This window comes from Camelina sativa, chromosome 10 (assembly GCF_030686135.1).
Source record: "Camelina sativa cultivar CO46 ecotype springtype chromosome 10, ASM3068613v1".
Classification (NCBI taxonomy): Eukaryota; Viridiplantae; Streptophyta; class Magnoliopsida; order Brassicales; family Brassicaceae; genus Camelina; species Camelina sativa.
Window position 1 is genome coordinate 25,184,981 of NC_141889.1, and position 120,105 is coordinate 25,305,085.

At 36.7% G+C, this 120,105-nt stretch overlaps 17 protein-coding genes, 4 long non-coding RNA genes, 1 other non-coding gene and 2 pseudogenes across 52 annotated transcripts; 10 read left to right on the forward strand and 14 right to left on the reverse strand.

The window, feature by feature from the left end:
- Positions 1-4,172: 4,172 nt before the first annotated feature.
- LOC104719681 (disease resistance protein CHL1-like) lies at positions 4,173-11,111 on the reverse strand. 13 transcript variants are annotated; one of them, XM_087470729.1, is made up of 4 exons: positions 10,583-10,865; positions 10,127-10,215; positions 4,979-5,494; positions 4,173-4,894 (listed from the first exon to the last, which is right to left on the reverse strand). In XM_087470729.1, the coding sequence occupies exons 3-4, from the start codon at positions 5,416-5,418 to the stop codon at positions 4,324-4,326; spliced, it is 1,011 nt and encodes a 336-aa protein (XP_087326855.1). In that variant the 5' UTR covers positions 5,419-5,494; positions 10,127-10,215; positions 10,583-10,865; the 3' UTR covers positions 4,173-4,323. The 13 variants fall into 13 exon arrangements, with proteins under 13 accessions (XP_087326855.1, XP_087326861.1, XP_087326860.1 ...); XM_087470735.1 differs by having other exon boundaries at positions 4,173-4,541; positions 4,652-4,894; positions 10,127-10,860; XM_087470734.1 differs by having other exon boundaries at positions 4,173-4,569; positions 4,652-4,894; positions 10,127-10,860.
- Positions 6,315-9,948, forward strand: LOC104720644 (TMV resistance protein N-like). Of its 2 annotated transcripts, XM_087470723.1 has the most exons (6): positions 6,315-6,781; positions 6,876-7,757; positions 7,885-7,965; positions 8,041-8,356; positions 8,446-9,537; positions 9,616-9,948. In XM_087470723.1, the coding sequence occupies exons 1-6, from the start codon at positions 6,315-6,317 to the stop codon at positions 9,730-9,732; spliced, it is 2,955 nt and encodes a 984-aa protein (XP_087326849.1). In that variant the 3' UTR covers positions 9,733-9,948. The 2 variants fall into 2 exon arrangements, with proteins under 2 accessions (XP_087326849.1, XP_087326848.1); XM_087470722.1 differs by having other exon boundaries at positions 6,876-7,965; positions 8,054-8,356.
- Positions 11,112-19,087: 7,976 nt separating the features above from the next.
- LOC147937331 (uncharacterized) lies at positions 19,088-19,937 on the reverse strand. Its single transcript, XM_087468750.1, has 4 exons — positions 19,914-19,937; positions 19,784-19,870; positions 19,425-19,727; positions 19,088-19,294 (listed from the first exon to the last, which is right to left on the reverse strand). Exons 1-4 carry the CDS (start codon positions 19,935-19,937, stop codon positions 19,088-19,090), a joined length of 621 nt encoding a protein of 206 aa, XP_087324876.1.
- A 579-nt stretch (positions 19,938-20,516) lies between these two features.
- LOC147937332 (uncharacterized) lies at positions 20,517-21,544 on the reverse strand. The gene is made up of 2 exons (XM_087468751.1): positions 20,989-21,544; positions 20,517-20,857 (listed from the first exon to the last, which is right to left on the reverse strand). The coding sequence occupies exons 1-2, from the start codon at positions 21,542-21,544 to the stop codon at positions 20,517-20,519; spliced, it is 897 nt and encodes a 298-aa protein (XP_087324877.1).
- A 1,032-nt stretch (positions 21,545-22,576) lies between these two features.
- LOC104719680 (disease resistance protein CHL1 pseudogene) lies at positions 22,577-24,134 on the reverse strand (annotated as a pseudogene). The gene has a single exon (XR_015568811.1). The product of XR_015568811.1 is annotated as a disease resistance protein CHL1 pseudogene (transcript).
- A 116-nt stretch (positions 24,135-24,250) lies between these two features.
- Positions 24,251-26,367, forward strand: LOC104719679 (disease resistance protein ADR2). Of its 2 annotated transcripts, XM_087469685.1 has the most exons (4): positions 24,356-24,819; positions 24,913-25,184; positions 25,278-26,041; positions 26,122-26,367. In XM_087469685.1, the coding sequence occupies exons 1-4, from the start codon at positions 24,356-24,358 to the stop codon at positions 26,230-26,232; spliced, it is 1,611 nt and encodes a 536-aa protein (XP_087325811.1). In that variant the 3' UTR covers positions 26,233-26,367. The 2 variants fall into 2 exon arrangements, with proteins under 2 accessions (XP_010435942.1, XP_087325811.1); XM_010437640.3 differs by having other exon boundaries at positions 24,251-24,819; positions 24,913-26,041.
- A 1,901-nt stretch (positions 26,368-28,268) lies between these two features.
- LOC104720643 (U-box domain-containing protein 40) lies at positions 28,269-30,536 on the forward strand. Its single transcript, XM_087468227.1, has one exon. The coding sequence runs from the start codon at positions 28,645-28,647 to the stop codon at positions 30,298-30,300; it is 1,656 nt and encodes a 551-aa protein (XP_087324353.1). The 5' UTR covers positions 28,269-28,644; the 3' UTR covers positions 30,301-30,536.
- Positions 30,537-31,288: 752 nt separating this feature from the next.
- On the reverse strand, positions 31,289-33,774 carry LOC104719677 (peroxidase 63 pseudogene; annotated as a pseudogene). Its single transcript, XR_015569304.1, has one exon. The product of XR_015569304.1 is annotated as a peroxidase 63 pseudogene (transcript).
- A 1,944-nt stretch (positions 33,775-35,718) lies between these two features.
- LOC147937333 (putative splicing factor 3A subunit 1) lies at positions 35,719-36,765 on the forward strand. Its single transcript, XM_087468752.1, has 3 exons — positions 35,719-35,732; positions 36,004-36,136; positions 36,349-36,765. The coding sequence occupies exons 1-3, from the start codon at positions 35,719-35,721 to the stop codon at positions 36,763-36,765; spliced, it is 564 nt and encodes a 187-aa protein (XP_087324878.1).
- LOC104719675 (ankyrin repeat domain-containing protein EMB506, chloroplastic) lies at positions 36,749-38,713 on the reverse strand. Its single transcript, XM_010437637.3, has 7 exons — positions 38,186-38,713; positions 37,935-38,014; positions 37,699-37,797; positions 37,531-37,629; positions 37,334-37,435; positions 37,134-37,232; positions 36,749-37,022 (listed from the first exon to the last, which is right to left on the reverse strand). The coding sequence occupies exons 1-7, from the start codon at positions 38,559-38,561 to the stop codon at positions 36,921-36,923; spliced, it is 957 nt and encodes a 318-aa protein (XP_010435939.1). The 5' UTR covers positions 38,562-38,713; the 3' UTR covers positions 36,749-36,920.
- A 511-nt stretch (positions 38,714-39,224) lies between these two features.
- Positions 39,225-40,240, reverse strand: LOC147937334 (RGS1-HXK1-interacting protein 1-like). The gene is made up of 4 exons (XM_087468753.1): positions 40,118-40,240; positions 39,610-39,750; positions 39,396-39,500; positions 39,225-39,278 (listed from the first exon to the last, which is right to left on the reverse strand). The coding sequence occupies exons 1-4, from the start codon at positions 40,238-40,240 to the stop codon at positions 39,225-39,227; spliced, it is 423 nt and encodes a 140-aa protein (XP_087324879.1).
- A 2,025-nt stretch (positions 40,241-42,265) lies between these two features.
- Positions 42,266-43,792, forward strand: LOC104720642 (xyloglucan O-acetyltransferase 2-like). The gene is made up of 3 exons (XM_010438523.3): positions 42,266-42,452; positions 42,544-42,827; positions 42,913-43,792. The coding sequence occupies exons 1-3, from the start codon at positions 42,278-42,280 to the stop codon at positions 43,675-43,677; spliced, it is 1,224 nt and encodes a 407-aa protein (XP_010436825.2). The 5' UTR covers positions 42,266-42,277; the 3' UTR covers positions 43,678-43,792.
- Positions 43,793-44,466: 674 nt separating this feature from the next.
- Positions 44,467-45,304, reverse strand: LOC104719674 (uncharacterized). The gene has a single exon (XM_010437636.3). It carries the CDS (start codon positions 45,161-45,163, stop codon positions 44,612-44,614), a length of 552 nt encoding a protein of 183 aa, XP_010435938.1. The 5' UTR covers positions 45,164-45,304; the 3' UTR covers positions 44,467-44,611.
- A 1,045-nt stretch (positions 45,305-46,349) lies between these two features.
- LOC147937335 (uncharacterized) lies at positions 46,350-47,155 on the forward strand. Its single transcript, XR_015568351.1, has 3 exons — positions 46,350-46,555; positions 46,687-46,808; positions 46,912-47,155. It is a non-coding gene; the product is annotated as an uncharacterized LOC147937335 (long non-coding RNA).
- Positions 47,156-52,309: 5,154 nt separating this feature from the next.
- Positions 52,310-53,021, reverse strand: LOC147937336 (uncharacterized). The gene is made up of 2 exons (XR_015568927.1): positions 52,882-53,021; positions 52,310-52,806 (listed from the first exon to the last, which is right to left on the reverse strand). It is a non-coding gene; the product is annotated as an uncharacterized LOC147937336 (long non-coding RNA).
- Positions 53,022-53,123: 102 nt separating this feature from the next.
- Positions 53,124-54,266, reverse strand: LOC147937337 (uncharacterized). Its single transcript, XR_015568926.1, has 3 exons — positions 54,053-54,266; positions 53,524-53,833; positions 53,124-53,404 (listed from the first exon to the last, which is right to left on the reverse strand). It is a non-coding gene; the product is annotated as an uncharacterized LOC147937337 (long non-coding RNA).
- Positions 54,267-56,936: 2,670 nt separating this feature from the next.
- Positions 56,937-57,746, forward strand: LOC109126900 (uncharacterized). The gene has a single exon (XM_019230804.1). It carries the CDS (start codon positions 56,937-56,939, stop codon positions 57,744-57,746), a length of 810 nt encoding a protein of 269 aa, XP_019086349.1.
- A 5,119-nt stretch (positions 57,747-62,865) lies between these two features.
- Positions 62,866-62,972, reverse strand: LOC147937338 (small nucleolar RNA R71). The gene has a single exon (XR_015569749.1). It is a non-coding gene; the product is annotated as a small nucleolar RNA R71 (small nucleolar RNA).
- Positions 62,973-71,495: 8,523 nt separating this feature from the next.
- LOC104719672 (nuclear pore complex protein NUP160-like) lies at positions 71,496-78,712 on the reverse strand. 5 transcript variants are annotated; one of them, XM_087470020.1, is made up of 9 exons: positions 78,271-78,712; positions 77,912-78,170; positions 77,775-77,832; positions 77,467-77,633; positions 77,294-77,389; positions 77,079-77,186; positions 76,836-76,933; positions 76,250-76,367; positions 71,496-73,731 (listed from the first exon to the last, which is right to left on the reverse strand). In XM_087470020.1, the coding sequence occupies exons 1-5, from the start codon at positions 78,622-78,624 to the stop codon at positions 77,331-77,333; spliced, it is 897 nt and encodes a 298-aa protein (XP_087326146.1). In that variant the 5' UTR covers positions 78,625-78,712; the 3' UTR covers positions 71,496-73,731; positions 76,250-76,367; positions 76,836-76,933; positions 77,079-77,186; positions 77,294-77,330. The 5 variants fall into 5 exon arrangements, with proteins under 5 accessions (XP_087326146.1, XP_087326145.1, XP_087326148.1 ...); XM_087470019.1 differs by lacking the exon at positions 71,496-73,731 and adding an exon at positions 74,153-74,510; XM_087470022.1 differs by lacking the exon at positions 71,496-73,731 and adding an exon at positions 74,300-74,510 and having other exon boundaries at positions 76,250-76,357.
- A 1,790-nt stretch (positions 78,713-80,502) lies between these two features.
- LOC104774874 (protease Do-like 9) lies at positions 80,503-83,649 on the forward strand. The gene is made up of 9 exons (XM_087470294.1): positions 80,503-81,324; positions 81,631-81,830; positions 81,916-82,096; positions 82,170-82,361; positions 82,452-82,684; positions 82,776-82,877; positions 82,967-83,017; positions 83,092-83,196; positions 83,280-83,649. The coding sequence occupies exons 1-9, from the start codon at positions 80,727-80,729 to the stop codon at positions 83,388-83,390; spliced, it is 1,773 nt and encodes a 590-aa protein (XP_087326420.1). The 5' UTR covers positions 80,503-80,726; the 3' UTR covers positions 83,391-83,649.
- Positions 83,650-90,778: 7,129 nt separating this feature from the next.
- LOC147937339 (protease Do-like 9) lies at positions 90,779-93,888 on the forward strand. The gene is made up of 9 exons (XM_087467916.1): positions 90,779-91,562; positions 91,869-92,068; positions 92,154-92,334; positions 92,408-92,599; positions 92,690-92,922; positions 93,014-93,115; positions 93,205-93,255; positions 93,330-93,434; positions 93,518-93,888. The coding sequence occupies exons 1-9, from the start codon at positions 90,965-90,967 to the stop codon at positions 93,626-93,628; spliced, it is 1,773 nt and encodes a 590-aa protein (XP_087324042.1). The 5' UTR covers positions 90,779-90,964; the 3' UTR covers positions 93,629-93,888.
- Positions 93,889-99,214: 5,326 nt separating this feature from the next.
- On the reverse strand, positions 99,215-101,558 carry LOC104719671 (WAT1-related protein At5g40210-like). The gene is made up of 7 exons (XM_087468331.1): positions 101,300-101,558; positions 101,156-101,221; positions 100,709-100,822; positions 100,095-100,287; positions 99,813-99,974; positions 99,555-99,703; positions 99,215-99,465 (listed from the first exon to the last, which is right to left on the reverse strand). The coding sequence occupies exons 1-7, from the start codon at positions 101,491-101,493 to the stop codon at positions 99,330-99,332; spliced, it is 1,014 nt and encodes a 337-aa protein (XP_087324457.1). The 5' UTR covers positions 101,494-101,558; the 3' UTR covers positions 99,215-99,329.
- Positions 100,645-101,798, forward strand: LOC147937340 (uncharacterized). The gene is made up of 2 exons (XR_015568130.1): positions 100,645-100,775; positions 101,276-101,798. It is a non-coding gene; the product is annotated as an uncharacterized LOC147937340 (long non-coding RNA).
- A 4,383-nt stretch (positions 101,799-106,181) lies between these two features.
- Positions 106,182-109,150, reverse strand: LOC104719670 (WAT1-related protein At5g40210). 11 transcript variants are annotated; one of them, XR_015568129.1, is made up of 7 exons: positions 108,788-109,101; positions 108,640-108,705; positions 107,923-108,036; positions 107,146-107,338; positions 106,831-106,906; positions 106,577-106,725; positions 106,182-106,480 (listed from the first exon to the last, which is right to left on the reverse strand). XR_015568129.1 is itself a non-coding variant. In XM_010437630.3 (7 exons), exons 1-7 carry the CDS (start codon positions 108,979-108,981, stop codon positions 106,345-106,347), a joined length of 1,014 nt encoding a protein of 337 aa, XP_010435932.2. In that variant the 5' UTR covers positions 108,982-109,108; the 3' UTR covers positions 106,182-106,344. The 11 variants fall into 11 exon arrangements, 9 of the variants coding, with proteins under 9 accessions (XP_010435932.2, XP_087324452.1, XP_087324454.1 ...); XM_010437630.3 differs by having other exon boundaries at positions 106,831-106,992; positions 108,788-109,108; XM_087468326.1 differs by having other exon boundaries at positions 106,831-106,992; positions 107,923-108,041; positions 108,788-109,038.
- Positions 109,151-120,105: the final 10,955 nt, after the last annotated feature.

The window sequence follows — 120,105 nt, forward strand, 5'->3', positions numbered from 1 at the left end:
AGATATAGTTTAATGCAATAACAAATAATTTTAGACACCCCTGTTTAATCAACTTTAAATATGCAATTTTATGATATTGCATATCTTACGAGGGTTGCATCTAATTTTACTAATAATAAATGCTGATGAGGGTTGCATATCTTTATCATAATTACTCATCGCATATCTAATATAATAAAGTAGGCTTACACCCTCTAAGGAAGCTCTATCTATCTGCCACGTGGCACCTCTTAATCTTTTGGTTATTTTTGTTTTTCTCATGTTTAAGTTAATTATTAATAGACTGTAAATGGTTAATGGGCCACAAAAATATATCGACTTCCCAAAGCAAAACCGACTATTTTTTCTCTCCATTCACTTTCAGTACTAAATTGTAACTGAAATTACATAAATTGTGAATTGACTATTTGTTTTCTCCATTCACTTTGAGTTAAGTACCCTAGCAATTATAATTATAACTCTTTTAATTTAATTTTTGAGAAATATAACTTCCATCACTTTTTATCCTATAAATAATCATTCTCACATCCTCCTTCATCATATCTCAAATCCTAAATATATTTTTTTTGTTTTTTTTTTGTTTTAAATGTTCTTGTATTGGTTGAAAACTCAATAAAGATTATATTTTATATTATATAATATTTTCTAATTTCAGTTACTCTCTCCTTACTGGTCTATTTGGTATTTCTTTTCTTATACATATAATATTTATTTTTAATTAACCCTAAAATACAACATATTTAATCATATACATTAATTCATACTTTAAATATACACTTTAATACTAAATTGTAACTGAAATTACATAAACTATAAATTGACTATTTGTTTTCTCCATTCACTTTCAGTTAAATACCCTAGCAATTATAATTATAACCCCTCTAATTTAATTTTTGAAAAATGTAACTTCCATCATTTCTTATCTTATAAATAATCATTCTTACATCCTCCTCCATCATATCTCAAATCCTAAATATTTTTTTTGTTTTTTTTTTGTTTTTAATGTTCTTGCATTGGTTGAAATTCAATGAAGATAATATTGTAAGAGTTTAATAATATATTTTACATTGTTCTCCATTTTATTTCTTCTTGCTTTTATGTACTTCTTTCGTTACTTTAGATGTTAGATTATTTCTTACATATTCATATATATTTATTTGATTCTTAAAAATATGTAATGTTCTAACTTCTAAGGAAAGAATTTTTTTTTAATATAATTATGAAATATCAAATCAATTTTTCATAACTCTCTCTTACCTCTAACAAAATTGTAATACATTTTTTAAGAATACTCATCATTATATTTAGTTTCTGATTAAACATGTAATTACATAAAGATCATTAAGCTATATTTATTTCATTCAAATATGTACTTCAAAAGGATTTCTCTATATAAAAACAATATAATATTCTATTTTCTGTCTAGCTTTTACCACAAAGATGAAATAATTATAACTAAATCTAGCAATATAAAATAAAATGAGGACAATATAAAAAAGAGACTTAAAAGTAAAACTACTCTTTGGGAATTTTACTTTAAAGTTTTGCTTGCACTTCATATGATTTTATAGAGAATAATTTTGTTTCTCTCGTTTAATACTTTAGGTTATGTGTTAGCTTATATGAACAACTTAAATTAATATTAGAATATCATAGTTAATTTTCATTTTATCATTTTTTTAACCTCAAATCCTCAGAGAAACTAATGAAAATTATTATCAAAGTTAAATAATAATAAAACATAGAAAATCAAGAGATATGTATGTGTGATTATATTTAAATTAGTTATATATATTATGAATTTGTATGATTTTTAAAAAATGTAAATTTCCTAAATACATTTAGATTTTGATTTTTTTGCTTCTTACGATTAAAATTAAATTAATGAACATAATTTATTATATTTATAACAATCCGCACATGCGCGGGATATAACCTAGTTTATAAATGTAAGAAAATATAGTTTTTGCAAGGTTGCTAAGATTCATTATCACTTTTCAATTGATACTTTTGAATTAGAGTCGCATATTTTTGAAATAATATTTTTTATCTGAACTTTTAATTTTGATGGGGTTTTTTTACTCAGAGTTATGGATTGCAGATTTTACATTTATGTATCATGACAATAGCATATCTGAAAAATATAATATAGAAAACCCTTTTTCTACGAAAATAACAAACATTACTTTTAAAAACTAATTAATGTAAATAAAATTCAATTAGAAATAAATTAGCTCTATTGATTGATACCAAAATAATACAAAAATCTATCTTAGCCTTATAAATATTTCAAATAATCTGGACATATCTAAAGATTCAACTTTTGATATATTTTCATTGAAATACACCCTCTTTGAACATCTGAAAAGTTTAAAATAGGTTAATTACTTAAAAAGACTAAAATAAATCACAAAATCCAGAAAAGATTGTTGGATCAATTCATTCGAACACAAATTGGGCATGAATTGAACAAATTTATCATAACATATTGAAGAAAGTGTCTTCAACATGTCATCAATGGTATAACATGATTTTGTTACTTGTTGTAACATCAAATTATCAAAATGATTTTTGACATCCAGAATGATGTTCTTTAGCAGATTTTCCAATAACTCTTTGACCCTTTGAATAAGAGAGATCATAGATAACAACTTAGCAATATGAAAAGAATATTGCAATATAATTTTTAAAAATAAATTCATATCTTAAAGGCTTCGGATGATGGAGTAAATGAAGTGAATTGTTTCCAAATTTCATATAGGTAGTCTGAGAGCTTTTCTTTAAAACCACATACTTAAAACTCAATATTGATTTTCTCATAAATCTCTATTGATGTCTCAAAATTAGTTTCTCCTCCCTTTACATATATAAACTTGGTAAGAGATGTATTGATGTCTACATATTAATATAGATATTGAATTGAATTTCCTAGTTCTAAATCTATTTAAAGTAAAATTGAATTTATGGTTTGTAGATTTTCCATTTCTTTATCATGACAATAGCAGATCTGAAAATATATAAGGTAACAAAACCCTTTTTCCATAAAAAATAATAATAATAAACATCAATTTAAAAACTAATTAACGTAAATATAATTCAATTAGAAATAATATTAGCTTTATTAATTGATACCAAAATAATACATAATATCAATCTTAGCATAATATAAATTTTTAAATAAGGCGTAAAAGTTGGCCACTCGAAAGGCGAAGACACAATCTTCACTAAGTCATAGCAGTCAGTGAGAAAAACAACAGATTGGTTATCCGCTCCAATCATACAGCGCATAGCCCAAACAAGGGCTTCAATCTCGGCAAAGATTTTAACAAGTATTTCTAAATCATAGAACCAATAACATATCATTTTGATAAGTATTTTAAATTCAGTAATTGAATAACACATAATTTGTTTATATTTATTAAATTATTGAACCAATAACCCCCTCTTATAATACTCATTATCATAAAGATTGTTGCAATTGCATACTTATACCTTTCATTTTCTGATAGAATTCTGAATTACCACCATAATCCTTACCCAACTCTTATCATACTTTTTCATGATTTAGTAAAATTTTGGAATTGTATCGGGCATTAAGTATTGTGTCATGAACATCAACATATAATTTTGTTTATTTGTACCTTCTTTATGAATAGGAACATTGTGTTTAGTAAGTGTTGTTCTTGGTCTATGTTTTGGTTCCATCTCTGCCTTGTCACAAAATTTACAAGTACAGATACTATATTTGTACCTTTTTCGTTACTGTTTTGACGAATAAAAAGTTACCAAATTACACCCATCAAAGAGGGAGTTATAGGTGAGTTTATGAACAAGATTGTGTATGCTTTTTCTTAACTGTGGCTAGCTTAAAAAATTATTCTCAAGATTTTTTCTGCAGTTGGTATTATGGTATTGTTTGATGTTTCTGCAGGGTGTTCTTCTGTAAAACTATTTCCCTCTCAAAATACTTAGAATTGTGTATCCAGTTTGTTTTGCAACCTTATAGCTCAGTCCTTTTATGGATAAATTAATTTGCAGACGTCGCAAGTGACTGAAGAAAATCGAGCTGTTTAACTATCTTGACACTTGATCATGTGTGGCTAAGCTCTCAGTCCGGCACAATGGCTTTCCTCTGTTTTTAACTCTGTTTCAGTGATTCTCTGTGCTGAAAATTAATAATCAACTTACTGCATACATTTATAATCTACTAATAGTAACAATACAAGATACTGAATACCATTGTTCGCAAGCTTCACACTCATTATCATCAAAGAAACAAAACAGATGAAAGGGAACCGGTACAAGTGACTCGTCATACTGCTATTATGTCTCGTCTTCGGATGATTCGTTCCCTTCCATTATGTCTGCAGCAGGTTCCCACTCCTCTTGACCTCTATCTCCTGATGGTTCCATAAGTTTCCACACTTCCATTATATTTCCACCTAGCTTTGCCTTGAGTTTGAACAGTGCAGCTACCCAGTTTTCTCGACCTTTACCAGCTAAAAAAGACCCTAGCAGTCGAAGGGCCAAAGGAAGAAAGCCTGCGAGATGGACAGCACGAACGGCAAGCTGTTCGAAATCAGAAGGTGGATAAGACTGCTTGAAAGCAAATTGAGAGAAGATTTGAAGAGCTTCATCATATCTTAAAGACCTGACTTCATACTCATGCTTCACTCCGGCGTCAACAAGCAAATCCTTGTTCTGGCTAATTAGAATGACTCTACTTCCTGGAGCAAACCACTTAGCGTATTTGATGATCCGCTTCCCTTGTTCGATGCTGTTCACATCATCAGCGATAAGGAGAACTTTCCGGTGTTTACGCCATGCTTTGGCAATTTCAAGCCAGTCGTGATCTGAACTCGTTACTACCGTTGGATCTTCTTCCCCTTTGAACCTAAGAACCTTGTCTTCAATGTTTTCAACATTATCTAGGAAAACACATGTCTGAAATTTGACAAAGATCTCGGCATAAATGTACCTTGCAAGTGTTGTCTTCCCAACACCACCACTACCCCAAATGCCAATAGTACGAACCTCTTTGTCAACTTCTAAATCCAACAAGTCATAAGCCACTTTCATGTGACGATCCATTGCAACAAGGCCATCTAAACCGTTTGATGTGGAGTAGAGAGAGACAAGAGATATGTCATGAGCAATTTTTTTGAACCAATCTAACAGGCCCATACCTGCAGGATTCTGAGAAAACTGATACTCGGCTGCAATGTTGGTCAATTCGGTAAGTGCAGTTCTCCAACTTGGAGCCTTCTCAGGATATTGTTGGCATATCTCCTCCGCATTAAAATAGTTATCCGTAACAAAAATGGGTATGACCATGAGTGAACCTTTTTCTTGGAATTCGAGTATTACTATGAGCTCTTCTAGGAACCCGATGGAACAAGGTTTCGTCCCAGATGTCATAACGACCGCGACTCTCGCCTCTTCCAAAGCCTTGACTGTCCGTTGACTAATTGGTCCGAATCTATTCTCCAAGCATCTGTAGGATAAAAAAGTTTTAATGCCATATGTAATCAAAATGTTTTGAAAATATCCATGCCTAGTCTGGCAGCAGAAACTCAGGAAGACATCCACCTCCCTTCCAAGCAACAAAAAAGAAGTAGAAGATGAAGAAGAAGACATTTGGTTTGGTTCCAAGTTCCAACAACAAAGAAGAAAAACTAATGCTGCTGGTATGATTACTAACTCCCGGATTCAATACCAATTAAAAACTACAGGTGTGAAACAACTTTACAACCAAACAGACCACTTAAAAAACACTAAACACTACTAGTGCGAAACAAACAAGTCAAAAACAGACAAAAACTTTACTTAGAAATATTCAAATAAAACAAAACAGTGATTGTTTCCAAAGTTTTAAATATTTTTCTATCAAAATGACAGCATAAAAAGTGGCATTTGGTTCTTTTTTTATATATATATATTTTTGGCCGAACTGGTACAAACTCCGGGATAAAAAGACATAACAAAAACAAAGACTCACTAAGTGAAGATCTGGCAACCAAGGGAAATCAAAAGCAAGCGATAATGGAAAGAGACTTGATCGCAGCTTCTTCTTCTGTATCGATGCCTTTATGTGTCTTCCCATCAAGTGCTCTGGAATCCAATAAGTAAAGTGAGTTCAAGGGTCCTAATTCTACTGTAGCCATCGCCATCTCCATCACCAACCTTCGTCCAGACTCGAACGGTAAGAGAGAGAACTATATTCTAGCAAACACGCTGAAACTAAATATGTGTTTAAACAAGAGTTGAAACAGAGCATCTAAGCTAGCCTCTTCTAAACCAAGTTTTTCCCGACAATGGCTTCCTCATCTGCATCTCGTGCATCCAACTATGATGTCTTCCTCAGTTTCCGAGGGGAAGATACTCGACATTCTATAGTTAGCCATTTGTACGCAGCACTTGCTAGCAGAGGAATTGCTACCTTCAAAGACGACAAAAGGCTTGAGCTAGGCGATCACATTACTGAAGAACTCCACAGAGCCATCGAAGGTTCAGATTTCGTTGTCGTGGTTCTCTCAGAGAACTACCCTACTTCCAGGTGGTGCTTAATGGAGCTCCAAATGATAATGAAGCTTCAGGTGGAGGGAAGAATTGGTGTCTTTCCCGTCTTCTATAGAGTAGACCCCTCTGACGTGAGGCATCAGCAAGGAAGTTTCGATCTAGAAGGATACGAACGTGATCTACAAATGGCAGATAAGGTTCCCAAGTGGAGAGAAGCTCTTAAAATGATCGCCGATCTTTCAGGCGTGGCATCCGGACAGTGGTATGTATTTTTCCTCATAGAAACCTGAATATATAGTATGCATAACCAGCTTCCTAGAAAGTTAATTATACTTGTGTTCTTATTTCCATTTCAGCATTGATGAGGCAACTATGGTTCGAAAAATTGTCGAAGATATTTCAAAGCGCAAGGCGATGATGCAAAAGATAGACTTCAGAAATATTGTTGGGGTAGATACTCACATGGAAGGTCTCAAGTCTCTCTTGGAGATGGACTCCGATAATGATGAGGTTCGTATGATTGGAATATGGGGCATGGGAGGCATTGGCAAAACCACCATCGCCAAGTGTCTCTATGACCAGCTCTCATCCCATTTTACAACCAGGTATTTCACAGAAGACATCAAGGGTATTTATAAAGACATTGATCTACTGCATTTGCAAAACAAACTTCTTTACAATACCCTTGATGATGATATTACGCCGTGGAGTGTGGAAGCTGGACGCGAGGTCATAGCGGCAAGACTTGGGAACCACAAGGTTCTTCTTGTGCTAGATGGTGTGGATAATTTGGTGCAGATCCATGCTCTGGCAAAAGAGACACGATGGTTTGGTCATGGGAGCCGAATCATCATAACCACCCGAGACAGGGGCTTACTCAATAGTTGTGGAGTAAAAGCCATTTATGAGGTTAAGTGTTTAGACGATATGGATTCCCTGCAGATGTTTAAACAGATTGCTTTTGAAGGAGGTAGTCCTTCTTCTGTTGAATTTGACCATCTCTCAATCCGGGCAGCTCGACTTGCTCACGGGCTTCCTTCTGCAATTCAAGCTTATGCCTTCTTTCTCCGTGGAAGAGCCAACTCTCCTGAGGAATTGGAAGAAGCAGTGTGTGGACTTGAATGTACTCCTGACGAGAATATAACAGAAATCTTGAAAATTAGCTACGAGGGCTTAGCAAAAGCACATCAGAATGCTTTTCTTCATGTTGCATGTCTCTTTAATGGAGACACTTTCAGGCGAGTCACTTCACTACTTGCTATTAGCACACTTGAAAGTAACTTGTGGATGAGAGTTTTAGCAGAGAAATCTCTCATTGATATAACAAGTAATGGATATGTAATCCTGCATAAGTTGGTTGAACAGATGGGAAGGGAAATTATGCTTGACAGTGGAAAATTCATCGGGGATCCAGAGAAAATACATGACACACTCGATTACAGAGAAGTAAGTATCTACTTAATCTTTGATACTCGTCTTGTCATCCTGCTAATGTGTTTATGTTTCTATTTACTTAAATAGTTTCTATCACCAGGGAATTGGCCAAATTGAAAGCATTTCCCTACACACATGTGAAATGACAAGTGCATTTTCGATGGAGACTGGTGTTTTTGGTAAAATGTATAAACTTAGGTTTGTCAAGGTCTACAAGCATGTTAACGACGGAGAATCGAGGCTGCAGGTGATTCCTGGCGATCATTGCCCTTCCATGAATTGTAGTTTACTCCACTGGGATGCATTTCCATTGAGCACATTGCCTCTCAACTTTAATACACTTGGTCTTGTGGAACTCAATCTGCGTCACAGCAACCTAGAAACACTCTGGAGTGGAGCACTGGTAACCTTGCCTATGATTTTGACCATGTGTTAATGTTTTTGCTATAGCAATATGCAGAATTCAACTATTCTTTGTTGTACGTTCCTCAGAGGTTCAGTAATTTGAAGAAACTGGATGTGACGGGATCTAAGAATCTCAAAGAACTTCCAGATCTTTCAATGTGCCAGAAGCTTAACGAGTTGATGCTAAAACAATGCAAGCGACTAAAAGGAATTCCAGAGTCGATTGGAGAAAGGTCTACCCTAAGCACGCTTACTCTATCATACTACGGTGGGCCTAAGAGTCCCTTGGGTGTTGTTATAGGGAATGTGTCTCAGATGCAACGTATTACACTGGAGTTCCCAACTGCAAGAGTGGAAATGCAACATATGAATATGTCGATCACAGGAGACATAAAATTTCGTGTTTTTGCAGATTGTGAAGGATACGCTGAATACTTCTACTTTAGCTCTGAGCAAAAGATCCATGGTACAAAGACAGTAAGTGTCCACCAAGCTCCTCGACTCACCTCCGTGTTCAACAAATCTACTTCGCTCAATATCAGGAGGTTCAGCTACAAAGAGAACAGGAAACCTGTCACCACCGTTCACAGTTTTCCATATATAGCTGGCCTGGAAGAGCTAAAACTAGTCAACTTAAACATCCAAAAGCTGTCAGATGCGATTGGTCACTTTGAATTCTTAGAAATATTGGACTTCAGCGGAAATGATTTTGACAGGTTACCAGAAGATATGAATAAACTTTCCCGGTTGAAAACTCTGTGTCTTCGAGACTGCAGCAAACTTAAGGAATTGCCAGAGCTAACTCAGGTGCAGTCACTCACTCTTACCAACTGTAGGAGCCTCAAAACATTGGTGAAACCCTCTGATGCAAGTCAAGATCCGAGAAAATACTGTTTGCTTGAACTTTGCCTTGACAATTGCAAGAACGTGATGCCATTATCAGACCAGCTAAGTCATTTCACCAAGTTGACATATTTAGATCTCAGCAGCCATGACTTTAAGACTCTGCCAGCAAGCATCAGAGATCTCACCTCATTGGTAACCATCTGCCTCAATAACTGCAAGAAACTCAAATCACTGGAAGAACTTCCACCGAGCCTTCAGTTTCTCGATGCACAGGGTTGTGATTCATTTGAAGCTGATGCTTTAGAACATTTTAAAGGGAGACTAAACAAAGAGGTTATTGAATATTCTAGTCTTGACCCATCTCTCTACTATGGTTTATTTAGTCTCTACATAACATTCCTTCTTTTCTAGGTACCAGCACAGCCGCAGATTGCCAGCTTCCAAGAAACTGAGATGCCGGGTTATGAACACGACCACCAATCAACAAAGATTCGTCTGCCCAAGTTCCTATGTTGCTCACATTTCTAGTCATTCCTACATGCCACTCTTTATAATTGTTATTTTCAATTTGATCCCGTGGGAACAGCTAGGTTTATGAGTTTGTAAAAATATCTTTATGAAGAGATTTTTCACCAATATGATACCCATGTCAGCAAGATCTGCTTGAAGGACCTCGCAGAGGTGTTTATAACCGCAATGTAACACAAGAAATTCTTAATAAAAAAATATTCCAGATATTAGTAACACTAGCCTCCCTCAATATTTATCATATATGTGTTCAAGCTATGTTATTAACTTTTCATAAGACAACTCTACTTCAGACATATCTACTCAACCATCTCTTTTTCAACCATTGCTAGCATCTATTTTTCTGCTAACTAACCAATAATGGAAAAGAAAAGAGAGAGTTGAAAGCAATTACCTTGTACAGAGACTCAGATTCAATGGTTAAGTATCAGTGACAAAGAGAGTGAAGCTGTTATCTACGTCTTGATTCCAGCATTGGTAACACTGCAAAAAAAAAAAGAAAACAGATGCATTTGTTCGAGGAAACTATCTGCTTGTTGTTGTTTTATCTAACTATAATCAGCTAATAGACTCAAAATTCAAACACCATCCATAGCTACAAGCCAACACAGTATAACTAAAAGCCAATCTTATCTATTTCTGATTTCTCACTACGCATTTATCAACACAAATTCTTCTTCCTATTATTTGCTATATATATGAATCAGTCTTATTGTAACCATCTCTAACTGTTCACAAGGCTGTAGTATTAGAATGTACCTAAACCCTAAATCCAAATTTCCAATTAAGACTCAAAAGAGTAAAAAAAAAAAACAAGGAAAGCAATCAAACTCGCTTCTCTTATCTTGACCTAATTCATAGAAACCTTCTTCTAATAGCAACCCCATTATTTTGCTTCTCCAATTCTCTTTAAGGATACAGCCCAAAATCGGATTCCAATTCCACCATTACCGCCGTAAATAGGTATCCTAGACTCCGATGAAACAGTGGCGGGAGACTGTACCAGACACAGCTCAGTTAAGATCATAGCAGCCACGTCGGAAACGGAGAGCTTGGAGACGATGGCCAGAAGGACTGAAGGAGAAATTTTGGCGAATGCTTTGAGATTTGAGACGAGGAGGAGAAGATGAAACAGAGAGTAAACGGCACGATTTGATTTTAAACCCAAAAACCGAATCCAAAACCAAATCCTAATTTTATTAAACCGGATTAGATGTACCAAAATTCATTCGGTTATTTCCGGTCAAGCTTTTTTTCTTTGTATCTTCGGGTTCGTTTCTGTTCAAGTGATTGAGAGACTGGGTTTCCGAGAACCATCGGAGAGTAAATTCTCCGGCAACATTCTCGTTGCTCAGGGAAGTACTTCTGTGTTGCTTGATAAAGGTATTAGTTTTATGGGTTTCTCTTTAAATAAATGGTGGGTTTCATTTCAAGTTTCAATTTTTCTGGTTTAAATCGTCAACTATTTTGGTGAAAATTGAGTCTCTTATTTGGTGATATTGATTCTGCAGACGAAGAAATTGAGTTAATTGGTCAATGCATGATGCATGTGAGAGCATCTTGAGATATATTTCTAAACTTATGAGTTATGAAGTGGGTTTTCTCATAAAGATCCAATACGCATTTCCCTTGCAGCAGGTGATCGTTGCTTCCGGGCTCTTGCTATTTTTTAATAGCACTTCAAATGTTTTTGTCAACCCAAAGTCTGATCCTTGTTTTTTTATAATAGCATATGTGGTCCTTTTGGGAAACACCACTTATGTATATGTTATGATAAGCTGAATTGTCTCCAACTTTTTTTTATGGTTATTAGTTAGTATTTAGCAGCACACGCACTTACAGAGGTTACCGATGCTCCTTATTGTATCATGATTGATGGAGAGGCTGTATACACCAGATTTGTTTAGTTTGTAACATTTGCCAAAAAGCTCTCTCGGAAACTGTTGGTTGGCTCCTTTTTTTTTCTTTTTCAAAATTACTAGGCTTCTTATAACAAGTACATAAATAAATGTGAAATGTTGGCACATTTAGAAACTGGATTTCTTATAATCAATTGGTTTGAAGGGGGAAACAAATTCAATAAAACTATCTCTTTAAGAATTCGAATCAAAACTAGTTAGCAAAAGGAATTGAAATCTCTTGTAGAAGAAGTTAGGGTTTTCGCTCAAGAACAAGTAAAAGTAGGGGAATTGTATTAATTGTTAGATGATTTACAATGAAGGGATCCCCCTTTATTTATAGACTTTCTTAGATTTACAGAATATATCCACTTTCCAAATCATAGTCAAACTGATTAGGAAAGTTTCTCATTTCTTCTTAGGTCAGCCGCTAGACGAGGTGGAAGTCGGTTCCTCACCTCGGAACTAGGCCTCTTGATGCTATTGGGCCTCCACTTAGAGCATGAGTCCTTTACTCTCCGAACTCCTGGTTTAGATATCCGGTTTCGTTGCAGGTTTAGATCGGTATGTTAGGGGTGCCAATTCCCGCACCAACAATTAGTCCCCCCCCAGTTCGGTACATTCAGATGTTAATTCGAACGTTCGAACTTTAAGAGGAGAATATCCGATTTAATCCGTAAGGAAAATCGTATCTAACCACCTAGATCGTCGCGCCACTTCACCATCCATTCGTAGGTCGACATGTGTCGGATGCGTCGCTTCCGTCAACTCGGAAGTTGAAACGTCGCGTAGGATGGAGTAGGTCATTATGAGTCCGCGTAGGGTTGCCGCCCACTCACTTCTATAAATACTTAGCTTCGTTCTTCATTTTCACTTTTCTCAAAACCATCGAAGGTATTTGCTCCGTTCTCTCTCCTCTCTCACTTTATTTTAATATTATTTTTCGTGGATCTTCCTCCACACTCTTCGGCAATCTGTGGGATCCGGCACCTCGGTCATGGCCTCCTCATCTCGTACAGAAAGCGACCCACTGATCGGCAAGAATGCCAAAAGAAAGCCTACCAAGTCCACCAGATCGGAAGAAAATGCAGAATGTTCGTCAAGGCCCAGATCGGACGAACTCCCTACCATAGAAATTCCTTCCTCTACCAACGAGGAGAACCGCGAGAACCGTGGCAACGCTGCATCAGTCTCCGATCTGCCTTCGGATAATCTGAATGAAGAGGAGTCCCACCTCGTATCAAACGCAAAGAACCGTCGATATTGTTCGTACTATGCTGAATTTGTGCAGTTTGAAAGACTGCAGCGTTTACATTATCGTCCCTGGTGAGCACCAGCGCCCTTGGAACCCGCCTAAAGGGTTCATTTGTTTATATGAGGGCTTCTTCTCCAAATGTCGATTATGGTTCCCACTTCCAAGTCGGCTTACTCGGTATACCCACCGGTGGCAAATTCCAATTTGCCAACTTTCCCCCGGTAGTATTTGCAACTTTGTCGCCGCTCTCACCTTCGCAGCCAAAGCCGGAGTGTACCTCGGAGTTTAATGCTTTGAACAATTGACGAACTTCAAGAACTCTCAAGGGAACCCCTCATGGATGGTAAACGCAAAACCGGCACATAACTTTCTTCCCGGGGAGAAAGTTAGTAATTTCAAGAAATGGGCAACTCGCTATTTCTTCGTCCGAGTTGACGATTGTTCCTTCGAAAATCCGAGATGCGGTCGTCAAAGAGTGTGGAACAATTCGCCCGGTAACGTATTTTTCTTCATTTTGTGATATCCAAACACTCGTTTTCTGACCTGATCTTAATTTCCTTTGCTGTTGCAGTTCGCCCTACTTCGTCTCGGAACCTAGCTCCCAAATTTCAACTGGTGAAGGACGCACTATTTACAAGAAGTGATCGTAGCTGGGATTGTGTCACCCGACGCCGAGTTGAAGAAGCCATGGGCAAAGCCAAAACCGTATTTTCAAGTTTCGCGAAAGAGCTGGGCTAATCATCCAAGGCTCCAGAGACCACAACTCGTCTAGGACCCCGAACACGAAGGTTCAGATCTCAATGACTCACTTCGGCCCCCGCAGGATGAAACTGCTACTCCCGAGGATCCCGGTCCTGAACAAAGCAATGGTGCCAGAAGAAAGATATCTAAGAAGGATAGCAAGGACAAAGGCAAAGGCAAAAGCTTTGATCACGGAAAGTCCGCAAACGTTCTGCAGATGACGCCGGACTCGAACCCTATGACCGTTTTCGAGTCAAACGGGCGAACAACCGATCTGATCATTTCGTCTTTGACTAACCGGGAGGCTGCCGGGGAACTCTGCAGGAACCTGAAGGTATCTTTAGTTACTCTTCCACCTATTGAAGAATTGGAGTTTCCACAGCAATTCCATGACGTCGCCCAGTCCGCCCTTCAGGTTTGACTTGGATCATCCCTTTTATTAATTCGTAATTCAACACCGCTTTACTTTCTTCCCCCTGCTCATTTTATCAACCATGCAGACTGCTGCCTACGCTAGTTCGCTCGCTCTTTTCTATGATAGGCGAGTTAAATCAATGGCATCCTCGGAGTCCGAGTTTGATAAAGTGAAAGAAGTTTTAGGAAAACTCCGAGAGGCGGACAAACTGAAAGAGGCTAGGATCAAGGAATTGGAGAGCATGCTTGCGGGCAAGGATGAAAACAACAAACATCTGGAGGCGAGAGTGTTCGAACTGGAATCACGAGAAAAGATTCTTGAGGGAGAAAAGTCCGAGCTGAATAAGAGCTAGAGGAACTGAAGATGAAGTTTGAGTCGGAGACTTCTCGACTTCGCCAAGATCGATTAGCAAAGGTCGAAGGAACCGCGAAGAAAGCTCAGCGGCGTCTGGGCAAAGTAAAAGCATATCTAGTTGAGCAGGAGGGAACAGTCCGTCCAAAGGAAGACATCCTCAACTAAGCACATGGAATTGTGGAAACCGTGGAATATCTCTTAGAGAAAGGCGCGTCTATTCCCGACAACATGATTACTGAGATCAAGGAAAGACGAGAGAAAGCGCTTGGCGATGTCGAAGCTCTGGACGTTATAGAATTGGGAGACGGCGATCTCACAATGTCTCCAGACCAACTCGGCTTTGGAATTCTTCATCCCGAGATCACAGCTCCGGACTCTGTTCGACTCCAGCATAGCTCTAACATCGAGATCTTCCAAGCCGATATGTCCGCTCTTTCAGTAATTTAATGAGTTCCCCTTGCAATTTTTTTTTCCCTAGAAACAATTTTCCTCTTTTGCTTAAGACCTTGTGATGATGTTGCCCGTTTTGTGGTCGGTTCTTCAGTACTCTCCCTCTTTTTTATTATAGAAAATTTCTTCTTTTGCTTTCATGGAATAATTCCCTTATGTCCACATGTGAAAACGGTAGTTTCCCAATTTCACAACTTGGAAAATATTCCTCTAGGACCAGTATAAATATATTCATCCTGTTTCATAGTTCAATCAGACAAGACAAATCCAAAATGCCAAGCTCTGTAGGTAGCGTTAACCCCGAAATTGAAATCGGGCAAAACGTGCCAACGTTCTCGAACTCAGAAGCTATCGAAAGAGGGATGTCTTACTATCCGAATATCCGAGCTCCATGGATGCTGATGCTTCGTGTGAAACCAGAAGCAAGATTGGACATAGAGACCTTCCTTTCTCTTGTTGAAGAACGCCATACCGAGTACCGCAATCGGCTTCCGTAGCAGAACAGTCGCGAGGCAAACTGCTATTTAAGCTCAAACTGCTCGAGTCGCATCCAAGATTTTGAATCGAAAACGGATTAGACAGGTTGGCGGATATGCCGCCGTGTCTGGTCGAGTATTGCAACGAATGCTATTGCTCAGCGAATTCCTCTCCGAGCGAGCCGAGTTTTTCTTTGAACGGAGAGTTTGTTCCTTCCGAGGTGAAACCGTTCTATATGAACAAATGTGCCAACAATGTTGAGACTGCTGCAGCTCACGCCTTTGTTCGCCAGGTAACGCTTTCAAATTTTATTTGCGTAGTTCTTAACCAAGCGTTAATGCTAATCAGAAGATTTTTGCAGATCGAATCTGCACATCGTGAGCAAACCCATAAACTTTACTACCATCGTATAAAGAAAAATGAGATCGACGATCGTTTGGCCATGCTGGAAACCGATATCGCCACCTTAAAGGCAAAAAAGAAAAGACCATCGGTCATCTTGATGAAGCCGAACAGAGAATCAGAGCACTGGAATCCCGTCCCGACGAATGGGAAAAAACAAGGCTGCAGCTAATATGCCCTATGCCAAAGCGTCTTAAGTTAGATACTCGAAAGATCGCAGCAGGAATTGTTTTAAATTCCGACTAGCTAATACACTTGTAACCGGTGACTTGAGCCACTCGTTTTTACTTATATTAATAAAGTTTTCGTGTTTGAACAAATTATATTTGCAATAAATAAAGTTTTCACTGTATTTGGAAATTTACACGAGGCGGGACGTCTCCCGGCTTACACCGAGTAATTTTGGTGAGGGTAATTTAACCCGAGCATCCATGCGCTTTGGCGAAGGGCGAAGTACAGGACTTCGGCTTATCTTCTCTGTTTCAGTTTGGAAGTTGGAAGGCAAAATTTAGCACTCTGGGTTCGGCTTAAATCCGTCCAAACTGAAGCTTTATGAAACAATTCAACAAAATTCTCTCGGTTCGATTTATCTCTCGTCGAGAGTAATCGAAATTTTTTTTTTTAAAATATAATTCTCTCGGTTCGATTAATCTCGCATTGGAGAGTTATGCAAGTCGATCATCTGGCCAGGATGTCGATCTGTTCGATTCCGGACTGGGTAGACGTAGTAGTCGCCCTTTTTTTTTTTTTTTTGCTCATTCCCGAGACATAACCGCGTCATTAAATGTAGACGCGGTTTTATGACGTAATATGATTGGCGGGATTTACGGGACGCAGCGTTTGTCTCCCCCTTTCTCACTATAAATATAAGGAGAGGAGGTTCGCTGAGCATCTCACATCCAAATTTCAGAAAAATTGGAAAACATGCCTATTACAACTCGATCCGCATGGTTGAGGCGAGCTCAAGAATTGACTGCCGCCGGAGTCAGTGGGTTCGATCCAGAGGCATCAAATATTGCCCTTCCCCTGGAAGAGTCGGTTCCATCTCCACCTCGTGAGCTCGTTGCAGAAATCTAGGAGGATCCGCTACAAAGAGAGATCCGCATCCACCGAGCTCGCTGTCAGAGGATGAGTTCGTATATCAGAGCCTTTCGTCTGAAATACGATCTTATCTTCCAGTTCTGCCGTCTGGAGGGAACCATCTCGGTTCTTGACCATGCCAAGTGTGAAGGATAGGTTACCAGAACCTTGATACCCGACCTGCCGGAGGGCGACTACAAACCGCTGGGCGAATCGAAAAACCTGCATATCGCGGAAATCCCGATCTGTAGGGGTCGCATAGAGAGGCTACGACGGTACATTCTCCATCTAGAGCAATGCCATAGAAGGCCCATGTGCATTCCTCCAAGAACTAAAGGCCAGAGGTGCGGAGGTGCCGGTAAGTTGGCTAGAGGAACTATGGCGAGAACGCCAAAGGTGGCGGTCCTATCTCGAAGGTCTCGTCGTTGAAGAGCCACTGGAGTCCGACCTCTCAAACTCTGCGCCTGTGAATCGCCGAGGGGGTTTAGATCACAAGAGGGAGATCGCACTTCGCACCCTGCGGTCAGGAGGCTTGTCGTTCTTACTATTAGGATCAGCGTGTGACAAATATCTTTGAATTTTTTTTGTTTTTTTTTTTTTTGCGAGGCGAGATGCCGAACTGACTTTGTACTTGAATTGAAATAAAAGATTTTGCTTTAGTAAAAAGAAATCTCGTTATTCTTCCAGCTGCGCCCACAAAATTCTATTGAAAGCACTTTGGGGCTGTCTACGTACCCAAAATTGGGATCAAGCCAGTCGTAGTTCATAGTACAAACGGTTTCAGAACCGAGATCGGTTAACGACCTAGTAGTAATAACGTTTAAGATGAGCCGCGTTCCATGAATTTTTGATCTGCGTGTCCTCCATGGTCATAAGCTCGTAAACTCCAGGACGGATTGCTTTGGAAATGAGGTATGGCCCTTCCCAACGAGCGCTGAGTTTACCGGCATTTATTTCCTTAGTATTCTCATAAACTTCATGCAGTACTAGATCGCCCTCATTGAAACGTCGGTGATGGACAGCTTTGTTATAGTATTTGGCCGCCGCGTTTTGATAATTCTAGATTCGGATTAGAGCTCGATCACGCAATTCTTCGACAAAGTCAATGTGGTCGAACATCATGCTATCGTTAAGCTCAGAGTGGTCGACCAACATAGCACGTCGCAATGTTGGCACCCCGGTCTCGGCTGGAGCCAATGCCTCGATGCCATATGCTAGTGAGAATGGAGACTGCCCCGTAGCTCGCCGTGGGGTAGTCTAGTAGGACCATAGTACGCCATCAAGTTGGTCTGCCCAAGCTCCTTTTCTTCGTCCGAGGCATTTCTTCAACCCTTCTATTATGGTCTTGTTCATGGCTTCGGCCTGACCGTTCCCTTGGGGATATCTGGGAGTCGAGGTGCTCAAGCGTATCCCCCACTTGCTGACAAAACGTTTGCTGATGAGCGAGGTGAATTGTGTTCCATTATCAGTGACGATCTCATATGGGAGTCCGTGATGGCCGATGACGTTCATCCAGATGAAGTTGGTGACGTCCAGCGATTGCACCTTATGAAACGATTCAGCCTCTACCCACTTGGTGAAGTAATCGGTCAAGACCAGAAGGAAACGCTTTGACTTTGACGGAGGCAGTGGCCCAACGAGGTCCATTTCCCAACGCATGAAGGGATATGGCGCGGTGACGGTGTTTAGTAGTTCGGGAGGCACATGTTTCATTAATCTGTGACGTTGACAAGCTTCGCATTTCGCCGAGAAAGCCTCACAGTCAACGACCATGGTCGACCAATAATGGCCATCTTTTTTTATCTTCAGAGCAAGTGCATGTCCTCTAGAATGGTTACCGCCGTCTCCTTCGTGAACCTCAGTCATTATCCGATCTGCCTCTTCCCTGTTAACACAGGTGAGTAAAGTTCCAGACGAACTGCATCGGAAAAAGCTATCTCTCAGCATAATGTAATGTGCACACCGGACCTTCAAACGTCGAGCTTGCCAGCGATCTTCTGGGACCTTGCCATCGGCGATATACATATTGATCTCAAGTTGCCAGTCGACTGGAGGTTGCGTTACACTTGCGGACCCTTGAGCAAGCTCGTCGACCTCCATTGGTCCCGTTTTATCACTAATGGCAAACGTCATATCGGTATGATCGATGCTAGTTGTTTCGATGCATTCGATCAGAATCGTTCGTCGCAAGCCCGGGTCAGAACAATTTGCCAGAGCGGCGAGAGCGTCTGCCGACGCGTTTTTGCTCCTTGGAACTTTGATTAGCTGAAATGAGGCGAACTGCTACGAGAGAGTTCGAAGTAGTTGGCGATACGCCCCCATGCACTCATTCCTAGCGTCGTACTCCCCACTGAATTTGCTAACCACTAGCTGGGAATCGCAAAAAACTTGAAAGCTAGCAACCTCGACCCCTTGTGCCAGACGCAGCCCGGCTAGGACGGCTTTGTATTCAGTTTTGTTGTTTGATGCCTTGAAACCAAGTTTCAAAGCCTGCTCGAGAACCTCTCCAGTTGGCGATCAGAGAATGATCCCAACGTCGGATCCCTGATTGGAGGAAGAGTCGTCGGCGAACAACGTCCAAGGTTCCTCTTTAGGTATGGCTTCTTCGAGTTCGGGGGACCTGTGATTTTTGGCTGGAGCGAGAAAGAAACTCGATGTCGTACTCACTTAACTCAATCGCCCATTTTGCAACTCGCCCGGACTGAAGAGGGCTGTGAAAGATAGTCCGGAGCGGTTGATCAGTGTACACAACGATAGAATGCGACTGGAAATAAGGTCGAAGCTTCCGAGCGACGGTGATCAGAGCGAGGGCCAACTTTTCCAAGGTTGGATAACGCGTCTCCGCGTCGTTGAGAGCTTTACTTATGTAAAAAATTGTTCGTTGGTCGCCGCGACTCGGACAAGCACCCCGCTTATCACCGAGCTGGAGACAGAGACGTAGAGATATAATGTCTCCCCCTCCTCGGGCTTGACGAGTACCGGTTGGCTGGTCAAGTATTCGTTGAGTTGTCCGAAGGCGACCTCACAGGCACCATCCCAGTGGAAATCTTTATTACCTCGGAGGAGCTGTTAAAAAGGGAGACATTTGTCTGTCTATCGGGCAATGAACCGGTTCAGCGCGGCTATTCGACATGTCAGGCGTTGTACTTCTTGTTTATTGGTCGGATATGGGAGCCCAAACACTGCTTCGATTTGCTTTGGATTTGCTTCAATTCCGCGCTCAGTGACAATATATCCCAAGAACTCCCCCGAAGTCACCCCGAATGTGCACTTGGTTGGGTTTAGCTTCATCTGGAATCTATCCAAGATGTCAAAACATTCGGCAAGATGTTGTATATGTTACTCCTCTATGAGGGACTTGACTAACATGTCGTCAATGTAGACTTCCATCGTCTTCCCTAAAAAGGTCGGCGAACATCGTATTGACCAGGCGGTTATAAGTCGCCCCCGCGTTTTTCAGCCCGAACGACATCACCTTGTAGCAGTAGGTCCCTGTGTCCGTGATGAACGTGTTTTTCTCTCGAGTTCCCCACGGTGGCTTCTACGAGTCGATCGATATGAGGTAAAGGAAAACAATCCTTGGGACATGCTTTATTGAGGTCGATGAAATCGACGAAGACTCTCCATTTACAGTTCTTCTTCTTGACCACCACCAGGTTCGCCAGCCAATCAGGGTATTGCACCTCCATTATCTGATCGGCTTTCAGAAGTCCTAGTGGGATCTCTTGGATCGTGATGCTTTCGGGCTTTTTTCTTTTGCCAAGGCCGAGCGTGTAGGAGGGGCCTTCGCGGTTCGCCTTTCTTCGTCCTCTTCGACGTATGCAAACCGAGATCCCCGATGAAGCGCATCGTCTATATCCCTGGCCTCGCGGATATTAAGGTCCACTTGCAAAGGCGACCCGGGAATGAGTCCTTTCTTGAAGGCGGCGATCGCTACGTCTTCAGTGACCGAGACGCTGGCGTACTTTTGCTTGAATCTGGTGAGGTATTGTCGCAGAGCTTCGCCAGGCTCCTGGACTGTTTCCCATAATTCAGCGCTGGAAATACCGCATTCTATGAAGACCCGGTAGTTTTGTAGGAAGGCTGTTGACAGCTGAGCGAAGGTATCGATTGAATTCGCCGGGAGTCGAGAGAACCAAGTTAGAGCGTTCCCTATGAAACTTCGACAAACAACTGATACTGACCAGCATCGTTCTGTTCCTCGGTAAATCTGGCCTTGGATACAGTAGCCATGAACAGGGTCATGTGTTGTACCGGATCCTTCGTCCCTTCGTAGGTTGGGAACCTTAATTTCACGGTCGGGACGTAGGTCTCCAGGATTCGATTGGTAAACGGAGTTCGCTGTGTGGCCTCAAACATCCTGTCGATCTCCGGGACTGTGCTCACAGCCTGGTGGAGGAGGGATCCCATATCCCGGATTTTGAGATGAATCTCCTCTAGTTCGGGATAGGGAGCAGGATCCGGATTTCCTTGAGAGGATTGTCCGACGTTTTGTTGTACCCCTGAGGCTAGTACTGAGGGTACGTGTTGGTTTCGAGAGTGGAAGGCTAAAGGTGGAGGGTCGTTGAACAGTTGACGGTTTAGGGACCCATTCCCTTGGGCCACTCGTGGTGGCACGGTGTTCTGCTGGAGTGGAAGGGATGCGTTGCGTTCCATTGCGTCCATCCGTTGATTTGTGTCGGATATCACCTTGAAGAGATCTTTGGAGATCGTTCCGAACACGAGACGGAGGTCGTCCATAGAGACGAGTTGGGAGGACTAACTGCTGACCTGTGCGGATGAAGTCTGTCTGGCACCAGAGTCATCAGCGTGACGCTCTCCGCTAAGCTCATGGGTTTCGTGATGGGGTGCTTGAACATCCTCCACTTTGACTGAGGGAGTGGTCGAGTGGTCAGCTGGGTTCTCTGATGTTCCGAGGTGGCGTCGGACGTAGACAAGCGTGGCAGGTGGATTTGTGGTGACCTCTTGCGAGTTAGTGGCTCCGGTGACCGGGTTGTCTTGTTGGGGAGCGGCTACGTAGGTGACACCGTTGTTGGATGCTGGAGACATGGTCTTTCTTGCCAAACGAGTTTCGAAGGAATCAGAAAGAGAAGTGATTTGAGAACTTAGCGTCCCCACAGGCGGTGCCAATTGTAGAAACTGGATTTCTTACAATGAATTTGTTTGAAGGGGGAAACAAATTCAATAAAACTATCTCTTTAAGAATTCGAATCAAAACTAGTTAGCTTAAGGAATTGAAATGTCTTGAGGAAAAAGTTAGGGTTTTCGCTCAAGAACAAGTAAAAGTAGGGGAATTGTATTAATTGCTAGATGATTTACAATGAAGGGATCCCCTTTATTTATAGACTTTCTTAGATTTACAGAATATATCCACTTTCCAAATCATAGTCAAGGTGATTAGGAAAGTTTCTCATTTCTTCTTAGGTCAGCCGCTGGATGAGGTGTAAGTCGGTTTCTCACCTCGGAACTAGGCCTCTTGATGCTATTGGGCCTCCACTTAGAGCCCGAGTCCTTTATTGTCCGAACTCCTGGTTTAGATATCCGGTTTCCTTGCAGGTTTAGATCGGTATGTTGGGGGTGCCAATTCCCGCACCAACAGCACCCTGAGTTGATTTTCTTTAGAGAGATAAGGACATCGTTGAAGAAGTCAGATCAGTAACTAGTCTTTGATCATGCTAGGTTACCGTGGCTAAGCTATGATTCCTCCACAGTGGCTTTGTCTTGTCTTTTCTCATCACAGGTATGTAACATTCTCTTTTTACAATACTGGAAAACAATAATCATCGCATGTTTATTAAACGGAACAACATAAGCATTACAGTTTCCGGAAACATTACAACAAGTCAAGCTCCACACTCGAATTATCTGAAAGGGGAAATGGTACAGGTGAATCTTCACAGTGCTATTATTGTTTGTCTTGTGATAATTCCTTTCCTTCCATAGTGTTTGCAGCAACTTCCCTCTCCTCTTGAACTTTATCTTGTGATGATTCCTTTCCTTCCATAATGTCTGCAGAAACTTCCCTCTCTTGTTTACCTTTATCTTCTGATGATTCCTTCCCTTCCCTAGTGTCTGCAACAGCTTCCCATTCCTCTTGACCTTTATCTCCTGATGGTTCCATAAGTTTCCAGACTTGCATTATATTTCCACCTTTCTTTGCCTTGAGTTTGAGCAGTGTAGCTGCCCACTCCTCTCTACCTTTACCAGTTAAAAACGACCCTAGCAGTCTAAGGCCCAAAGGAAGAAATCCTGCAAGATGTACAGCACGAACTGCAAGCTGTTCGAAATCAGAAGGTGGATAAGGCTGCTTGAAAGCAAATTGGGAGAAGAGTTGAAGAGCTTCATCATATCTTAAAGATCTGACTTCATACACATGCTTCACCCCGGCGTCAACAAGCAAATCCTTGTTTTGGCTAATAAGAATGACCCTGCTTCCTGGAGCAAACCAGCTAGCGTATTCAATGATCCACTTCCCTTGTTCTATGCTGTTCACATCATCAGCGATAAGGAGAACTTTCCGGTGTTTACGCCTTGCTTCGGTAATTTCATGCTCATCGTGATCTGAACTTATTATTACCGTTGCATCTTCTTCCCCTTCAAACTTTAGAATCTTGTCTTTCATGTTTTCGACATTTTCTAGGAAAACATGTGTCTGAAAATTAACTGAGATCTCTGCATAGATGTACCTTGCAAGTGTTGTCTTCCCAGCACCTGCACTACCCCAAATGCCAATGGTACGAACCTCTTTGTTATCTTCTGAAGCCAACAGGCCACAAACCACTTTCATGTGACGATCCATTGCAACAAGGTCATTCAAATTGTTTGATGTGAAACCGAGCAAGAGAAGAAAAATGTCATGAGCAATTTGCTTGAGCCAATCTGATTGGCCTATACCTGCAAGATTCTGAGAAAATGGATATTCGGCGACAATATTGGTAAATTTGGTAAGTGCGGTTCTCCAACTTGGCGCCTTGTCCGGATAGTGTTGGCAGATTTCTTCCGCATTAAAAGAGTGGGCATTGAGAAAGATGGGTATGACCTTGAGTAAACCTTTCTCGTGAAGTTCAAGTATTACGATGAGCTCTTCAAGGAACCCAAAGAAACAAGGTTTTGTCTCAGAAATCATCACAACCGCGACTTTCGACTCTTCCAAAGCCTTTAGTGTCTGTTGATCAATTGGTCTGTATCTTGTCTCCCAGGATCTGTTGGATTGAAAAGTTTTAATGCCATATTGAAACAAAATCTCTTGAAAATATTCATGGCTAGTCTCGCAGCAGAAACTCAGGAAGACATCCACCTCCCTTCCAGACAACAACGAAGAAGAAGACATTGGTTTGGTTCCAAGTTCCAACAATGTCAAACTGCTTCAGGTTTGTATTGCGGCAGGACGGATAGATGGCAAATAATTTTTTCTTCATTTTGTAAGTCACCACCAATGACTTTTGTAAATTCGTTGGGCCATGCTTATTCCTTGGCCACATAAAAATGAGATAAGATATGTATTTCTTCCTCTTACAGTTCGTCGTTTTCTGTTTCAGCAATTTTTCTTAAATGGCTTCCCAAGCTGCATCTCGTGTAACGAACTTCATGTATGATGTCTTTCTCAGTTTCCGTGGGGAAGACACTCGCTATTCTATTGTCAGCCATTTGTACGCAGCACTTGTTAGCAGAGGAATCATTACCTTCAAGGACGACAAAAGGCTTGAGATAGGCGATCACATTTCTGACGAACTCTACAAAGCCATTGAAGGTTCAGATTCTGATGTCGTTGTGCTTTCTGGGAACTACGCTACTTCCAGGTGGTGCTTGATGGAGCTCCAACTGATAATGGAGCTTCAGATGAAGGGAAGACTTGGTGTATTTCCTGTCTTCAATGGTGTAGAACCCTCTAGGCATCAGCTAGGAAGTTTCGATCTAAAGAGGTATCAACGTCCAGAAGACGCGGATAAGGTTCCCAAGTGGAGAGAAGCTCTTAAACTGATTGCTGATCTTTCAGGTGTGGAATCTGGACTCTGGTAAGCTTCTTTTCTTACAGAAACCTAAAACAAAATTAGTAGAATCAACTCTGGAGAAAATTTGATTATATTTTTGTCCGTTTTTTATTTTAGCATTGATGAGGCAACTATGGTTGGGAAAATTGTCGACGATATTTCAAGGCGCAAGGCGATGATGCAAAAGATAGACTTCAGAAATATTGTTGGGGTAGATACTCACTTGCAAGATCTCAAGTCTCTCTTGGATATGGACTCCAATAATGATGAGGTTCGTATGATTGGAATCTGGGGAATGGGAGGCATTGGCAAAACAGCCATTGCCAAGTGCCTCTATGCCCAGCTCAAATTTCAATTTGAAGCTAGTAATTTCACAGGAGACATCAAGGGTATTAATAAAGACCTTGATCTACTGCAGTTACAAAAGGAACTTCTCTACAGTATATCGATCGCTGGAGACATCAAATTTCATTTTTCTGCAGGTTGTGAAGGATATGCTGAATACTTCTCCTTTTGTTCTGAGCAAAAGGTCCATGGTACAAGGACAGTAAGTGTACACCAAGCTCCTCGGCTCATATCCGAGTTCAACAAATCTATTTCGCTCAATATCAGGAGGTTCAGCTACAAAGAGAACAGTCGACCTGTCACCTTTCACAATTTTCCATATATATCTGGCCTGGAAGAACTAAAACTAGTCAACTTAAATATCCAAAAGCTATCAGATGCGATTGGTCACTTTGAATTCTTAGAAAGACTGGACTTCAGCGGAAATGATTTTGACAGGTTACCAGAAGATATGAATAGACTTTCCCGGCTGAAAACTCTCTGTCTACGAAACTGCAGCAAACTCGAGGAATTGCCAGAGCTAAAACAGGTTCAGTCACTCACTCTTTCCAACTGTAGGAGTCTCAGATCATTGGTGAAACCGTCTGATGCAATTCAGGAGCCGAGCATATATTGTTTGCTTGAGCTTTGCCTTGACAACTGCAAGAATGTAAAGTCATTGTCAGATCAGCTTAGTCATTTCACCAAGTTGACATTTTTAGATATGAGCAGCCATGATTTTAAGACATTGCCATCAAGCATCAGAGATCTTACCTCATTGGTAACTATCTGCCTCCATAACTGCAAGAAACTCAAATCACTGGAAGAACTTCCACCGCGCCTTCAGTTTCTCGATGCAGAGGGTTGTGATTCTCTTGACGCTGATGCTTTGGAACATTTTAAAGGGAGGCTAAACAAAGAGGTGATTATCCTAGTCTTGACCCATCTCTCATCCTCTCTAGTAAGGTCTATTTAGTCTCTACATCACCTTCCTTTTTTTAGGTACCAGCACAGCCGCAGGTTGCTTGCTTCCAAGAAACTGAGATGCTGAGTTACGAACGCCAAGGCAGTAAGAGTCGTCTACCCAAGTTCCTATGCTGCTCACATTTCTAGTTATTCCTACACACTACTCTTGATGATTGTTCTTTTCATGTTCGTCATAGATAATAGATTCGAACCTGGCATTTTTGCTTCTTCCGTAACATGATGTTTCTAATTTTATAGAAAAATATGGTCGGTTACACTACATATAGCACAAATGCACAGTATTACACAGTAAGACTTTTGAAACTAATTTGGAGATTAAACCATTTAGCTTTGATTTAAGACTTTTGAAGTTTACTACCAAAATTATCTGATACAGATTTCATTTGGTTAACCATTATTGTTAGTCTTAGTCCATTCGTTGACATAACATACAGATCAAGTAACTTATTTACGTATACAGTTTGAAAAACTTGACATTTGGTTAACCATTATTGTTTAGTCTTAGTCCATTCTTTTTTTTTTTTTTTTTTTTTGAAGTAAAAAAAAAAAACTTTGAGAGGAAACAAATTAAATACATTACAAAATTTCCTCCAATGCAATAAAAGGCAACATTTGATCTCTACTTTAGCTCTAAACTATCATTCTGAAAATGTACATATAACCTCATATTTTTCAGTTTTTGACACATTATTGTTTGTAAATGGTGAAGTGTGAACCGAATGGGCCACAAAGAATCTAACTTTGGTAAAAGGCAAAAAGAAAAGGTAACCAAACAATTGAAATAAACAGCCTATAACCACTCTTCAAAGTCTTAAAAGATTGTGTCTTTCTCATCATTCACTACAGAAACACATATACTTTTTTTCACATATACATACAATACAAAATACATACGTATACCACCTACAATGCATAGACCTATCTGTAGTCTTAGCAACTAAGAATACAATTATTAATGTTAGCTTGGTTTACTCACTCTCCTTATGTTATCATTTCGTTACTTTATTCCCATGCAATAAAAATACAAAAAGATAAATTTCCAGTTATAAAAGTGTGAAGCTTTGAGCCTATTGTAGATAACTTAAAACCAGATGTGGGATTCAATTTAGATTGTCAGAAAGCTATCTAACATCTGAGCTTGCTTGGTCAAAGGCCTATCATATTTAAGACCAACATAGTCATCTAAAAAAAGTAAGTGAATCACTTATGTTCTTTTATATAAAGATCATATTTGAATTTACTAGCAATTTAAAAGACCAATTTAATTTACTTACCCAAAAAAAAAAAAAAAAAACATTTCAATATCACAGTAACTAGACATTTCTATCATTGGGTCAATGATACTAAAAATTGGAGAAAATGTCTGTCAAAGTCATTGAAGAAAGAATACAAATTGAATTCCCAGAAACAAAGGGCAAAAAACATAAAGCAAAAAGTAGAAACTTTTTGAACATTCATAAAGCTGAAAACGACAGTATTGTTCTTGGTTATTTACAAACTTTGTTTTTGCATAAAGCAAACACGCACAAAATAATTGCATCAAACATGAAATACCGTATTTAATTAAAGCTTTCCTTTTGAGCATGCTCATCTATTATACATATGAGTCATGAGATCATCAACCTTTTTTAGATTAACGAAAAGTTTGACCAAAAATCACTAGCTTCAAATCACTAATCTTCTGTCACCATACGAATATAGTATGATTTAACTTCTCACTAATTGAGAGACTAGAGGTTTATCTATCTTTATAACACTTCAGTTTTTGTTTGGATGATACTTTGTTATAGTATTTCTATGGAGAGGAACTGAGGAAGAGTACAACTTATATCTCATTAAAGAAATTTGTTTTTATATGGGTCATAATCAAAATATCTCTTAAATTTTAATTCATATGAAATTAAATAAGATTTATTAATATATACAGTATATATACATATGTATATTATTAAAGAACTGTACTGAAATATTATTTTATAAATTATAGGTAAAAAAATCTAATTGGTTATCAATATCTAATTTTGGTAAAACCTTAAGGATGAGATTTTTATTTTGTTAAAGAAATCAAGAATAACAAATGTTGAAAGAAGAAAAGAAAAAAAAAAACATCATCAATGTTCTCAAAGCTCAATATACAAAAAAAAAACAGTTGAAAGCAGTCAAGCACACACACACAAGTGAATTCACAAAATCCCAACCCAAAGACAAATTCTCCAATCAATCAAATAATAACTCTCCCACAAAGGACGTATCTTCACTTTACCTACCAAAAACCAAAAAAAAAACCTTGATTTTAGTTTTTACATCATAACCAATCAATAATGAAACGACAAACAGAGCAATGACCAAGTCCATCCTAAAGTTCTATAACTTCTAAACAATAAAATCTCCCTCCCAAAAATCTCTCTTTTACAGTTTCCTCAAATCTCTCTCTCTCTCTCTCTCAATCCCACAAAAATCTCAAGAACATTCATGGGTCTTCTTCTTCAACAAAGCTTCAACTTTAGCTACTTCCACTCAGAAAAATCAAATCTTTGAATGGAGATTCAACGACGACCAGTCATCAACCTCATGGTTCTTCACTCTCAACACGACAAAAGCGACACCCTTTCCCGACGAGAGTCTCTCGCCGGCAAATCCAAATGGAGAATCTCATTATCTCGTTCCTCTTCATCTTCTTCATCAAACAACAACTCTCCGACCAAACAAGAGATCCCATCTGAGTTTCTCTGTCCGATCTCAGGCTCTTTAATGGCTGACCCAATCATTGTCTCCTCCGGTCACTCCTACGAGAGAGCTTGCGTCATCGCTTCTAAAAACCTAGGCTTTACTCCAACCCCACCTCCAGATTTCTCCACCGTGATACCAAACCTCGCCTTGAAATCCGCAATTCTCAGCTGGTGTGAACGCTGGTGTTTCCCACCGCCGAAGCCACTTGATTCCGCCGCCGCGGAGAAGCTTATACTCACTTTAATGGAGAAAAGGCCACAAAGAAGAAAAGTCTCTGTTTCGGAGAAAGAGCTTATCCAAGCGCTAAGAGACAAACCATCAGTGAGACTTAACCACGCCGCGACTGAGCTTGATCGGAGACCTAATTACTTCAATTCAAGCTCCGACGAGTCAGTGGCTTCATCGAGCCGTACGCTACAGTTAACAACTAAACCTAGTTGCTTCTCTTCACCTTCGTCTGGAGAAATCGATTCGTTAGAACCAAACCTAACACCAGAAGAAGAAGCTTTACTCATAAAGCTGAAGAGTAATCGAATCTCAGAGATTGAAGAAGCTTTGGTTTCGATTCGACGCGTTACGAGAATCGACGAAGGTTCAAGAATCAGTTTATGTACGACGAGACTCATCTCTGCACTTAAGTCACTGATCGTCTCGAGATACGCGACGGTTCAGGTGAACGTCACGGCGGTTCTTGTGAACCTGTCTCTGGAGAAATCTAACAAAGTTAAGATCGTACGGTCAGGAATTGTTCCGCCGTTGATCGACGTTTTGAAATGCGGCTCCGTTGAAGCTCAGGAGCATTCCGCCGGAGTTGTTTTCAGTTTAGCTCTGGAAGACGAGAACAAGACGGCGATTGGTGTTCTCGGAGCTTTGGAGCCGCTGCTTCATCTGATCCGAGTTGGTACTGAGTTGACTCGGCATGACTCGGCGTTGGCTCTGTATCATCTCTCTCTAGTGCAGAGCAACAGAGGGAAGCTTGTTAAGCTTGGAGCTGTTCAGATGCTTTTGAACATGGTGAATTTAGGACAGATGATCGGTCGTGTTTTGTTGATTCTTTGTAACATGGCTTCGTGTCCGGTGAGTAGACCAGCTTTGCTTGACTCGGGAGGTGTTGAATGTATGGTTGGGGTTTTGAGAGGAGCCAGAGAGGTTCACGAGTCGACTAGGGAGAGCTGTGTTGCGGTTTTGTATGGGCTGAGTCACGACGGTGGTTTGAGGTTTAAAGGGTTGGCTATGGCGGCGAATGCGGTGGAGGAGTTAGTGAAAGTGGAGAGGAGTGGGAGAGAGAGAGCTAAGCAGAAGGCCAGAAGAGTTTTGGAAGTGTTGAGAGCTAAAATGGAAGATGATGATTCACCGGAGAATGAGGAGGTTGATTGGGAAGAGTTGCTTAATGCCGATGATGTTAGTCGGAGCCGGTATCGACTCGGTGGTGAGAAATCGTGTGTTAACTCGGCCGAGTTTTGACGTGTTTTTTTTTTAACTCGTTATTTATTTGCTTTTCGAAAAACAAGAATTAATTGTGGATTTCTTTTTTAAGAAAAATTCTAAATAATAGGGTTTTGGGGTTGTAATTAGTTGGAAGTCTTGGAGATGAGATTTTTTCTTTTGTGAAATTTTTTTTTACGACTGGGTGGATTCTTTGTATTTTCTGGCCATTTGGGTGGCTTTTCTTTTTGTTAATCCCATCCTTTCTTTTCTTATTATCTTTTGTTTTTTATATATTTTGTTTTAGTAAAAGGAAAATGAAAAAAAAGTTGTAAGGGGACTAAGGGATGACTTTTTAATTCCTTAAGAGATGGGAACTGATTCTCCCACTGAAAAAATATATCAATCTTTAGTTGAGTTTTTTTTTTTGGACAAAAGTTGAGTTTAATCTATCTAATTATTTGCATTACATTTACTGTAGTTAAATCTGGAGGTGAATCATCAAGATTATATATTTGAATAAATTTGATTTTAACATTGCATTCATTTTCATCTAGATTTCAATGAATATTATTAAATTATGAATTTCTTCTATAATATTTTTTGTTTCAATGCCAAGTTAAATTTAATTGGTACCCATTCCAATTGCTTTCTAACAATTATATAAGTCTCAATTTCCTCTTTTTCTAATTTCCTAATATTTATTGGTCAGATAAATTTCAGTCTATTTTCACTACATTTATTTTTGTTTTGTGCAACTATGTAAATATCAAACATTATGGGCAGTTGATAAATACCATAGATATGGCACAATTTGTATGTATATAAAGATATGAGGAATTATTATAAATACCAACAGTTTTGAGGCAGTTTATAAATACCATAAGTTCTGTTGCTGTTTCGCAAATATCAAAAATATGGGACAGTTTTGTCAAATACCATAAAAGAACAGGCAGTTTTGTAAACACTAAACGATATGGAACTATCCGAACTAATTAGTACTAGTAATACACAATTACTGAAGTAATGATGACAAAACAACTAATTATTTGAATTTTAATCATAGTATTAAGTATTAACACATGAGCTTAGATCAATCTTAGCCCGAATCTCAAACTTTTCATCTAAACGCACCAAACAATTAAATAAATAAATAAACAAAACAAAAATACAAAATCTCACAAATCGTAAAAACAAATCTTAATTGATCGCATCACACCTTCGCCGGATCTCTCCTTGCCGTCCGGTCAAAACACCGTAAAGACTCAGCTTCTGCATAGCTCCGGCAAAGTCTTTAAAGAATCGAGCTTGGTCTCTCGCGTATAACTCAACGAACGGTCGGGTTCTCGGGTCAGAGAATAGCCCGTGATCCGACTCGAGTAGCCCGAGACCTTTCGGAATATTCTGGAAATACATATTGTCGAACTTGTTCGGAGTCATCACGTCGTTGAAGACGGAGAGCGTAGGGTCGTTTTTGTAATTCGAACAAGCTTTTCGTAACGCATCAGCGAATCTCGGGTTATACCCGGTACTGTTATTCGGGTCGACCCGGTTCGTGAACTCTTTGCAATGTGAGAATCCGATGGTGTGAGCACCGCTCAAAGCGACCATCTCTTGAACGGAGAAGCCTTTGGAGCTGAACTGATCGATGAGCTTCGAGATCTGCATCGACGGAAGCGGGAGGAGATCGGAGACGAGAGACGATTTCGAAGTTCGCGAATCGCGGCGGCCGAGGGAGATTTCGTAGTAAGGTCCACCAACGGTGACGAGGAGATCGCGAACCGCGACAGCGATGATATCGGAGCATGAGACTGTGTTGGGGCAAGCGAGCTCGAGAGCTGTTTTAGCGCGGATCACGACGTCGAATCCGTCGCCGGGGAGGGAGAGATTGATTGACGAGTCGCGCTCGGCGGTGTTGAAAGCTGTGGAGGAAACGAGGACGGAGGCGTCGCAGCCGTTGGGGAAACAGTCGTGGAAGAAGAGGCGGAGAGCTGCGGCGGCGGTTGTTGGAGTTGAGATCTGTTTGTTGGTGATGGTTTCGCGGACTATGTCGAGGAATTTAGGGCATGATTTGGAGTAGAAATCGACGGTGAGATGAGATTCGGCGGCGGAGGATAAGCAGAGGAGGATGATGATGGTGAGATATTTAAGTTGAGATTGTTTCACCATTGTTGAAGGAGATTGAGAGAGTGAGAGTGAGAGAGAGGCGGTGAGATTTTAATGAAAGAAGGAAGAAGAGTGAGAGAGTGAGTGAAGAGCACGCGCTTGTGTGGTATGGTATACAGTACCACCACCAATCACGGGAAAGAGAATCCGGTTATTTTCTTATATGAGTCCGGTTTATTGTATATGTTATGGTAAACCGGTTGATTTTGTTCCGGTATCTACGATTCAAATCGATCCAAACTCATCGACGACAGAAAAAGTATATGGTACAGTACGTGGCTGTCTTATTACATTTATATTTGATATTTTTTTTTTCACCGAATATTTTTATTATATAATATAAGGTGAAATACAAGGTTGGAATGCGTTTTTAAAATCCTAAAGTCGGCGGAAAACAGAAATATCTCCAAAAGCTTAAGCCCAATACTCGGGAAACACAGATTACAACACAAGAGCCAAAAGAGAAACTCTCAAAATCATTAAAGAAGTCGGAAGAGAACATAAGTCGCGGGACTACATCCTCAAAAGTCGATGTCGAAAGGATCTACAAACCCAAAAGGAAGAGATCCAAAGATAGAGGCCACCGCGAAGACTTAACCCAACTAAGAACGAATACCTCGAATAAATAAGCATGAAACGCGAATCTAATTCCTAACCACCTAATCTTAAACCGAGAATCTAAATCTAGGACTTTGCATCCCCACAAGAGGTCACTGCCCACAAGAGGTTAGCCTTACAAGAACAGAAAAGGAACAGACCACGGATAAAGACCTATTTATTTTTCTAATCTATGGCGTTAGAATGAAACTTAAGCTATCCTAAGCTAGACAAACAACCCGGCCGAAACTTCTTCAAGATCAAGAGCTAGACTATGACCCGAACAAACCAAAAGGCTAACGACAAGAGAGAATCACGGTCGCTTATACCATGGCCGGGGAAGACAACCAGTCGGGAGAAGAGGCACAGAAACGGCGATCCTCCGAAGATCGACACCATCCCAAAAAAATGATACTACACTGAATCTCGGCTGGGACATCCTGAAAAACGAACGGCAAACCTTTGACAAAGGTCAAATCCACCGTCTACGAGATACGCCGGAACTGGATCTGCCTCACCATCATCGTCAAGAAGCCTTAGTCACCACCAAACCACTTCGCACACCGAGATCTCTAGGCTTACAGTAAAACAAAGAAAAAACAAGAACAGATCTAGAAGCCCTCTCACAGCGCCGTGGTGGCCGCCAGAGAGGCAACGCGGCGAGTTACAGAGAACGGCTTGACCTAATCGTTTTAGGGAGAAAAGAAAGAGGAGAGAGAAATCTTCCCCACACTACAATTATATTTGAATATAGCAGAGAAAAAGGTAAGAAGTGATGATAGCTTTAAGCAGGGGCGGATCTATGTAGTGATGGGGTGGGGTACGTGCCCCATGCTACTTGTTAAAAATTATCTAATACATTTGGTATTTTGGTTAGTTTAGTTACACAGCTTAATTGCCCCATGCATCTTTGGTGAGGAGTTCGATTCCTGACTTTCATCTTTTTTATTGTTGCCTTTTTTTCCTACAAGCAATGTTCTTTTTGTAATGTCTAATTACATGTTAATATTTGTTTCTACTCTAAATTATACTTACATTTAAATTTGAAAAGTAATATAAAACTAGTTAATTAGTATAATATATGTATTTAATTTATATATATATATATATATATATAGCTGAAATCTATTTAAATAAAGGATCTTGTACAAAAATTAATCATATGAATTCAAAAATAATACATAATATAACTCTTGCATGTAACTTCTACACATTTCTACAATCTTATATATTAGTTTTTAATATTTTAAATGTAGATTTAGACTCTTTATCGTTGGAATTTCGCTTTGATATACTATTTATCAATATTTTACAAATTTTACCGTGATTACGAAATGTTATATTGTGTATTATTTCTGATTTCTCAAAAAATTTCTTACATTTTTAGAGTTAGAAAATAAAGTTGCAAGAAATGGTCATTTAAAAGGTTAATATACTGCACAAAATCCTTATATAATATATGTTTAGATATAATTTTCATTTAAATATATGTAATGTGAAATTGAATATATTTTTAAATCAAATAAAATAATTTTTAAATATGCAAAAAGATAAAAAAATTATACTATTTAATATTTTATAATATAAATTTAATATAGTAAGTATTAAATAATTTGTGCCCACATCAAATTTCTTTCTCCATCCGCCCCTGGCTTTAAGACCCTGTTGTGAACTTTTTAGAGTTATGGTCCCATTCCCATGTCACATAATGTTTTCAATGCATTATCATGTAACACGAATTTTTATCGTATAAAGTAAATAGAACATGAATACATGATTATAAATTAAAAACTCTAACATTAAGGAGATAGTTAATCGTTATTCAATATATAAAGTTTTGATTTTTTTTTTTAAATAAAATTGTATGGAAGGTAATAACAAATAAATGGAAGAAAAAATAAGGTGAAAACTGTAATTTTGTTATACCAAAACTAATTAATTTTGCTTTGTCCCTAACTATGTCACGTATTAACATTATTGTACCCTATATGTATGGTGCTATTTCCTTTTTTCCGCAGTTTTAATTTAATTTTGTGTTTTGTATTTTGTCAATGATTTTTCTTTAATTGTGGAAAATATATTCAACATCTAAATGCTCTTCTTAAAAAATTGAAGTTAATTAAGAAAATTTTACACAAATTTAAAAAAATAATTACCAATTTAAATATATTATTTTATCTCACCAATAAAATCAGATTACGATTTTAAAATTGTTAAATTATTAACGACGTAATAAGGTTGGATTTAAATTCTATTAAAATTCATGATTCGACAATTTCTTTTTTAAAAATCGAAATATTTGTATCACGCTACATTAGGTTAATTTGGACTTGGAAATTTATTTATTTTGTTGGAAAAAAACTAGTGACTTTATAATATGCATCTTTATTATGTGCATTGTGATACAAACATTATTCCAAAGACAGACTAACCGTGATGGATTAGGATCGATGGGCCAGCCTACATGGATAAACTAAGTTAGCAGTGAGGTTAGTGGGGTTCACAGACGGGTTGTGGCACTAACAAGATAAAGTAATCTGTTTATGTCGATCAGAGTGATTTATGGGCAAGAAACACACAAGCCTGACATTAAACTCATCTTTATGTAAACATGTCGACATTTTTAGTCAACTCACACTTCAAATTCCTCGCGTGTTCAAAAGTTGTCTAATTACTCCTGATTTTGTTTTCTCAATGGATAAACCCAAGTATTTTTCTTATTTATTTGTTTCCATCTATTAAAGTTATGTGGTTAAAGAGTTTACTTTACAGAAAAAGTGGACTCATCCACACATCCTACCTTCCCAGCCCATTTACCAAAATTATCTTGTATATAAAATTATAGCGAGCAAAAGAAAAAATTGAAACAAATTTATAATTCCAATTAGTAAAGGCCCAGTGGAAAACGATAGGTGGTTTGGAGTTAGAGGAGAAGCTCAAGGACTCTTTTACGATAATCCGATATACAGCTTTATGCAGCTTTTTGTGGAGATCAGATCCTGATCACTTATTCTACAAGCATAAGATTACTGAATACACTGAGTCTCCTCCTCCTCCTGATCCTACGCCTGATCCTCAAGGTAAGACAGGGTGCTACTCGTTATCGTATACCGTAAGCCCTTATAAGTTTATGATTATGATTCCTCAAGGCATGAGCTTGGTGTGAGTTGTGCGGTATGGGAGTGATTTTTGGGACGCACTATGCGATAGACTGTGTAATGAAACTCAGTTTCAGTTTCTGAAGAAGCTTGAAAGAGGGTGTGGTAAGCAAACGATTTTCTATGAGTTCTCTTTTGGGTGTATGAAAATAATTGTCCTTCGTAGATCAGCCAAGAAGTGATTCCTCAAGGCATGATGCGCAAGGAGCTTGGTATTATTAAGTTGACAACGCAGTTTGTGGCATGGTATGGGAGTCGTTTTCAGGACTCTCTGTGGGAAAGAGTGTCTACTGAAACTGAATTTCAGTTTCTGAATGGAAATGATGATAGGTACACGCTTTTCTCTAAGCTTCATGTTGAGTTTGGTACTGTAATAAAGCGTTGGGCAAGTCATCCGGAAGCTGCTGTTGAAGGTTTTTTAGCTGCTCTTGATGCTTTCAAGAAAAAGCAAGAGGAGGAAGACGACGTGCTATTGGAGAAGCTTGTGACTGACAGGGGTGATTTTGTGGTTAGTGATGAGTATTTTCATGACATTGAGTTTTGTCCTCCACGTGAAACCCCTCCACTACAAATCTCTTCATAATATTATATATAAGTACTAGTTACACACTTAATCGGGTTTCTTCTACCTTAAGCACTTTTATAGTACTGCTGGTTTAGTTTACAATCCAAGTACACTAATGGCAAAATCCAGTTTAGTAATTTCAACGTGACCATTCAGAATCTCATAAACTCTTTCTATATATCTCCAGTGGGCATTATCTTCAATAGCTTGACCAGATCATATGACTTGAAATCTCTCCCAAAGCACAGAGCCAAGTCCAAAGCTAATTTCCCATCCTGAAAAATAAAAGCAAGAAGAAACCAAATTTGATTGGTGATCAAACGAAAACAACTATGTTATATAATAATCTCAGCTCCTATTTTTCTATATATTTTCACTAATAGCACCTTTGTTCTTCTTGTTTTATCAGCACCATTGCTCAACAAGATCTTTGTAATGTCTCGATTCCGGCTTTGAACAGCGATATGTAAAGGAGTCCATCCTTCCTGTAAAACAAAGAATGATGTTTCATCAGATCTTCAAAGAAATTTATCAAAATCAGAAAATTTTATATGGCTTGAGATATGCTTCTTTTGTGGCTACTGACATTATCTGCAACATTGACGTCTACATTGTACTTGATGATCAGTAGTTTCACAGTCTGCAAGGCTCCAACTTGAACTGCGTAATGAAGCGGAGCTGCACCGTCCTGAATGTTTAAAGATTCAGGTTATGAAAGCTTAAAAACCTTTTCCAAATGGGTACATATATAATAAGTAAATGGAACCAGATAAGTTCTCTCACCCGATCTTGAAGATGCGGATTAGCTCCTTTTCTCAAAAGATGACTAATCACTGCCTCTTTTTTACCAAGGATTGCCTTATGAAGAGCGGTTTGGTTGTCCTGTATTCGTAGATACAATCAGTGACAACATGATAAAGAATAGAAACCAGATTTGTCTCAAAAGCAAACCTTGTCAACATCATCAATGTCTAGTCCATTTGCAATGAGGTTATCCATTAAGGGAATCTGCATTGACAGAGCAAGTGTCTGAAGTGGCTTCCAACTCTTCTGCAAAATTGCACGTTTAACAGAATAAGCATATCAACCATGTGAATCTAAACCGAAGCAAATGGTCATTCAGATTGATATGAGAATGACTGTTAAATGCAATCTTAACGATAAAATCACTTGAGAAGAGAACTTACAGTTGAAATCATCTTGAGATTTGGTTTATCATTTTGCTGAAGAATTGCTCTTTCTTCAGGTTCAAGAAGTTGTTCAACCTCTGCAAATAACTCAAACCCATGTAAACCAGGATACATACACATACACATACACATACAGACACACACAAGTATACTAAGATTGTACAAACATAAAGATTGAATTTTTACTTGCAATTTGGAGAAAAATTGAGAAATTCTAAGAGAGTTATGATTGAAAGAAGAAGAAGAACCTCTTGCAAGCTCTTCCTCGTAGTCGTCAGTAGCATTAAGCTTCTGTGGTCTCGATTCATCTTCCCAATCACTCTCGTAATCTAAATCGTTCCCAATACCATCTTCGTCTTCTTCATCTTCTTCGTTTTCGCTGTCGCTACCATCATCTGGGTCTTCCCAGAATTCATGTTTGGATTGCAGGGAAGGTGTTCGACGATTTGTCTCAGTGAAACTGCGACTTCTTCTGGCCGTGGATTGTCTCTTGGCGGAGACTCCTCGGACACTCGTGGATCGACAGTACACGAGATTTGATTTGCAATTGTGAGAAGAACCAGAGATTGGTAATCGTGAAAGTAGCCAAGTTTGTGGAGGGATGGATAAAACCGAAGAGACCATTTGTGTAATTTAAAAGCTTCTCTTTCAATTGGGAAAGTGTCCCAAAGTCGACGACACTTGACCCTGGTTTAGAAGACGGACGTCAACTATATTCTATAAGAGCATCAGTATTGGTGTAGGACAAATTTTGGTCCCTCAAATATATTAATCTTATTTTTAGAGTTTCTTAAGTTTGGTATGAGTATTGGTGTCCCTCACAGTTGGTCCCCTGGAAAAAATAATAATATTTTTAATTAAAAAATTAATTATTTAAATTAATAAGTAAAAACATATTAAAGTTTTAATTTAAATAAAACATATAACATTGACATTAAAAACAAGAAAATTACAAAGTTACAAAAACTTGAAGAAAAAAAACAAATATCTTGGGTTACAAGGACAATCCTCATACAACATTTTCTTGTGTTTCAAGATAGCTTATGAACCAATGAAATAAAAAAGCTAAACATCAGAGCTTAAACGCCATATAAGACAACCGTATAAATAAGAATGGACATAACTAAGCAATTTTGTTCAACCTCTAACTAGAATATTTTAAAAATGTTTTAGATGGTCGGATGAGGGTTGAACTTCACTGATTCGAGCCATACTAGCTCCTTAATCTCTTCTTCAGTGGAAGCCGGGTCCTCAAAATCGAAACTGAACTGCTTGGAACAAACAGGCTCATGTTAAGGTCGTGAAGAGCTGACAAGTAAGGATGACACAATGCTTCCTCAACTACAAGATAAAGAGCGTGATCAAGCATTAATTAATAATAAGAAATCATCACTCATATGCCAATCTCGGTATGTAACAGATGAACTTATACCAGATCTTTCCTGAAACAGAACATACCTCAGTTATAAGTTTAAGCTGATGAACGTAGTCTTTCCCCGGGAATAGAGGCTCCCCTATCATAATCTCAACAAATATGCAACCAACAGACCAAACATCAATCGCCTATCATTTCCAGAGTTCCTATAGATATAACAGAAGTAGCCAATAGCCATATTAACACAAATGATGTCAATAGCTTAGTAAAATAAGTGGGAGCGTCGATGTTTGGAACATACATGAGTTCAGAGAGACCGCATTTCATATCCTTCTCTGCTAAAGTCGCCCTCTCAAGCAATTTCTTGCTCTCCTTTTTCATTAAGTCTGCAGACATGTTCAACTCCTGGACATGCTTCTCAGCTCTCAAGAACTGTGCCTGAAGAAATGATTTTGAAGTTGATCTAAAAACAAGAGAAGGGACACAAACCAGGGCAAGTATAACAACAAACAAATTGGAATAGTAGATACCTCTTCGCTTTGAAATCGGCCTAGTGTTTGACGTATGTCAATTCTTCTGCAAAGAAAACAAAACCAGTAGAGGATACAATCGATACATAAAACTTAGCACCATGTCAACACATAAAAACGTCTAATTCGGAGCAAAACCTGTTTTGAATCGAACTCATTTCAAGTAATTAAAGCTTATGAGATATTGAATTCCAAATCCATGCTTTTGTTGCTAATAAGAATCTCGATTCATAAGAAACGTCATGGTGAACAAAAGAGAGAGAGATTTAACAAACCTGTATAGAGCGGAAATGAGAGGTCGAGTTTTCACGGAAGGAACGAGCAGAGCGCATGGCGGAATCCGTCGATTCCTTCACCGTCTGTTGGAGATCACCCACCCATTTCTCCGCTTCTCCCATGGCTTCCCCCACCGAATCAACCACTCCGATCGCTTTATGCTCAATCGCAACAGAAACTGTTCCATTTGCGATCGCTGGAGCCGAATCTTCGGTAACGCCGATTGCTTTGGTAACGACGGAGAGAAAAAAATGACTCGAGACCGCGATTTTTTGGGTTCACCCTACCCAAACGACATCAACCAATAACACGCCGCCACGTGTTATGAAGGACAGACGAAAATACGTCCCCTTTAAAGATACATTTCTTCGTTAATGGGCCATTTTTCATTTATTTTTAAAACAAAAATCGTGGGGGACAGCCCAAAAAGACGCCGATGCACATGGTCTAACAACGTTCTCAATGACAGTTTCTTATTCTCAACAATAAGAACAGAATTTAAGCAAACCTTGAATTTGTCCCAACAAAAAAAAAAAAAAAAAGCAAACCCACTTCAACTCGAATAAATGAAAATTACTTTACAAATTATAATCCAATTTACTAAAAATTCAAATTAATCATGTCACAAAGGCATTATATTGAGATTTGAGAATTTAGATAACCAAAACAACCAAAACTATCTAATATATTAGTTAGGTTTAGACCAAAATATCCAAAACTTTTAGTTATATTTGTCAATGGGTTTGTTAGTTTCGTTGTCGCAGGTACTTGAGGCTGCGGTGAGCGTAAACAAGTTTGTTTGTTTGCTTGCCGCAGGTATCTGCATCATGACGTTGCGACAAACGATGTGATCTGCGTCTAACATTTTTAAACATTGTTTCGATTCAGCGGTTAAAATGTAGACGCAGCTGCCTGGGTCAATCAAACGAACAAGCCCAAATATTAAATAGTGTTGTGCAAAATGTAACTAAATAACCGAAATACTTTGATAAAAATGGTATTCCAAATGATTTTTGGATTAACTCGTGAATTGTGAATATTTGAGAAATTAAATGAGCATTTTTTTCAGAATAAGTTAAATTAATTGTATCGTAAAAGTATAAAACATTTTTTCAGAAGGAGAAGAGCGAAAAAAACTTAATATATATACACATATATATATATATATATATATATATATATTCTCTTCACTTTTCTTTCTCTAACCATAGTTGATGTCGGCTACCTCAACATCACACAACTCATCATCGGGTCGGGTCTTTAGCAAATCTTACCCAACAACAAACAACTCATCTTCTCAATAAATAACCGGATCTCCTTTTCAATACTTCAGACTTGAGGGTCTTAGACCATCTACATCCCAGCAACACTCCTCTGTTGCTCAAGATAATATATTTTAATTATTTCTTTTTAATAATATTATATATTTAAATAATAAAATTGGAAAAAAATTAACTTATCACATGCTGACACATGTCAGAATCGATGCTATCGTTGATGATAGAAGGACCGTTTCTCAATTTTTATGTTTCTTTATTATTAATTTTTTATTTTTAATTGAGAGAACTCCTAAGAGTAACTGTCACTAATGATGCCATTATAGAATAATCTAGAAGATCTTTATGGTCAAAGAAAATATTATAAATATATTATAGAGATTTGTGTATATCTTATACTCCATCTGTATTAGAATAGATGTTTTAAAAATTTATCTTGTGTCACAAAGATTGATTTTTTGTATTTTTTTATTAATTAATTAATATTATGAAATGATAGATTTCAAGATTCATTAAATGAGAATTTAAAATTTTGAAAAATTACTATTGGTTAATAGTTATGTTATTATAAATAAAAATACACTTATGACTAAACATTAATTGTTTTCATAATCTATGTAAAAATATTTAAAAATCATTCTAATACAGAAGGAGTATGATTCTATTAGTTAGATAATATGTTAATTCATTCCATATAAATAATTATGTCTCTGTACATTCATTATACATTCATCTTAACGAGTCAATATACTAAGATGTATCTCTAGATTTTTTTCGATATATTTGATCTTTTTCTACGTAATAACTCCAAATAAAATATAAATAGGTGTCCATACTTCACATTATGGTAGTAACTTTTTGGATAATTATCGACATGCAACGATGGATTCGTCATCAATCTTGCGGGGAAAATCAAAGAAAAAGACGAGCTTAAGTGCATTGGCACCATATCTCTTGCTTTGTATTACTCTATTCTCCATAACTTTCTTCTTGTTTCCTCAGAATTCTCTCAATTCCATCAATGATCACAACGTTCTCTACGTCGAACCTCAACCAAGTAAGTTTAAATGTTCTTTTTGTCGAAATGCAAAGAGCCAAATACCAAATTGTTGAAATCTTTTGGTCATTCATTGTTGTCGTTGGTTTAGATTTTAAGGACTGTGACTTGTCTAAAGGACAATGGATTCCAGAAGAAAGAGGGTCGCTGTACTCAAACTCTACCTGTCCTACAATACCCGACTCGAAAAACTGCTTAAAACATGGGAGACCAAACAGAGATTTCTTGTTCTGGAGATGGAAACCTGAAGGCTGTAAACTTCCGAGCTTCAATCCTAAAGCTTTTCTTGATCTCGTTCGCGGCAAAGAGATGAATTTCATTGGTGATTCTGTGGCCAGAAACCACATGGAGTCTCTTCTCTGCCTCTTGTCAATGGTAAGACTCTGTTTGTAGCAGATCTTGTGACACAACTCATTAGGCTTGTCTCTTAAGAAATAATAGCTCGTTTCTTTGCTTTCAGGAAGAAACTCCGAAAGATATCTACAAGGATGCAGAAGACAGAAACAGGATATGGTACTTTCGAGACCATGACTTCACTCTATCTACCTCATGGACTAAGTTTCTAGTGGCGGGATTCGAGAGGACTCGCGCTAACAAGACCAGAACAGGAATTTATGATATAGATGTCGACAAGATCGATGAGCAATGGGCGAAGGATCTGCCAAATACAGACATTGCCATTGTTTCAGCTGGTCATTGGTTTTTCAGACCAATATACATACATAGAGGAGATGAGACAATAGGTTGCATCTTCTGTAACTTACCAAACATGACTCAGATTAGCTTGAAAGAAGGGTTTAAACTAGTTTTCTCAGCTGCTTTTAAGCACATCAATGGATGTCATAACTGCAAAGACAACTTAGTGGCAGTTCTCAGGACATATTCGCCGTCCCATTTTGAGAATGGGACTTGGAACACTGGAGGAGCTTGCGGGAGGACGATCCCTTTAAGGGTAAATGACATCAACCAGAAGAGCAGCGATATGGAAATCAGAAGATCTCAGATAGAGCAGCTTGAAGAGATTAAACGTGTTAGCTTAATAAAGAGGAAATTTGCGGTTTTGGATGTGACTAGAGTTATGCTAATGAGACCAGACGGGCACCCGAATTCTTACTGGGGAAATAAATGGATGAAAGGTTTCAATGACTGTACTCACTGGTGCTTGCCCGGACCAATCGATGCCTGGAGCGAGGTTCTCATGGCGTTACTTAGACAACTCTGGTAAATCTTGAGGATAAGAACTTTTATAATGTATAAGGTGATGTCTTTGAGTCAATTGTCATAGCAACCTTTAGCACAAAGAGAAGACACATATTTACAGGACATATACAAAACTACACATACCTGGCATTGTTTCATGTAATCATGATCATAGCCTGCAAAAAACATTGAGCAGAGGAATAACAGTTTCCACCATTCTTACTGTTCATGTGAAGACATAAAACATAGAAAATGTCCTGGGATCTTCCAAAGAATCTCAAAGTGCATAAACTCAAAATGGATGACATAGAATCAAATCGACATAACGGAAAATTTTAACAGATCACTGCGATCTGAAAGACCACCTTGAACAGAACAGATCACTGCGATCTGAAAGACCACCTTGAACAGAACAGACCACCAACCATGACAACAACAAAAGGCTTCTATTGTATCCTAACAGTTGACTCTAGATATCATACAATATCATTCAAAATCAAAACACATTTTGACAATATAATTAGAGAACTGAGAAAGGTGAGCTTGATAAATAGAAATTCTCCAACTATTCCTTACTCCTTTGTAATTATGAGTTGACTTCTAAAGATTCTCGAAGCAATTTTATCAAAGTGGATGTAATAGAAACATATCGACATAACCAAAAAGTTCAACAGATCATTGAGTACCAGCTAAACTCTTCACCTACCATGACTACAACACAAAGCTTCTATTGTGTTTCCATCAGTTAACTCAAAGCAATCATAACATCGTTCAGATCGATTAAAAAGCTTCAAAGTGAATGAGACAGCTCAGATTGATAAAATAGCAATTCTCCAACTATTTCCTTAAGAAATTACGAGTTCAACAGTAAAGATCGATGCTTTACATGGAGAAACAAACTTACATAAAGCTAAAAAAACCATCAAGCCAAACACAAGACAACACATATCACAAACGAATCAAGACTCCAAAGTGTTACCAAGAGGAAACGAGAAGACTTCACGAACCGGAGAAAACTCAACAAGACCAATCTCCATACCATAACCATTCACCGGAAGCTTCAAATCTCTCAAAACAGAGAAAGCCTCAGCCATACGCGACTTGGGAACATCGAGAGCCACAGGACAACACGGAACCCAAGAATCAACACGGTAATCTTCACCAATCTCAACAGACTCTTTCTTCAACGTATCACATAGCTGAGTCTGAAGCTGAAGAAGAGAAAGAGACGGCGTCGGAGACAGGAAGAGCAAGTTGTTGTCGCTAGAGAAGCTGCCTATAGTGGAGAACGAGATCGAGATTGGTTCTTGCTTAGATACGAAGCTTTTGATGACGGATTCGAGTCTAGTTGAGTCGAAGAAAGAGGTGGAGAAGAGTGTTATGTGTGGACGAGACTCAGTGTTGATCAGTTTGGTGCTGATTTGACGGCGAGCGAAGACGTTCCAAGCTTTCAGAACTTGGTTCTCGAGTGCTGGGTCGAAGTACAGCTCGATTGCGTAGCCTTCTGACATTTGATTCCGAGTCGCGAAATCGAAGATCGGAGATAGACGGATCACGATCGGAGACTCTGAGAGATCTCTCCAAAATCTGGGAAATTTGGAGATACGAAGGAAGTAAACTCAAAAGGGAAAGTGAGAAGAAAGAAAAATGAATATTTCAGATTTGGTTTGTGCATTTTGACCGAATCAAACCAAACTCAAACCGAACCGAATCTGAATTGAAAAATTAACCCCGAAATGTTTCAGTTTTACATGAAAAGGTCCCCAATGTTTTAAAAAGTTACCTGAGAAATATTTGTTGGAACAGATTCTTGTTTCCGTGGAACGAGGAACAGACTGACCTTTCTTAGGGTTTTTTTTTTTTTTTTTTTTTTGTTGCAGTCTCATCATCTCTTCAAAGCTCTCTTTCTCTTCGATTTTTTTTACGGTCACCTTTCAGTCAAAAAGAGCGTTTGCTCTAACTCTAAGTCCCTTTCTTCGATTACAACAAAGAATGTTTCGTTTCGCGTTCTGCTTCTTCTTTCTGCTATCGGCTGGAGAGATTTCATCGCAGTTGGGTTCTGGTCCACACATTACTGATGTTAACATACTCTTACCTCCAAAGACGAAGAACCCTGTTGAGTATCGCCTTCAAGGGAGTGATGGCTGCTTCAAATGGTACATTGATTGTGATTAGGATGAGATTGATTTAGAAAATGATTGCTTTTTTTCTACAGTTAGATCATTCACCACCCCCGATTACTTCTTCTAATTTTTGCAGTGAGGCCATGTCTCCTGAACCTCATTCACCAGTCTATGTCATTATGGGAGCCACAATGACTTACACCAATAAGAGTCAGGATTCAAAAGAGGTGAGATTAAATATATTTTAATTTCCTCTCTTTTGAAAAAACTTTTTTGTCTCCTTCTATTTGTTGCCACTTCCAAGTACAACAACTTCTTCTCTCTCGGGCAGGTTATGGTTTGTGAAAAAGTGCAGTGCACTGAAGGTTCTGCTATTGATCCTTCTGAAAGTACTGTCACCAATGCTGTACCCTTACAGGTTACAATTTTTATAGGATATTCTCAGTAACTTGCTGTCGTATAGGTACCCATACATCTGTTATGATATCTGCAATTGTCTATATCACAGGTGTTTTGTTTTGTCAGGTTTCATCTGAGGCCCATATCGTTCCTCAAAACCCGGTCATTCACACTGGAAATTTGTTAACTTTTATCATAGCAGGTCAAATCGAATCCTACATAACGAAATGCATTTGGTCAATGTGTTACATCAAAGACACCTGTAAAATGTAGGGACGGAGCATCAAATATCTGGTCAGTGGGTTACATCAAACAGTAATGTCCTATCCGTCAATGTCGCATCTGGCCAAGCTAAAGCGATCAGCCAAGGCTCCGCTCACGGTATTATGTTTTCATTACTTTTCCTTGTGCATCAGCTGGATTTCTAAAGGACACTAAAGAGACATGCTTTCTCTTGCTCGCTAATCAGACATGCTTTCTCTTGCTCGCTAATCTTTGTCGCATCTGCACAGTTACATTTGAAGGTCATGGGTTGAAACTGCAAACAGAAGTCACAGTGCTGCTTGGAAACACCATTTGTCCTGCTAACTCCGAAGGGATGTCTGAATCTGAAACTGAAACTGGGCCAGAAAAGGTTATCAAGTATTCAAGTTTATTTATTTCTTTGTATTTATCAAAGAATGTTTTAAGTAAATCTTATTATTAATGTGAGTTTTCCTTGGAAATATTTCTTACAGGTGGATTCATAGAGTGATCTTGAAGTAGTTGCAACCATTGTAGGATGTGTTTTCGTATCTGTCTCTATGCTGGCTATTGCCTTCGTAATTGGCCTCAAGATTGACCAAACTAAATTGGAGCGAAAACTTGAAGAAACAAGGCAAAAGAATCTCAAGAAATATTTTTAGACATATCAGTTTTATGTTTTACCACTTCTTGGCGCTTTTAAGATAACGTTCAATCATTTACAAGTTTGTTGTTTGTTTCTCCGTCAATTCCATCAATCTATTTTGCTCGTTTAGCAACGTTTGAAGATTGTCACTGTAAAAGCAGATATAATCGGCGTTTTTTTTTTGTTTATACCTCTTGTTTAATGGCAATTCTTCTTTGTTGCATAGCAATCGCTTCTGGACCAAGCGAAGTCTCACCAGTCAGTTCAGAAAAATCAGGCTGGCCGCCTAGGCCAAAATTTGTAAAGCCCGTATATGTTTGATCCCAGTCTGGTCTGGCCCGAAGTTTTTTAAAAATGTCATTTAAAAAACCGTGATTAAAAATTATGAGTTCGAAAGAGATTAAAAATTCATTTAATCATGAGATCGAAAGAAATTAAAAATTCATTTAAAATTATATTTATATACAAATACAGAAAAACAAAATGACTACAATATTAAAAATTCATTTGAAATTATATTTATATACATACAAATACAAAAAAAAAAGAAAATGACTACAATTGAAAGGAACAAACGACAAAGTATATATTTTCGAGTAAAAATGTATGATAAAATTAAACTATATATCCTATTCAAATAAACTGAAACTTTTGTTAAGTTAAGATATCATTGGTTAAATTAAGAAAAAAAATAATGATATTCTAGAATTTATAAAATTATGTGAGATTTGAAATATGAGGTCATCAGAGTTATAGTGAGATGTGTGTCATTCTTTTAATATATAATACAAAAATCAAGTATCAAAAGTAAGTATTTGAGAGTTATAAAAGTGCAATTAAGTGCATATTAATACATTTTTAACATGTTCTATTATATTAAATTGAATTCATTGAAATATTAAATTAAATTCATTGAGAACACTACTATGATATTAGTATGGGAGTTACAAACAATTTTTTATACTTTTCCAACTCCTACAATTAAAATGGGAAAAATGTCAAAAAAATCTCTAACTTTCAAATTTGAGACGTTTTAATCACCAACTTTCAAGATGTCATTTTAATCATAAACTTTCCGTTGACTTGACCATAAAATAGCAAAGTTTTGTTGACCTCGCCGTTTTAGGCACGTCGTTTATTCTCTGTTAAAGATCTAAAAAACAGAGTAAATTGCATGTTATTTGCTACTGATTAGCATAAACAACCACGTTTTTAACACCATAAACAACATCGTTTGCCAAATTGAAGACACTAAATCCCCAAATTGATTCCAATTTCATAAATACATAATCCTAGAAAGAAAACCCTAAATTCTCTCTATACCATTGATGGCACACCACACTCACCAATGCAACCATATGTGTCAAAGCTTGAACTTAAACTCATCTGAATTAGAGAGATTGCAGAAGAGATTTTGGTATTATAGAGATAATTTGGGGTTTTCTTTCTAAGATTAGGGATTTAATAAATGTCATGCCTAAAATGGCGAGGTCAACAGAACTTTGCTATTTTATGGTCAAGTCCACAAAAAGTTTGTGATTAAAATGACATCTTGAAAGTTGGTGATTAAAACATCCCAAATTTGAAAGTTGGGGATTTTTATGATATTTTTCCCAATTAAAATCCATTTAATTTAAAAGTGAGTGTTGGTGAATCCATAATTTGATTCAAAAGTATAATATGTTACACATTGACCGTTTAGAAGGAATAGGAACATATAATTCTCAAATAAACTTTTTTTTTTGTTAAAACCAACATATATGAATTTAAAAAATAAATATGAATAGATTAGAAAGGCAAGAAATATAAAAGAAATATTTTATTTTTATATAAACAAAATAAAAATTGAAAACAATGCTTTTATATATAATACTTTCTAAATTAAATTATAGGATCAAACTCTTACAACACATATGAGATATAACAACATTTGATATTGGTGAGTACACTTAAGGGTAAAAAAAAATCATATCAAATATCCATGTTTCCAAACAGACCTAATTTCATACACATGAAAAAAACGATTAAAAATATTTTTATTATATTTTAAGAAATTGTTCAAATTAGTTCAATAAAAAAGCTTATTAAATTTAAACTGTTAGAAATCAATTTACTTTAAAAAAAATTGAACCAATTTAAGAAAATCTATAATAATCGTAATTTAATGAAAGTTCTTTCCGATTTTTGTGGTTATTGAAAGAAAAAATATGCTAGATGAGGAAATAAATTATTACTAAAATTATTATATAAAGTTAAAACAAAAACATAAACCGTTAGATTAGGATTGACAAAAAAAACTGTTAGCTTAGAAATTCTTTTATACTATTTAACGCAAATTTAGGAAATATTTTATACCATCACCAAATCGGGTAACTAAAAAAAAAAAAATATACATAAAAGTAAGGTTTCACTCTCTCCTTATTCGTCCATTTGACATTTTTTTTTAAAATTTTTTAATATTTATTTTTAATTAAACAACACATTTTATTATATACATTAATGCATACTTTAATTTCATTCTTTAGTACTAAATTGTAACTGAAATCATATAAATTGTGAATTGAGTTTTTATTTTCCATTCATTTTCATTTAAACATACTATTAATTATAATTGTAACTCTTCTAATTTAATTATTTTTGAAATGTAACTTCCATCACTTTTTATCCTATAAATAACCATTCTCACATCCTCCTCCACCATATCCCAATCCTAGATATTTTCTTTGTTTTTTTTATAATGTTCTTGCATAGGTTGAAAACCCAAATAAGAGTTTGGTTATATTTTTTGTTTAATATATATTTTACATTGTTTTGAATTTTATTGTTTTTTTTAAGTACTTCTTCTTTTCTTCTTTGTTTTCTTATATTGTTTCTTTGTTTTATGTATTCTAATATGTATAATAAAATTTTGATGACCATAATAATATTTTGGTTATAACCATCTCATAATAAGAGAATCAAGCTAAAGAAAACATCTTAATTCTTTACTTGAGTTCTTACAAATTCATGTATATTTATTTGATTCTTAAAATTTGAAATGTTCTCATGAAGGAAATTTTTGTAATATAATTACCAAATCAATTCTTTTTACCTCTCTCTTACCTCTAACAAAATTGTAATAAATATATTTTAGAATACTCATCATTATATTTAGTATGTGATTCAACATATAATTATATTAAGTTATTATTTTAAAATTTAATTCAAATATGCACTTTAAGGATTTTGCTATATAAAAAGCAATATGATATTTATTTTCTTTCTAGCTTTTACTACAAGGATGAAAAATTGAAACTAAGCCTAGCAATATAACTTAAATTAAGGGGGAAAAAATTGTAATATAATTATCAAATCAGTTTTTCTTAACTCTCACTTACATCCAACAAAATTGTAATACATTTATTATAGAATAATAATCACTATATTCAGTTTTTGATTCAGCATGTAATGATATAAAAATCACTATTTTTTAATTTAATCCAAATATGTACTTTAAAGATTTATCTATATAAAAAAACAAATTGATTTTTTTTTAATTTTCTATCTAGCTTTTTATTATAAGGATTAAAAATTATAACTAAACCTAGCAATATATCTTAAGCTAAGGGGAATATAAAAAACGAATTTAAAAAAAAAAATCTTTGGGAATCGTATTTTAAAACTTTGATTGCACTTTATATGATTTTAAAGGAAATATGTATTTTTTTACTTTCAAAATCTTTTAATTGTTCAATGCTTTAGGTTATGTGTTAGTTTATATGAAAAAGCTTAAATTATATATTTAAATCACATAGTAAAATTTTGTTTCTATTATTAATAATATTTTATTACCTCAAATGCTTAAAAAATCTAAGGAAAATTATTATCAAAGTTCAACAATAAAAACAAATAACTTTAAGAGATATGTATAATGTGTATGATTATACTTAAATAAGTTATATATTTTGATAGATTTGGATAAATAAAAGTGTAAAAAATGTTAATGACATTTAAATCAATTTGTTAATTTTTTTATGATTATCAAATAAATTTAAATTAATTAATATATTCTATTATACAACAATCCGCGCATTTACGCGGAATATTACCTAGTGAATATCAACATTTTAGGCATTCGGATTTTTTATATTCCACAACCGACTCAAACATCTAATAAATAGCATCTCTATATTAGTAAACAAAAGTATTTCGGGCTCGGTTCAAAATTGGGCAATTGACCAGAAATTAACAGAATTGGATTGGGTCAAAAAGATCCGCTTCTTTTAAAACAGGTTAATGGGTTATATACTTTATTCAATTTTTTTCAATTAACGTAATTTTGGAATTCCATCTGTGATACAGTATATGGGATTGAAGGATTCAAGATGTCTCTCTCATGATTCCTTGCTAGATAAATACCGACGTCTGAGAAAGCGTTTGACGTGATTCACGAGGGTTATGACATGTTTGAGCAAAAAAAATGAGAAGTTTATAGCTAATAATGTTTTTTTAATATATAAATCAATTGTTAATTGATGGATCTAAAATAATTCTGTATAACAGATTGGAAAAAAGAAGAAAAAATGATGAAAATCATGGAAAAAATCAAGTGATGGCGTGATTTTGCAGAAACCAGATTACAAGGAAGAAGATGAGGGTAATTTTGTAATTTTTTCTTATCAATAAAAAAATAATAATAGAGGTTCGAACCTAGGACCATGCGGTAAAGCAGTCTTTGACTCTTACCACTAGATTATGCCAAATTAAACAAATTAATTTAAACACAAATATTAATATTGATTGTTATGATTGATAAAATGAAATCTAAAGAAATATTATTAATTGCCGCAAAAAAATGGTATGTCCTAAAATTTTGGAAAATTATAAAGGAAAGTAGTATTATAGATTAATAGTATAAAATTCAAAATGTAGTTAAAAAGTTAATAATAAAATCTAAATCAAATAATCATTAAATGCGAGATCAAACTTAACAAAAGATACTGCATAAACATCTGATATTGATTTCTCAAATATTGATAGGTCCTACATTATTGGAATGATGAAAAAAATAAACGTTCCCACAAAAAAAATCCCAATCAATATCATATATATTCATTACATATATTTAATAAGAAATATAGGTTCCAGTTTAACTAATCTAATGAATTTAGGAAATTTCAAAACCAAAAAAAAAGTCTTATCGTAATCATAGGGATTCGAAATATTTTATATTTAATGTATAAATTAAATAAATTAAGTAAACCAAATTTATGGAAATGTTGTTAATTTGTTATATACTATATTGTTTAAATTTGGACTATTGTAATTTAAAGCATTTTAATTTAGGTATTATCTATGTAAACAATAAATCTAAGTAAATTAATTATTGGTAACAAGAAGAAAAAGAGCAGAGAATTTCTCTCCCAGGCACACTCCCCGAGGAGCCATGAAGAAGTCTATTATCCACATCTCACCCACCTTGCTCCTCCAATAGCAGCAATGTTCACCCTTTTAACCACTGGTACAACGGTAACTCCCGACCTTTTTTCAAATTTCTCATTAGAAAACCTAGATCTGAAAGCTTCCCCCAAACCAAAATCTAATCTGTGTTATGCGAGTGAGATAATCCAAGGTTACTGATTCCCCCACTGCATTTACTCCCCCCCAACCGATTAGCCAAACATTTTTAAACCTTCTGTTTCAAGCAAAAAACCAAGTTTCCCGCCTCTGTGTTCTCTACCGATCCTTCTCATTGTCTCCAGTACTGCAAAACACCATGTTAAACCGTATTCCACACTACCTGAAAGGAAAAGAGATCCAACAAGACTATTCCCCCCACCTCGCAAGAGAATCTGAGCCCCTGAGCTAGACACTTCAGATCTAATCCAAGAGAACTCCCTCACAGTCATTGGCCGACTCACAAACCCAACTATCCAGCGCATGTGGGCTCTGTTCCCCTTCCTACTAAATCGCTGGAACCTACATGGTAAAGCATCAGGATCAGACCTGGGACAAGGGATCTTCCAATTCACCTTTGAAACTGAGGAGGATATACTACAAGTTCTAGCAAACCGACCTTACCATTTTGACCACTGGATGATCATAGTCCAGCGCTGGGAAACCATTATCTCCCCTTCTTTCCCATCCCAGATCCCTTTCTGGCTTGAGATCCAAGGGATACCAAAACACTATTGGAAAAAGGAAATGGTCTTCTCTATAGGGGAAGCTCTAGGAGAAATCCTAGACTGGGATATAACTCCCTCCTCTATCCTTCTCCAAATCCTCCTGAACGGTCTAGAACCCCTCACAAAGGAAACAATTGTCGAATTTGCAGATGGAAGCGAAGCTCTACTCAACCTGGTCTACAAAAACCTCAAAAGCCATTGTTCTAACTGTCAACGACTCACACATGACAAAACAGCTTGTCCAGGTCTACGAGAATTAAGGAAAGAACCATAAGCCCCAACAAAACAACAAATACCTCTGGTCTCACAGAAGTCAATCTCCAGGAACTACTATACTCCTCAGGACAACTTCCTAACACCAAGAGAGCAACACCAGGTGCCTGGAAATTCTTCCCTTCACCGGTTTAACCTCCTGTAAAGGAGAAAAAGCCCTGAAAACAAAAGTTACAACCAAGGAGGCATCACATCTCCTAGACAACATACCCATTCATCCAGGGAGCACAACGAAAGAATCTTTAGAGCAATATCACCTAATAGGCCAGCTCCCGCTTTAGGAGAAGTCACCAGACTGGCCCTCATCTCTCCTCTGAACTTGCAGCTCGCAATCTGCAGTGGAGGGAAAAATTGAAATCAACCATAGATCTAAATGATGAGACTTCTGTCTCGTCTAGAACTACAAGGCCCCCTTTGGAGAGAAATATAGTAAGTCCTGAACCCCTAAACTCTGATCAAAACATGAGTATGGTCCCTGGAGAGCCAAACCAGGCTACTACTAGTGTGCAACCACAAGCAACACAACAAACAAGGGAACAAATAATGAATGACCTCCAAGAAGTCACCATTCAGTACATCTCATGCCCTGATCCGGGTGAAAGCGCTGCGAGAAGAATGCGAGTCCTCCAGAGTGAGTCGGACAATATGATGGAAGAAACTGCCAATGCTATTCTGGCATCAAACCAGATAGCTATCCTCCAGATGTCAGTACCCCCCGCAGAAATACATTCTGATGCAAATCAGTTATCCAACCCTTCAAGCGAACCTGTTACGCTACAAAGGAACTCATGTGAGTCTAGCAAAAGAAGTTGAGGTCGCCCTCCAAGTCAAAAACAAACAGGAAAAATAAGCCAATCACTACATGGAGTTAAGACACAAAAAAGAATATTTACCCAAGGCTCTCCTCGGAAATCACCTGCTCGTACCACCACCTCTTCAAGAGCGGGTGCTTCAAAGTCCAGTCAGAAGAAAACAACCAAACAAGCAACAAGTGCACAAAAGGCGAGAGCTCAAACTCCAGGGAATCATGTAGTGCAACAAACTCCATCCTCTAGCCCTTCTAGAATCTCCCTGATCCCTACAAGCAAGAAGAAAAAGGCGGATTTTCAGAAACCGCCATCCCCTCTTCCTTAAGAATGGCGAGCTGGAACTGTTGTGGGTTGGGGAACCCCATAACAGTTCAAAGACTACGGGAGATCAGGAAAAAGATCTTCCCAGATGTGTTGTTTCTTATGGAAACTAAAAACTAACCCGACTCAGTGCTGAAAACTTTATAATGGCTTGACTACCCCCACCATCACCTGTCAAACGACACCATAAAAGTCTCTTTCGATACGATAGGAGACTCAGAGAAAACCCTGAGATTAATCAGATTGTCTCTAAGGTATGGAACATGGACCCTGATGCTTCCATTGAGCACCGGTCACATCTCTGCAGATTAGCATTAATCAAACGGAGTAAACTCCAACACCAAAATAATCAGCAAGAGATCTCCTCCCTCCAAGATCAACTGGAAGAAGCTATGTGTGATGATAATACCTGCCAACCCACCATCGAGTTTATCAATCAGAAGTTGTTAGTAGCCTATAAAAGAGAAGAAGAATATTGGAAACAACGCAGCAGGCAACTCTGGCTCACCTTAGGAGACAAGAACTCTGGGTACTTTCATGCGGCTACAAAAAACAGAAAAGCAATGAATAATATCTCTATCCTAGAATCAACCTCCGGAACAAAAGTATATGAGGAGAAATAGATTGTGAAAGTGATCTCAGATTACTATCAGGATATATTCACCTCTCAGGATGGAAACAGGACGACAGTGGTAAAAGAAGCTTTAACACCGTGTGTCACCAATGAAATGAATGAGAAACTGACCTCTATGCCAACCCCACTAGAAATCAAACAGGCCTGCTTCTCGATCCACCCTGATAAAGCACCAGGACCAGACGGCTTATCAGCTAGTTTATTCCAAACGAACTAGCCCTCAGTGGGTGAGGCTATCATTGCAGAGATTTAAGCTTTCTTCATATCAGGTTCCCTGCCAAAAAAGATCAACCATACTCATGTCAGACTCATCCCAAAAACCACTGAGGCTAAAAAAATAGCAGATTACAGACCAATAGCTCTATGGTCAGTCTACTATAAGATCATTTCAAAACTACTGGCTAAGAGATTACAACCTGTTTTGCATTGTTGCATCTCGGAAAATCAATCAGCCTTTGTGCCTCAAAGAGCCATAGCGGATAACGTCCTCATCACACATGAAGCACTACAATATCTGAAGACATCCGGAGCTGAAAAGAGATGTTTCATGGCGGTAAAAACAGACATGAGTAAAGCATATGACAAGTTAGAATGGGATTTCATAAAAGCAGCCTTGATACAATTAGGTTTTCACAATACCTGGATAAATTGGATTATGAAATGCATATCCACTGTGTCGTATTCATACCTCATCAATGGACAAGCTAAAGGCTTAGTCAATCCCCAACGTGGAATCAGACAAGGTGATCCGCTATCCCCCTACCTGTTCATTATTTGTAGTGAGGTTCGGTCAGGACTATGCTTAAAAGCTCAACATCAAGGAAACTTACAAGGTCTACGAGTGGCAAAAGGAAGCCCTAGAGTAAATCACCTGCTTTTCGCCGATGATACCATGTTCTTCATATGTTCTGACCCCAACAGCTATCAAACACTCCGAAGGATCCTACTAAAATATGAAGCAGCCTCAGGGCAAAAGATAAATCAAACGAAATCATCCATCACCTTCTCAGTTAAAACCCCTCCAGAGATGAAGGAAGCAGCAAAAAGAATACTCGAAATACATAAGGAAGGGGGCCAGGACAAGTACCTTGGGTTACCAGAGCTTTTTGGTAGAAAGAAAAAAGACCTTTTCTCTTCCATAGTAGATTGTATCAAACAGAGAGCACTTAGCTGGTCTTCATGCTTCTTATCCACAGCTGGAAAACGAACCATGCTCAAATATGTGCTGACAGCCATGCCAATCTATACAATGTCCTGCTTTCACCTACCTGCAGACGGATCCAGTCAGCCTTGACACGCTTTTGGTGGGACACAAATACAAGAAAGAAAAAGATGGCCTAGATTGCTTGGAAAAGATTAGCAAAACCAACAAAATTAGGAGGATTGGGACTTAGAGACATCAAGATGTTGGGTTCCAAACTCAGCCTCGCATGGATGGAAAAGTATTTGCTTGGGTCGAGACCTTCTCATATCAAACTTAGGAGTACTAGTGGGATCCAGAGAACATACACCTCTATGGAGAACTCCATGGCTATCTCTCTCAACACCAACAGGCGCAATGGGACCTCCAACCGAAGTAATGTAGAATCTTACAGTGGCTGACCTCATTATCCCTCACACAAACAAATGGAGTACGGAAGTTATCAGAAATATCCTTCCTTTGTAGGAGGATATGATTTTAAAGCTAAAACCGAGTGCAAAAGGGGCAAAAGATACCTGGGCCTGGCTACCAACAAAGGATGGGATTTACACTGCCAAATCTAGTTACTTTGAAGCCTCAAAGCTTGATTCCTCTGTTGGAGACGAAGAGCAACCGGATCGACCAAACACCGTCACTTTCAACTGGCAACACAACATATGGAACCTGAGAACCTCCCCAAAAACAAAGCTCCTCCTCTGGAAGGCTGCTCAAAATGCTCTCCCAGTGGGTAAGAATCTACAACATCGAAATATTACGGACTCAGCTGCTTGCTCCCACTGTGGTAACGAGGAATCAACTCTACACCTATTCTTCAAGTGCCCCTATGCGAAACTTGTGTGGTCTAACGCACCCTTCCAGAATCCTCCCCCTCTGGACACTTTTACAACTACAGACCAGGGCATTGAAAATGTTAATAAACTTACCTGCTTGCCCCCAACAGGTATTGGATCAGGCCCCCTATCCCCGAGGATCATCTGGTCCCTTTGGACCTCCCGTAACAAACTGATCTTCAACAAGACACACCAATCAGTTGCAGAAACGCTGGAGATATCTATGAGTAGACCAAAAGAATGGCAGAAGGCACAAAACCCTCTCTCCACCCCAACCCGAAACCCTACTACTATCAATAAGCCTCCAGACCCCCCGGTACTTTTCGATGCTTCACTGACGCTTAATGGAAAGAAGATGGATTTGCAGGCTTCAAATGGATCATCAAAACTCCAGACGACCAGGTCAAGATCCGCGGCTCAGCCTCTTCAACCCACATACTCTCACCTTTGATGGCCGAAGCGGTTGCAACGCTAATTTCGATTAAAGTTGCGGTTGAATCGAACATCAGCCCGATATCGATCGCTTCCGATTCGCAATCGCTGGTCCAAGCTTTGAATCAGAAGATCTACATCAAGGAACTTCATGGGACTCTCCACGATGTCCTTTCTCTATCAAATAATTTCGATTATGTTTCCTTTCATTTCATCCCTAGAAATCAAAATCACCAAGCTGATTATCTGGCTAAAAGGGACTTGGGCCTTCTTTGTAATGAGTCCTAAACTTTAATGGATCAATTACCTTTGTTTAAAAAAAAAAAATCTATGTAAACGATTGAGATATTAATCAAATGTGATCCTAACAAAACGTGTGTAATCTTTAGAGGATTATTTCAAAATCCTATTAAAACTTATAGCCAACTATCTCTAAAATATAAATACTACGTTGTGGCATTCTCATATCAATCTCATTTTCTCTCAAAATTTTATTTGCAAATTTGTATCAAACTTTATAGTTCTTATTCTTGCTTTCTAATATGATAATAATATAGAGATTACATTTAAAAAAAAAAAATCTAATATGATCCTTTTATTTATATTTTTAGGTTTTGGAAATATGATATAGTAAAGGATTAAAACTAGGGCAATTCTCAATAGTAGCACAATTTTAAGTTTTTCTTCCAATCATAGTGTGACACCCCGGTTTCAGAGACTTGCGGAGAGGTATAAAAGAATTGATTTGGCCACCTAAGTCACCAAAGTGCACATATCTTTTCGGTCAAGGGCCTGAAAGAACTCCAGAGTTAAGCGTGCTTGAGCTGGAGTAGTCTCAAAATGGGTGACCTTCCGGGAAGTGACTGTCGGAATTGTGCGAGTGAGAACAAAACACACGGAAAGATCATGTGGTGAATTGTAGGGTTGGTAACAAGTCTTTAAAGCCTTCCGGACGTAGCAAACCGGCCGTCAGATATGGATGGGCTCACGGGCCTAGTGAGAGGACGTGAGGCCCATTAAGGAAAGTGGGCCCATGGACTGGGATTGGACATGGGGACCACTAATAGGTAGCGGTCGGGCGTTACAAGTGGTATCAAAGCCGAACCCAGACGAGTGTGGAGTCGAGTGGGCTCACACCGTTGGGGTGTGATGGTCTTGGTGCGCAACGAGGACGTCCCGATCTGTTAGTGGGGGTGAATTGTGACACCCCGATTTGAGAGACTTGCAGAGAGGTATAAAAGAATTGATTTGGCCACCTATGTCACCAAAGTGCACTTATCTTTTCGGTCAAGGGGCCTGAGAGAACTCCAGAATTAAGTGTGCTTAAGTTGGAGTAGTCTTAGGATGGGTGAACTTCCGGAAAGTGACTGTTGGAACTGTGCGAGTGAGGACAAAACACATGGAAAGATCATGTGGTGAATTGTAGGGATGGTAACAAGTCTTTAAAGCCTCCCGGACGTAGCAAATCAGTCGTTTGATATGGATAGGCTCACGGGCCTAGTGGGAGGACGTGAGGCCCATTAAGGAAAGTGGGCCCATGGACTGGGATTGGACATGGAGCCCACTAATAGGTGGCGGTCGGGGCGTTAAAAGATCAATTGGTGATAGCTTGTCCTGTGGGAAAGTTGTTAAAGGGTGGGGACCAGGGTTCGAGGAACGCTTGACGCACCAATAACCTACTGGTGGATTTGGATATCCACAGTGAGGGGTTTGGATCGATGCCATGCAAGACCAGCTTTGGGCCTATGGAGGCAAGCTAACGGGGGCTAGTGGGATCCACATGACCAGTTGTCATACATATCACACAACTACACACTCTCATATTTTCCAAAATTAGCACACATACTCTAATTAAATATTGAAACATTAAAATTATTAATTATTATTTCATATTCCAAAATCCAACTTCTCGATTATTCTCTGATTATTTTCATTATTGATTTCGCCGCCGACAACGATGAATTCCTCTGCGATTCAGTCAACATCGACGCCTACAATCGTAACTGCTCGTCGTCTTCCTCCATCTACCATGTCGTTTTCCCTTATGACACCTATTTGACCACCAAAATCCATCTCCAATTTGGCTTCGTTTTCGATGTGACGAAGAACGGTGTGATTCTTGTTAGGATTAGCGGAAGTAGTGTAGAGATGTGTGAGAATTAGTGAGATGATGTGTGTGTTTAACAAAGAGAATATGAGAATCGATGGACTTCCATTAGAATACAGAATACAATGTAGGCTAGAGCCATTTTATAGTACAAGGGAACTAGGGCTACGACCTTAATACAATCCCACATATAGATAGGGAAATAAGGAAAGTGGGTGCGACATATCCTTGGTTTCCATAAAAGGACTCCACACGTGATCACATTTGATTTCTCATCTAACGGTTATTAGGAGGGATTATCGATCCTTCTCTTCGACCATCACCAAGTTCATGATCGATCACGGTCAATACTCCCCCTCAAGCCTAGCTGGATGAGATGGCTAGGCTTGGAACCCGTGAAGTATCACCTCATTAAAAACCTCAACATAGAAAACCTCATGGGACAAACCTATGTTAAGGGAAAAAGAGTATGACATTCACGAGTTAGGCGAGCTTATCTTGGATGTGTGGAATCCGCGAGTCCAAGTTTGCCATAGATGTATTCACAAACTTGAGGACTCGTAGCCTTGGTGAAGATGTCGGCCAACTGATCTTTACTTGGAGTATGGCACAGTAAGATTACTCCTTCTTCAATCTTCTCTCGAACTTTATGGCAGTCCACTTCAATATGCTTGGTCCGTTCATGGAAAACTGATCTGTGTATATTTTACCCTATTTAACCACTGTTTATTTACATCTTTTACATGTTTTATCAGTTTATCTTGTAACATTCATATAATTTAAGTACGGTTTGTGCATTAGAGTAGGATTTGCATTGCATTTGTATTGTTCCTTGTTTAAACAGGTACATTGGACTCAAGAAGCATGGGAATAACATCTGGGATGAAGAGAGTGCAATCAATGGAGTGAATAGGAGATGAATCAAGAAGAAAACCAACAAAACATGAAGCACTCGACCGTCTGACTCTGAAGCACTCGATCGTTGGGATGGAAGCACTCGACCGTGTGGAACTCAAGACTTGGCTGGTGGGAAGCAGAAGGAAACCCACTCGACCAAATCTGGTCGAGTACATCGAGCCGCCTTGCTATTTTATCTGGTAGCCAAATTAGGGCTTCCCTCTCCCTCTATATATACTCTTTGTACCCCATGGCCACAAAAAGTCTTCTTTTATGCAAGATAGTCTCTGTAGCCACCAAAAAACCTAGTTTTTACCCTTAAGACTATTTTCTCTCAGATTTCTATACTTTGTAAGTTCCATAACTTTCAGTGTGTTGAGAATCTGAGTTTGCTTCATTATATTAAGTTGTTATTTATCATTTCATCTATCTTATCATGTTAGTTTCATTTATTTCTGGGTTTATGTTTATCATCATCATGTCTAGTTCATCTAAGTAGTGAGTTAGGATTCTGGAGATGGATTAGGCTGGTTTAGGGCTATGGTAGTCTGGAATGGTTAAGATAGTTGTTTAAATATCTCTTCTGGGTTGGGTGTGCTCTAAGCTGTTCTTATATCTGAGAGGGTAAGAGCAGATCTTAAGCTTCCTAGCATCACACCAATGTCTAGGTTGTTAGATAAAGCCAATACTGGAGATCATCATGCTTGTCCCACGAGATTGGTTGCACAAGGTGGTTTTTGACAAGTAATGGTCTGGTTCTTAAAGCATGTTCAGTATGGTTTCACCAATGAGAGTTGGGTTAGGATGTTACTGTAACTTGATCACTTCTGCCATGAGAGTGGATTAGTGAGTCATTAAGATCATTGTCTATAGATAGCTCATGTTAGATTGAGATTTGTTGACCAGTTTAGATAGCCACAACATGAACACCAGCCCATGAATCCATCTCCGGAAGCATTCTTTGTTATTTGATTGTCTATTTATCGCATATCTTTCTGTTTCATTGCATTTATCTCAGTTTAAGTTTCTCAATATTGCATCTGTTTTTTCGTCAAACCCACTCGACCTAGTCACTCGACCAGTCACACGGTCGATTGCTTGATCGAGCACCTTCGGGTTGTTCTTTTAACTTCTGTTCCATTTTCCTTTCTGCATTTTCTTTATTTTCATCAAACTGTTTTATTAAATCACTTTCAAACTTGGCTTAACTTGGATTACTGTTCACATTCTGATTGCATACACATTACACACTTTATGGATTGACATCTCTTATATTACAACTGCATAAGAGAATTGAAACCTCTTCCATCTTCCATACACATACACTTTCACCCACCATCACACAAAAAATCTATGTTTCAAATGGCGCCGTTGCCATTAGTGTGTTGATTTGTTTCATTTAGAATTTACATAGATCCAAGATTAAGTTTTGTCACTAATTGTTCACTAGTCTCACTGTTTGGGTTGGTTATTTTGAGTTTCAGGTACACCACTCGAGCTTACACTCGATCGAGTGACCTTGGACCCAGTGATCGAGTACAAGTTAGTCAGTTAGCCAAACGACCACGCCACTTGAGCCAGCACACGATCGAGTGCCAAACCGAGCAGTTGGTCGAGTTAGTTGATGCAGACAAGATCAAAGGGTAATCAGAACTTGCAGAAGTATTTAGATCACATCAATCGCCTACCAAGGGATTTGCGACAGCAGAAAGCCAGGATACTTCAAGAACAAGAGCAACAAGCACTGATGGATCCACCCATGCAGAGACCAAGACATATTGGAGCAGGAGATGCCCCAAACACTCACACACAAAGGGCAGGAATAGTTCCATCTGCAGTAGCAAACAATAACTTTGAGATAAAAAGTGGGCTCATCACAATGATTCAGTCAAACAAGTTTCATGGTTTGCCTATGGAGGATCCTGTAGACCATCTTGATGAGTTTGATAGGCTCTGTGGCCAAATCAAGATTAATGGAGTCAGTGAAGACAGCTTCAAACTCAGACTTTTCCCATTCTCACTTGGAGACAAAGCTCATCTGTGGGAGAAGACATTACCAACAGGAGCTATCACCACATGAGATGGATGCAAGAAAGCCTTCTTAGCTAAGTTCTTCTCCAATGCAAGGACAACAAGGTTGAGGAATGAGATATCTGGTTTTGCTGAGAAGAATAATGAAACTTTCTGTGAAGCTTGGGAAAGGTTCAAGGGTTATCAAACTCAGTGTCCACACTATGGGTTCAGCAATGAGTCCCTGCTTAGCACACTATACAGAGGAGTTCTACCAAAGATCAGAATGTTGCTGGACACTGCATCAAATGGTAATTTTCTCAACAAACATGTGGATGATGGATGGGAACTAGTAGAGAATTTGGCCCAGTCAGATGGCAACAATAATGAAGACTATGATAAAACTATCAGATTTGTGGATTCAGCCCCAGATGAGAAATACAAGAAATATCTGAAGATTGTGAATGAGAAGCTGGACAAGATTCTGCTCAATCAACAGAAAAACATTCATTTTCTTGCTGAGGAAGACACAACAATTCAAGATGGGGAGAATGATGTAGCTGAGCTATGTTACATCCAGAACCAAGGAGGATTCAAGCCCTACAACCAGTTCAAGAACAACAATCTGTCTTATAGGAGTCCAAATGTGGCCAATCCACAAGACCAGGTCTATCCACCACAACAAGCACAGCAGCAACACAATTATGTGCCTAAACAACAGAACCAAGTTTACCAGGGTCAAATGTGTCCCCCACCAGGGTTTCAGACCACCCAAACCCAGGAACCAGACTTAAGGACATTGATGCAGCAGCTGTTGCTTAACCAAGCCACTGGTCAGATGGAAACCTCCAAGAAGTTTGCTGAAATAAACAAGAGGCTTGACTCCACTTATTCTGATTTGTATACAAAATTTAACACCCTTCACTCTAAAGTCATACAAATGAAGAGCACACTAAAAGGGAAAGCAGTTGGACAAACCACTGAATTTGCTAGTGCAATCAATCTAAGCAGTGGAAGGACACTACCAGAGAGAGTTGAAATCTTGCCAGTCACTGAGGATAGTGAAGATCAAGATGGGGATGAGTTTCAGCAGGGAGAAACTCAGAACGAAAAGCAGGCAGAACTCAAGCACCCACTTGATCAGCCACTCGAACGGTCAAACGACCGAGTGTGTGATCGAGCAGATGGTCGAACGCCTACCCAAGAGAAGGTCAAACCAGCTGCTACCAAAGAAAAGGAAGTTCGGTTTGTTCCCTTCCTTACAAACCCCCACTACCTTTTCCAGGAAGGTTTAAGAAGCAAATGGTAGAGAAGTACAAAGCACTGTTTGATAAGCAAGTCAAAGAGATTGAGCTTACGATGCTTTTGATATATGCCTTTGCTTTAATCCCACCTTACCAGAAGTTCTTGAAAGATGCTGTGATGGAAAGAATAAAGGAAGTCCACGGGATGGTAGTTCTCAGTCATGAATGCATTGCCATAATCCAGAAGCAAGTGAATCCTCATAAATTGAGGGATCCTGGTTCCTTTACATTACCTTGCTCCATTGGACCTCTAACCTTCAACAGATGCCTGTGTGATCTGGGAGCTTTAATCAGTCTGATGCCCTTATCAGTAGCCAATCGCTTGGGGTTTACAAGATATAAATCTTGCAATATATCATTGATCGTAGCAGATAGATCAGTAAGGCTGCCAAATGGTGTATTGGAAGATCTACCAGTCAGGATTGGATCAGTGGAAGTCCCAATAGGCTTTGTAGTTTTAGAAATGGATGAAGAACCAAAAGATCCTTTGATCTTGGGAAGGCCTTTTCTAGCTATAGTAGGGGCTATAATTGATGTAAGGAAAGGAAAAATTGATCTATATTTGGGAGAAGACTTCAGGATGACATTTGACATTGTTGAGACTATGAAGAAACCAACAATTGAAGGAAAAGTTTTTTGGGCTGCAGAAATGGAGGAACTAGCAGGGGAATTGATGGAAGAGCTATCAAAAAAGGATCACCTCAAAACTGTTCTAACCAAGAGTGGAGAAGAAGGGTTCCTCTATGAAGAAACCAAGGTTTGTGAAGAGATATTGGATTCCCACAGGAAGTCTGACACCCTAGAAACATTTGAAGAGTTGGCACTGTCAAGAGAATAAGTCTGGTCAATTGGGCTTACAGAAGCACAATGCTCGACCCCACACCCGAACGAGCACTCGATCGAGCACCAATATCACCCGGTCGTGTGCCCTGACGAGTCACTCACAGATGACTGGGCTGAACTCAAGGCACCAAAAGTGGAGCTAAAACCACTCCCATATGGGCTAAGGTATGTGTTTGTGGGAATTAACTCTACTTACCCTGTGATATTAAATGCTAGTTTGAGTAATGAAGAGCTTGATCTGCTAGTAACTGAACTTAGAAAGTTTAGAAAGGCTATTGGCTATTCCTTGGATGATATCAAGGGGATTTCACCAAGTCTTTGCATGCATAGAATTCACCTTGAAAATGAATCTTATTCTAGCATAGAACCCCAGAGAAGACTTAACCCAAACCTTAAGGAAGTGGTAAAGAAAGAGATCCTTAAACTACTTAGTGCTGGTGTGATCTACCATATCTCTGATAGTACTTGGGTCTCACCAGTGCATTGTGTGCCCAAAAAGGGTGGGATCACTGTGGTTAAGAATGATCAAGATGAATTAATCCCTACAAGGACTATAACAGGACATAGGATGTGTATAGATTACAGAAAGCTTAACTCTGCATCTAGAAAAGATCATTTTCCTCTCCCTTTTATTGATCAGATGCTTGAAAGGCTTACTAATCACACTCATTACTGTTTCTTGGATGGTTATTCTGGATTTTTCCAAATACCAATCCATCCTAATGATCAAGAAAAGACAACATTCACAAGTCCATATGGTACTTTTTCTTATAGAAGGATGTCATTTGGACTATGTAATGCACCAACTACTTTTCAAAGATGCATGATGTCTATCTTTTCTGGTCTTATTGAGGATGTTGTTGAATTCTTTATGGATGACTTCTCTGTTTATGGAGACTCTTTCTCTTCTTGTCTAGCTAACCTATGTAGGTTACTAAAAAGGTGTGAAGAGACAAATCTGGTTATGAACTGGGAAAAATGCCACTTCATGGTTCAAGAAGGGATAGTTCTTGGTCATAAGATTTCAGAGAAGGGAATTGAGGTTGACAAGGCTAAAATTGAAGTCATGGTCCAACTTCAACCACCAAGGACAGTTAGGGACATAAGAAGCTTTCTGGGTCATGCTGGTTTCTACATAAGGTTTATCAAAGATTTCTCTAAGATTGCTAGGCCTTTAACAAGATTGCTGTGCAAGGAAATTGGGTTCCACTTTGATGAAGAGTGTTTGAAAGCTTTTAAAGAGATCAAAGCTGCTTTAATATCAGCACCAATAGTTCAAGCTCCAAACTGGGATCTTCCTTTTGAAATCATGTGTGATGCCTCTGATTTTGCTGTGGGAGCAGTCATGGGACCAAAAAGGATAAGAAGCTGCATGTTATACACTATGCAAGCAGAACATTGGATGAGACTCAAGAGAGGTATTCAACCACAGAAAAGGAGCTTTTGGCAGTTGTATTTGCATTTGAGAAGTTCAGAAGTTACCTGGTGGGTTCCAAGGTAATAATGTACACTGATCATGCTGCTTTGAGACATATTTACTTAAAGAAAGACACCAAACCCAGGTTGTTAAGATGGATCCTTCTCCTTCAAGAATTTGACATGGAGATAGTGGATAAGAAGGGTATAGAGAATGAAGTAGCTGATCACTTGTCCAGAATGCGGATAGAAGAGGCTATACCCATTGATGATTCAATGCCAGAAGAGAGACTGATGCAACTGGAGGCCACTCGACCACCCACTCGGACAGACACTCGATCGAGTGTGTTCGGGGACTCATTCGAGCAGGACCAGATGGAAGAATGTATGGTAGTAGGCAGTGGAGATTTGTCTTGGTATGCTGACATAGTGAACTACAAGGTCTGTGAAGAATTTCCAGAAGACATAAACCCTTATAAAAAAAAGAAACTGCTCAAGGATGTCAACAATTACTACTAGGATGAGCCTTATCTATACAAGAAGGGATCAGATGGCCTGTTTAGGAGATGCATAGCAGAGAGTGAAATAGAAGGAGTCCTGAAGCACTGTCATGGTTCACCTTATGGAGGCCATTTTGCAACATTCAAAACTGCCCAAAAGGTTCTACAGGCAGGTCTATGGTGGCCAACTCTATTCAAGGATACTCATAAGTTCATTACAAGTTGCGATGCTTGCCAAAGGATGGGAAACATTACCAGAAGAAATGAGATGCCCCAAAACTCAATTCTGGAAGTTGAGATATTTGATGTTTGGGGAATTGAATTCATGGGCCCTTTTAACCCACCATCAAATGGCAATGTGTACATATTGGTAGTTGTGGATTATGTCTCGAAGTGGGTTGAAGCTATTGCAAGCCCCACCAATGATCATAAAGTGGTTCTTAAACTTTTCAAAACAATAATCTTTCCCAGATATGGGGTTCCAAGGGCTGTGATCAGTGATGGGGGGACTCATTTTATTAACAAAGTCTTTGAGGGAATGTTGAAGAAGTATGGAGTTAAACACAAGGTATCTACACCTTATCACCCTCAAACAAGTGGGCAAGTGGAGGTCTCAAACAAGCAGATCAAGGCAATTTTGTCAAGGATAGTGGGAGCAACCAGGAAAGATTGGTCTAACAAACTAGATGAAATACTTTGGGCCTATAGAACAGCTTTTAAGACTCCAATAGGAAGAATCCCATTTCAGCTTGTCTATGGAAAATCCTGCCATCTTCCTGTTGAAGTGGAATATAAAGCTTTGTGGGCAATCAAACTTTTGAATCTGGATTTAGAGACAGCCCAAGCTAAGAGAAGTCTTGATCTGCATGAGCTTGAAGAAATAAGGCTAGAAGCTTATGAGAGCTCCAAAATCTATAAAGAAAGAACAAAGGCCTTCCATGATAAGAAGATTCTGGTTAAAGACCTCACTGTTGGAGATCAAGTGCTGATTTTCAACTCAAGGCTTAAGTTGTTCCCAGGAAAGTTAAAAAGCAGATGGGGAGGCCCTTTTGAAGTAAAAGAGGTTTTGCCATTTGGGGCAGTGACACTTCTCAACAAAGATGATAGTGAATTCACAGTCAATGGACAGAGAGTCAAGAAATACTGGCCAGGGGATAAACATGAGCAATTCACAATGTTTCTCAAGGAAGTCCCCCTTGCTTGAGGATAGTGAATCAATCAAGCTTAGTGACTTTAAACAAACTCATTAGGGAGGAAGTCCCTAAGGTATCCCTGTGAATATTAGTATACTCTTGAGATATTCTAATTTGTTTTTAGTTTTTGTGAGGCCATGAAGAGAGCATAGGTCAGAAGGATAAGGGAGAAAGCTCCAGAGCCACACACACGACCACTCGCTAGAAGTGCACACGGTCGTGTGCGGATTCGAGTAGAAGGGCAGCACTTCCCAACTCGGCCAAGCACTCGATCGAGTGCATGCCCGACGCCATAGTCGAGTTCCCTTCATCCCCTTCAGCAAGTCAGAATCAAACCCAAGGCTCAAGCTACACATATGACAGCATGGCTGAAGATGTGGACAGCTTCTTCAACAACCATTGAGGTACCAATATCACCTTATCCACTGTTTATACCATTTAGTTGCATATTTTCTCTATTTCAGTTCTTAAATTCTCTTTCAAATTTTTATTACATAGAGGACTTTGTAATTTAAGTTTGGGGGAGAGTTTAAGACATCATTTAACATAGTTTGCTGTTTTCTTATTTTTCATTCCACATTAATACCTGCATTGCATTTAAGGCATAGAAAAACCAAAAAAAAATTTGAATTTTTTTTCACAAAAACCTTAAAAAAAACAGAATGTTCATGTAGTTTGCATTGCATATTAGGATCTTGTTACCATGTTTCATATAGGATTGCTTCACATTTTCATTAGGGATCAATGAAGTGTTTAGCCTTGTTAACACTGTTTGAATTCACTAAACTAGGATCAATGCCCAAGTTAATAGTACTTTGATGCTAGTTGAGTGGTTAGAAACATAAGATTGAACCAAGTCTAGAATTCCTATATTGCATTCTGTCTAAACTGAAGCATGTTGTGATTTGAAGTCATTTCCTATTTATAAGAACCTAATTTTGACTTTTAAATATCAGTTTGTGCAATGTTTTTTAAACTCATGAATACTTTATACATATTTAGATCATCTTTCCCATTTTTACCACTCTTGTTGATCCAAGTAGCTGATTTTATCATTCAATCAGTTTTCCCCACCCATAACCAACCTTTCTTTCAAGCCTTGTTTATTCTTGAGTGTGTGAGGCCTATTTTGGGATTGAGCTTGGTAGAAAGTGTTAGGTTTGAACTGACAAGAATAAAACCTTGTGTAGTTCTAGTTTGCATTTTTCAAACTAGATAGGACTAGGAGGTTTAGTTTCTAGGTTTAGGACTTGGTGTGTTCAAAAAGAAAAGAAAAGAGTGAAAAGAGAAAGAAAAGGGTAAAGTCCTTAGGATAGAAATGTTTTAAAGTAAATTCAAACTCTTAGTGAAAGAATAGGGAGTAGTAAAAGTTTCAAATAAAGTTCTGGTCAAAGAAAAGAAAGAAAGAAAAGAAGAGTCTAATAAAAAGCTTTATGACTTGGGTAACAAGTAAGAAAGAGAACCTTAGCATTTAAGAAAGAAACCCCAATTCCACTAGAGCAATCAGTAAGAAACCTCTCCTAGGATTGAAAAATAAAGAGAAAGAAGGGCAAAAGAGAAAAGATGAAGCTTAAGGGTAGAATTAGGACATTATGGGATTAGAATAATTAGGAACAAACACTTTGGATACCTTTGGGTAGACAAGGTTCTGTTCTTGTATCTGTCTAAGTGATCTTACCTTTAGCCTTCTTCTAAAGCTCAATCCACTTTTTGAGAGAACCCTTATGTTTGATAAGTCCCACTCAAAACAGAGACCATTTTTGTCTCTAACCCTTATCATCAAGCCAAATGAGTTTAAACATTGCATAATCTGATTCATGTTCTTGCTTAATGAATGTTAAAGGAAATGACTGATTTGAATGCATGTGGAAGTCTAAGGCTAGAATCAGTTGAGGTTGAGAAAGTCTTGTCTAAAATCTTTAAGTATAGCTCATTCACCTTGCATCATAGTACTAGTAACTTGGACATTGATTCTAGCTGGTCTTTTGCATGTTTAAGGTTCTGAGATTCCACTTTCAAACCTCTCTTCCTTCTTATGACTTGTTTGCTTGAGGGCAAGCAAAGACTAAGTTTGGAGGAGTTGATATGTGTATATTTTACCCTATTTAACCACTGTTTATTTACATCTTTTACATGTTGTATCAGTTTATCTTGTCACATTCATATAGTTTAAGGATTGTTTGTGCATTAGAGTAGGATTTGCATTGCATTTGCATTGTTCCTTGTTTAAACAGGTGAATTGGACTCAAGAAGCATGAGAATAGCATATGGGATGAAGAGAGTGCAATCAATGGAGTGAATAGGAGATGAATCAAGAAGAAAACCAACAAAACATGAAGCACTCGACCGTCTGAATCTGAAGCACTCGACCGTCTGAATCTGAAGCACTCGACCGTTGGGATGGAAGCACTCGACCATGTGGAACTCAAGACTCGGCTGGTGGGAAGCAGAAGGAAACCCACTCGACCACATCTGGTCGAGTACATCGAGCCGCCTTGCTATTTTATCTGGTAGCCAAATTTGAGCTTCCCTCTCCCTCTATATATACTCTTTGTACCCCATGGCCGCAAAAAGTCCTTTTTTATGCAAGATAGTCTTTGTAACCACCAAAAAACCTAGTGTTTACCCCTTAAGGGTTTTTAGGATTTATTTACTGCTTTTTCCCATTTATTCACTGTTTCTCTCAGATTTCTATACTTTGTAAGTTCCATAACTTTCAGTGTGTTGAGAATCTGAGTTTGCTTCTTTATATTAAGTTGTTGTTATTTATCATTTCATCTATCTTATCATGTTATTTTCATTTATTTCTGGGTTTATGTTTATCATCATCATGTCTAGTTCATCTGAGTAGTGAGTTAGGATTCTGGAGATGGATTAGGCTGGTTTAGGGCTGTCGTAGTTTGGAATGGTTAAGATAGTTGTTTAAATATCTCTTCTGGGTTGGGTGTGCTCTAAGCTGTTCTTATATCTGAGAGGGTAAGAGTAGATCTTAAGCTTCCTAGCATCACACCAATGTCTAGGTTGTTAGATAAAGCCAATACTGGAGATCATCATGCTTGTCCCAAGAGATTGGTTGCCCAAGGTGGTTTTTGACAAGCAATGGTCTGGTGCTTAAAGCCTGTTCAGTATAGTTTCACCAATGAGAGTTGGGTAATGATGTTACTGTAACTTGATCACTTCTGTCATGAGAGTGGATTAGTGAGTCATTAAGATCATTGTCTAGAGATAGCTCATGTTATATTGAGATTTATTTACCAGTTTAGATAGCCACAGCCTGAACACCAGCCCATGAATCCATCTCTGGAAGCCTTCTTTGTTATTAGATTGTCTATTTATCGCATATCTTTCTGTTTCATCGCATTTGTCTCAGTTTAAGTTTCTCAATATTGCATCTGTTTTTTTGTCAAACCCACTCGACCTAGTCACTCGACCAGTCACACGGTCGAGTGCTTGATCGAGCACCTTCGGGTTGTTCTTTTATTTTCTGTTCCATTTTCCTTTCTGCATTTTCTTTATTTTCATCAACCTGTTTTATTAAATCACTTTCATACTTGGCTTAACTTGGATTATTGTTCACATTCTGATTGCATACACATTACACACTTTATGGATTGACATCTCTTATATTACAACTGCATAAGAGAATTGAAACCTCTTCCATCTTCCATCTTCCATACACATACACTTTCACCCACCATCACACAAAAAACCTATGTTTCAAAAACTGAGTTTGTAGTAATATGTATTGTCGCGTTGTTGTCACAGTGCATGGTTATCGGTTGATCTGACTCGATTCCAAGGTCTTTCAGAAGTGCTTTAAGCCATGTAAGTTCATTGGTTAGTTTCTTCATGGCCCTATACTCCGACTCGGCGCTTGAACATGAGACAACCTTCTGCTTCTTTGACTTCCAAGTCACTAGATTACCTCCGACGAATGTACAATACCCAGTTGTTGACCTCCTATCTATTGTATCACCAGCATAGTCTGCATCACAGTATCCTACTAATTCACTGTTGTCGTTCTTGCCCATCCAAATACCTTTGGTCGGGCTCCCCTTGAGATAGCAAAAAATCCGTTCCACCGTGTGCCAATCAAAATTCGTTAGAGCTTGCATATGTTGGCTGACTTGATTGACCGCGTAGCATAGGTCAGGCCTTGTGATTGTAAGGTAGATTAATTTACCCACAAGTCGACGGTATCTCCCCACATCCTCGTACGGCTCATCAAGCTTATTGACCGGGGCGTTAGGCGGCGTTTTCTTCATCTCCCCCCTTCGCTTGACCTGGTAGCCTTCTTCAAGTGGCGTGGACACTGGTTTGGCTCCAAGTTTACCTATCTCATTTAGAAGATCAAGTGTATACTTTCGTTGGGATAGAAACAAACCCTCTAGATAGCGAGAGATTTCAATCCCAATAAAGTATTTAAGCTCACCAAGATCTTTAATATCAAATGTAGAGTTAAGAAAAGTTTTGGTGTTGCATATACCGTCCTTATCGTCGCCAGAAATGATGATATCGTCCACATAGATCAAGACCACGACCAGGCCACCAGTAGAGCGAAGAGTAAACAAGGTGTGATCCGCTTCTGAACGCTTGTAGCCATGGGTACGAAGAGTAGAGCAAAGCTTGTGGTACCATGCTCATGGAGATTGTTTCAAACCATAAATAGCTTTGCGGAGCCTAAGAACCTTACCCGGAGCAACAATATTCTCCAAACCAGGAGGAGGATGCATATAGACTTCTTCCTCGAGCTCCCCCTGAAGGAAAGCATTCTTGATGTCCATCTGCCACAACTCCCAAGATAACTTTGTGGCGGGAGAGAGAACAACTCGAACGGTGTTTAACTTCGCTACAGGTGCAAATGTATCCGTGTAGTCGGTTCCATATGTTTGGGTGAAGCCCTTGGCCACAAGGCGAGCTTTGTAGCGCTCTACATCACCATTACTGAGATACTTGATGGTGAACACCCATTTAGAGCTGACCGCTCTCTTACCCTTTGGTAGGTCGGCCTCGTCCCAAGTGTGGTTATAGACCATGGCACCTGTTTCATTGTCAACGCCGTCCAGCCACTCCTGGTGCTCTTTGGCCTCGTCGTAGGTTTGTGGAATAAACTGAGCATCAATCTTGCTAAGAAAAGCTGCATGAGCCGGCGGGACAATGTCAAGTGAGCACACGGCTTGGATAGGATAAGCCACGACCTGATTATTGTAGTACACACGTTCGTCTCTCCAGATTGACGGAAATTTGAGACGCTCACTATGCCGTAGTTGGGGAATGACGGCAGTTGATGGCAGCAATGGCGCAGTATCGGCATTGGTTGTGTTGGGGTCACGATCAACCTCGTTGATATCTTCTTCTGGAGAACCCGATGTTGTCACTTGAGGCAGGGGTTGAGATTCGACCTCTGTTTCTTCTTGTCTTGATGGTGCTCCCTCAGAACTACTAGTAGAAGAATTGATAGGATCGTTGGATGTCTGATTTGGTCGTGTAACGCCGAGATGATCAAGCAAAACCCGCATATTTTTTGCTCGATCCGAGTTTGAATGAGACAAATCCTTCAAGCTGTCCCAATCCTTCTTGTCGTAGTAACCTTGGTGTTCAAGAAACTTCACATCTCGTGAAATGAGTGTACGACCATTAGTCGAATCATAACACTTGTACCCTTTTTGACTTGTTGAATAGCCAATGAACATGCATCTAGTGCTCTTGGCGTCGAGTTTACTCCGTTGTTCACCTGGTATTAAAACAAAACAAACACAACCAAAGACGCGTAAGTGGTTCAAAGAAGGTTTGGTTTTGTTTAGTACATCATAAGGTGATACATTGTGTAACACTTTTGTTGGTGTCCTATTGATCAGGTGACATTGTTGTGGAACATCATAGACCTTGCAACCTCCATAAGGTGTATGTTCTTCCTTTCCGCCACTCCATTTTGTTGTGGCATGTATGGGCAACTTGTTTGCTGTAAAATGCCATGTCTTGAGAGATGTTTTTTTAACTTGTGGCTTGTGTATTCTCCCCTATTATCCGATCTTAGTATCTTTATTTTAGCATTGAAATGATTAGTAACATAATTCTGAAATTAACAAAGGCACCATAGACTCTATCTTTAGATGGTAGCAATGTAAGCCAAGTATACTTAGATTTCTCATCAATAAAAGTCACAAAATACTTGTTATTATCTCTAGATAGGCAGGGAGATGTCCATACATCAGAGTGTACTAAATCAAAGCAATGTTCATAAATTGTAGTAGATTTAGGGAAAATAGACTTGCAATGTTTGCCAAGAATACAAGACTCACAACTAGAACTATCAAACGAAACATTAGGCAACATTAATTCGAAGGCACGAGAGTGAGGGTGTCCTAGTCTAGCATGCCAAACATCACTTGAAATAGCATTAAGGTTCGATAAAAACGAAAAACAATTAGATGAACTTGATGAGTTATTCTCTAGGACATAGAGATCTCCTTTAGCGTCCCTTTCTCCAAGAATCTTTCCAGTATCAATATCCTGAAAATGTACACTATTAGGCCCAAAAATAGTATAACAATTTAGATCAGTAGTAGCTTTCTTAACCGATAGAAGATTAGATGTAAAGGTAGGCATAAAGAAAGCTTTGGAATTCTTATTAAAAAGATTCAAGTCTCCTACTCCTTTAACCGGTATACGATCTCCATTAGCAATGGTAACATTGCCTAGAGCTGGTTTTATGTTGTGTATGAGACTAGGGTTACTTATCATATGGTGAGAAGCACCCGAGTCAACAACAAGAGATTTATTAGGTTTTGAAGCAAAGAATGTGGTACCGAAATCTTTTAGTGCCGAGATGGACCTGATGAGAGCCTCCAAGTCGGATTTCCGCACAAAGTCTCCATAGGAAACCGTCGGGGCTGCTGCATCTCCTTGATTCACCATACCGGTACCTTGACCACTCGTTCCTTCTTGTGAGAGATTTGCCTTGAACTTAGCCGACTTAAGATGAGGGTGAAGAATCCAGCATTTGTCCTTCATATGGCCCTTTTTCTTACAATGGTCGCATACCACCACCTTCTTATCCTCATGCTTGGAGACTCCTTTGTTGGCGGTGAGTAACTCCTCCTTGCCGCTAAAGAGACCAAGTGAACCTTGTTCTTTCTGAACTTGAGAGCACACATCCTCAAGAGTTGGTAGCTTATCACCTCTAAGGATATGCTTGATGAGGTCGTTAAATGCAGGGTTGAGAGTTAATAAGAGACCAAAGACCTTATCTTGTTCTTTTCTCTCATTTAGGATGGCCGGATCTATGGTGCTTGGTCGTAGCATCTCAAGTTCGGCCCATAAAGACCTAAACTTTCCAAAGTGCTTCGTGAACTCCAAGTCTTCTTGGTGGAGACAGTTGATAGCCTTCTTAACCTCAAACACTCGAGTTAAGTTGGTCACGTTTCCATAAACATTCGCAAGCGTTTCCCACAACTCCTTGGCTGTCTCGTAATACGAGTATGCTTCAAGGATTGGTGCGTCCAGCGAGTTTTGGAGAATAGCAAGCATTGTCTGATCTTCTTGGAACCACTTGACATCCCTTTCTAGATCAGCCTCCTTGTCTTCCTTTTCTGCTTTACCATCCTCCTTAATGGCTTTTTTTGGAAGTTGATCCGTCTCAACATGGATCCATAATCCCCGGCCACTAAGTGCGGTCTTTGTGGTTCTTTTCCACAACAAGTAATTTGCTCCTTTGAGCAACACTGGAGTAACAATTGGTTTGTTGTTCTCCATAGTCACAGATCTAAGTATAAGCGGGTAGAATAGCGAGTATAAATAGAAAATAAGCGAATAGAATGAATAGAATGTCGAGTATAGCTGGAGAATAGAAGTATGAAGAGTATGTTTAGAGAGTTATTGATCGAATAACATGCTCTGATACCATGTTAGGATTAGCGGAAGTAGTGTAGAGATATATGAGATGGACTACAAGTTGGATATTCTATAATCCAGTGGATATTCTGTAATATGACAAGGTTACTACGGAAGGTTACTAGAAATCCAGTGGATATTCAGCGGAAGGATGTCAACATGGATATTCTATCACTAGTAATCCAGTGGATATTCTATCACAAGGGGTACATTTCTTCTTGTCCATTTTGTTGTGGCCTGTATGGGTAACTTGTGTAGAGATGGACTACAAACAAATTAAAATATTGTTTCACAGCATAAAATATATTACATTGAAAATTTTGTTCAACGAAATGAAAGCTATGTTTTAGGATAAAGACCTTTGCGGATGAAAACAGTGAATGAGTTGTCAAAAGAAGGTCATGTGAAGAGCTCCGAGAACTCAGAAATAGGTGTTCAGAAATGTAGTCTTCCTGCAAAGTGTAAGACTGTGCTTCCCTAGGTCAAGGAAAACAATTCAAATAGAACATTATCCACCATCAAAAAGCAATCAGTGAACACTAGAATATGTGTAGTACTCAATAGCACAACCACTACGATAAAGGTTCACTAGAGCAGAAAATTCCTTCCGCAGTTTGGAAACCAAGAATCGTTTTAGCATAACCTACAAAGCTATCTCAAAAACGCGAAACATCAAGGAAGGGCTTCACCTAGGGTTTTGCATTTTTATAGAGAAAGCCTCCGCAAAAATTAAGCTACTATATTTTACATTAAAGTTTCCAAATAGTAAAGATTCAAGGCTACAGAAGACCAGAGAAAACAAGATGTGCACATATAATCAGAACCCCTTAATACATCATGTATAATGAAAGTTTTCCTTGAAAGTTTTCCATGGAGTAGAGAGTATCTCAACCAATAGAGTATAAAAAATAATAATGAAAAAAATAAAAGTCTTCTCGAACTTACATGGTGCTAGATTTATGGTATAACATGTGAGATGTCAATTTATCAGCCTTTAGAATCCAGATATTGTCAGATGAAAATCTGACATCACGCAATCTCCCCTGCCAAAGTCAGGGTATGAAAATTCAGCAAAGTTGCGAGCAAAAGGAAAACAAGGAAGTTGGAAATTCAACATAGTTATGAGCAAAAGAAAAAACAGAATCGTATATGTCACAATCATGATCCAAAAAAAAAAAAGAAATGTACCCCTTCCAGTGGGATATTCTGTAATCCAGAATCTATAGTGAAAGCTACTATTCCCTTCTCAGAGAAAATGTGCAGGGCATATACAGTGATCACGTCCATGCTGACATCCTTCAAATAGTTAGAAAAGGTTACTAGAGATAGAATGCAACAGGAAATTAAATACATATGTTCCACCGAAGTCAACTCGTCAGTTGTAAAGAATTTGAAGAGCTTACCACACTCTTTCTATACAGGACAGCTAAAATCGTAACCCTAGTCAAAACCAAAACCGTAACCAGCTCTGCCCAACCACAACCTCAGGCACATAAACCCTAGTCAAAACAAAAACAAAAAAGATAATGAAATAAAGTCGATTAATGCGGTCATAGACAGAATTAGGAGATATTACCCTCAACGTTTCTAGCAACTATACTCGTACTCTGACATAAAACCCTGCTATAAGTCAAAGTATCCCAGACATGTAGTGCCCCATCAGCATGAAGCACAAATATATAATCTCTTCCGTGGACATCTGATACAAATAAATCTCGCACGGGTGGTGCAACCACTGTCCCCCTGCATTGCATGCTAAAAGACGCTATTTAGAAGAACATCTTAAAGCAAAAGTTAGCATTAGATAAGCATTGATTCTTTCTTCTAAGTATATAAAGTAAAGCAGTATGATAACATTCTGCTATCTACCAGTAAAATACGTGCCTTACGAAACCCCATAGACGACCAAATCCTGTGTCAAGACGCAGCTCCTGGTGGAAACCTGATCAGGGACAAATCATCTATAAGAGAATGGAAGAAACATCAAAATTGAGATACCAAGCCAATGCAGAGTATTCTACCTGATGATCTCTGAAAATACACAACAGGTTGGAAGCAAGAGACACAACCATCGGATCTCCCGAGAAATAGGTAGCCAGGCGATGCAGCAACACTGGTAACACGATTTTCGTTCAAGTGAGGTCCAGCATCCAAGTGAATCAGGTGATCAAGCGGGAAGGCTGATCCTGACTTATAGGCTGACGTATTTGAGACTCTAAGGACGTAAATAGCACCAGACGAAGTAAGGGCGTAAACAAAGAAGACGAGAGGATCACTGCCCTGCCACATTCAATTCCGTAGCTTTCAACCTCAACATACAACTAAATAAAGCAATAAATTAAAGGATCAAAATGCAGTAGAGAAGACAGCGATATCTAACCTCGTAGGTGTATACAACGGCAAAAGGAGAGAGGGTATGATCAAAGACGAAACGCAGCCTAGTTATTGGAAATCCCGATTTAGCAGAGAGCTGGAGAATCTCGAGAGCATTTGGTCTCGTCTTATTGATTCTCCAAATGAAATAGATCGGAGGTTCTCCTAGTACAGAGCTAGAAGCGTAGTCTTCATTGGAAGGAAGCCAAACACACTCATCGTCCTCACTTGAATTAGTACCGATAGAAGGTGGAGGTGTAGGTGAAGGCACAGATATCTCGATCCATTTAAAGACATTTCCGCCGCCTCCAACAAGAACTTCCGTACCACCGGCAAGCGAATTCCGACGATTCTCCTCCATTTTGTTTGAACCCTAAAGCTCTGTCTCTCTTCACTCGGAGAAAATTGCAGACGAAAAAATATCGGTTCGGGTCTAACCAGGTTGGGGTCGGCTTGGGTCTAAAATTTCAGAACTTCCGTACCCATTCGGTTCTCGCTTCGATCCTCGGTTCAGTTCCGGTTCTTCGGGTTTAAGAAATTAGAATCCAATAGGGTATTTTACCGGTTTCAGGTTCGGATTCGGGCTTGGTTCCCGTTTTTAGTTTTGCCTAACCCTAATTTTAATTAATCATATTCCGTTCGGAAAATAAAAATGTAACCAGATTAATTTTTATTGGGGCTAAACTTTGGCCCATTAAATTAGTTACCTGAAACTACTGAAATAGTTGTGTAATGGCGTTCTGGGTTCATGTTCCCTATTTTGCATTTTTGGGTTTAGAGGTATAGGACCAGTTCAGATTTTTCTAAGGTTTGGATTCGGGTTGGATCCAGATCAAACATTTTGGCGTTCGGATTCAAATTACCTAAAGTTCTCAAAACTCAAAATTTTAACGATCCAACACCCTTCCCCTTCTCTATAGCCAATCCTAGATTTCCGCGTGAAGCACCATCCATATTGATTTTAACCCATCCCTCTACCGTCGTTTCCCAAACAATCATCCTTTCCTCACGTCGCTCACCATTTGCATGCCCTCTCATCACCTCCTTAGCCAAATCTTTGATGAAACAAACATGATCACCACATTTACCATTACCACCAAAAATATTCCCACACCTCCATTTTAGTCAGGGGCAGGCTTTGAGCCCTACGTGGTTGCGTGCATGTTGTTTCTTGCTCGGAAGGCTCACACGGGATGACCAACGTATTTGGAATGCTTGGACTTCTTTTTCATGGTTTGTTATGCTTTCACCTTCAAAACTTGTGCTATCCTAAACTATTTTCAGGCTGTTGGGATGCCTACGATCTAACCGCCAAGAGAGAATATCTTGGGCATAACTGGAAGTTACTGGAGTAAAGGATCCGGTATAGAGAACACTGATACACAATAACACACTTGGAACGCGCCAAGCAAACGGTTTAATCAATCTTATAAAAACTCTCGTTTCTTACAAGACTTGAAACTAAGCTCAGTCTCCTATCTATCTAACACAACACCATGTGTAGATCTAAAAGAGTATAACACACACTCACCTTCAAAGCTTTTTGTATTTGCTTGAAGGTTTACAAATCTCACAACCTTTATCCCACGAGTGCTAACTCTTTTTGCGGCTAGCCCTCGTCACTTTATAACCCCACAAATGATCTCTAACCTAGATCTTTGTGTATCCTAACTAAAAGGAAATATTCCTTATCCCTAAGACAATATCTTCCCTTATCTTTTCTTATCAAATATACTCTCAATATCTCCGAGTATATCTTGATATCTTCGTCTTTCCTTCTCACGCATCATGTCATTGCGTCCACAATAATTCTCCACATCAGCACGCCATGACACGTCAGCATATCAGCCCTCTGAGACTTTTCACAGTTACCTGTTACCTTCAGAGCTCTGTTGCACTTTCAGCTATTGCCTTAGTACTTGGCCTCAAGATTGACCAAGCTAAATTGGAGCGAAAACTTGAAAAAGCAAGGCAAAGGAATCTCAAAAATTGGCAATCGTTTCTGGATCTAGCAAAGTCTGACCACTATATTCGTAAAAACCAGAGTTATGTATTTGAGGTTGTAAGAAAAGAAAAGATTTGATTGTCAAAACTGCAAAAGAATTATACTTTTTTTGTTATCTTGACTTGGTTCGTTGAGTTTTTAGTCTGCACTTTATTGATTAATGTGGCTGTTGGTCTTTTGTCTATTAATGAGCTCTGTAGCATACAAGTTGGACTATTGAAGATGAGAAGGTCCAATTCAAATAATGGGCCTAAATTCAGGCCCATGTTTTTAATATTCAGAGACGCACGACGGGAACAATGATCGCCGTTTCTTGTGCGATTACCTCACTCTCCGGTTATAAACCCTAGCCGCGTCTTCTGGACAATTTCAATTCCAATTTCAATTTCGTTGAGAGAAGAAGATACAATCCAGAGGAAAAAAATCACTTCTTTTTCCTTCTGGGTTGAGGGAAGAAGATGAAGCCTTCCCAGAAGAGGGAACGCAAACACAAAAGACAAGATGCTTCATCGGCGGAAAACGCCGGCGGCGGCGAAGTTAAAGAAGAAGCATCGTTACCTCAATCCCCTGAGCCAGTTTCAGCTTCCGAAGCCAACAACCCATCTCCGTCGCGACGTAACCGTGGGAGAGGGAAAAAGCGTAGACTGAACAACCAATCAGAAGACAATAATAACCAGAGGACGTCGTCTCCGGAGCGTAGATCTCGTCACCATCACTCTGATCAGAAGAATGGTGATTGTAGCAATGGGATGGTTGTTTCAACAACTACTGATTCGATTCCTTCTGCTCCGAGTTGGGAGACTGTTGTTAAAGTTGTCCCTTCAATGGATGCTGTGGTAAAAGTTTTTTGTGTCCACACTGAGCCTAATTTCTCGTTGCCGTGGCAAAGGAAACGACAGTATAGTTCTGGTAGTAGTGGTTTCATTATTGGTGGAAGGAGAGTTTTGACTAATGCACATTCCGTAGAGCATCATACCCAAGTTAAACTCAAGAAGCGTGGCTCTGATACTAAGTATTTGGCGACAGTATTGGCCATTGGAACTGAGTGCGACATTGGTATGCATCTAGTCCCTAGTTTAATGCATCTATTTTCTTTAGTTTGAGTCGCAATGGAAGTTTTGAAGTAGTCAGAATTAGATATTTTAATGTAACAGTATCTCTGTTTGTTATATTAGTAGTCTGTTGGACCTACTTTTAGTGTAATTTGTGTTGCAATGGAAGGTTTTGAAGTAGTTCGGAGTGATTGTTTGCTATTTTTTGTCTCGTTGTTATGTTTTCATTGACAAATCCACAAGTGTGAATTATGAAATTGACTGTTATTATTGTCTATGAGCTGATGATGTTAATACACTGGGATTACAGCTTTGTTGACAGTTACGGATGATGAGTTCTGGGAAGGAGTATCTCCTGTGGAGTTTGGAGATTTACCAGCGTTACAAGATGCTGTAACTGTTGTTGGTTACCCAATTGGTGGTGACACAATCTCTGTCACAAGTGGAGTTGTTTCACGTATGGAGATATTGTCTTATGTACATGGATCAACTGAGCTTTTGGGATTACAGGTTAGACGCCAAATTTCAGAGGTCTTTTTTTCGGTTGCAATGGTAGTTTTGGGCGCTTACCAATAGTTTTTGTTGTTTTTTTCAGATAGACGCAGCTATAAATTCTGGGAACTCTGGTGGTCCTGCATTTAACGACAAAGGAAAATGTGTCGGCATTGCGTTTCAATCTCTAAAACATGAAGATGCCGAGAATATTGGTTATGTCATTCCCACACCAGTTATTGTACATTTCATTCAAGATTATGAGAAGCATGATAAGTACACAGGTAAGTCTCATCAATGATTCTGTTGTTTGTTGTCTCTACATGTGCTATTTTTCTCATACTTGTACTGCTTTAGGTTTTCCTGTTCTTGGAATTGAGTGGCAAAAGATGGAAAACCCTGATTTGCGTAAGTCAATGGGTATGGAATCTCATCAAAAGGGAGTTCGCATAAGAAGAATTGAGCCAACCGCCCCAGAATCACAGGTTTTGAAGCCATCCGATATTATCCTTAGCTTTGATGGGGTTAATATTGCAAATGATGGAACTGGTAATAATTCTCACAGATAGTTTACGTGTTTGAGCTTATTTTGGGTTAAGTCTAGACATTCCCTGGCTATAACGTTTTTGTTTTTTTCAGTTCCATTTAGGCATGGAGAACGAATTGGCTTTAGCTATCTTATATCTCAAAAGTACACTGGAGATTCTGCTCTTGTGAAGGTTCTACGTAACAAAGAAATACTTGAGTTCAACATAAAACTTGCAATCCACAAGAGACTAATCCCTGCACACATAAGTGGCAAACCTCCTTCTTACTTCATCGTTGCTGGCTTTGTATTTACAACTGTCTCTGTTCCGTATCTTCGATCTGAGGTCCTTTACTCTCTCTTTCCTTACTTTCTCACTTTCTGTCATGCATCTATTCACAGTTTATATAACAATTTCCCAATAATATGTTTTGTAGTATGGAAAAGAATATGAATTCGACGCACCTGTCAAGCTATTGGAGAAGCATCTTCATGCAATGGCTCAATCCGTGGACGAGCAGCTTGTTGTAGTATCACAGGTTAGTTTCTCCTTATACCGTTACGCAGTTATAACTATTATTTTCCCCGTTTGATGTCAAAGCCTCAACATCCATATTCCTATTTGCAGGTTCTTGTATCTGACATTAACATTGGTTACGAAGAGATTGTCAACACCCAGGTTAGTGGAATTGCACTATCATTTGTCACTTGTTTTCATACGTCCGTCACTCTAAATGTTTAACTGCTGTGTAGGTTGTCGCCTTTAATGGCAAACCTGTGAAAAACTTGAAAGGTTTAGCTGAGATGGTGGAGAAATGTGAGGATGAATACATGAAGTTTAATCTAGATTATGATCAGGTATATTATTTTTCTCATCTCCCTAACTTTTAGACAAACTTGTGACACAACCTTTTAGCGAAACTTCTTTGGTGATTTTACAGATTGTTGTTCTGAACACTAAGACAGCAAAGGAAGCAACTTTAGATATTTTGACCACACATTGCATACCTTCTGCTATGTCTGATGATCTCAAGGCTGAAGAAAGAAACTGAGACAAAAGGAGGCACAACCATAAACAGGAGAGGAAGAGAGATTTTGGTCCATGGAACAGAAGCAAATACAGTCATAGAAAGACAGAGAAGCTCTTATTTTTCTTGTTCTGTTTTTTTTTTTTTTTTTTTTTTTTTTGTATTTGGAAAAAATATGCAGGAAGAGATACTTTGATTTCTCTATTGTTTTCTTTTCAGTCTGAACTTGGTAGAAGAATCATATATCCCCCAATAGAAAGAAAAGAAAAAATAGTTAAATGGATGAGATATGAACATATAACCTTTTTTAAGTGAACAATCATGTATTGTGTATCCTCTCCAAGATACAAGTGAATTATCATAGCTTCTTGTTCCAAATACTTCACTTTTACGTTCATCTTTATTCTTATACGTCCAAGTAGAAAGACCTCGTTTCTCACGAGACCTAATAATTTATAAAGCCATCACAGAAATACTCTTCAACTGTAAACTTGCTCCAAGTTAAAATGCAAAATCAGAAGAAAAAAATGATTAGAGGCTTAATCGACAAAGAACTGAAATCACAAAGATGATCAGAAAAACTCAAAACCATAGCTGCTCCTTTTATACACCCTTGTGAAATCTATTGGGCTATAAGTCTCGGCCCACCAATCATCTCAACCCTGAAACATACTCAATTAATTTGTTATGGTACATCGAATCTTTTTCCCTTTTTAGTCTCAATTGCATTAATCACAGGATCCTAATAAATCACATCCTTCACCTCTTTAAGGAAAATTGAATCTGTTTATGAACCAAAACATCTGATACACACATCCACTAATGATAAACATGAAAGCACCCAGATCGAGAAGAACACATGTGAGCCTAAACTAATTTTTTTTTCATTTTTATTATTATTTTTTATTTTTTTATTTTTTTTAAAAATTATATTTACTCCCTTTTATTAAAAAAAAAACACAGCACTGAACATACATTTGTTGTGTCAACCACTTGTCCAGAACCTTCACCAGGAGCTATCACAACCTCTTGAATTGTTTAAGATCAGAGCCTTGATACATATGGGTAGTCTGCACTCTGGCATGCCTTTAGTCTGCAATCCAACCTAACATGTTAAGGCAACTGGAGATTTTCTCTTTGCAGAGCACATATATATATATATATATGTGTGTGTGTGTGTGTGTGTTTCTCAGCCATCTGTTAGCTGCTTCATCGTCATGAACATCAGTGACATCACGAGAGTTTGTCAATCACTGATATCAGACTTGACATCCAATCAGAGTTTTATTCCTGAGGATGTATGTGTGTGTCTCTTCACATCTCTTTGACCTCCTTAAGCCACGACAACATTTGACAGGATGGATAGACCGGCATGACAGGCAGCTATTTCCCACAGTTGCTTTCAGAGTACTGATCTTCTATATATTGTAGGATTTCCATGATCTGTCCTAGTACACGTTCATGTCTGTGATCAACAAAGCTTAGGCAAAAACATGTTAGATTTACAAATCTGTTGAAGTCCAGAGGCTTGGTAAACAAATCAGCTAGCTGCAATTCAGTGCTCACACGGTCAATCTCGATCAGTTTTACCTTAACTAGTTCACGAACAAAGTGGTGTCTAATATCAATATGTTTGGTTCCTGAATGCTGAACATGATTCTTTGAAATATTAATTGCACTCAAATTATCACAATGAATTAAAGAAGTATCAGAATCCATACCATAATCAGAGGCCAATTGTCGCATCCAAAGGAGTTGTGTGCAACAGCTTCCTAACGCAATGTACTCAGCCTTAGCAGTTGATAGAGAGACACACTTTTGTTTCTTGTTGTGCCATGATATCAGGTTGTTGCCCATGAAAAAACATCTTCCACTTGGGTTGCGACGATCATCCACAGAACCTGTCCAATCAGCATCACAATACCCACTCAGACAGGTGTTTGTATCCTTAGTATAGTAAATACCAAAGTCCAGTGTCCCTTTGATGTACTTGATGATCTTCTTAACAGCTAGTAAGTGTGACATCTTGGGCTTGGCTTGATAGCAAGCACAGATCCCTACTGACAGACATATGTCTGAACGACTAGCAGTCAAAAACAATAGACTTCCAATCATTCCTCTGTATAGTCTCTCATCTACATCCTCCACTTCTTCGTCCTTGGAGAGTTTGTCATTTGCACCCATATGAATCTTTGCTTCTTTACTTTTATCCAAACCAAAGCGTTGTACAAGCTCCTTAGCATAAGTACTTTAAGATACAAAGATCCCATCAGCCGATTGTTCAACTTGCAATCCCAAAAGTACTTTAGCTCTCCCACCATACTCATCTCAAACTCCTGAGACATGCTCTCCACAAACTGTTTTACGAGAGGCTGACAAGTGGAACCAAAAACAATGTCATCCACATAGATCTGAACGAACATCAGGTCATTGTTGTTGTTGAGAACAAACAACGTTTTGTCAACACTCCCTCGACTGTATCCCTGATCCATTAGAAACGTAGTCAATCTCTCATACCATGCTCATGGTGCCTGCTTTAGACCATACAGGACTTTCTTCAGTCGATAAACATGCTCAGGATGCTGCGAGTTCTCAAAGCCTTTTGGTTGCTCAACATAAACCTCCTCTTGCAGTATTCCATTTAGGAAGGCACTTTTAACATCCATCTGATGCAAAGTGAACTTAAAAGCTCATGCCATACCAAACATAAACCTGATTGACTCCAACCTTGCCACCGAAGCAAAGGTTTCATCAAACTAAATTCCCTCAATTTGAGAATAACCTTGAGCTACCAACCTTGCTTTGTTCCTCACAATGCAGCCACTAGCATCACTCTTGTTCTTGAATATCCACTTTGTTCCTACTATATTGACGTCATTAGGACGTTGAGTGAGTTCCCAAACATCACTACGTTCAAATTTTTCCAACTCATCTTGCATAGCAGTAACCCAAAACTCATCACAAAGCGCCTCCTTGTGATTCTTGGGCTCAATGGAAGAAACAAAACATGAAAATTGCACCATGTAAGAATCCTGAGAGACAGACTCTAGAACGACAGCCTTTTGTTTCTTCCCAGCGAGCTGGGCAAAATCAATATGCTTTCCTTTGGTAACTCTACCCCCTGAATCGCACCTATAACATCAGTAGAGAAGTGATTCCGTTGAACCTGAGAAGATACCGAAACTGAATCTGGTGATGGCACAGGCCTGTCCGAGACAGCCGGACTAGCAGATTCTGACATGAACTTCTCAGCTTCAGTTACCAGGTTTGTGTCAGAGACAATAGGCACCACTGCAACCCATAGGAATGAGGTGTCGTCAAACACTACATTGACAGTCTCCTGAACAGATCGCAGACGTTTGTTGTAAACACGAAAAGCAGTTATATGTCCAGAATACCCGAGAAAGATGCCTTCATCACTCTTGGAGTCAAATTTACCCAACTGATCCTTATCATTCAGAATATAGCAGAGGCATCCAAACACATGGAAATAGTGTACGGTTGGAGATTTCCCTTTCCAAAGCTCATAGGGAGTCTTACTGGTCCCTAGGCAAACATGCACACGATTGATGATATAACAGGCTGTGTTCATAGCTTCATCCCAAAACCGATGAGGAGCCTGATTTCCATGCAACATAGCTTGTGCCATCTCTTGCAGCGTCAAGTTTTTACGTTCAACAACATCATTCTGTTCCGGTGTTCTTGGTGCAGAATATTGATGAGTAATGCCTTGATGCCCACAGAATTGTTCAAACTTGTCGTTTTGAAACTCACCACCATGATCACTTCGAATGTTTTCGATTGAGAACTTCTCACTTTTAATCTGCAAGGCAAGAATACGAAAGCATTCAAGAGTATCAGATTTATCAAGAAGAAACCTTACCAAGGTGTAGCGAGTGTAGTGATCCACCATTACAAAGATGAATCGTCGGCCAGTTATACTCTGAACTTGTATAGGCCCCATCAGATCCATGTGAACCAATTGTAGAGGATGACATGTGCGTATGTGTGTTACAGACCCATGAGATGCTTTGATCTGCTTACCTTTGTTGCATGGACCACACACAAAGTGTGGATCTCCCCTCAACTTGGGCAGTCCGCAGACAACTTCTTGGTTTGCCAATTTCAACATTGTGCGAATATTCAAATGACCAAGCATCTGATGCCACAACTCTGTGACTAACTCAGCAGTGGCATTGAAACATTTCATTTCAAATTTCCACATATAGCAATTATTCCCTGATCGTCTTTCTCTGAGTTTGACAGACCCTCGTTGATCAACGGCTTTGCAATCCTTTTTGGTAAAGGTAACATCCAAGCCTTCATCACATAAATGGCTGACACTGATCAGATTGCCTTCAATCCATCCACTAAAAACACATCCTTCAGATGTGGTTGCGTGTCTCCACTTGTTGCACCCTTTCCTCAGATTGCGTCCTTTCCTCCATCTCCAAACGTGACTCTTCCACCGGCAACATCTTCTATATGAGACAAATTGTTAAGAGCACCTGTCATATGTCTCGAGCATCCGCTGTCAAAGTACCATTTAGCCTGATCAATCTCAGTTCTATCCGCTGTGTATGCAACATGGCAGTAGAGATCCTATTTCCTGACATACCATTGACTAACTCTTCTAACGGCTGGAAAGAAGCCACCATTCTGCACAAGATTTATCACGCGTTTCTGAAACTTGTAACATTGAGCCTTATAGTGGTTTAGATGACCACAATACCAGCATCTTCTTCTCCTGCTGAGACTAACAGATCGCTGAGCAGGCTGCTGGTAATTATGTGAACCAAATGGATGTCTTCCAGGCAATTGATGTTGCTTAATCGGCCGCCTATGATGCGTGTTCACCTTAGGGAACTGATTCTGTTGATCGATTGATGCACCAGGTTGTTCTTTGAGATTTGACTCGGTGTTCTGCCCTTTAACAAACTGTGTGGCCTTGTCAAAGTTGATTCCTCGATACCCCATAACCCACTTTGTAGTGCTTGATTGTCTAGTACTGAGTAAGATGTCGAGATCTTTAGTTCCTTCACTCAGCATTCTGATGTTCTTTAGTTGTTCTTCCAATTGCTTCTCAAGACGCAGAGACTTGGCTTTTTCTTCAATAAGTTCCCTAGACAACATTGCTTTGTTCATTTGAAGAGTATCTCTCTCGGCAGAAAACTCATTGTTATCTTGGGTCTTTTGCACAACAGTCTGAATAAGGAGCCCAATCTGATCTTCCATTGACAAATCCACCTCCTCTCCATCTGAATTAGATTCACTCTTCTTGTCATAGTCCCCTTTTAGCAACAGATCTTCGTCTCCTCCATCTTCCTCGATGACTCCAAGCAAAGCCACAAAGTTGTTCAAAATTTCACCATTGTTGTCTTCCTCATCAGAATCACTTTCACTACATGTAATGTAGGACTTCTGCTTATTGCTTTGAGAGGGACAATCAGTCTTGGTATGACCAAAACCCTTGCATCCATAGTATTGAAAAGCGTGCTTTCGTTTATTATTTGGACACTCAGCCTTGTAATGCCCGTACCCTTCACACTCAACACACTGACGTTCTGACTTATCACTTTTCCTGAACCCCTTGTCAGAATCAGCACTTGTGAGTGATGTAGTTTCCTTTCGCTGACCTCTCTCCATCTTGCAAAAGTACTTCTCGACCAATAGACCAACTTTTTTTCCTCTTCAAGCTCCTGAGATTCAACAAGCCTCTTTTCCTCTACAGCTTTAAGAGCAAATGACTTAACATTCATCTTCTCTTTCTTCTTTAGTTGCATCTCAAACGCCTACATCATCCCAACGACTTGATGGTACTTGTACTCATCAGACTTCAGAGACACATCAATAGCAGATTTGTGCGGTTTAAACTTGTTAGGTAGACTTCTAAGAAATTTCTTGACCAGCTTCTTTTCCTTGTATTATTTACCTAAAACAACAAATTCTTGAGCAATACCACTCAACCGGCTACTATAATCTGCCACAGATTCGGTTTCAGTCATTTGCAGATTCTCAAATTCAGAAGCAAGATTGTCCAGCCTCGTACGCCTAACTCGACATGTGCCTTCAAAAGTGACGACCAGAATGTCCCACGCCTCCTTAGCTGACACACACCCTTGAACTTGGTTGAAGATATCTCTTGGCAGAGATTTGAAGATAACAGACAACACCTACGAGTTGTGCTTGGCCTCAGCCTTTTCTTCAGTGGTCCACTTCTTTCTGTGTTTTTGCACCACTTCACCATCTTCATTCTTCTCAGTTGGATGAGACCAAGCATCCTCCACTACAAACTAAGCTTCCATGTCAACGCTCGAGATCCTGCTGGATTGAGACTTTCTAGTAACTAAAGCATTCTGGATCCAGTTTCAATGGCCCTTGTAACGCAACAACCTCCAGTGATTTCTCCATACCCTAGTCGCAAGATCTCACCTGTTGAAAAAGATATTAGAATTTTTTATCAGATGTCTGCTCTGATACCAATTGTTACGGTATAGAGAACACTGATACACAATAACACACTTGGAACGCGCCAAGCAAACGGTTTAATCAATCTTATAAAAACTCTCGTTTCTTACAAGACTTGAAACTAAGCTCAGTCTCCTATCTATCTAACACAACACCATGTGTAGATCTAAAAGAGTATAACACACACTCACCTTCAAAGCTTTTTGTATTTGCTTGAAGGTTTACAAATCTCACAACCTTTATCCCACGAGTGCTAACTCTTTTTGCGGCTAGCCCTCGTCACTTTATAACCCCACAAATGATCTCTAACCTAGATCTTTGTGTATCCTAACTAAAAGAAAATATTCCTTATCCCTAAGACAATATCTTCCCTTATCTTTTCTTATCAAATATACTCTCAATATCTCCGAGTATATCTTGATATCTTCGTCTTTCCTTCTCACGCATCATGTCATTGCGTCCACAATAATTCTCCACATCAGCACGCCATGACACGTCAGCATATCAGCCCTCTGAGACTTTTCACAGTTACCTGTTACCTTCAGAGCTCTGTTGCACTTTCAGCTATTGCCTTAGTACTTGGCCTCAAGATTGACCAAGCTAAATTGGAGCGAAAACTTGAAAAAGCAAGGCAAAGGAATCTCAAAAATTGGCAATCGTTTCTGGATCTAGCAAAGTCTGACCACTATATTCGTAAAAACCAGAGTTATGTATTTGAGGTTGTAAGAAAAGAAAAGATTTGATTGTCAAAACTGCAAAAGAATTATACTTTTTTTGTTATCTTGACTTGGTTCGTTGAGTTTTTAGTCTGCACTCTGCACTTTATTGATTAATGTGGCTGTTGGTCTTTTGTCTATTAATGAGCTCTGTAGCATACAAGTTGGACTATTGAAGATGAGAAGGTCCAATTCAAATAATGGGCCTAAATTCAGGCCCATGTTTTTAATATTCAGAGACGCACGACGGGAACAATGATCGCCGTTTCTTGTGCGATTACCTCACTCTCCGGTTATAAACCCTAGCCGCGTCTTCTGGACAATTTCAATTCCAATTTCAATTTCGTTGAGAGAAGAAGATACAATCCAGAGGAAAAAAATCACTTCTTTTTCCTTCTGGGTTGAGGGAAGAAGATGAAGCCTTCCCAGAAGAGGGAACGCAAACACAAAAGACAAGATGCTTCATCGGCGGAAAACGCCGGCGGCGGCGAAGTTAAAGAAGAAGCATCGTTACCTCAATCCCCTGAGCCAGTTTCAGCTTCCGAAGCCAACAACCCATCTCCGTCGCGACGTAACCGTGGGAGAGGGAAAAAGCGTAGACTGAACAACCAATCAGAAGACAATAATAACCAGAGGACGTCGTCTCCGGAGCGTAGATCTCGTCACCATCACTCTGATCAGAAGAATGGTGATTGTAGCAATGGGATGGTTGTTTCAACAACTACTGATTCGATTCCTTCTGCTCCGAGTTGGGAGACTGTTGTTAAAGTTGTCCCTTCAATGGATGCTGTGGTAAAAGTTTTTTGTGTCCACACTGAGCCTAATTTCTCGTTGCCGTGGCAAAGGAAACGACAGTATAGTTCTGGTAGTAGTGGTTTCATTATTGGTGGAAGGAGAGTTTTGACTAATGCACATTCCGTAGAGCATCATACCCAAGTTAAACTCAAGAAGCGTGGCTCTGATACTAAGTATTTGGCGACAGTATTGGCCATTGGAACTGAGTGCGACATTGGTATGCATCTAGTCCCTAGTTTAATGCATCTATTTTCTTTAGTTTGAGTCGCAATGGAAGTTTTGAAGTAGTCAGAATTAGATATTTTAATGTAACAGTATCTCTGTTTGTTATATTAGTAGTCTGTTGGACCTACTTTTAGTGTAATTTGTGTTGCAATGGAAGGTTTTGAAGTAGTTCGGAGTGATTGTTTGCTATTTTTTGTCTCGTTGTTATGTTTTCATTGACAAATCCACAAGTGTGAATTATGAAATTGACTGTTATTATTGTCTATGAGCTGATGATGTTAATACACTGGGATTACAGCTTTGTTGACAGTTACGGATGATGAGTTCTGGGAAGGAGTATCTCCTGTGGAGTTTGGAGATTTACCAGCGTTACAAGATGCTGTAACTGTTGTTGGTTACCCAATTGGTGGTGACACAATCTCTGTCACAAGTGGAGTTGTTTCACGTATGGAGATATTGTCTTATGTACATGGATCAACTGAGCTTTTGGGATTACAGGTTAGACGCCAAATTTCAGAGGTCTTTTTTTCGGTTGCAATGGTAGTTTTGGGCGCTTACCAATAGTTTTTGTTGTTTTTTTCAGATAGACGCAGCTATAAATTCTGGGAACTCTGGTGGTCCTGCATTTAACGACAAAGGAAAATGTGTCGGCATTGCGTTTCAATCTCTAAAACATGAAGATGCCGAGAATATTGGTTATGTCATTCCCACACCAGTTATTGTACATTTCATTCAAGATTATGAGAAGCATGATAAGTACACAGGTAAGTCTCATCAATGATTCTGTTGTTTGTTGTCTCTACATGTGCTATTTTTCTCATACTTGTACTGCTTTAGGTTTTCCTGTTCTTGGAATTGAGTGGCAAAAGATGGAAAACCCTGATTTGCGTAAGTCAATGGGTATGGAATCTCATCAAAAGGGAGTTCGCATAAGAAGAATTGAGCCAACCGCCCCAGAATCACAGGTTTTGAAGCCATCCGATATTATCCTTAGCTTTGATGGGGTTAATATTGCAAATGATGGAACTGGTAATAATTCTCACAGATAGTTTACGTGTTTGAGCTTATTTTGGGTTAAGTCTAGACATTCCCTGGCTATAACGTTTTTGTTTTTTTCAGTTCCATTTAGGCATGGAGAACGAATTGGCTTTAGCTATCTTATATCTCAAAAGTACACTGGAGATTCTGCTCTTGTGAAGGTTCTACGTAACAAAGAAATACTTGAGTTCAACATAAAACTTGCAATCCACAAGAGACTAATCCCTGCACACATAAGTGGCAAACCTCCTTCTTACTTCATCGTTGCTGGCTTTGTATTTACAACTGTCTCTGTTCCGTATCTTCGATCTGAGGTCCTTTACTCTCTCTTTCCTTACTTTCTCACTTTCTGTCATGCATCTATTCACAGTTTATATAACAATTTCCCAATAATATGTTTTGTAGTATGGAAAAGAATATGAATTCGACGCACCTGTCAAGCTATTGGAGAAGCATCTTCATGCAATGGCTCAATCCGTGGACGAGCAGCTTGTTGTAGTATCACAGGTTAGTTTCTCCTTATACCGTTACGCAGTTATAACTATTATTTTTCCCGTTTGATGTCAAAGCCTCAACATCCATATTCCTATTTGCAGGTTCTTGTATCTGACATTAACATTGGTTACGAAGAGATTGTCAACACCCAGGTTAGTGGAATTGCACTATCATTTGTCACTTGTTTTCATACGTCCGTCACTCTAAATGTTTAACTGCTGTGTAGGTTGTCGCCTTTAATGGCAAACCTGTGAAAAACTTGAAAGGTTTAGCTGAGATGGTGGAGAAATGTGAGGATGAATACATGAAGTTTAATCTAGATTATGATCAGGTATATTATTTTTCTCATCTCCCTAACTTTTAGACAAACTTGTGACACAACCTTTTAGCGAAACTTCTTTGGTGATTTTACAGATTGTTGTTCTGAACACTAAGACAGCAAAGGAAGCAACTTTAGATATTTTGACCACACATTGCATACCTTCTGCTATGTCTGATGATCTCAAGGCTGAAGAAAGAAACTGAGACAAAAGGAGGCACAACCATAAACAGGAGAGGAAGAGAGATTTTGGTCCATGGAACAGAAGCAAATACAGTCATAGAAAGACAGAGAAGCTCTTATTTTTCTTGTTCTGTTTTTTTTTTTTTTTTTTTTTTTTTTTGTATTTGGAAAAAATATGCAGGAAGAGATACTTTGATTTCTCTATTGTTTTCTTTTCAGTCTGAACTTGGTAGAAGAATCATATATCCCCCAATAGAAAGAAAAGAAAAAATAGTTAAATGGATGAGATATGAACATATAACCTTTTTTAAGTGAACAATCATGTATTGTGTATCCTCTCCAAGATACAAGTGAATTATCATAGCTTCTTGTTCCAAATACTTCACTTTTACGTTCATCTTTATTCTTATACGTCCAAGTAGAAAGACCTCGTTTCTCACGAGACCTAATAATTTATAAAGCCATCACAGAAATACTCTTCAACTGTAAACTTGCTCCAAGTTAAAATGCAAAATCAGAAGAAAAAAATGATTAGAGGCTTAATCGACAAAGAACTGAAATCACAAAGATGATGAGAAAAACTTAAAACCATAGCTGCTCCTTTTATACACCCTTGTGAAATCTATTGGGCTATAAGTCTCGGCCCACCAATCATCTCAATCCTGAAACATACTCAATTAATTTGTTATGGTACATCGAATCTTTTTCCCTTTTTAGTCTCAATTGCATTAATCACAGGATCCTAATAAATCACATCCTTCACCTCTTTAAGGAAAATTGAATCTGTTTATGAACCAAAACATCTGATACACACATCCACTAATGATAAACATGAAAGCACCCAGATCGAGAAGAACACACGTGAGCCTAAACTATTTTTTTTTTCATTTTTATTATTATTTTTTATTTTTTTATTTTTTTTTAAAAAATTATATTTACTCCCTTTTTATTAAAAAAAAAACACAGCACTGAACATACATTTGTTGTGTCAACCACTTGTCCAGAACCTTCACCAGGAGCTATCACAACCTCTTGAATTGTTTAAGATCAGAGCCTTGATACATATGGGTAGTCTGCACTCTGGCATGCCTTTAGTCTGCAATCCAACCTAACATGTTAAGGCAACTGGAGATTTTCTCTTTGCAGAGCACATATATATATATATATATATGTGTGTGTGTGTGTGTGTGTTTCTCAGCCATCTGTTAGCTGCTTCATCGTCATGAACATCAGTGACATCACGAGAGTTTGTCAATCACTGATATCAGACTTAACATCCAATCAGAGTTTTATTCCTGAGGATGTATGTGTGTGTCTCTTCACATCTCTTTGACCTCCTTAAGCCACGACAACATTTGACAGGATGGATAGACCGGCATGACAGGCAGCTATTTCCCACAGTTGCTTTCAGAGTACTGATCTTCTATATATTGTAGGATTTCCATGATCTGTCCTAGTACACGTTCATGTCTGTGATCAACAAAGCTTAGGCAAAAAACATGTTAGATTTACAAATCTGTTGAAGTCCAGAGGTTTGGTAAACAAATCAGCTAGCTGCAATTCAGTGCTCACACGATCAATCTCGATCAGTTTTACCTCAACTAGTTCACGAACAAAGTGGTGTCTAATATCAATATGTTTGGTTCCTGAATGCTGAACATGATACTTTGAAATATTTATTGCACTCAAATTACCTATACTAATTTGCATTTCGTAATCTACTTCTTTCCTTGTAGCAAGACGATAAAAGATAAAAACATATACCTATACTAATTGAAACAAAATACTTAACCGTGCTAATTGCACTTCTAAACGAATATAATATGAATGAATAGTTTGAGAAAAGTATTACATACCAGATTTAATCAAAGTGGGTTAACCGCAATCAGGCCCGACTCAATAAAACTGCGGTTCCTGAACTGGAAAATAAAAAGGCCATTTTTTCCTATATTTTTCTGAAGTAAAAATTTTTAGACCTTTTTTGTGAAGAGAAAAAACAAAAATTTGACTAAACCCTGTGCTATAGCACCCTTGGCACATGCCTAGAGCCGGGGCTGACCACAATCAGTAGCACACTCACAACTTTAAACATAACTTTTTTGCTTTGTAGAGGAAAAAAAACGAAAATATTAGTTTTTTATATTAGATTATATATGTGTCTATTGTAAATACTTATTGATATCAATGAATACTCCATAACTAAAAGATTTGGTAAAACGAATACGAGTCCCCTAATCAACATGTGTATTATAGTTGGAATCATATTTAAAATTTATGTCTTTTATGAAAAGTACTAGTACTAACTGAAGAAAATGTGGTTAGAGAGGGTTTAGGCTACTCTACCTTGACTTATGGTATATATATTTGAAAATATTGATTTAGTGCGATTAATTCTTGTTGGTATTGTTGTACTAAATTTGTTGATTCATTCATTGTTTATTGAAAGAGAGATTTTTGTTTGTCAATTCTACAGTTTCAGCTATTGGTATGATGATCATATATCCCAAAAGCAAACAAATAAGTGAAATGGATTATGAGATTTTAGTAGCTAACGTTAGCTTTTTAAATTACCTAAGAAGAATACTTTTTGTGTAGGAGATGATTTCTTATATGTCTACTTTCTCCATAACACAGACGTAAAATTATATTGATATTAATGCTCCATAAGTTAGAAGATTTGATAAAACGAGTCTGAATCCACTAATAAGTATGTGTATTTTATTTTGAATTAACACTAGTTAAACACTAATTAATTAATCAATAATATCATATATATCAAAACTTGTGGTGGTTTTAATAAGAAAAATGATTGCTATTTAATTTCGTTGAAAAATATAGTTGTGGAGGGGTCTAAGTATTTGATTTATAGTCGTCGTTAATTATTTTTCTAGAAAATGTTGATTTGTTATTGTTAGTTCATTTCAAACTTAATCGATTACAAACGGTAAAAATAAAATTGGATATACCCAAAATGCAAGTCTAAAGCAGTATAACAAACAAAACAAATTCTTTTAATGAGAACATAGCCAATTCGTAAAAGAATCATACCTCACTTTATGTATTCCGATTTTGTGGGCTCCTAACAAAGTGGAGACGACGACAATGATCCATTCTGGTAACTATAAGTTTTGACGGCTGGCTTTGGTTCTTTATTTCTTTGCATTTCTGAAAGAATGGTTTAATTAACCTTATGCTTTTTATGAGTTTTACTTGGATATATATCTTGTAGGTGAATATAAATCTAGATTCAAGTCACTCAACAGAGTTTTCTTGAAGTAGTTATAATCGTTGTAATAAGTGTTTTGGGGAGTTTCTTTCTGGTGGGTATCGTCTTACTAGTTTCCTTGAAGATGAACCAAGCTGAATCGGAGGAAAAAAATGAAGAAGCAAGGCAAAGAAATCTCAACAAATATTTTAGAGGAATTGGTTCTTCTATGAATATCAGCAGTTTGACCACTTCTTCTCATTTTTAAGATAGCGTACAATCTTTAACAAGTTCTTGTCTCTCACCTTTTCAACGTATCTGTGAACGATTATTCGGTTACAAACTGTAAAAATAATTGGGTTAACCCAAAATGCAAGTCTAAAACAATATAACAAACATAACAAATTCTTTTAAAGAGAGTAAAAGAATCATACCGCACTTTATGTAGTCCAATTTGTGGGCTTCTAGCGGAGTGGAGACGACGACAATGATCCATCCAAGTGAAGATAATTTTGACGGCTGCCTTTGGTTCTCATCCAAGGAGAGAATTAGGGCAACAAAAGAGCTTTTTAATTTTGTTACATGTTAAATTTTTGTGATACTATAAGTTGTTGATTACTCCATTAATTGCTTCACATACTAATTCTAGTTTTAAGTTATTAATTCTACAAGGAAAAAGATTAAGGAATTATACAACTAATTAATATAATACCAAAATTGGAAAAACTTATATGGTCAACTTTAATCCTAAAATGAAGATGATTGTAAATACTAAATACCCACCTCTATATAATCAAATAAATTGTCTCATCAAAAAAATAGTTTTTTTTTTCATTACACCACCATTAATTAAACTTTGTTCTATTGTTACAACTTTTTATTTTTTTTGTAATATAATTGAATTTTTATGAGGATAATTAATGCAATAAAGTAAAAGTACACTATAATTCTAAAGGGTATTTCATATTTTCTTTTCTTTTTTTTTTCTTTTCCAAAATTTAAATATCAGGCAAAAAAAATTCTTAAGAAAATTATATGTTTACGTAACTTAGAGCATATGTTTATGTAATATGCATATATATTTTTTTAGTTTCTTAGAATTATGATATTTACCTTTAGTTTTCTTTTTCATCTAATATTCAGTATATCATAATAATATGAGAAAAAATAATGAACTTATCTGAATTTTTGATTAATTATATAAATGTTCGTAAAGTTTTAATGAAAATTAGTTGGACAAGTAGTAAACCAATTACATAAAGAGACTACAATATATGGAACACATATATTTAAGATAATATTAGTTTTTCAAATATGAAATATATTAATTTTCATTTTTTCTTTTGAGAATTATGTTTTATATATTTTTAATATTAAGTAAGATATAAATTTGATATAATTCAAATGTCATTTTATATGATAATTATAAGCCTTAATTATCCTTTGAGATTGAGTGCATAGAATTAAAATCTATATTTCATATGATGTAATATAAAATTAAATTATATTATGAGATGGAGTCCCTGAACTAGAAATCTATTTTTTTATTAAATCAAATAAAATATAAAATTAATATTTGGAATTCTGTTTAAAATTTTACACAGTTTTTTATACCCTCGTATATATGTGGGCATAATCTAGTAATAGTAAAAAAAAATGTATTTGATGCAAACTCGGCACGATGTTCATTGAAATTATTAAAACATTGAATCACAAATAAATTTCTATGATTTCTTGGGGAAAGACATTGAAGTAAATTTGTCTCCATGTGACAATATTTCACTATAATATAGATTTCAGTAAATGAATACTCAATTATTTAGAAATGTAGAACAAGAATCATCCACACAAAATAAAAATAAAAAAGAAGCAATCATATATTCATTATTGAGAAATTGTCATAAACTCCCTTTTGTACATATCTTTTTCAAATATATATTATTCGTCATTTTAATTTTTTGTCTTCTTTTACACAATTACAATATGTTAAATTAACTTTTAGATTTTTTTTTTGTTAGGTTTGGGTTCTCTATTTTACATTTAGTATATAGTTTTGAGGGGATAGAGTTTTATATTTAGAATTTAGGATTAATAATTTAGTTATTTTGTATATAGAAAATGGTATTATTGAAAATAGACAATATATAAGAAAGAGCATTAATAGAAAAACAGTATTTTTGTAAATGTTCATCAAGTAAGTCTAAGAAAAACATTGAGGAAACAAAGTCTCAACATAGTCATATAAAGTAAAAAAAACAAGTCCTGAAATTTGTCTTGACCTTGATAAACTTACTAATCATAATGTCACATTTACACTGTGTCAATATATTACATAGAGATGTATATATTGTTGTGTACTTTTTTTTTTTTGGTCAACATATTGTTGTGTACTAAGAAGCGATAATTTTGGTGGTATATGTTGTTCAAATGTAAAAAGTTGTAAAATGGATGACACATATCATCAATCTTACAAAAAATATCACTTATAAAAAATTAAACTGAATATCAAATATTTGCTTTTAATAAACCAAGAGAGGAGTTTTATGTGAAGGAGACGACGACTCTATGGTTCCTAAAATGTCCACTTTGTCTTCCTTGGTTTTACCCCACAACACCATGTAAAATCCTATTGATATCAATATTCCTCCTATCACGCTGTATAATCAAACAAAAGAGAGGAGAATTGAATTAGTGAATCTAAAATCATGAAGACGAATAAGAGCAATGTAGTTTGTGTTATATACCATCCAAGGTAGAGCGACTCGCCGAGGAAAATGAAAGTTGATGCGGCTGCAATCAATATAGATAACGGTTTGAACGTCGACAAATACACAGGTCCCTTATGACTCACAGCCCACGTGTGTATAACATAGTATCCCGAATTCAAAGTCCCCTATGAAAAAATGTTTATTCCATTTATCAACATCAAGACCAAGAAAAACACGAACAGATTATAACAAACATCTAATACCAAAAATTATTGCAAATGTTTTTGTAAATACCATTGCTACAACGCTAATCAAAGTTATGTCAAATCTTATGATCCATGCCTCTGGGTCGTCCTTCTCAGCAAAAAGACTAACGAATGCACACACAACAGCGACGAAAACATTGTGCACGAGCGTCACAACGACCGCAGATGGATAACGGCTCATTGTGTGAGCCTATAATCACCCGAATACCAAAGTAAACTATTTCAATGATATTCTTGATATAACTATATCTTGTAGCGAGATTGTATTTTTTATTTTTAAGGGCATATAAAAATGTTTATGTGTATATACCATAACAAGGTAAGAGACGGAGACAAGGATGTATTGAAGAGCAAGAAGGCCACCGCCGATGACCCAATCGGAATGTGAAGACATTACCATTGGACCGTGGTAAAGAGTAACAACAAGTGCACCTATTATAGATACTATTGTCCCCAACACTTTGGCTATACTACTCTTTGTCTTAAGAGATATTTTCTCCATTCTTCACCAAAAAAAAGTGCAAGTTAATTAGTAAACATTTCATACCTTATTAAAATCAATATTGAAATAGTTTTTGTTGATATGATTTGATTGTTAAAGTTTCATATCTTATTGTAACTTGCATTCCATGTTTCCACACGTTTTTGAGTGATGCTTTGTCAACACGTTTTCGGTACACATTGTACAAATTTAATCTAATCCCGTGGACACAACGCAAATCTCGCGGCGAGAAACGTGCCCCTAATGTAACCATGATTGGAGAGATTATTTGGACTAACTTTGAGAATCAAAACAACTACATTGCCAACTTATGTTGGATTCCTTAAAACATAAGCAACCCAACCTTATAAAACATTTGAAAAAGCTAAATAATTTCAATTTTCAGCTAACTATTGGGGATATTTAGTGGAAAAAGAAATTACCGGAAAATAACGGCGAGGATGAAGGTAAAAGCAGGATTGACATTGCTCATAGCCGAAGATAACGTCGGTGAGCTATATTTTATCCCATTGTAGCCTGCGATTTGAAATGCACTTCTGTTCTTTTTATGAAAACAAATACAAAAAAATAAAAGTAAGAAATGTTTTTCTATAAATTATTCTTATAAACAGTATTTTCTATAAAAGTAAGAATTTATTGAATACGTGTTTTTCAAGAACCATAGATGGCTGGATCTTACGTAGCTTTTTAAAGTATACTCTCGCAGAAACACGGGTTAAGGTTTTCAAGAACCATTGAAAAACTTAAATGGAAATATTTTATATACGATTCAAGAACCAACCAATAACTGGTTTTGAAACCTAGCTAGGAAGATGTATGAAATCAAATTGCTTCTCAATTTAGGATTACAAAATAGAAATTATACTTACGCAATCAGACCAAGAATTCCCATTTTGCATAGGATTGAAAACGTCAACGGAGGGAGAGATCTTGTTCTGTAGAGATAAGGCTATATATAAGAGCAGTTACTTATTAAAAACTTGAAACAGAGTGGTGAGAATGAGAAGTGGAACCTGAAGGAGAAGAAGGTAAGTGGAAGAAGAAGAAGAGATCCAAAAGTGTAAGAATAGACAAGAACCACAAATGGGCTAAGTCCTTTGGAAGTTGCTGCTTTGACAAGAGTGTTTACTCCAACGTTAGAGAACTCCGTCGCAACCATTGCCGTCAAGATCCAGCCATCTATGTTGCATAACCTTCTCGGAGCCATTTTTAGTAGTACTTCTTCCTGCCGTCTTCTTCTTCTTTTCTCTCAAATTTGAGATTTTTATTAGCAATACATATATCATTATTTTGTTTTTTCTTAAACTTATTGGGGTCCTTATGAGAAAAGACCGGTGAAACAGTCCCCATCAGATTAATGATTATTGTCATCTTGTTGTAATTATAGTTGGTTAAACATTTGTAGTGTCATCTTCAAATGCTTTAGATGTAAAATCATGGCACCTATTTAAATGTGAAAATTGCAAGAGTAAATACTGTAATGTCATTTTTTGTTTTTGTTATAGACAAAAAGATTCGTCATTAAATTTTCAAAATATCCACAACATAAAATCTATCTCTCAACTTTTTTTTTTTGTATATTCAATTATTTTACTGATTAATCAGATAGTTTCCTAGGAAGACTTTTTTTGTTTTGTTAAAAAATAAATAAGTACAAAAAATTGAAATCAAACAAAAGACACTGGAGTATTATATTAATAAAATGTATAATTAATTTACAATACGGAATTTGATGAAAATAATAATAGGTATACAACTATACGTTTGGGACGTTTGGTAAGATAATTAATAAATTACAAAACCTATAACGCGTGACGTGAAATATAGATAGACAAGGATATATAGCGGACCATCTTCAAATTGGTACAAAATCAGTTAATGGCTCCAAAGAGAGATAAAACTAATGTTTGTTTATAACCATGTAAAATATAGACAATAGACAAGGTCACAAGGACATCTTCTTCTAATGGGTCCATAAATAAGTATCCCACTTGCATCTACCAATACCATATCTTCATGGTAATGTTTTCATCTTCTTTGTTGTGATTAGCCAACAAAAGTGATTGCTCAAAAAGACTTGCTGTTTTGGTTGCATCCACTCTTGCTTTTGCCCACAATCAGAGTATACAATGCACTGCTCAGATGCTTTAAAGTACGTACGTCTTTTTTTGTCACGAGACGTACTCTCGTTAAATTCCTGTGTTGATTAGTTCTTGTTTCCACACTCAGTAAGAATAAGACTAATTTGGTGAAAAGTGAAAACAATTACATCTTCATTTATAATAGAAAAACGAGTCATCAATTAAGCAAATTCAAAGAGATTTGCAGACGACAAAAGTCCTCGATTCCTTTTTGGCTAGAAGTGTTTGGTATGGTTTCAAAAATATTGTGATGATTTTCAAGTCTCCTTCCTCTGATCTCTCTCTCCCTCTCCCTTGCTTAGTCCAAGTAAGTTCTTAGTTTAGTAGTCTCGAGAGTATAACGTAGATCTGTTCGCTTGAGTTCTATTACTGGTGTGCTACTGTAATAGTTCGTGATCGGTTGTATCCTATGATTTATAAATCGTGATTGTCCGAAAGCATTTACGGCCAATTTATTGAATTAAGGAAAGAGATATCATATCTCGCCTCTGTGATTTATTTTCTGTCTCATATTATGTTGTTGTAATTCATTTATGATTTCGTTATTTTAAATCTAATTCGCATATTTTCTCAATTCGATTTTTGCGCTCCTAACAGTCTTTTAGAGTCAATAAATTTTTACAGATTTTTAGATATTAACCAAAAGACGAGCAAAACAAGGTTTAAGACAATTTCGTCATAACAGGAGTGTTACATTCTTTGAGGACCTTCTTTTGCACCAAATCGAGAGATGTTAGATTGGAGTCTACGAAAACTTAAAAGAGTAAGAACTCGCCTCAAAGAGGAATCAATTAGCTTTTAAGACAAAAGCTTTGGAATCACCACTATTGTTTTGTTGACCTTTAATACAATCTAAGTCTTATTTGTTTTATAAAAAAATGTCAAATATTTGAATGAACATTATTTGAAATCCCAAGGTAGGACTATACTTTAATTGAAGAATAGTGTAGAATAACATAATAATAATGTTAATAATGTTATGTGCATTACCTTCATAAGAAAAGAAAAAAAGCTAGAAATTTTCGTCAATATGCAATATGTCAGAAAATAAATAATAAATAATAAATAGTAAAGTAACATAAATATAATAGGGAAGAGAGAAAATGGAAGAATGTTTTGTTTTCTTGTCAATATTGAAGTATTGTTCTGTACTAATAAGAGACTACGTAGTAATCCGTGCTGTAGCACGAAACAAAATATTTTCATATAAATTTTAAATTTGTTAAATGACTAAGAATTATATTAATCTGGGTACTATACCACATATGCACTATTTTCATGTAAATTAAAAAAATTTAAACCTAGTCATGTTTACTTTGGACGGAAAATACGTCCCGTCCCTTCCTATCCCCTCTTGTCCCAACCCAACTCCTTTCGTCCCGTCTCATCTCGTCTTATCCAGTCTCGGTCACGTCCTCTATCCATCAGAATTTTTTGTCTTATGTTCGTCTTCTTTTAGACAATGCTTACTAAAAGAGATTGAGTAAGAAATTTAGATGGGATACCAGAGTTCTCTGTTGAATATTTTTTATTTACTTGGTTGAATTATTCAAAAAATAATAATTTTCAAAAACTATTTAATTGTTTTCAAAAATACCAAAATTTTCAAAGTGTCCGTTCCAAAGTGGTTAATAACCTGTCGCATTGTCAATCCTTATCCAAATTAATCAAAGCTTGACACTTCAATTTATCTACATATATTTTCTGATTTTGTACTTTTATCTAAAATTTATGTCTCTTTTCTTTAAAAAAATTCTTTCAATATATTGGTATTGATCATTATTCAAATTACCCATTTCAATTTACGTATACTATTTCTTGTCTTAATACCATAAATCAAATATATTTTTCTCAAAATTTAATTATTGTTTCTTAAAGTATATGTATTTAATTAGTAAACTAAATTACTTCAAAAACACTGGTAAAACATATATTCATTCAAATAATAAATTGTGGGTCGTAAATTTTTTAAGTGTATAATATTAATATTTTCATAAAAATTAGGTTGCCACTCTTTAACGGTGTCTTATCAATATTTTGGTGTATATGTAGAATACTGCAACATGTACCGATAATAAACATGATCATCATCTTCATCAGCTGGAAAATATACAGTTTTTTGCAATTCATCCATAATAATCAAGCACAGACTGTGTTTGTTAAAAAAGTGAAAGTAATTTTGTTACAGAGTGTTAAATCTCGTTCAGTCCCATCCCATTTCGTCCCGTCCTGATCTATCCCGTTAAAAATTTCATTCCCCATGACCATTCTCTTTTAAATAATTACCCATATAATAATGTTATTAATAAATTTTGGCTAAAAATTTTATACGAAATACATATATTCTCCATTTGAATGTTTAATTTATATAGTTAATAGATACTATAATTCTCAAAAACTCTCAAAATATTTTTAAAATACCCATAAATCTCAAAATAGTCGTCCCAAAGTAGTTATCTACATGTCATATAAGTCAACATTTTTTTGAAAATTGTTTAATTACAAGGTTTTCTATTATACAAATTACTCATTTTTGTCTCACATCTACTACTGCTCATCATAATACCATAAATAGATTGTAATTTAAATCGTAACTTAATTTACATTTTCTGATATGAAATTATGTGCATTAACATTGATATAATTCCGATGATATTTAAAAATAAATAAATCTTATGATTAAATATTTTCAATCCATCTTTTGATTCAATTTTGGTTGAAATTATATAGTGTTTTTTGGTTAATAAATAAAGTTATCTAAAATAAAATCATTTATCCAGAATAAAATCCAAATGATAGTCCTCCAAACATAATTATATAGTGTGATCCAATTTCTTTTTTATTAAAAATTGATTATTATTGTATTATTGTATTAAAAATTCGTAATTTTGAGAAATTTTATTTGCTTATACTTTTTCAATGAAGTTCATCAAAGTTAGAATTAAAAAGTTTGTATTTGTTTAACTCAGGTTTTAGACGCAGAAAATATCTTAAAATCCATTCTAACTGAATAAGAGAAGATTGTATTAATCAAATATATAAAATTGAAGAACATCAGTCAAAACTCTTTGAAAATCTATTGGATCGATAAATCCATCTCTGTTTTCATCAAATACATCAAAAGCTTACTTCACTTCCTCCAAGTTTGGCTCTTTTTCTTCAAACAGATTGGAAAGTTCCCCTGTTTGTTGAAAATGTTAAAATTAATTCTGCTACGTGTATTTCTAAAGTAATGAAAATATTTCTCACAGTTTGTTAGTTTGTTTAAGAGTGTTAAATCCACTCATAATTTATACTCATAATTTATTTTTATTTAATTGTTTAAATTGATTTGCCGGAACTTTCTCAAAATATAAAACCAAATCAAAGTAATGTTCTACAATTTAAATTTAATTGTCTGATTATTATGGTAACAACTTTAAGGGATTTCCTAAATTATTGGGTAGTTATTATCATTAATTTGTTTAATTTCGTTTCAAAACAGTAAAACTTACTATGGACGTTTATGCATTTCGAACCTATCACCTAACCTAAAAGTAGAACATACTTTAACCACCAGACCAACCGGGCTTTTCGTATATTTAGTCGAAACTTTAGTTAATTAAAGGGTCCGAACATCTCGAAAAAATAAGTTAAAAGTTAGATCCGACCCGGTAACCCGCGCGTTTATCCGACTATTAAAAACTGTAATGACGTTTTTAGCCCTCTTGTTAATGAATTATTTTGTCATAACTCCAATAGCATATTCTTGTAATTTCTTACAAAACAAATGTTTATTAGTTAAACGATTTTACAAATAATAGTAGGAATCATTTTGGTGATATATTAAAAAGTTGTAAAATGGATGACACATATCAATATATCATCAATCTTTCTAAAATACCACTATAAAGAATTAAACTGAATATTATTTGCTTTTAATTAACCAAGAGAGGAGCTCTATGTGAAGAAGACGACGACTCCATGGTTCCTAAAATGTCCACTTTGTCTTCCTTAGCTTTACCCCACAACACCATGTAAAATCCTATTGATATAAATATTCCACCTATCACACTGTGTAATGTAATTAAACAAACCAAAAAAAAGAGGAGAATTGGTAAATAAGATTAGACATAATAGTGAAACCAGAGAGATAAGTTTGTGTTATACCTTCCAAGGTAGAGTGACTCGCCGAGGAAAATGAAAGTTGATGCGGCTGCAATCAATATAGATAACGGTTTGAACATGGACAAATACACAGGTCCCTTATGACTCACAGTCCACGTGTGTATAACATAGTTTCCCGAATTCAAAGTACCCTATGAAAAAAATGTTTACTCCAGTTATCATCAAGACCAAGAAAAACGAACGAATTAACAAACATCTAAAACCAAAAAGTATTTCAAAATTTTGTATATATATACCATTGCTACAACGCTAATCAAATTTCTGTCAAATCTTATGATCCATGCCTTTGGATCGTCCTTCTCCGCGAAAAGACTAACAAATGCACACACAAAAGCAATGCAAACATTGTGCACGAGCGTCACAACTACGGCAGATGGATACCGGCTCATTGTGTGAGCCTATAATTACCCGAATTTTGAGTTAATTATCATATATTAGGCCAAAGTATACTACTTTAATCATATTTTGGATATAACATTATCATGTAGATTGTACATTTTTCTTAATCATATATATATATATATGTAAAGATGTGTGTTGTATATCTATACCATAACAAGGTAAGAGACGGATATAAGGATGTATTGAAGAGCAAGAAGGCCACCGCCGATGGCCCAGTCGGAAAGTGAAGACATTAACTTTGGACCATGGTAAAGAGTAACAACAAGTGCACCTATTATAGACATTAGTGTTCCCAACACTTTGGCTACACTACTTTTTTCCCTTAGAGATATATTCTCCATTCTTCACCAAAAAAAGTGCAAGTTAGTATATATAAAAAGTCAAACGCTATTCCAGTATCTTTAACAACAACAAAAATAAAATAAACAAAATCTACTCTATCGATCATACCCTAAAACCCCTCGGCACACTGAATAATCATCAGGTCTAAAACTAATATATACATACATTAATTTCTTTCCACGCGTTATTTGATAATGCTTTTCACACACATGCATCATGCATGGGCACACGTTCAATAATATTAAAATGGGACTTGTGTGCTACACACTTTTCAATTGTTATATTACACAATTAATTGTTAAGCTTAACTAGTAACAAATATCCCGTGGATCGGACTCATCACCGCGAGCTAGTCTTGCGGCGAGATGAAACGATGATTAGGAGATTATTATTTGTACATATGGGAGAGACTAACTATTTCCCTTTTCTTGTGTCAACAAACATATTACAACTTAAAGTTAACCGTTGGCCTCCTTAAAGTATAAGCAATCTTATATAACGTAAAGCAGACAAAATCTGAAAGCTGTGAACGATTTCAACTAATTACTAACTATTGGGGGGGGGGGGGGGGGGGAAGAGATTACCGGAAAATAACGGCGAGGATGAAGGTAAAAGCAGGATTGACATTGCTCATGGCCGATGATAGAGTCGGCGAGCTGTATTTGATCCCATTGTAGCCTGCGATTTGAAACGCACTTCTGTTCTTTTTATGCAAACAAAATATCAAAATGTAAGTACAATAGCTTCCATAAACAATTTTTTTATAGGTTCATTGCATAATTAGTTTTTTTTTTTTTTTTGGGCAGACCATTGCATAATTAGTTTGACTACGTTTTTTCTTTTCTTCTAAATAGTAATAAAACTAAGAAGAGACCTTTACTTCCTACCAAAAAAAAAAGAAGAAGAGACCTTTACTTGGTTAATGCGAAAAAAAAAAAGAGAGTTCTAACTTCTAAGTCATTGCAATAAAAGGTAAAAAAAAAAATATTTTCTATCAATTGTCCCCTCTTTATTAATTGGGAGTACACAATAAAAATAACTTTCATAAGGGTATAGATTTACCCTAATAACAAAATTTGACCTTATTTTAAATACCAAGATCTTTTGACTTTTTTATCCGTTTATGAATTATACTACCCGAGAAACATGGGCTAAGTAACTTACTACCTTTCATATGTCATTCAGAAACCATGGAAACTCAAATGTGATGGAAATCTTTTCATATACAGTTCAACTTGCTAGGAAGAAGTATGGATTCAACTTGCTTCTAAATTTAGGATTACAAAATAAAAATTACTTACGCAATTAGACCAAGAATCACCATGTTGCATAGGATCGAAAACGTCAACGGAGGGAGAGATCTTGTTCTGTAGAGGGATCTTTTTATATATGTAAGAGCAATTACTTATCAAATACTTGAAACAGAGTCGTGAGAATGAGAAGAGGAACCTCAAGGAGAAGAAGGTAAAAGGAAGAAGAAGAAAAGATCCAAAAGTGTAGGAATAGACAAGAACCACAAATGGGCTAAGTCCTTTGGAAGTTGCTGCTTTGACAAGAAGGTTTACTCCGACGTTAGAAATCTCCGACGCAACCATTGCCGTCAAGATCCAGCCATCTCCGTTACATAACCTTCCCGGAGCCATTTTTAGTAGTACTTCTTGGCCTCTTCTTCTCTCTCAAGTTTGAGATTTTATTAATACATATATAATTATTTTTATTTTTTCTTAATATATTGGGGTCCTGATGAGAAAAGACCGGTGAAACAGTGTCATCATGTAATTTTGTTTCTTTCCTTTTACATCTAATGACATCTTCTAATCGTAGTTGGTTAAAACATTGGTAACTACATTGGGATCCGCACGTACGTACCAGACTGATTTTAAAAGTTAAAGATTATTTATCAGGTCTACAATATATTATGTATGTGTGAGATTTCGTTTGTAAATATATTTTTAACATTTATAATATAAACCCATAATAGTAAATAAGAGAAAATAATTTGTTTATTTCTGGATAGAAAAAGTTGTCACGTTCCATACATGTCATGTTTTTTTCTATCTCATAATTGTGGTTTTAGATCAAAATTAATTACACCATAACATTTGGATCGACACGACGGTGGATCCGAATCAAATGTGAAGCAAAGTGATCGGTTATAAAGATTAACCAAATTGGATTACCTAAATTGTCTAGCTAGGGAAACTCACATTGATAGGCCTACCTCGTATCGATTTTGCTATTTTTTACTTTTAGAAAACCGGTTCTACAAAAACCACATGAGCAATAACTGCATTCATCTTGTGGAATTCGCAACACCTGTGGGTAACGGCGTTTCAAGAAAAAAATATAATCTATAAAATGTCTTTTTTCTCAACCATACATTAATTAAAAAAGAACTCCAATTTACTTGCTCAAACTGGATGAAAGTTGTTTACAAACGTAATTTTTCACACTAATGATCTATAAAATATGTTTTAAGAGATCGGATAAGTGATTATTTTCTGTATTGATAGTCTCAAACTCTTTAATTTTTAAAAGTATCCAAATTTTTTGAAATAATTATCTTAAAATAGATATTTATCCATTCCAAAGTTGCACTTACTCAAATTAGATTTTGAAAATTAAATATAGTTATATATATATATAAAAAAGATTTCTATCATGTTACTCAAAATTTTATATATTAATGTGGAAAAGAAGTGAAACTCGATTAAGTTTCACTTTTTTCACAAAAAGTTATTGAAGTCTCGTTTCGAGAAACCAAACATAATTTATATATCATATTGTAGTTTAAATTATTTATTCTTATTGAATATAGCATATTTCATAGCATATCTAACTATATATCATGTGATATCCTTTATTCATTGGTATTTATTCATGAAATTTATCCTTATTCATTATCACAGTTACGGTAATTACGGCTATTCAGATCTAATTAGGGGGATTCTTTCTTTTTACTTGGTATGATATGGTTCACAAAGATTAGGGGGATTCTTTCTTTTTAGTTGGTATGATAATTTCCACTTATGCGGTAGAATTAAATTTGATTTCCTTATATTATTTGAATTTATAATTTTCTATCAAAAATTTGATTTAAGATTATTAGCTCCTATCAGTTTGGATAAGCAATTCTAGCTATATGTTTTGTTTTGTTTGATCGCCCCAATTTAAATAGCACACAAATTATATGAAAAGAAACAAAAATGTGAATTTACAATTCGAAAGTTTTTAATAAAATATATTAGTAACTTATTTTTTACCACATATATATATATATATATATAAACATATATACCTAAGCTATATGTGTGGATGGATAAACAAATCTAATATATAATTAGATGTTGTTTTCCTCTATATATAAAATCTAAATTCTAAACACAATCAGTTAGTGAAATTGACTAGAATCAATAACTTCTTTATGTTTTCTCTTTCACACCATATGTGTAGTAACAACATTTGTTCTTTTTACCGCCTGCAAACATATATATACATTTAAATATTATTAAAACATGTGTGGCTAAAAGATATTAAATTCATTTATATATTGGTACCTCCATGAATGTATATTGGTACTTTCATATACCTATAATAATATATAAAAATGAAAAATATCAAATTAAAATATTATATCTTAAATGAAAGATATTACAATTTTCATAGTTGCGATAGTCTTAAAATATAATTTCATAAAGGTAAACAAAACATTCAATTGTTAGTATTTCGTCAACCATGATGTAATTGTGAACCTTTAATAATAGAAGAAACATATTAGAATCCTAAAAACATAAAAAAAATATAAGAGTAGTTCAAAACCAAACAAAAAGGGCTCACATATATTTTCCTGAGTTATGCCTGAATTTTCAACCCTCTAAAAATACATTTAAACATAAATTAGTTTCATAATTAAAAAAAGAATTTTACAAATAAAAAAGAACCTTATAGCACTGCAAAATTTATTATGATTTGGAAATATATCGAAGAAATCACTCACACTAACATGTTTTAATATCAATAGGCGATGTGTAACAATATAACCATAGAGTAAAACTACACTATTATAGTTAATGTATATATGTACTATAACATATAAAAAACCGTAATTAATCAAAAAGAATGGTAAGATTAAATCGTTATAACAACTTATTGTTTCACAGCATCCATATTTTAGAAGTTTTACAGTCTTAACTTTTATGTTTCACATATTCTTGAAGAGTTTCAAATCTGAAAAACTAAAAGATATTGAAAAATAAAAGTTAGAAAACTCAAAACTCAAAAATCAAAATATTGATACTCGGAGAAATTTTTGCGAATGAATGAAACAAAATACTTTGACGCGTCTTTTTATATAGAGATTATGTTAGCTCAATACAATCTATTTTAAACTGTTTGATTTGTATATTAGGTAACATCAAAATTGTATTGATGTTATATAAAAATGGTACTTTCATATACCTATAATAATATATAAAAATGAAAAATATCAAATTAAAATATTATATCTTAAATGAAAGATATTACAATTTTCATAGTTGCGATAGTCTTAAAATATAATTTCATAAAGGTAAACAAAACATTCAATTGTTAGTATTTCGTCAACCATGATGTAATTGTGAACCTTTAATAATAGAAGAAACATATTAGAATCCTAAAAACATAAAAAAAATATAAGAGTAGTTCAAAACCAAACAAAAAGGGCTCACATATATTTTCCTGAGTTATGCCTGAATTTTCAACCCTCTAAAAATACATTTAAACATAAATTAGTTTCATAATTAAAAAAAGAATTTTACAAATAAAAAAGAACCTTATAGCACTGCAAAATTTATTATGATTTGGAAATATATCGAAGAAATCACTCACACTAACATGTTTTAATATCAATAGGCGATGTGTAACAATATAACCATAGAGTAAAACTACACTATTATAGTTAATGTATATATGTACTATAACATATAAAAAACCGTAATTAATCAAAAAGAATGGTAAGATTAAATCGTTATAACAACTTATTGTTTCACAGCATCCATATTTTAGAAGTTTTACAGTCTTAACTTTTATGTTTCACATATTCTTGAAGAGTTTCAAATCTGAAAAACTAAAAGATATTGAAAAATAAAAGTTAGAAAACTCAAAACTCAAAAATCAAAATATTGATACTCGGAGAAATTTTTGCGAATGAATGAAACAAAATACTTTGACGCGTCTTTTTATATAGAGATTATGTTAGCTCAATACAATCTATTTTAAACTGTTTGATTTGTATATTAGGTAACATCAAAATTGTATTGATGTTATATAAAAATGGTACTTTCATATACCTATAATAATATATAAAAATGAAAAATATCAAATTAAAATATTATATCTTAAATGAAAGATATTACAATTTTCATAGTTGCGATAGTCTTAAAATATAATTTCATAAAGGTAAACAAAACATTCAATTGTTAGTATTTCGTCAACCATGATGTAATTGTGAACCTTTAATAATAGAAGAAACATATTAGAATCCTAAAAACATAAAAAAAAATATAAGAGTAGTTCAAAACCAAACAAAAAGGGCTCACATATATTTTCTTGAGTTATGCCTGAATTTTCAACCCTGTAAAAATACATTTAAACATAAATTAGTTTCATAATTAAAAAAAGACTTTTACAAATAAATAAGAACCTTATAGCACTGCAAAATTTATTATGATTTGGAAATATATCGAAGAAATCACTCACACTAACATGTTTTAATATCAATAGGCGATGTGTAACAATATAATCATAGAGTAAAACTACACTATTATAGTTAATGTATATATGTATTATAACATATAAAAAACCGTAATTAATCAAAAAGAATGGTAAGATTAAATCGTTATAACAACTTATTGTTTCACAACATCCATATTTTAGAAGTTTTACAGTCTTAACTTTTATGTTTCACATGTTCTTGAAGAGTTTCAAATCTGAAAAACTAAAAGATATTGAAAAATAAAAGTTAGAAAACTCAAAACTCAAAAATCAAAATATTGATACTCGGAGAAATTTTTGCAAATGAATGAAACAAAATACTTTGACGCGTCTTTTTATATAGAGATTATGTTAGCTCAATACAATCTGTTTTAAACTGTTTGATTTGTATATTAGGTAATATCAAAATTGTATTGATGTTATATAAAAATGGTACTTTCATATACCTATAATAATATATAAAAATGAAAAATATCAAATTAAAATATTATATCTTAAATGAAAGATATTACAATTTTCATAGTTGCGATAGTCTTAAAATATAATTTCATAAAGGTAAACAAAACATTCAATTGTTAGTATTTCATCAACCATGATGTAATTGTGAACCTTTAATAATAGAAGAAACATATTAGAATCCTAAAAACATAAAAAAAAAATATAAGAGTAGTTCAAAACCAAACAAAAAGGGCTCACATATATTTTCTTGAGTTATGCCTGAATTTTCAACCCTGTAAAAATACATTTAAACATAAATTAGTTTCATAATTAAAAAAAAGACTTTTACAAATAAAAAAGAACCTTATAGCACTGCAAAATTTATTATGATTTGGAAATATATCGAAGAAATCACTCACACTAACATGTTTTAATATCAATAGGCGATGTGTAACAATATAATCATAGAGTAAAACTACCCTATTATAGTTAATGTATATATGTATTATAACATATAAAAAACTGTAATTAATCAAAAAGAATCGTAAGATTAAATCGTTATAACAACTTATTGTTTCACAACATCCATATTTTAGAAGTTTTACAGTCTTAACTTTTATGTTTCACATGTTCTTGAAGAGTTTCAAATCTGAAAAACTAAAAGATATTGAAAAATAAAAGTTAGAAAACTCAAAACTCAAAAATCAAAATATTGATACTCGGAGAAATTTTTGCGAATGAATGAAACAAAATACTTTGACGCGTCTTTTTATATAGAGATTATGTTAGCTCAATACAATCTGTTTTAAACTGTTTGATTTGTATATTAGGTAACATCAAAATCCATAATTAATGTTTCCAAAAATATCTCAAAAATATATAACCAAATTAAATATGTTTACTTATATAGAATTTTGAATTTATACCCGTTTTTGTAAGTAGCTAAGATAGCTACATATTTTGGTAAGTACCTAAGATTTCGTATATGTGATAATTTAAAAACATTTAAACTAAATCAAGAAAATATATGAAACATGTAGAGTTCGTATCACATTAATCGTACTTCTTAAAAACGATTTTGCTAAATCACTGAAATTGTGGTCGTATTTAAAATGCTAATTAACAACCAATTAAGGTTAATTAAATATTTGATTTGATATCATTTAGATAAGGTAATTAAGAGATTTTAACGTAATGATTCATTTTAAATTTGAATTCAAATATGGATAGTTTTTTATATTGAATTATATGTTATTTAGGATTTATAATTAATGCTCCACAATAATAGCTATGGAAGTTACTAATTGTCACCGATACTGATTTGGTTTTACTTCTATAAAATATTTCTATTATTTACTAATTGTCATATATTTTTGTTTGACTTTTATTATACGTAATTGTGGTCTGGTCGATTCTGTTTGGATCTAAGATTTTTTTTCCTGATCCGATTTGTAAAACACGATCCGAATTTATAAAACCCAGGTTACATACGGATGCGCCCGTTTTGATGTGTAAAATTATGTGACTGTCCCTCTCCTATTGTATGCTTTATAATTTATTCAAAGACAATATTTATCCTAATCAAACATTTTATTTTTGCCTTGAAAAAGTGCTTACCTTTTAATAGTATAGATATCATCTTCAAATGCTTCTATTCTTATATAATTCAGTACTCAAATCATGTGATGTAACTTATTTAAATATGAAAATTGCAAAGATACAAGGTTCGAATGATTATGGCAGGTTGAGCGAACAAATCCGCTCGTAGACCAGATTGCATTTTATTTATCATTTATAAACTATAGTTCGTGTTATTGTAAACCGAGAAAAATAGAAAAAAAAAAAAAAAAAAAAAACTGTTGCAGACCAAGACCAACTGTAGACCACTTTACATTAAAACAAATTGAGTCTGCAACAGTTTATTGTCCACCTAAAAAATAGAATAAATAATAAGTAGTTCACACTAACAGCAATATCAATTCAAAGTCATAGTGTCCATTTATCGTAAAATTTTTAAAAGAAAATTATCAATGTGTCCATAACATTATATATACTAGAATAGTATTCGTCCTATGCGAAATTATTTTTTTATTTTATTTTAGTTATATTTTTTTGTGTTTTGTTTTTTTTTGATGTAATAATATAATATATGTTGTTGGAATTCAAATATCATAAGTTCATGATAATTCTAATAGTAATTTTTTTATTATTATTATAATTTATATCGTCTTAGAATACTTGAGTTTTTAATTTCATAAATTTAATTCTTGAATATATTTATAATTTTATTATCTTAAAAAATAAGTTTAGAGATTTTAAACCCTTAGTTCTTGATTTGTTTCTCATTTACAAACCCTCTTGAACAAATAGAATTCATGATGTTTTGGTACATAATTTTAGGCTATTTTTTTGCTTTAAACTAATGTGATACTATCATACAAAACATTTATAAAATATGATATTAATGATGATAGAAATCTAAAAGAGATTATAATGATGGAGATAATTTCTTTTTCACAATCGAACACAATGTTTTGTATTTATTTTAGATAATTTTAGTATACTTCAATATTGATGTGCAATCCAATTAATATTACTTTTGATATCAATGATCTTCAGTCACACTTAATCAGATAAATCAATTTGAATAAATCCCTACCTCCACCAAATCCCGAATAAGATAGTATAAATGACAACGAAGAAGAAGAAATCGAGCGTCGTTTCTCTCTTTAGTTTTGTTTCAATACAAAAGCTGATGTGTTATGTTCTGGTGAAAAACATACAACTTTTATTGTATTGATTGATTAAAGCAATAATTTCATCAGTATCCTCATCCATTGTTAAAACTTAAAAACATAGACTTTTCTATAATAGGTTTTGTTCAGTGTTGTGGTTCAATACTGTGATATGGAAATTGTGTTTCTTTTAGGTTTTGTGAACGTAAGACGATAATTATAGACCTGTGATTCTAACGTCTAAAAGAAATTATGGTATATCTAATTAACAAACTAATGATGCTGGTTAGTGGTTTAAAAGTTCACCTCATACGTTGAAAAGATCGAAGTTTACATCTTTCTATTTTTTACGTAACTATTCACATATTCCAACTATATATATATTTTATTATTTTTTAAAATGAAAGATTTGAGAAAAATTTAGAACATAATATAAAACATTTGTTTTTGAACTTCAAAAGTTTACATATGATTTGGAAGCATATATATGACTAATTTATAAGAGAACATCACACACCTCTCTCTAGCTGAGTTTGATTCCCTATTATAAATATGTTATCAAATTACTACTAATAATTTACTATTATGTAAAAACACTAATAATTAGTGTAAAAATGTGTATTTATGTGTGCTTACTTAAGCAACACGTTGGGTCCAAAAAACTACAGAAAAAATAATTTTATTAAAATTGGTTTTTGTTTTAATTAGAAAAGCTCAGGTGTTAAAAATATAGGATGAAGTGTATTAATAAAATATTTTAATTGGAAGGAAAAGAAGCTGATTTGTCAACTCTAGAATTCACCAAAATATTGATGTATCATGCTCTGGTGAAAAATCTTCCAGTTTTATTGTATTGATTTTTTTTATCATAATGTAAAGAAACATGATGTTATCTTTCAATTTATTTTTGGAGAAATTTTATTTTACAAGACTCAAGGACTTGCACTATGTAATATAATTTGGTCGAGATTATATATAATATCTTAGTCCATTTTGTAACATCCGCGAACCAGTTTTGTATTTTTAGAGTGAGTGTCGACCGACACCAGGGGTTACCTAAACCGTGTCGGGTTTGTTTTTAATCGCGATTTTGATTGGTTTGGTTTGGTTGGGTTACCTAAACCGTGTATTTAAAGGAAAGGACGACCCAAGTCGAGGGTTTTGTTGTTTTGTCGTCGTTGAGTGAGAAAAGAGAGAAAGAAGAGAGAAAACGTTTGAGAGTGTTCTTGAGAGTTTGTGTCTTGTTCTTGGTGGTTTTTGGTGAGATCTGTAGCTGGGGAAGGGAGAGTTGTTGCTGGGAACGGAGGAGAAGCTTTCTAAGGTGTTGGTTCCACCGTTTCTCAATCAAATCTTCCTGTAAAAGAGGTGAGTGTTTGACCATGGCTGATCTAAGCCTGAGATCTCTTTTGTTTGGTTGTTCCTTGTCTATTTGTGGTGTTTTCTTGCTTGGGTTTGTTGTTTTAGTGTTTCCCATGGGTTCCTTTGGCGTTTGGGAGAGTTTGAGACGGTTTCGTGGTGATATGAAACGGAGGATCGACGTTCAGATTCGTGCAGTTCGCAGTGTCGATCGACACCAGTGTGGTGTCGGTCGACACCATGTTGTGTTAGCGTCGATCGACACCAGGTTGTGTTAGCGACGATCGACACCACTCTTAAGCGATTATGAGTTTGCTTTGTTTGATGTGTTGATTGTGTTTATTGGCTCAACTTAACAATAGAATATCAGTTGCTTCTGTGTATAGCCCAGTAGATGGGAGGATGGCCTCACTGAGTATTTATAATAATACTCATGCATCTCAATATGTGTTTGTGGTGCAGGTAAAGGCAAAATGTGATCGTGGAATCAGGGCGATGAGGAGGATGATGTTCTAGAGGCTTGATTGATTGTGGTCTAGCTATTGTTAGGTCGCTAGGGTTGAGTTGATAGAATATTGTAGGATGTTGGAACTTGGTTATTTCATTGTTGGTTCTAGATTATTTCATTGTTGGTTATTGGATTGTTATTGTTGAGATTCTTATTGGTTTATTGGAATTGTTTTGTTCTCTGCTGTTGTTGATTGTTGCTAGGTTGTTAGTGGATATGAGACCACTAGTAAATTAATATATATAAAAAAGGAAGGGTTGTTTCACATTTCCAATGGTGATTCTAAGAGGTTTTAAATCAACTTTTCTAAACTCAAAAATATTAAAGTTAAATCAAAGTGGCCAACAAAAAATAGAGTTGGTTCTAAATGTAGAGGTTTTGGAAGCAAAAAGTTAGTTTTATATGAGGTTTTAAATTAACTTTTCTAAACTCAAAAATATTAAAGTTAAATCAAAATGCCCAACCAAAAATAGAGTTGGTTCTAAATGTAGAGGTTTTGAAAGCAAAAAGTTAGTTTTATATATTTTTTTCAATTATAAAAATAAATAGAACTTCCAAATTTGGAATTATGGCTGGAGATGGTGATTCAATGGCATAAATATATACATTTCTTGACCAATAATATTGAAACTTATTTTTTTCTTTACATTCAATTATTTTAATGATTAAAATAGTGAATGATCAAAATAGTTTACTAGGAAGACTTTTTTTTGGGTAGGTTTTCTAAAGACTAATGACTTGAAATCAAACAAAATAAAAAATCTACATTAGATATTATTATTCCGGATTAAAAAAAAATAACAAATTAACAAAGGAGATGTTCAAGCATACCCCTTTTACTATGTCATTTTTCAAAAATATATTTTCATGGTGTCTGTTTTCAAAAATACATCTCTAGCTTTAATATATAAAATGATAAAATTATAAACCTTAAATCCCAAATACTAAACCATACCCCCTAAAAATTATATCCTACATGTAAAATAGAAAACCCAAACCTAAAAATAAAATTTTAAAAATTAATTTAACATATTGTAATTATTTAAAAAGGACAAAAATGAAAAAAAAAAAAATTTAAATGTAATTTTGAAAAAAGTATCTCAAATAAGAGCATTTGTAACAAATTCTCAATTAACAATAATAATACTAAAAAATCCCATGAAAATAATATTATATAGGCCATACGTTTTCACATGAGTAGTCAACAAACCTATAACATGTGACGTAAATATAGCTAGACAAGGATATATAGGGACCATCTTAAATGGGTACAAAAATCAGTTAATGACTCCAAGAAAATACAAGAGAGATACTAATTTTTGTTTATAACCATGTAAACATAGACAAGGACATCTTCTAATGGGACCATAAATAAGTACCCACTTGCATCTACCATAACGTGTTTTCATCTTCTTTGTTGCGATTAGGCAACAAAAGGGACTGCTCAGAAAGACTTGCTGTTTTGGTTATATCCTCTCTTGCTTTGGCCCCAAATCGCAGCATATAATCCAAAGCTCAATATTATTGATCCAATCACACTGCCTACAACACACAGATGCAAAACAGTAAACATGAAAATCATGAGGCTAAATATTTAAACAAAGTAGAAGTAACTTTTTTTTATCACTGATGTTTCTCAAGAAAGAGACACACTATAGTTGAAAGATATGGTAGCTCCCAAGGTTGAGTGCATCGCCAAGGACTAAAGCACCCATGACGACTGCAAATGCAAAAGACAACGGTTTGAACCAAGGATACGTAGACTGGACCCTTTCAGATGCATACCCCATGTGTGTATAACTGACTAGCCCAATGATGAAACAAATACTCCCTGAAACAGAATGTTAGTTTCTGAGCTTAAGATAAGAGTCAGTATTTGAAGCAAGTTATATAAGGTTTGACTTCCAACTGAGTATATTGACTGTAGCGAGGGCCATATCCGGTTTAAGCTATAGATTACGGTCCCCAAATTTAGCTCA

Coding starts and splice junctions, on each gene's coding strand:
- LOC104719681 (XM_010437643.3), bottom strand. CDS start 5,637: ATGTCTTCTTCTTCATCTTCTACTTCTTTTTTGTTGCTTGGAAGGGAG. Junction 4,895..4,978: donor GGGAAGACAACACTTGCAAG/GTACATTTATGC, acceptor CAAGGTTCTTAG/GTTCAAAGGGGAAGAAGATC.
- LOC104720644 (XM_087470722.1), top strand. CDS start 6,315: ATGGCTTCCTCATCTGCATCTCGTGCATCCAACTATGATGTCTTCCTC. Junction 6,782..6,875: donor GGCGTGGCATCCGGACAGTG/GTATGTATTTTT, acceptor TTTCCATTTCAG/CATTGATGAGGCAACTATGG. Junction 8,357..8,445: donor CACTCTGGAGTGGAGCACTG/GTAACCTTGCCT, acceptor TACGTTCCTCAG/AGGTTCAGTAATTTGAAGAA.
- LOC147937331 (XM_087468750.1), bottom strand. CDS start 19,937: ATGTCGAATAGCCGCGCTGAACCG. Junction 19,871..19,913: donor CGAATAGCCGCGCTGAACCG/GTTCATTGCCCG, acceptor CCTTTTTAACAG/CTCCTCCGAGGTAATAAAGA. Junction 19,728..19,783: donor AATACTTGACCAGCCAACCG/GTACTCGTCAAG, acceptor CTCTGTCTCCAG/CTCGGTGATAAGCGGGGTGC.
- LOC147937332 (XM_087468751.1), bottom strand. CDS start 21,544: ATGGACGACCTCCGTCTCGTGTTCGGAACGATCTCCAAAGATCTCTTC. Junction 20,858..20,988: donor CGAGGAACAGAACGATGCTG/GTCAGTATCAGT, acceptor GGGTCTTCATAG/AATGCGGTATTTCCAGCGCT.
- LOC104719679 (XM_010437640.3), top strand. CDS start 24,356: ATGGCTTCCCAAGCTGCATCTCGTGTAACGAACTTCATGTATGATGTC. Junction 24,820..24,912: donor GGTGTGGAATCTGGACTCTG/GTAAGCTTCTTT, acceptor TTTTTATTTTAG/CATTGATGAGGCAACTATGG. Junction 26,042..26,121: donor AAGGGAGGCTAAACAAAGAG/GTGATTATCCTA, acceptor TCCTTTTTTTAG/GTACCAGCACAGCCGCAGGT.
- LOC104720643 (XM_087468227.1), top strand. CDS start 28,645: ATGGAGATTCAACGACGACCAGTCATCAACCTCATGGTTCTTCACTCT.
- LOC147937333 (XM_087468752.1), top strand. Junction 36,137..36,348: donor GCTACTCGTTATCGTATACC/GTAAGCCCTTAT, acceptor TGTCCTTCGTAG/ATCAGCCAAGAAGTGATTCC.
- LOC104719675 (XM_010437637.3), bottom strand. CDS start 38,561: ATGGTCTCTTCGGTTTTATCCATCCCTCCACAAACTTGGCTACTTTCA. Junction 38,015..38,185: donor CGAGGAAGAGCTTGCAAGAG/GTTCTTCTTCTT, acceptor AGTTATTTGCAG/AGGTTGAACAACTTCTTGAA. Junction 37,233..37,333: donor ACGTCAATGTTGCAGATAAT/GTCAGTAGCCAC, acceptor TTTGTTTTACAG/GAAGGATGGACTCCTTTACA.
- LOC147937334 (XM_087468753.1), bottom strand. CDS start 40,240: ATGGGAGAAGCGGAGAAATGGGTGGGTGATCTCCAACAGACGGTGAAG. Junction 39,501..39,609: donor GTCTCTCTGAACTCATGTAT/GTTCCAAACATC, acceptor TGGAAATGATAG/GCGATTGATGTTTGGTCTGT. Junction 39,279..39,395: donor AGCTTAAACTTATAACTGAG/GTATGTTCTGTT, acceptor TTTATCTTGTAG/TTGAGGAAGCATTGTGTCAT.
- LOC104720642 (XM_010438523.3), top strand. CDS start 42,278: ATGGATTCGTCATCAATCTTGCGGGGAAAATCAAAGAAAAAGACGAGC. Junction 42,453..42,543: donor CTACGTCGAACCTCAACCAA/GTAAGTTTAAAT, acceptor TCGTTGGTTTAG/ATTTTAAGGACTGTGACTTG. Junction 42,828..42,912: donor TTCTCTGCCTCTTGTCAATG/GTAAGACTCTGT, acceptor CTTTGCTTTCAG/GAAGAAACTCCGAAAGATAT.
- LOC104719674 (XM_010437636.3), bottom strand. CDS start 45,163: ATGTCAGAAGGCTACGCAATCGAGCTGTACTTCGACCCAGCACTCGAG.
- LOC109126900 (XM_019230804.1), top strand. CDS start 56,937: ATGATTTTAAAGCTAAAACCGAGTGCAAAAGGGGCAAAAGATACCTGG.
- LOC104719672 (XM_087470020.1), bottom strand. CDS start 78,624: ATGGAGGAGAATCGTCGGAATTCGCTTGCCGGTGGTACGGAAGTTCTT. Junction 78,171..78,270: donor CCGTTGTATACACCTACGAG/GTTAGATATCGC, acceptor TGAATGTGGCAG/GGCAGTGATCCTCTCGTCTT. Junction 77,634..77,774: donor CGTCTATGGGGTTTCGTAAG/GCACGTATTTTA, acceptor CATGCAATGCAG/GGGGACAGTGGTTGCACCAC.
- LOC104774874 (XM_087470294.1), top strand. CDS start 80,727: ATGAAGCCTTCCCAGAAGAGGGAACGCAAACACAAAAGACAAGATGCT. Junction 81,325..81,630: donor TGGAACTGAGTGCGACATTG/GTATGCATCTAG, acceptor CTGGGATTACAG/CTTTGTTGACAGTTACGGAT. Junction 83,197..83,279: donor TTAATCTAGATTATGATCAG/GTATATTATTTT, acceptor GTGATTTTACAG/ATTGTTGTTCTGAACACTAA.
- LOC147937339 (XM_087467916.1), top strand. CDS start 90,965: ATGAAGCCTTCCCAGAAGAGGGAACGCAAACACAAAAGACAAGATGCT. Junction 92,335..92,407: donor GAAGCATGATAAGTACACAG/GTAAGTCTCATC, acceptor GTACTGCTTTAG/GTTTTCCTGTTCTTGGAATT. Junction 92,923..93,013: donor TTCCGTATCTTCGATCTGAG/GTCCTTTACTCT, acceptor TATGTTTTGTAG/TATGGAAAAGAATATGAATT.
- LOC104719671 (XM_087468331.1), bottom strand. CDS start 101,493: ATGGCTCCGAGAAGGTTATGCAACATAGATGGCTGGATCTTGACGGCA. Junction 101,222..101,299: donor CTTACCTTCTTCTCCTTCAG/GTTCCACTTCTC, acceptor TTATCTCTACAG/AACAAGATCTCTCCCTCCGT. Junction 99,975..100,094: donor CCGTCTCTTACCTTGTTATG/GTATATACACAT, acceptor GGGTGATTATAG/GCTCACACAATGAGCCGTTA.
- LOC104719670 (XM_010437629.3), bottom strand. CDS start 108,981: ATGGCTCCGGGAAGGTTATGTAACGGAGATGGCTGGATCTTGACGGCA. Junction 108,042..108,639: donor GTGATTCTTGGTCTAATTGC/GTAAGTAATTTT, acceptor TTGCATAAAAAG/AACAGAAGTGCGTTTCAAAT. Junction 106,481..106,576: donor GAGTCACTCTACCTTGGAAG/GTATAACACAAA, acceptor TACATTACACAG/TGTGATAGGTGGAATATTTA.